Genomic DNA, 143,356 nt, shown 5'->3' on the forward strand with positions numbered 1-143,356 from the left:
ACAGTGGCCACCACTCAGCAGGGATGGCACTGAGGGAGGATGGGCGCTGCGTTAGGACTGGGCGCAGCAGGGTTCCCCGAAGGCCTAGCTCCCCCGACGTGGCCGGCACTTGGGGAGCTGGTTATAACCAGAGAGGTGACAACCTCCTTCAGGAAGTCCAGGAGGGGGACCTGGGCATCTTTTTATTTTTGTAACTAATTTATCCTGATGCCACGGAAGCTTGAGAAATACTGACTTAGATGACCTTTAAGATTCCTGAAGGTCCTTAGGGCTGGATTCCAATATACATGTTACCACCAAAATCCTCATCACCTTCTTCACCCGCATTGTTATCACCATCATCATCATCAAGTAGCTATCGTATGTCTCATGCATGGTATATAACAGACACTCTGCTAAATGCTTCACACATACGACAGCATGGAATTCATCAGGTAGCCTTATTATAATCATCCCAGTTTACGGAGGAGGAAGCCGAGGCTGTAGGAGGTTAATCACTTTGCTAAGGTCACACAGCAAGTGGCTGAGCCAGGACTCAAGGCTGGACCTGCTGCCCCAACGCCCTCAGCAGCGTTTCACATCTGACCCTGCCTCAAGCTGGCCGTGTGTCTTCGGAGCCTCCTGTAGCGGCTTCAGTATTCAGTCTCCTCAAGTGTGGAATGGACAGTCTCTTGCATCCTTTGTGCTCCACGATCTCTGTCCCAAATCTGCAAACAGGCCTTTTGGGTTTTCTGCCTAGGTGGGCAGTCAACAGGACTTTGGCAGCAGGAGTGAGGCGCTGCTTTTCCAGGCCTGATGCCCACGTTCCAACTCCTCCTGGTCAGGATGCTTCTGCCCTACCGTCCTGACCCCCTGTGTTCAGCACTGAATCACTCACCGGAGAGTGGGAGGGCTGGGATGTGGATGAAAACAGCGTGGAGGCCCCCATTCCTGGTAGGGGTGGGGAGATGGGGAGGGGGAGACAGAAAGGGAATTGACAGTTAGCTATTAAGCACTGACTGTGTGCCGGGCACCCAGCTAGGTGCTGGGCAAGGGACTTAGCCACTCAGCAGCTCAGTTTTCTCTTCTGGAAAATGAGGGTGTTATAAGGAGTAAATGAGACCCTCTCAATTACTAATTTTCCAGTGATCCTCCACTGAGGTCTGACCACGTGCCAGCCATCGTTCTGGGAAATGCAGCAGTGAAGTGACAGATGTGCCTACCTCACAGGGCCAGTAGTGCAGGGGAAAGCAGACACAAGTAAGTCAACAGATAAACGTACCATGTAAAGTTGGGGGTGGTGACAATGAATGCTAGGAAGAGAAACAAAGCCAGGATAAGAGGTGTCTAGAAAGTGCCGTGAGGGGCAGGATGGATGCTTGGGGACTAGCTGGATGGAGTGACCACTGATAAACTATCTGGGAGAAGAGTGCTTCCAGGGGGCAAAGACACAGAAAGGGTCCACTGGGAGGGCCTGGCACATAGCGGAGGCTCAGTAAACCGTGCTGGCCTAGCTCTGAGGGAGGGGCGGCTCCTTTTTGTACCAGATGGCCCATCTCTGTTGCTGCCGCTCCCAGCCCTGGGAGTGTGGCCTGCAGGCCCCCTTCTCGTCCCATGTGCTCCCGTCCTGGGAGAGAGGACCTGGGGGGGAATCCACAGCCCTGAGACAGGAGAAGAGGGAGGAAGAGCTTCCATGGGAGGGGCTGCACCACACCCACCGGTCTGACCCACAGCGGGGGCTCCCCCAGCGGAGACTGCTGTGTCAGTCCCAAGGGGGCCAGGTGCCGGGCAGCCACAAACTAATGGAGGCTCGCTTGCTTGGAAAACCCACATGGGACTGTCACTGCCCTCCCTGCTCACGTACAGGTGACATGGATGAGGAAGAAACAAAAGAGGCCCAGAATGGAAGGCAGGGCCCCTGCAGCAGCGAGCGTTGTGAAGGAGCCGGACGGGCAAAGGGATAGAAGGAGGCTGGTGAGGAGACCACTTGAGGTTGAGTGGCCTGGGCAGGTGGCTCTGAGGAGGTGACATGTAGCGACTCCCTTGAAGCCATGCAGAATAGTGACAAAGGAGAATGTCACTCTCTTGGCTCCCACACGAGAGCTCTGCCCCACACCCCACAGCCCTGTGCTCCTTCACGCTGGAAAGGCCCGCACTTTCACGACAGGCTGCCCCAGGCAGCAGGTCGCTGGGGGCCTGGCTCTCAGGAATCTCCATGCACTTCCCCCTGCTCCCAGCTGCTCCAAATACTGCAGCCATGCAAGCCTCCCCTCTGATTTGGGTTGCTGACCTTTTCCTATAAGCCCAAATGAAGGCAGAGACTGCCTTAAACATGATGTCCTTTCCTGATCGGTGGTGTCACCAAGAGGTGGCTGTGGCCTCCCCATTAATTGAATGTCCCAAATGCATCCACGGCCCTCACCGTGCTCCAGGCAGCCTTCTAAGCACTTTACCTTAGCTTCTCAAACCTCACAACCACCCTCGGGAGGTAGAATCTGTTACCCACAGTTTACAGACGAGGCAAGGAGACATGTAAGGAGCTCTCCCAAGGTCACAGAGATAAACGTGGACCCAGCTTACAGCCCACACTTAGAGCAGTGTCTGGCAAGCAGCCGACCCAGTGTGTTAATACTTGCTAATGCCAGTCTTGGGATCCAAGCAGCCACTCTGTGCGTCCAGCAGGGGGCACCAAAGCCCCAAGCCCCAAGCCCCAAGCCCCGCCCCAGGCCCGCTAGGGGTGGCTGAAAGGGAAAGCCGCTGAGGAGGGGATCTTTGAACGCCAGGGAGCTGAGTGCGGCCCCTTCTCAGTCCTTGCCTCCCCTGCAGGTTCTGACCCTGCAAGCTCCTTGCTCCTCCCCTGCTTCTCTCAGGGGCTCCCAACCGGTTCCTGAAGCTCCGGCTCGCAGCTTGCTCTTTACACCACGCTCAGCCCCTGTGGCTCCCGCACAGCACTCCATCCCCGCCTCAGCTTGACGACTGCCCACTTCTAGCTGTGGAGACCCCGGGCACCCTCCGTCCTGCGTGCCCGGCACACACGTCCCCCTGTCCCTTCTGTGACCCACAGACACACCCAACTCGGCACCTCCAAAACCAAGTTCATGGGCCTCAGACCAGCTTCTCCTGGGTTGTCCTCATCAGCCACACTGGTCCTGTCCTGGGGCTTCCTCACCCTGTCTACCCTGCCTTCACACCACCTCCGGTCCACCCACTTCTCTCCTTGACTCTTGTCCGGGCTGGGCCTTTTCTCCTTGGATAACTAAGACCTTCTGCCTCTCTTCTGCCCCCTTCTACTGGTCCCATAACAGTTACCATGAGCCTTCCGAAACACAAATCAGATGCCATCACCCGCCTGCGACCCTTTCTGAGAAGGCCCAAACTTATGAATACGCTCTGAATGTATCCCCAGACCCTCTCTTGGGCCTCATCTCTGCAACCCGCCCCCACTCCGTTCCTCCATTCTCCAGGCCTGCTTCCCCTGGCTCCAAAAACTCTACCTGGTTCACACCAACACATTTCTTCCGGATCCCAGTTTAGGTATACCTCCTCCAGGAAGCCTTCCCTGATGCCCCATGCTGGATTTGGAGCCCCCTTCTCTGTGTTCCCACAGTTCTCTGTGTGTCCCCCATCTTGAGGCCCGATACCGTTTCTATTGCAATGGCCTAAGTCTCTCTTCTCCAGGAGGTGGGCGGCGTAATTGAGGGGCTAAGAGCAGACGCTAAAGCTGGAAACTCTCTAGGTTCAAATCCCAGGTGTGCCATGTACTGGCTATGGGAGTTTGGGAGTATATTCAATCCCTCCATGATTCATTTTTCCCATACTGTAAAATGATGATAATTCTGACAATCATTGTATTAGCTAGAAGACTAACACCTATCTCATAGTATTGTTAGAGGACTAAATGAGTTAATACACTGACGCTCTTAATGACAGCAGCTGGCACGTAGCACGTGCTACCTATGTGACTGATCATTAAATTGGTCCTCAAACTAGTTGCTTCTGGAGGGCGGACTCTGAATTTATTTGATCCACTGTTATGTCTCCAGCACCTGCTCCAACGTCCTGGTTCTGAACATCCCCTAACATTTGTGACATGAGCGCATCTTTGGTCTAAGAATGACAGCGCATGTAGAAAAGAAAGAGAACATGTCAGTGATGTTCTGGAGGCAGACTGCTCAGGGCTGGGAGAAAGACAGGAGGAAGAAGATGGCCAGGAAAGACCTGTGACTTTGCTCCAAATCCTGGGTGGCTCCGTCCCCGCCCCAGTCACTCACTGCCACCTCTCTCCACGCAGGCACCCCAGCCAGCATGGGGGACATTGCGGCTTCCTCGCTTCTCTCTCTCTCCCTCTGCCCCTCCCCACTGACTCCTTCCAAGTCCCATCAGAGCTGCTCATGTGCCAGCCTCCTCCCTCCTGTCTGCACCCCATGTCCACCCTAGTTGTTCCAGTTACAATTGCTATGCAACAAGGGACCCCAAGACACAGTGGCATAAAATAACCATTGCATTATACTCGCAGGTTATGGGGCTTGGAGCTTGGTCAGGGCACACTGGGATGACCACAGAAGCCACTGTCCACAGTGCCTCGGCCGAGAAGATGGGAAGACACGATGGCTGGTGGCCGGGCTCTTCTAGAGGCTCCTTCACCCACACGTCTGGCGCCTGGGCTGGGGTAATTCCAAGGCGAACCTCAACGGGGACGGTGGACTGGAACGCCCCCCAGGGCCTCTGCATGTGCCTGGGCTTCCTCCCAACATGGCAGCCTGCAGATTCTTCCCCTGGTGGCTCAGGGCTGCACAGCAGTGTTCCAGGCAACAAGACAGAAGGCGCGTTGTGGTGTCACTCTGTCATCTTACCGGTCACCTTACCAAGCCCTCACCGGCCCCCCCAGACTCAAGCAGGGAGACACGGAGGACCCGCCTCTCACTGAGAGGCCACACAAAGTGAAGCCACCCATGTCTGGAACCTGCATCACAGGGTGGCCTCCTCTCTGCTGTGTCCCACTTTGCCCAGCCCTCTCCATGCCCCCGTGGACTCTCCACAGGGCAACCTTTCAACACACAAGTCACATGAGTCCCCCTTTCTTTGATCCCTCCAACGTCTTCCCGCCAAACTCTGTGCTGAAAGCTGAGCTCCGCACGTGCCCACACAACTCTGTGGGATCCGCATGCCCCCATCTCCTCCCTGGGGCCCGCTGCCCTTCCTTCTCTTTCTGGAGCAGCCCCTGGCCCTCCTGGGGCCCCGCCCACCTCTGAGCCTTTGCACTGCCTCCTTCGTGCGCTGCCGGGCCCTTGGCTCCCGTGTCCTTTAGGCCACCTCCTCACATCTAAAACCAACCCTCCAGCCCAGTAGTGCCTCTCCCATCACTCTGCTTTATTGTCTGCAGTTGCCCCTGTGATGTCTCAAATGATACATTTGTTTACTTCTGGTCTGCCTCTTCCACCAGCTCCGAGAGCAGGACGTTGTCTTTGTTCCTCACAGTATCCACGGTGCCCACCCTGGTGCCTGGCACAGAAATCTGTGGAATGGGAATGAAGGCAAGAATAGTGGTTTTCAGGGAACGTGTATGATTTTTTTTTTTTTCCGGCTGTGCCATGCGGTTGTAGGATCTTAGTTCCCCAGACTGTGGGATTTTAGTTCCCCCAACCAGGGGTCGAACCCGAGCCTCCAGCAGTGGAAGCGCGGAGTCTTAATCACTGGACCGTCAGGGAAGTCCCCACGTGTGTGTAATTTAGAAAAGCAATCCAGAAGTAATAGCCCTGGGGAGGGGGCTGTTAACTAGAGTCAGGCACGCCTTGTTTCCAATCTGGCGCTGCCATTCACCAGCTGGTGACTGTGGGAAAACACCTTTGAGCCCCTGAGCCTCGATTTCTTCAGCTGAAACTTGAGTCCAACCGCCCCCTAGCTCACTGGACTGGGGTGTCTGTCACAGGAAAGGATCAAGACCTCTGGTCAGCCTGGACGCTGTCCCCGGGAGCGAGGGGGAGCTGCACCGCCCGTCGCGCCCGCCAGGTGTCGCCGCGAGAGCGCGCTGAGCAGCCGGCTGCGACCGAAGCCTTACGGCTACTCGGGCGCCCCACGTCTGGGTTGCGTGCGGGGCATCCAGGCCTCAGCCCGACTCCGACTTTCCTCTAGGAGCGAGACTCCAGAGGAGGCTGTCTCACCTGGGCACCCACCTGCCTCCCCGCCTCGAATAGACGGGGGCGGGGAGGAATGCTCTGAGCCAGTCTTCCCCGCTCCGCCAGTAGCCCTGCGTAAGGGGGCGCCCTCCCCTGAAGCTGGGCTGGAAGCCAAGGGGAGGGAGGAACCTGGGTGCGCCCTAACACCCCACAGCTCCGAGCGCTCGGCCGGGCCGCGGGGACGGGGAGGCAGGCCAGGGCGAGAGGGTTCTCGGCTGAGCCCCGATTCCCGCCAACCCGAGGGCAGTCCCTGCGCGTCCGCTCGCCCCGCAATTTACGAGTTAGCGTCGGTTAGCCCCTCCGGACTCCCACTGCCCCGGACCCAGCTCGGCGCCCCGGAGCCGGGAGGGGGCGCCGCGGGAGCGCGTGGGGCAAGCGCGAGCGCGCTTGGAGCAGGCGGCCCTGTCCCGCGGGCGCGGGGGCGCGGGGCGGGCGCTCCGGGGAGGCGGGTGGGGGAGGGGCGGGGGAGGGACGGGAGAAAGGAGGGAGGGAGGGAGGGAGGGGCGGGGGCGGGCGGCTGCAGCGCCCCCGCACTCTCCGCGCCTCGCACACTTGCACCGGCCGCTCGCGCGCAGCCCGGCGTCGCCCCGTGCCGCGCTCGCTCCTCCCTCGCTCCTCCCGCTCCGTGGCTCCCGCGCTCCCGGCGAGGCTCAGGCGCCGAGCGCGCGGACGGGCGCACGACAGACGGCCCCGGGAAGCCTCGGCCCGCGCCTCCCGGGCGGGCTATGTTGATTGCCCCGCCAGGGCCGGCCCGCGGGATCAGCACAGCCCGGCCCGCGGCCCCGGCGGCCAGCGGGGACTATGAACCGGAAAGCGCGGCGCTGCCTGGGCCACCTCTTTCTCAGCCTGGGCATGGTCTACCTCCGGATCGGGTAAGGGCCGCTCGCACCTCCTGCACGCGCGTCCCGGCAAAGTTGGCGTGGCTTGGGGAGGGGTTGCGCCGCCCGCGAGCCGCCGCCGGCCGCCAACTTCCTTGGCTCCTCAGAGACGCCGGGTGGGCGCGGTGCGGGAGCGGTGGGCGCACAAAGGCCCCCCTCGGGCGGGAGCCCCAGGGGCGCGCACAGCTCCAGAGACACGGGCAGGGGGACCAGCCGTCCTGAGAACGCCTGAGGCTGGAAGACCCCCAACCCAAGGACAACCAGTAGGGACGCTCCAGCTTGGGGGACTCTGAAGAGTGTTAGCCGCTGCAAAGGTCAGCGTCTCCCAAGGACCCTTCAGACCAGGGCATGGGAACAGCAGGTCCAGCGGGAACACCCAGCCAGGACCACAGCCGCTCGCAGGGAGCTCAGCCCCCAGAGCCCGAAAGGAGCTCTGTACACAGAGGCGAGGGCACAGCCGCTCCTAGTACAGGGCAGTCCCCGGGCGGCAGGCGGGGCCGGTCCGTGAATAGGGAACAGGTACCCGGAGGGAGGGACGTTCGCTGGCAAAAACACAAACCGCTTCTCAGAGCTTTGGCACCACCCGGTTTCCAAGGACCCTCAGACTCCCGGAGCCCCATCCCAGGCGAAGGGGACAGCGCCAACCACCCTAACAGACGCACACAAAGGTAGAACTAGAGATGGCCCGAGACACCCAGGGAGACAAGCTCGCAGAGCCAGCGCCAGAGAGAGGCGGGACACCCCGCCCCCTAAAACTGGGCACCCAAGGCGGCCGGCTCGCTCGCGGAGCAGCCCTCCCTGCCTCACGCCAGCCTTTCTAGGAGGTGGGGCCGGGGCGGCGCGCTGGCTGGAAGGTGGGAGGGGGCGGCTCGGGACGCGTCTTGGAGCTGCATTTGCGCGGCCAGTCACCCTTTGTACTTCGGGGATAATGCGCGTGAAGCACAGGAGGTGGGGGAGGGGGCTTTAGGGATGAGTAGAGGTTCTAACGCTCAAGGGCCACCTTGGCAGGTTTCACGCAACCTGCTCCCCCAGCTCCGCTCGGGGAGAGGTCGGACTGCAGGGGCTGCGGCGATGGTGTGTGTGTGTGGTGCATCCTTTGTGTTTTGTCACTACCACTCCCCCGTTTCACCACCCCGCGGCTCTGGCGTGGGGATTTCTCAAGTTGACCGGCCGTGGCGGCCAGCAGGTGCGCACAGAGCGGACCAAGCGGCTGCCAGCCCTGACCGCGGGCCGAGACGCGACCGCGGGCGGAGAGGCGGCTGCGAGGCTCGCGCGCTGCCTGCCTGCCGGTGTGTTTTAAGTGTTATTGATTCGCCCGCATCTGGGTGGCTTTCTTTTTTTCCCCCTGCTTTAATCTTCATCTTGGCCCGCGCCCCGCCGTCCCGCGCGCATCCAGCATCCAGGAAGCCGGTGGGGCTGATTGGCGCTGGCCGCGTGCGGCTTTATCTCCTTTTTAATTAGAAACGGGGCGGAGGGACTCGGGAGGGGAGAGAGAAAGGGAAAACAACAGAAAATAACTCCCCTGGCCGCCCCGCCCGCCCGACCTCCCGCCGGCGGCGCCGAGACCTCATAGTCCCCGCAGGGGCCCAGCTGCCCGGAGGGAGGGCGCCGGCCTCCCGCCCCGCTGCCGCCCTTTGGGGTGGGGAGAGGGCCAGGTCGGGAGGAGTTGCAGGGTGGTTTGGGGCCAGGCCCTGCTGCTGCTCTCTGTACCTCGGGTTATCCATCTGTAAAGTGGGCATGGGAGGCCTTTCGGCTCCGCGGATGGATGGCCGGGCACCTGTGGTATTCTTCTTTTACTTGGGTAGTTCACGTGACTCAAGCACTAGCCTTTTTCTAACAATCAGATGCAATAATAATAACTACCACAGCAGCTCATTTATTGAGTACTCACTGTGTGCCTGACACGTTCAGAGCACTTCCCATGTTTTGACACATTTAATTTTTCAGCAGCCCTATGAGGTGAGGTCCAGTTAATATCCTCCTTTTAGCAATGGGAAAACTGAAGTACAGAGAGGGGATGTAACTTGCCCAAGGTCACACAGCTACTAGGTGAAGGAAGCTTAGATGGCGCCCTAGACCTGAGCTCTTAGCTGCGAGGCTATGGTGCCTGTGCATTTTTACCCCAATATATAGTTTCACTCTCTGCCGGTGTAGGGATTTCCTGGCGGTCAACTAGGTGTCGACAGGTTCCTCCTGACTTGTGGCCAGAACATCTCCACTTGACCTCCTCTTTCTGTGCTGCGTCTTCCTGAAACATTTAAAATATCCTAGCTCTGTGTTAGACTCTCTTTGAGTGGCTGAGACGAATGACCGAGAGCTCTTGCTAGGGTCCTGTTTTAGATCCATCACCTGCTAGCCTCCAGGCCTCAACCTCGGTGAGCCTCGGTTCTCAGCTGCAAAGTGGATATGTGAAATGGAGATGGTGATTCCTGCCCTATAGGGCTGTTTAGAAAGGCCGACTGGTCTAGAGTTAGTGGTAGCACCTGCCATACTGCATTTGCATATAGTAGGGGTGCTGCAGAAGGTCCCAGATGCATTCAAGGCATAACTAGGGGCACCTGCTGTGTAATAGGCAGTGACATTTTTGAAGCTCCACAATCCATTTAGCAAGCCCAGCAGACAGCCTCCCTGTCCTCGAGGAGCTGCTGGTCTAATGAGAAAGACAGGTGATAAAAAAGCAAGCACACAGGTTAAAAACAAACACATACATTAAAACATTTCAGAAGACCATGAGTAATCAAGAGTACTAAGTAAACAAAACAGAGACTGTGATGGAAAGTTAGGAGGGATGGGGTGCAGAGGCAGGTTCCCTTAGGTGGGATGGTCAGGGAGGGGACCCTTGAGGTCACTTGGATGATGGCAAGAAGCCAACCGTGTGAAGGTCAGGGGGTGAGAGAGCTTCCAGGGAGAGGGACCTGCCCGAGGCAGGAAGAGGGCTGGTGTGTGGCAGGAGCGGCAGTTATGTGCTTCAAGAGGAGTGGGGTCACCTCAGCTCTTGTGGTGCTGGTCAGGGGACCCTCGCCTTGAGAAATCCCAATTCCAGAACAACTTCCCACAGCTGAGCCTGGACTGGAAAGACGAGGCACTTAGCCCAGCGGCTGACCATGGCCCATGTAAATGGGAGCTCATTATTATAACCAGAGTGAGGTCTTCTCTTTCAAAGGGTGCTTGATGACCTTTGAAGGATTATACAAAAGGAAGCTCCAGACAAGTGGGCCATCTTTGTGTAAAGGGAGGGCTAGCTGCATTGTCAGGGCTACCACTGGAGCCTCTTTGGGGTTATCTTGATATTAGGAAATGGGCCCACCCTCAGGCCAGATACCCACGAGCCACACTGACGCCTCTCTTTCCCTTGTACCCTTCCCCAGCCCTCCCATCGGCTCCACCTCATCCATCAGTGAGCTGGGTCGCCTCCATCTGCGGCCACCCAGGCCACGCCGCCTCTGGCCTGCCCACTCTCCCTGCTGTTGTTCTGGAGCCCTGCAGTCCTCTCCCCGCTGGGGCTGGAGGCGTGGGATCCTGTCAGTAACCTGCTTCCAGCCCTTCAGTGCTTCTTGATGTACCGAGATAGATCAGCCCTGAGCCGTCTCCTCTCCCCAGACCCCCCACCCCCGCCACCGAGCCCTGGTTCTGCATTGGGTTCTGTGGGTTCTTTCTGTTCCTTGGCGATCCCAAGCTTGTTCCCTTCCCAGGACTTTGCATCTTCTGTTCCCTCTGCCCAGAATACTCTTCCCCAGACCTTCCCATGGCTGGTTCCTGACCATTCAGGTCTCTGCTGCACTGTTACCTCCTCAACCACTCATGCTAAAGCAGCCCCTCTCCCTTCCCTCTCAGACCCACCACTACTTGTTATCACAGCATCTTCATTTATTTTCTTTGTAGTGCATGTCACTGAATGTTGTGTTGTGTTCATTTGAGACATTTGCATGGTTTCCCTCCATAGCCCCTCGAAGTTAGGGCCTTGCCTGCCTCCCAGCATGGTGCCTGGGAGCCTGGTGCCCTGATAGGTGCCTAGTACGTACCTGTGACTGAGTTGGGAAGACAGGAACCTTGCTGTGATAGTCATAAGCGTCCTCTAGGCCAGTTATACCTGGAGTGGGATACACATATTCCATTGGCATGCAGGAAGGAAATACTACAACTTTTATTCACAGTTGCTTTTTAAAGATTTTTTAAAAATAAAACATATACATACATACATTATGTTGTCCATATATAACATGTCTGAACAGTTTTTGTTCTTTAATCAACATCTGTGCACCCATCCCCCTTTCAGAGGCAAATGCTACGTGAAACTTGGTGGTTACCTTTGCAGTTTTACCGCACAGAGATGACCCCTAAACAGTGCAGTTCCATTTTGCATGATTTTAAACTTCATCTCAGTTGAATTCTCCCATAGATGCAAAGGCAACTCGCTTAGCTCATTTGACAGTATGTTTGTGACACGCATCATCTTTCTTTGTGTCTAAGAAAGAAATTAAGCCTCACTAATATTGAATATACACGTGGTACAAGTACCGATAGGAATTATAAATGAGTGAGCATGGGTTGGGGGTGCAGTATCAAAAAAGTTGAGAGACCCGTGCTGGGAGCAGTAGCAGGGGGAGGGCAGGGCTGGACGCCTAGGGAGGGCCTGTAGGTGTGCCCCCCACCTTGCTGGCCTAACGCTCCATCTCTCTGTGTCCCCTGCTCCAGTGGCTTCTCCTCGGTGGTAGCTCTGGGCGCGAGCATCATCTGTAACAAGATCCCAGGCCTGGCTCCCAGACAGCGGGCGATCTGCCAGAGCCGGCCCGACGCCATCATCGTCATAGGAGAAGGCTCGCAAATGGGCCTGGACGAGTGTCAGTTTCAGTTCCGCAATGGCCGCTGGAACTGCTCGGCGCTGGGGGAGCGCACCGTCTTCGGAAAGGAGCTCAAAGTGGGTATGTGCTCACCCAGACACCCCAAGCGGGGTCTTATAAACTATGGGGAGACCAAATTGCCTCGGGAGTGCTCTGGGACCCCCTTCTCTGCTGCAGGCTGGAACGCCCTAGGTAAGGGGTCCTGCAGGTGCCACAACTTGAATTTAGGTCTGCTGACGAGGGTCAGCTCTCCGATTGGAATCCACCACCAGCCGTTCCCAGTAGAGTTGCACACCAGCAGCCAGTGGCCTAAATGCTAACTGGCTGATACAGCACTGATACTGTTTTTTAAATTGAAGCCCAAATTTAGAAACTATCTGTTTCGCCTAAAAATATGGACTTCTGGCTTCTTTTGAAAAATTGGCAGATCTAGGATAGCTTACACCTGTGTCCACTTAGTTACTAATGGGCTGCAGCTGAGAACACAGCGCCCTTTAGGTGGAACCTGGGCAGCCCATTCACTGCCACAGTCCCCACCCTTCTGCATTGCCTTGCCTGGCCACTGTGGGCATTTGAATTTCCAACCCCTGTTTTATGGGAATGGTGTAAAAGCCTGGTGGAAAGGGCACGGGAACAATGTTGGTTGCCAGGAGGCCCCGGTCGATGTGGGGAAGGCCATGTTGTATGTCTTCTCGCTTGTATGCGTCTGGACTGGGGGGCCGGAAAGCCTGCAGCCTCACTGCTGAATCGAGCAGTGAACTTCCCTGAAAGTCGGGTCAGCCTCAGGTCCCTCGGCTGCAGTGGTTCACCCAGCCTGCTCGACTGCTCACAGGGCACCCCTGGGTTCTCTGTCTCCTTCAGCCCCGACATCAGCAAATCCAGTTCATGTTGAAAAGATCCACCCCAAGTCTGGCCACTGCTCCGTGCCCTCCCTCGCTCCCCCTCGGGTCACACAGGTGGCACCTCCCAGCCTCCAGCCATCCTGCAGACCCTCCTGCGGGCAGGGTTGTCCTTTGTAAGTGGAAATCAGATCCTGTCATTTCCCTGCTTAACCTCCTTGGGAGGCTCCCCCTGGCCTCAGAATGAAATCCCAACTTCTCACTGGTCCGCCGCTGCCCTCTGTCCTCTGTCCTCATCCGCTCCCATCTTCCTGTCCCCCTTGCCCACCCAGCCTCATGCTGTTTCCCAAGCACACGGCACTGTTTGGGTCCTGCTTGGGGGCCTCGGCTCCACGCATTCCTTCTGCCTGGTATCATCTCCCACCATCCTGTGCACCTTCCCTTGTGGTTGCTATGGTTTTCCTGCCTTCTCCTGCTCACACGCATGCCCCCTGTTTCTGGGACCCAGACCTGGGCTCTGGCGTTATTTTGAGCTGTGTCTTTGTTGACATATGAGATGTTACATATGGGGAAACTGAGGCTCAGGGGGACTTGCCCAAGGTCAGCAAAAAGTGAGTGGCAGGGTCTCCTAGGACTGGGCTGATCCCAGTGTCACTCGCAGTCCTGGAGTAGCTAGCCTGTTGGTGGCATTGTGATAATGCCTGCCAGGGTGCAACAGGAGGGCTCCAGTGCAGGGAGTCCTGGGATGAAGGAGTCCCTGCTGTCCAGAAGCCCCCAGCTGCCCAGAGTTGTAGGATTGAGGGATCCGTTGCAGGCTGAGGCGGGGGAATACCGCCAGTATGCACCACCAGTTTATTTATTTATTAAAATTTTTTTTAAAATTTTAATTAATTAATTTATTTTTGGCTGCATTGGGTCTTTGTTGCTGTGCGTGGTCTTTTTCTAGTTGCGGCGAGTGGGGGCTACTTGTCGTTTCAGTGCGTGGGCTTCTTGTCGTGGCTTCTCTTGTTGCAGAGCATGGGCTCTAGGCACGTGGGCTTCACTAGTTGTGGCTCGTGGGCTCAGTAGTTGTGGCTCGCAGGCTCTAGAGTGCAGGCTCAGTAGTTGTGGCACTCGGGCTTAGCTGCTCCACGGCACGTGGGATCTTCCCAGACCAGGGCTCGAACCCGTGTCCCCTGCATTGGCAGGCAGATTCTTAACCACTGCGCCCACAGGGAAGCCCCCACCAGTTTATAATACCAGTATACACTGAGCAGGAGCAGAGGCCTGGGGCAAGGAGCATTCTTTGAGAGGAGGACTTGGGTAGGATGGCCTCAGGGGATTTAAGCAAACAGAGGCGCCAAGAAAACCCCTGGGATTGCGATGCTGGACAGCAGGCCTGCGGGACCTGGAGGGGAGTGGGAGCCAGAGCCTGGAGGTGTGTGGGGTCACGGCTCGCAGTTTCTATTTCTAGGTGGTAGGAGATAACGGGGAACTTTGAGCAGGGGCATGACTGCCAAAGTAAGGTTGCACTATATGAAATTGCCACAAGTCAGTGGTTTCAGGCCCACAAAAATAACAACATTATGTGATTCAGTCCAATGGGAATTCTGGAAGAGTCATTAAAGAGTGGGTACAGAATTCATTCATTCACTCACTCATGCATTCACCAAAAATTTCTTGAGTGCTCTCTGTGGCTGGAGGCTGCCCTTTCAGCCTCTGTGGTCAGGGAAGGCCTCTGGATTTGTGAGGGAGGTGTCTGGGGGAAGGCAAAGGGGATGGCAGGTGCAAAGGCCCTGAGGCAGGAATATGCTTGGTGGTTTGACAAACAGCACGGAGGCTGGCGTGGCTGGAGTACAGAGACTCAGAGGTCAGAGAAGGAGCCAGGAGGCAGACATTGTGGCACCTGTCAGGCCAAGCCCGGGGTTTGGATTTTCCTCTGGTGAGTGGAGGGGCAAGTGTGGGAGTGAGGAGTCTGGTCCAGTTCCAGGCAGGAGCTGGCAAAGTGGTAGCAGTGGAGACCCATTTTGGCCATGAGCTGCCAGGATAGAGCGAGACTGACAATTTGGAGGCTGGTTAGGAAGGAGTTACGCTGGTCTGGCTTTCTCAGGTGGTGGCAGTGGGAGCAGAGGAAGGGGAGGTCAAGATGAGACCCCTGCAAGTCTGAGGAGTCACTTCCCCTCTGAGCCTTGGCTTCCGTGTGTGTAAACAGGCAACCTGCTCCAGGACAGCAAGAAGCAAGGCTCAGATTTATGCTTTCCAGGCTCTTCAACACTGCTCTGCCCTCATGGGATTGCCTCTTTCTGGGAATGACCAGCCAGCTGGGGCTGCCTTGTAGGGGTGAGGGATCAGGATTGTAGTCTTTGGGCACTCTGGCCATCAAGTCCACACTCTGGACGCAGAACACATCGCTGGCCTTTGCAGAGACTTCCCAGAAGCTCCACCCCACACTTCTGCCTACTTCCCATTGGCCAGGACCTAGTCACATGACACACCTAGCTGCAGGGGAAGCTGGGAAATGTAGTCTTTTTTTTTCCTTTTAATTCTGAGCGGCTGTGAGATAAGCTAAGGGTTTGTGACGGAGCAGGAAGGAGGAAATTGACATTGGTGGGGGGCAGCAGCCCTTCACGGGTTCTGCATCCCGTGCTGAGACCCAAAGGCTCACCGTTCTCCACCTCCTCACGTCCAGTCCGGTCCCCACTCTGCCTATGTTTCTGTCTCCCCTCCTGAGTGGTCTGGATTTTACTGCTTAGATCTGAGGAGAGGGCCCCAGGGCAGGACCAGGCAAGGCCCTCTGGGATGCTGGAAACTGAAACCCAATTCAAGCTGCCTCAGGCGGGAAGGGGAATTGGGCATCCTCGGGAACTGAAGGTCGGGGTGCCGACTTGGGGAGCCCTGGGATGTGAGCTGGCATCAGCTTCCTCTGGGGCAGAAAGGTGTCTGTCGGGGGGGTCAACCTCCAGGCTCAGGTCCTGCAGGAAAGAGCCTGACCTTTCTGTGGCAGCGCCTGCAAGAGCCCTGGAGCTCACTCTGATTGGATCTGGGGCCTGACTTCTGGGCGTGTGTCCATCCCAAACCATCACAGGGACCACTGACAATAGGGCTGTTGTTGTCCAGGCCTGGGAGCCACACCTGCACCATCTCCCAGGGAGGGGGACTGTTTGTGGGGCTTTCAGGCAGCTCGGGTGGCCGGAATGAGGACCGACCGCAGGCGGGGTGACTTCCACACACAGTCCTGGGGGCTGAAGTCCAAGATCAAGGTGCTGGCAGGATTGGCTTCTTCTGAGGCCCCTACGCTTGGTGTGTAGAGGGTCGCCTTCTTCCTGTATCTTCATTTGGTCTTTCCTCTGTGCACGTGCCCTGATGTCTCTGTGTGTCCTAATCTCCTCTTCTAATGACACCAGTCAGGTTGGAAGAGGGCTCACCTGAATGGCCTCATTTTAACTTAATCACCTCTTTAAAGGTCATACCTCCAGATACAGACACATTCTGAGGTACTGAGGGTTAGGGCTGGGCATATGAATTCTGGGGTGGGGGGGGACACAATTCAGCCCATAACAAGCAGCCTGAGAGCAGCCTGGTCTGCACTTTAGGGAAAAGCATATGGGGTGTGGTGGGTGCTCGGAGGTGAGATTCCCAGGTGGAAAGAGCAGACTGGACCAATGGAGATGGCCTTGGTCTGGGTCTTGAAGGGTGGGAAGAGTTTCACGGGTCAGTGAATGGGATCCCAGGCAGAGGGAACATCAGGACAAAGACGACGTGTGATTGCGAAGGGGATGGCGAGCGGGGGTCTGCAGCCTCAGGTGAGGTGACAGGCCAACTCTCAAGGGTCTTAAATGCCAGGGCTTATGTGACCCCACGACAAGTTTATCAACTGCTAACCAGGCTCAGTGTGGCCCTTGGGGACCCAAAAAGGTGTTCACCCCACTCCAGGTTTTTCATTTTCGTAAATAAAACAATGAACTCCCCCTTGAATCCACCACCAGCATGACAATTAGAATAAGGACCGGTAGCTTGCACCCCTGTGAACGTCCCTCAGGCAACTCCTGCTCCCGCCTCCCAAGTCACACTTTCTCTATCCTGAATCTTGATGTCTAATTTATGCTACTGATATATTCCCCAGAAGTACATTATTTAGTTTGAGTTGTGTTTAATTTTACAGAGAAAAGGCATCATGCTATAGGCAGTCTTTTGGAATTTACTTCTTTCCCCTCAGTATTAACAAAGCTCATCTGTGTTGTTCTTCTTAGCTGTTGTTGATTCATTTCAGCTGTGGTGAATAGACCCCATCTGTGCACCCATGCCTTGGTTGAGGGGCATCTGGGTTGTCTCTGAGCACCTGCTGTCACAGTGCCACCGCGGGCCTCCCTGTGCGCGTCTCCCGGGGCCCACGTGTGTGCTTCTCTGGGGTGTATGCTGAGGAATGGAATTGCTGGTCACAGGGTATGAGGATGGGCCTGATTTCTGCAGTGACCGTGCCACGTGCCACTCCCCCAGCCGGCAGTGTTGACCTTCGGCCTCGCTCACACACGGGATTGCCCAGACGTCTTCATTTTTGCCTGGGGGATGGGTGTAAAATGCTTCGTCACTGTCCTCTTGATTTACATTTCCCTGAGAAGTCGTGTGGTTGAAATCCCTTCCTATGTTTACTGGCCGTGCAGGTTGACTCTTCTGTGAGTTGCCTATTCGTGCTCGTTGCCTGTTTTTCCATCCGGTTGTGTGTGCTCGTGTCACAGGTAAAAGAGTGAGGGCTGCATCAGGCAGGACCCCAGGGAGGGTGGGTCCCATGGGGCTTCACACCCTTGTCTTTCATCTTTTCGTGGAGGATCGGTGGGTGAGGGCCAGGAGCAGAGGCAGCCCTTCCTCTGGGTCCATCACCTCATGGGTCCTCTCCATCCCTGAAAGGAGGCATGTCCACCTACATCTCAGCTCAGAGCCACGTGGAGGCTGACCAAGTCACGTGGGTGTTCTGTGGCAAGACTGAGATGGCCGGCGAGTTCCCTGTTGCTGGAGGGGTTCTTGTTTGTGTGGTTCTGCCACACGTGAGATTCTTGAGGCCGCCGTGTGTTGGACAACCTCGTTTTGTTGGTGGGCTTGAGGCAGCCACACGAGCACTGACATCCGAGTCACGCAGCCCACCTTGTCAGGTGGCAGCAGTATTCACAGGACGTAAGACCCTAGCGCCTGGTGGGTTAGGGCCCCAAAACGATGTCCCTTCACCCTTCCCGGAGGCCCACGTGCCTGTCTCCTGTGAAGAGGAACTCAAGGACCTGGGGGTGCTCCGGATTCTATTCCTGGTGCAGCAGGACAGGGAGATGTGGAGTAGAAAGGGGAGAAGCTCTTGGTCCCATTTCTAACCTGAGCTCATCATTTTGATTCTACAAAGTGTATCCGCCAGTCTGTCCACTTCTCACCACCTCCCCCATCATCTCCTTGTTCAAATCTCCATCTTCAGAGAGCCATCACCCAACTCCATCAGCCCCCTAATGTACCCCCCCAACCACCTGGCACCCAGCAAAGAGTCTCCCCACGGTCGCTGTGACCACGGTGTCTCCCTGTGTGAAACCCTTCCTCTCGCTCTGAGAATAAAATGCCAGCAGGTCCCCTGGTGCTTTGCTGACCTCCGTGACCTGCATCCCGACCCCCTCTCCACCCCAGCTCTGCCACCCTCTCCCACCCTCTCACGTGACTACGTCCTTCCCACCTCAGGGCCTTTGGCCCAGCTGGTCTCTCTGCCTGGGTGCTCTCCCATCCTTCCACCCTCAGCTCACACGGCAGCCCCTCACCAGGACCGCCTGTGTAGTGCAGACCATCCATTCTCCAGCTACCCCTCACCTTCCATGTTTTTCTCGTCATCACTTACTACTCCAGGGCACATCCTCTATTTATTTGCTCATTTGTGCCGCCCAGAATTATAGTTCAGCCCTGCAGTTACCTGCCGCTTCTCTTCCCAGCTTCCCCATTGCCTGGCTGTGGACCAGGACCAAACGGCAATGATAATATACCCATCTTGCAGTTGTGGGCAGCTGAGATTACTTACACCCCACGAGGCACCCAGGACGTGCTCCGTAAATCACAGCTATGTTATTCTTGAGTCTCTCCAGCCGGAAGGGCTCAGTGGATGTGGTGCACCCCCAGGTACTGGTGCAGACCCCCGCCCCAGCTCCTTCTGGAGCAGAGGTCAGAGCAGAAGGGCCACAGGGAGAAACTGCTGAGCGATGGTGGGTAACCTGCATACCCCAGCATTATGCAGGCCTCCACCCAGACGCCGCCTTCTCCAGGAGGCCTCCTTTGACCATCTGGCCGAGACAGCCTCCCCTGTAGGTCATGCTGTGCTGTTGTCTTTATAGACTTACCACTTCCAGAAGTGACTTTGCATACTTTTGCAAGGCTGTGTGTGTCTGCCATCGGTCCCTGGCTGTGGGGAAGTCCATGGAGCCCGGACCTGTCAGTCGTCTTCTCTCTGTGACCCCCAGCACCTGGCCCATGGCCTGGCACACAGTAGATGCTCAGGAAACACGTGGAGAGATGCTCGCCCTCCTGGCAGGCCAGCTCCTCTCTACCCTACAGGCCCAGCTGCTCTGAGCCCTCCAGGGTCTTGTTAGTCTTGTGGCCCCAGGTCTGGGTGCACCGCACACATGGGAAGCACTCTGTTCTCTTTGTTGAGTGAATGCTTTCCATTTCTGACCCAAAATACAAGACTGATCATTCATTCCTGCATGTGAGCATTTTGATCCATGTTAGGCCAGCGTTCTGTTAGCTCTCCTCCCACGTTTGCGTTGGCTTCAAATGGGATCAAATGTTGAGTAGGTCAAGGCCTAGGGGAGATCCCCCCTCCATGGCGTGACTCAAGAGGACCTGTTCCCTCTGTTCAGCGGACTGGTTTCTGTCCCTCCCCACCCCCACCCGCTGCTCTGGGGTAAAAAGGAGGGCTCCCTGGGTGATAAATTTGGGAACTCAGCATGCTATACTCCCTGCTTGAGAGAGAGCCAGTGTATTAAAGGCTCTGAAAAGTCCTGCAGACAAGAGAGCAGCTTGAGGAGGCTTCCCTGGAGGTCCACACTCCTCTGACCTCAGACTCACTGGCCATCTGGTGGAGCTGCTCTTCCAAGGCACCCACACCAGGAAGCACTGCTCTGGAGACCCTCACAGATTGGCCATGCTCGTACTGTGGCTTTTGGACTAACCAGGAATCCACCCAAAGTACATTCACCCACCACCAAGTCCGACCTCCTTCCGGAAGGGCACAGCGGAGGGGTGTGCACAACAAGGGCACATGTTCCAGTATCTGATATGGACGTGGACGATGAGATCTATACAAGTCAGCGTCACTCTGCAAAGTCCCTGAAATCAGCCACAAAATTCAGAATACGTAGTTTTCTATACAAGTAGGAAGACATTCACGTGTGTGTATAACGTATATACGGTAATGCACCCCATCCAAGGTATTCATACGCTATTTTTTTTAGTTCAATTTTTTTTTTTTTTTTAAGATTCCACATATACATGAGATCGTACAGTATTTGTCTTTCTGTGTCTGGCTTATCTCACTTAGCATAATGCCCTCAAGTTCCATCCATGTTGTCACAAATGACAGGATTTCCTTCTTTTCTATGGGTGAATAATATTCCATTGTGTGTATATACATATCTATACACATATGCGTGTGTGTGTGTGTGTGTGTGTGTGTGTGTGTGTGTGTGTATCACATCTTCTTTCTCCATTCATCTGTCGATGGGCTCAGGTTGTTTCCATGTCCTGGCTATTGTGAATAGTGCTGTGGTGAACATGAGGATGCGAATACGTTTTTGAGTTAGCATTTTCATTTTCTCTGGCTAAATACCCAGAAGTAGAATTGCTGTATGCTAATTCTATTTTTAATTTTTTGAGGACTCTCCATATTCTTTTTCCATAAAGGCTGCACCGACTTACATTCCCACACATACAGTACGTTAAATTTACTTTTCCCCGGGTGCATTTGGTTGAATTCATGTAAGTTAAGTGCTCATGGGACACCCCCCTGCCACCCACAGTATGTCCACCCATTCATTCACTCATTCGTTGGTCCCACAGATGTTTACTAGAATCTTCAGCGTGGTAAGTGGCTGATGAATCGGCCACAGGGTCTGCTCTCGGGGCGCTCACCGTCTGTTGGGGACAGACAGCAGAGTCGGGGCTGGTAGAAGAGCAGAGGGCACGGGTGGCACTGGACTGGAGCGTGGAAGGCTGCCTACAGGGTCACCTAAAATGGGCCGCCACAGCCCAGGAGAGGAAGGGTGTGGTGGGGATGGGCAGCCGCAGCAGGCTTGCAGGTGTGACCCAGCCAGAGCCGGGTCTCTAGAGTGATCTGGGCACTGGCTCCAGGCTGGGGGGCAGGGAGGGCAGAAAGAGGCTGGAGAGAGTAGTGGAGACAAATCCATCCCACAGGGTTTGCCTGGGAGGGGAGCTGTCCGAAGAATCTCTCTCCCTTGTCTCTGGGGAGAGACAGGATGTGGGAAGATGATCAAATTCTTAGCACATATAGAAATTTGCTATGAGTCTAGCATTATTATCAACAAAGAAATGGTGATTTCCTGATGTGTGCTCCTGGGGACGGCTGCATTCTTTTTCACATACTCACGACCTCCTGTTTGGTACTCCCCTGTGGAATTTTTCCAGGGAAGGGCACAGATGACCTAGGATTCAGGCCCTAGGGGCCACCCTCTTCTGTCTACCAACCGGGGAACTTGGATGCATTTCTGGGCTTCCGCTCCTGTCCCGTTTCACCGCTTCTCCTCCCGAGTGGTCGCTTCAGCAGCTCGCCCCTCTCCCTTGGGTGACCGGCTGGGCCCAGGATCCCAGGTCTGAGAATCCGTATGCCTCGCACAGTGGCTCCGTCTTTTTGTCTGTCTCGGGCAGGGTGGGTGGATGGAGCACATGTCTGGTGAGCTGATGACTGCTTGGAGGGATGATTTGAAGACCTTTCCGGTGAGAGACACAGAAGTGAGGGGCAGGCCAGCTCCACTTTCTCTCTGCCATTTCTTAACAATAACGCCATCTTGCCGGAGCAAAAGACCTATTCTTTCCCTATTCTTGCTTAGAACGCAGCTAACAAAGGACTTTTTGTCTCGCGTGCATTTTTTTTTTTTTTGCAAGCCTCAGTTCATCCTGGGTTTTAGCTCTCCTGACACCATTCTTTGAGATGAGTCTTTTGTTAGAACATTCTCTTGCCAGCTTTCTTATGGTTGACACACACTCCCACGCCTTTACATGCACAGTCATTCATTCATTCAACTGTCGAGGCTTCGCAGATGAATAATCCGGGTCCTCACAGCCTTGTGGGGAGAGACTGATCTTTCAATTTAACACAGAGTAAGGATGGCAAAGGTGCTGAGCCGAAAGCCGAGGAGGGGATGTCAGGAAGGCCCTCGGACAGGGGACCCTGAGCAGTGTCTTGATGGAGACAGTTAACCAGTGCCACGCCTAGTAAGAGCTGCTGCGCACTGGTCCCTTCCAGGTGTGGTCTTGGCTTGTTTCGCCTTCCTAATGACTTTAGGAGGCAGGTGCTTTATTATTCCCATTTTACAAAGGAGGAAACCGAGGCCTTGAGAGGTCAGGCAACCCCCCGATCCTTCCCCCCGGGAAGTGGAGCCAGGCTGCCAGCCTGGCTTGATCGGCCCCCAGGGCCCTGCTCGGAAACCACTGAGCTACGTGGCCTTTTCACCAAGCCCGTGGGAGAGGAAGGGCATTTACCGACTGAGGGAGCCGCGTGTGGAAAGGCTTGGGGGCAGGACGGCTTGGAGGAAGGAAGGAATGCCCTGAGCACTTCTTTTGTAAAAATTTTTTATTAAATCAGAAAAAGAAAGATACAGTTTACATGATATCAGTCAATCATGGCTACTTTGACTTACATTTTAATACACTCATGGTCCTATTTACTCCTCTGTACAAGTATTAAAAAAAACTCAGGTATTTGAATAATCTTCTGTAAGTTGGTTGTTGACCCTTGGCGGGTGGCAGCAGTGCGGTCTGGCCTTCCTTGCTGGGAAGAGATGCTTGGATAGAACGGAGGTGGGAGAGAAGGGCGGGGGCTGGGAGACCAGAGTCCGTCTCTGTGGGCCTGTTACGTCAGCCAGGCCCTGCCCAGACACGTGCCCCCTGCAGCCCCCGTTCTTCTGTCTCTTCATCCAGAGGCCCCCTAGTTCCTCTGCTCGGAGACAGCCAGATGTGGCGTTCTGAGCCCAGAAGGGCTGTGAGTGTCATGCCCTGGGGCTGGCAAAGGCAACCTTTTTCCGTCTGTGTATTTTCCAAATCATCATATATTTCAGCTGGTGTCACTGCAGATTGCTCACCCTCTGACCCATTGGCTTTAAATAGCAAAATAGAAAAAAATACAATGCACTTTGTGGTTTCCAGTAAGATACTGTAAATACACCCAGATAATATTCCGGTGCAAACCATTTGCAGTGGCTGCACAGGGCGGTGGAATGGAATCTTTCAGGCAGGCTTGGACATCAGTTTATTTCCTCTGTACCCGCCGGGGTCGTTATGGAGCTGGAATGTGGGGAGGGCGTCAGCCGGGCTCCCCGGGTTCATCTCAGTGATAACAACGGTCTTTACTAAGCACCTTCTGGGGAACGGGGCCTCTCTGTACACAGAGGTTTCGTTTCGTCTTCAGGGCAGCTTGGCCGTGTCCTCCTGGTGGATCCCATTTCACAGGTGGGGAAGCTGAGGCCGGGAAGCCAGCATCCTTGCTCAGGGTCACCCCGCCCTGAGTAAGGAGCAGGGCGGAGGGACTAATAGGCTCCATCTTACCCAAGTTCTGAGCTGAGGCTGCCTGAACTTCTGCGTGGAAAGTTACCTGGAGATGCAGGTGGATTGAGAGTGAAAGAAGCTGTGGTGGAGGTGAGGGCAGGACTCCACGCTGGGAGCCAGGAGACCCTGGTCCTAATCCCCCAGGTCTCGCTGCTGAGTCATTGATGAGCCTGGGCACGTTTCCCGGCCTCTGTGAACCTCTCTTATTCCAGGATGAACCCACGGGCCTTATGTCTGTGGCTCTGGGAGACTTTTCTCTGGTTCCGGGCACAGAGGGCCCTGTGCTGGGGCAGGATGGTAGGGCTTGCAGGACCTGCCTCTGCCCCAGCAGCCTCACTTCCTCCCACCCCCGTGGGCTTACCTGCTCCCACCACTGCCCAGGCCGGGTCAGGGCCACCGCAGGGTCTGCCCATCAGCCGGGAGCCCCTTCTCCCCTCAGACAGCCTCATGGCTGGCTCCTCCCGGCTCAAAAGTCCCCACCCCAGGTGGTCCCTGCTCCCGTCATCTCCCTGTCCTGCGTCTGCAGAGTCCTCCGCTGCCGCTGAGTGAGTGATGTGTCTTGCTTTCTGCCCCCTCAGAAGCCAAGGCCATGTCTGAATCCCTCCTCTCAGTTTCCCCAGCCCCCAGCACAGTGCCTGGCACATAGTAGGTGCTCAAGCAATATCTGTTGAGTGAAGGAACAGGGCACGTGGCTCGGTCAGGGGGGCCGAGGAGAGGCAAGGTGTGACGGAGGTTCTTCCTCTGCTCGTGCACAGGAGGGAGAGGTAGGTGGTCAAGGCAGGAGGGGGCTAGGTCTGTTCTTGGAGGGGCAATGGTCAGTGATGGGCAGTAAGCCAAGCCCAGTGTCCTCTGCTTACTGGCTCCATGTGGAAGAGTCGGGCAAGAGCCTGGGCCAGGAGTCAGTAGGACTGGGGTGGGTGTCGTAACCTTAAGGCAGGAGACAGGGTCAGACTCTGGAACCAGGCTGACCAGGGTTGAATCCTGGTCAGAGTACACGCCTCTCTGGGCCTCAGTTTCCACATCTGTAAAATGGAGATAAAAATGCTCCACACCTCATAGTGTCGCCAGAGTGAAGCGAATTGATCTGTATTGAGTGCTTAGGAAAGAGACTGGCAAATAGTAAGCATTTTATGACTTTGCTGTTCTTCTTATGAACCGTGTGCCATTGGGACCATCACCTCATTCTGTTTCTGCAGCAATAAGACACACCTTAGAACTGCCCGTGCAGACAGCCAGTAAGAGACAAATAGACAGCTTCGGGAAATTGCCCAACTGGAGGGGCTTCCCCAGGCTGAGGGTGGGGTTGTCCCGGGAGCTCCGAGCGTGGTCAGGGTCGGGGGTGTCCTCCGCAGTGGTTGGAGGCCTGTGACCCCTAGGTTTGCATCCTGGCTCTGCCTCTGTAAGTCACCTCCTCGAGCCTCAATTGCCCACAGATACAGTAAGGAACTGCTGCTTACCTGGGATGGGCGAAGGAGGCATGGACGGATGGAGGTTAAGATGGCCTCTCACGCAAGGAATCTGCGATGGTAAGATTCTGGGATGCTCGTCTACCTTCTTTCTGCCATCAAACCCTGTTCTCAGGAGGCCGTCCTATTTGAATGCGTCCTATAAATTTATTGATGTTTTAACTGGTAACAGTTGAATGGCAGAAATAAAGGCATTTTGATCAGGGTTGCTGCCTTAAGGCAAAGGAATCTCTCTCGACCGTGAGCTTTGCCACGCAGCGAGGAGCTGGAAGGGTGGTTGGAGCAGGGGCTGAGGGAGGACACTGCCAGCTTGGGCCTGGAATCCCAGTTCTGGCTGGTTTCTGGGTTGGCGGCCTCAGTGAATCAGTTTACTTCTCAGAGCCCCGGTTTCCTCATCGGTAACACTGTGGAGAATGGTGGCCACCGAATGGGGCTGTTGGGCAACACCCCCAAGGGTGGGTCTGGCAGGTGCTTAACAAAGCTTACTTTCCTTCTACCTTCTCCCTGCACTGAAAAGCCCCGAAACCCCAGGCCTTGGGCAGACTCTGTCCTGACGCCCTGGGGGAGGTCATGCCGAACGGGTGGAGCCCATCGCTGCTCTGCACCTGCCTGGTCAGAGCCTCTCTGAACCTCAGTCAGCTGGTTTCCCTATAAATAGGTGACCAGAACACTTTCCCAAAGCGCCTAGCACGGAGCCTGGCCAGTAATAAGCACTAAATGAAACTCACCTGGTTTTTGGCCACTGCTTGGAGCGTTCATTCATTCATTCATTTATCTATCCATCTATTCATCTAACAGATATGTACTGAGCACCTCCTACATGTCAGGCCCTGGGGACACGAAGGGCACATGACAAAGCACTGCCTTCAAGGACATTATGCTGTAGGGGCAGCAGGAGTGGTGGCTGTGGTGTGAGAAACAGACGACAAACAAATAAGTCTAAAATGGCAGGAGGGCCGTGGAGAAAACTGAAGCGGGGGAGTTTCTCTCTGTACCTCTCAGGGGGCCTGTAATTCCATCCATTGTAATTATTATAATACTCACTACCGTTTATTCATGCACTGGTCCCAGGGCTCACAGATACCTGGGACCCCCACCCGCTGGGTGCCAGCTGGGTGAGATTCACAGATACGGAAATGGAGGATCAGAGAGGCCCAGTGACTTGCCCAGGGTCACCCAGCTTCTGGCGGGGTGGGGTTGGCAGTGAGGTCTGCTCATTCATTCATCCGTCACACACTATCGTGGGGACTGCAAACAGCGGGAGACAGACAGACACAGGCCCTGCTCCCTCGGGACCCCCCAAGTCTGGCTGGGCAGCCGGAGTCTGGGTCAGCCCCACACACTGGCCTCTGTGTGAGGCTATCGTGTCCTTCAGTGCATCCTGGAGCTCAACGAGGCAAAACGGACTTGGTGGTAATCGTGATCACAGCAGCAGCAGCCAGTGTTTATGGAACATGTACCCCATGCCGGGCGCTGTCCACTCACCAGCCCCTGATGCTGCTAAGCCCATTTCATGGAGGAAGCAACAGAGGCTTAGACAGGTTGACAGGCCTGACGTTAGTTACACGGCCAGCCCACTGCCCAGGGCAGCTTTCCTGGTGGTCAGTGAGGAGGGGGAAGTATGGGGACTGGGCAGTCCTAGTCTAACACTGGTGGGCAAGGCCCAGGTCAAGGTCAATGGCAGGGGTCAGCAGTGACCCTTTAGCATCTGGAAGCGTTGGACTGCAACAGCCAGTACCTGGGTCCCGGGGAGCTCAGAAGCTAAGAATAACGGTCCCTCTGTTTCTCGGGGGCCGTGGGTGCGGAGGTGAGGGCCAGCTTGGTGGGGAGGGAAGGCCATGGCCCAGGATGGACTTCACTCTGGTCTAGGAGTGCACCTTGAACTCAAGGGAGTTGTGTGTGTGCTGGGTGCAGCCGCCCTTCTCCCACCCACCTTGGGATGTGCTGGGGGATCCTGGGTAGGAGCAGAAGCCATCTGCATTGCATGCGCTGCTCAGAGGGCTCAGAGATACCTGGGACCTCCGCCTGCTGCATGGTAGAACCTCACACACTTGTCCCCACCCCCACCCCCAGGGAAGAGCCTGGGGGAAGGGCAAGTCTCAGGTGGCGGGCCAGGCTCCGACCCTTCCTCAATTTGCTGCTCTGTTCTGAGTCTGATAAAGGGGATACAGTTTCCCTTTAGCTGCCGGAGGCTGCCAGTGGGGCCGCTGCGCTTTGCAGTCATTTGCTCCCCGGAGAAAGTTCTTGGTCTGAACAGGGTGTCCAGAGGCCACGACTGCAGCTCAGCGCTGCTGCCCACCAGTTGGGTGGCCTGGGTGAACCAGACTTTTCTCCTGGCCTCAGTTTCTTCAACAAATGAAAACTCCTACTCCATACCTCACAGCCTTCTTATAAGGGACCGTTATTACCATCGTCAATAGAAATCGTAATAAATCTAATATTTGGGGTCACTGTCTCATGCCAGGCCCTTTGCTAAATGCTTTACCTTTGTTAATTCTTTCTAGTTCTCTCGACCTCCCTAATTAAAGTGAGCGGTTGTCATCCTATTTTGTAGAGGAGGAACTGGAGCACAGAGCAGTTAGGTGACTCACCCAAGGTCACACAGCCAGAAAGTGGTGGAACAGAGATTTCCTCCCCCATCTTATTCTCTGTATACTCTGCACCTGATGATTCTTTCTCTGATGTCTGTGAGGGTCTAATCTCGCTGTCGCCTGGTTCCTCCAGTGTATCCTTTTCTCGTGGGTTTGATTCTCAGTAGTGTGAGCTGGTGCCTGGAGACGGAGGCTCAGGCAGAGGAGGAACTGGTCCAAGTCACGGTCAGTCAGTGGCAGAGCTGGGATTGAATCTGGGCGTATGGGCTCCAGCACCCCCGTATTAACAGGGCCGCCGTGGAATGTCAGGGCCAGGCGTCGGCACAGTGAAGCCGTCGGTCCAGCAGGTGGACAGGCCTACGTGTCTGCAGGGTGCGGATGCGGTGGCCAGGGGTCGGCGTGCAGGTTGCTGGCATCCTAGCAGCCTGGGTGAGGGGCTGCGAAGTGAAGGAGGGACGGGTGAGAAGGTCCACCTGAGTCGGGGTGACGGTGTCCTGAGAGACTTCTCCATCCCTGGGGCCTCTTCCTCTAGGGTGCTTCCCTGACCTGCACCCACCCTGGCTCTGAGAGCGAACGCGCTGAGTGCCTACACTAGGCACGGGGTCTGGGTTCATCTCCATCCCAGCAGGAGGTGCCGCTCTGGGACCCAGGGAGGCCGGGAGGTTGGGTGGCAGGGCGTATCTGCACCAGGCCTAAGTGACCGCCCCCCACTCTTGCACCCCAGCTACTCAGGACCCTTCCACCCCACTTAACAGCTCAGCACCGCCCTGCAGGGCCCTTGTAAATTCTTAACATGTGGCTCCCAGCCCCCCAGCAGGGCCATCTCCACCTCCACGTAGCTGGGAAGCCCTGCGGGGAAGTGACACCTCAGCAGCTCCCCAGGCCCCCATTGACCCTTTGCTATCCTGTCCCTCCTGCCTGCCCACGAGCAGTCCCTCTCCCCTCCCGCAGCCCTTGTCCCCTGTGTCAGTCGGAGTCCCGAGGATGCAGGTCCCAGCCTTCTCTGGAGATCCTCACAGTCGAGTGAGGGGGCCACGGGGGTCCAGACCTCTAGACAGCAGGTGACACAGCAGCGATAGCAAGGCCACGAGCACAGGAGCTGCTGTGTCAGGCAGGTGCCACAAGCCAGGCAGGGCGCTGAGAGCTTCACATGGACAAACTCTACTCTCTTATCATCCCCGTGAGAAAGGGACTATTGCTGTGTCCCCACTTTCCAGCGACGAGACTGAGACACAGGGAGGGGGTGGTGGCGGCTGAAGGTGGCAGAGCTACAGACCGATGTTCTGGGGTTTCAGCCTAGGCCTCTGGCTCCAGAGCCTAGGTGCACTGTGGTGGTCAGAGTGCTGCGTTACAGTTTGTCACCAGGTGCCACGAGTGCTGTGCGTGTGTGCAGCGGGCATGGCCACATCAGCCTGGGGGGAGTGGGTGGCCATCCACAGAGGAATCCCTCTTCTGGTCTCCAGCCTCTCTCCTCCGCTGCCCCGTCAACTCCCCAAGGGCGTTCAGTGACTGGGCATTCAACGGGGATGTGCGTGATGGGGGTGCCTGGGACGGAGCTTTCTCGGAGTGAGGAACGGGCGCTCAGTCAGTCTCTGTGGTGCCCCGACAGTGAGCTCAGCCTCCCTTCCCATCCCAGGACGCCCTGGACCTGAGCCCAGCCTTTCCACTCTTGTCCCCGCAGGGAGCCGGGAGGCCGCCTTCACCTACGCCATCATCGCAGCCGGCGTGGCCCACGCCATCACTGCTGCCTGCACCCAGGGCAACCTGAGCGACTGTGGCTGCGACAAGGAGAAGCAAGGCCAGTACCACCGGGACGAGGGCTGGAAGTGGGGTGGCTGCTCTGCCGACATCCGCTACGGCATCGGCTTCGCCAAGGTCTTTGTGGATGCCCGGGAGATCAAGCAGAATGCCCGGACTCTCATGAACTTACACAATAACGAGGCAGGCCGAAAGGTAGGCAGCTAGGGAGGGGAGCCGGGCGGCTCTTGCAGAGATGCTGCAAAATGGCTTATTCATAACAACTGGTGTTGGGTGTCTGGCGATGGGCCACAGGGCTCTGCCCGTAGCCTCATTCTGCTTGCATCTGTTGTCGATTTGCTGCTGGTCAGGATTTCTGTGTGGCATGACACTTGTCAGTTACTGACAAGGTTGAATAATCGAATCTCTGTTTAAACATTGGATGTAACTCAGCAAGATGGAAAGAGGGACGGATGTGAACTGTCATCCTCGGGACCACAAAATCAGCTGTACAAAACTCTGATTGTGGGGAGGAGTTGAGGTGAGTGCAGTAGGAGTCATTGCTGTAGGGCAGATGCCAGGGTTGGTGACGTATCCTTGGTCACCTTAACCAAGATCTGGAGCTCAAAATAATGGAGGTGACCATTCCCTCTTCACCGCCTCCTCAGATCCTCCTAGATTCTGGGCTCAGCTTGGAAGAGAGTCCAGGCTGTGCCAGGATGTTTCTAATGGAGGTGGCTGGCTTACAAAGGGGATGGGCACCCTATCCCGTGAGGCAAGGGAGCAGACAGGTTTGCCGGCAGAGTACAGTGAGGGCCTATGGGGTGGGGCTGTCACAGGAGGGTGGATCCTGCCTGTGTGAGGACCCGCAGGCCCCGGAGGTACTGGGCAAGGAGGGGCTCTGATGGGCCAGGCCAGACAGGGAGGGAGGGCTCCATGCCGCCGGGGTGGAGGACGGACCACTGCAGTGACAGGGTGTGTGTGGGCACCACTGGGGGGGCCAGGCAGGAGCAGCGGTGAAGAGAATGGAGGAAACCGTGCCCAGGGCTGTAGAGACCAAGGAACACAGGCCCCATCCGTGGGGCCCCCAGCTTGGCTCCAGCCCGTGGAGGCTGTGCGGGAATGCCGGCCCAGGGTGGCCTCATCCTCTGGTTTTAGACCCAGATTTTCATGCACAAGCACTTAGTTTTTTAGGCGTTGGCATTTAAAATTGGTCGTCACCAGTGACTCTTAAAAAATGTAGAAAAAGGAAAAAAGAAAGAGGATTGCTATAGGAGCTCAAACACACACATGCTGGCTAAGGGTGGGCCTCGAGCTGCCCATTTGGGTGCCAGCTGACCTGGTTTGGCTAGAACATGTCCGTGGGCCAGCAGTCCTCTCGCTCAGTCCTGTGCATGAAACAGGACAAGCTGAGTTCCCTGTGCTTCTCACAGCGTCCCTGTGAACGGTGGCCTCATTATCCCATTTTGCAGGTGACGAGATGGAGGAACAGGGGGATTGTCACGTGCTAATCGGGAGCAAAGCCAGGATGTGAAGCCTGGCGTCTGGTTCTCGGGTTGGTGTCCTTTGCATAGTGCGGGCTGGCGGTGGGCTGCCTGGGTTCAGATCCGAGCTCTGTTGCTCGCTTCTTCCTGGGAAGGAAGCAGAGATGGCAGGAGTGTCCTCGTGGGGAGAAGGCGGGAGAGCCCTTCCCCAGGGCTGGCACACAGCTGGTCCTCAGCACGGGGTGGGTGTGACCCCAGACCGAGGGAGGGAGCTGTCTGGTAAGTGGTGTTGGGGGGTGGCTTGCCCACCCGTGTACAGACGAACGGGAGGCACCAGGAGCCCTTCCTCCTGCCTTGGGATTCCCTCCCTCCCTCCCTCCCTCCCTCCTCTGCAGTCTCCGGGCACATCTGGTGTGTCAGAGCCTCCCAGGCGGCCATGGTGAGTCACGCAGCAGGCTGCTCACCTGGTCTGTCCTAGGATGATGGCCGGCGTAGATTGCAAGGCCCTGCCGGCCCTGCCCTGTGCTGGAAGCTCCTGCTCAGGGCGGCACATTCCTCCAGGGTTCTCAGCTCTTCATCCCTCCCGATTTCTACGGTCAGATCACTTCCTAGGGCTGAGGTCATAGGTCATGGGGTCCCTCCTGGCCTTGAAGCTCTCATCCCTGGGAGTGGACAGGAGAGGGACAAGTGGCTTCCGTCTCCCCCTGTTTCCTCCTGTGTGGCTACCTGGTCCAGCCACAGTGAGAATGAGGGGAGAGAGCGCTCAGCTGGGGGAAGGAAGGTCCCACGCACATCAGGCGGAAGAGGGTTTCTTTTTTGGATTTCCTTCCCATTTAGGTCACCTCAGAGCACTGAGTAGAGTTCCCTGTGCTATACAGCAGGTTCTCATTAGTTATCTGTTTCATACATGGTAGTGTATATATGTCAATCCTAATCTCCCAGTTCATCCCACCCCCTTCCCCCCTTGGGGTCCATACATTTGTTCTCTACATCTGTGTGTCTATTTCCGCTTTGTGAATAAGTTCATCTGTACCATTTTTCTAGATTCCGCGTATAAGCGATATTATATGATATTTGTTTTTCTCTTTCTGACTTACTTCACTCTGTTTGACAGTCTCTAGGTCCATCCACGTCTCTGCAGATGACCCAATTTCATTCCTTTTTATGGCTGAGTAATATTCCATTGTATATATGTACCGCATCTTCTTTATCCATTCGTCTCTTGATGGACATTTAGGTTGCTTCCATGTCCTGGCTATTGTAAATAGTGCTGCAGTGAACATTGGGGTGCATGTGTCTTTTTGAATTATGGTTTTCTCCGGGTATATGCCCAAGAGTGGCCTTGCTGGGTCATATGGTAGTTCTATTTATTTATTTTATTTTATTTTATTTTTGGCTGTGTTGGGTCTTCGTTGCTGCGCGCGGGCTTTCTCTAGTTGCGGTGACCAGGGGCTACTCTTTGTTGCAGTGCACGGGCTTCTCACTGTGGTGGCTTCTCTTGTTGTGGAACATGGGCTCTAGCTATCTGGGCTTCAGTAGCTGTGGCCCTCAGGCTCAGTAGCTGTGGCTGGTGGGCTCTAAAGCGCAGGCTCAGTAGTTGTGGTGCATGGGCTTCGTTGCTCCGCGGCATGTGGGCTCTTCCTGGACCAGGGCTTGAACCCGTGTCCCCTGCATTGGCAGGCGGATCCTCAACAGCTGCACCACCAAGGAAGCCCTGGTAGTTCTTTTTTTTTTTTTTTTTTAAGGACCTTCCATACTGTTCTCCATAGTGGCTGTACCGATTTACATTCCCACCAACAGTAGGAGGGTTCCCTTCTCTCCACATGGGAGAGGGTTTCCTGAGCCACCAGCGCCAGCAGGCTTGAGGCTGTGCTTGCTGTTCAGGGCAGCTCTGGGGTGATGCAGATGATGGGACCATCATATGTTGTAAGGTCAACCTCAGGGGCCTTTTTGGAGTAGGTGGACCCCACCTACTCCAAGGTTTGGCTTGGCAGAGAAGAGAGGTAGGGGCAACCCAGGTAGTGGCCAAAGGCCCAGAGGAGGGGCTTGGGGCCAGTCCAGGGGCCCAGACTGGCTGGTCTGTGAGCCCCTGAAGGGGTGGCTGCAGCCAGAGGGCTGCAAGGTCACCTTCCAGGCCAGGGAGTGAGAGCTGTGAGTTTTCCCCTCAGGGCTGCCCTGTCCTTACGGCTTGAGTTCCAGCTCCGATATCCCCTCTTCAGAGAGACTTCCTTCTCAACACCTTCCTAGCCTTTCCCCTCCCCAGATCATAAGCTTGTTAAGGACAGAGACCTCATGCATCACATTCACAGCTGCACCCCAGGGCCTGGTGTATAGAGGCGCTCTACGTACGTGCGGAGTGAATGGTTGAGTCCCCTACGGTCACTGGGGAGCCACTGATGGTTCTGGAGCAGCGGGTCAGAAGTCTCAGAGACTGACTCCAGGGCAGCAGAGCGAGGCCTTGGGCGGTGTCAGGAACGGGGTGTGGGCATCCTTGGTGGGGTGCGCAGGTTGGGCCTCACTTGACACTTCTGAGCAGGAATGGTTTTCCCAGCTCAGGGTGCCCCCTGCACTCCCACCATCCCCTGCTGCCTAGCTCCACTCTGGTTCAGGAGGACGCTTGAGGGTCACCTCCTGGAAGGGCAGTTCAGCCAGGCACTATATGTTTTCCAGAGCCAAGAGGTAGAATTTGGGACTCCCCAGTGGACACAGGAAAGGCCTGATTAACCACCAGTCCAGCCCCTTTGTGGTTTGGGGGTGCAAACAGAGGCCCAGAAAGGATCCCGACTGGCCCTCAGCTATGCAAGGCAGTGGCCACACCCCTTGGCCAGGGCACGGCAGGAAGGTGGTCTCCCAGCCTAGCCCCTCGCTCCCAGACGTGGGGCACCCCAAGGGCCCAGACACAGATCCGAGCGGCCAGGAGCAGGGCAGCCGCCTAGCCTGGGGAAGGTAAGGCTCAGTGTGTATCATCTCTGGGTTCCATCCCTTCTGGGGGCCTCAGTTTCCTCATCTGTCAAATGGCACTATGATCCTTGGTCTGTTCTGGATCCCAGGTGCTAGTCAGGGCCAGGCGAGGGCACACACTGGAGGCCCCCAGGATCCTGCGGCCTGCCATTTATTCAAAGGCACGGGACCCCATTCCAGAAACTCTGCCCACAACAGGCTTCCGTGGGCCCCATGCACAGTGGAGCTGGAACCGGCAGGAGAGGGGCCAGCCCGCAGCCGCCCCTGGCTGAGCGTCTCGGGAAGGATCACAGATGTGTTTATCACTGGCTCCCTCCTCCTGCTGTGAGAAGACAAGACTCAACCTGACCACAGGCTCTGGGGCTTGTTGGCAGCTGGCGCGAGAGAAAAGGGGGAGGGGGAGGTGGGGAAGGGGTGCGTGTCCCAGAGCCGAGGTGGTGGCCCGCTGAGTGAGCCGAGGTGGTGGCCCGCTGAGTGAGCGGAGATTCAGGGCTTGTCCTCCGGGCGGCCCTTGGGGTGGCAGGGTGCCCCCGACTCAGCTGGCAGATCAAGAGGAATAATGCCGCGGGGGGGCACCTGCCCTCACAGGTCTCCGGTTTGGGTCCGGCCCAGGCAGAGCCAGGGTTTCACCTGCAGATGTGGCCGCAGGGCTGGGGATGTCTGTGCCCTGCCTCCCCCCGGCACTGTCTTGTGCAATTGTGTGGTCTGCAGGGTTGAATCAGAGGGGTCACAGTAGAAGACAGGAATGGGGGAAGCCAACAGGTCCTTTGGGGACGTGATTTTTGAATCAGAGTCTATCTCTATTGGAATTTTAGGGCCATGGTATTTTGGCATTGAAATCACAGACGGTTCAGGCTGGGACTGTAGAATGTTAGGTTTACACCCTCACATGGGGGGCTTGGAATCAGGATCTTTGGTTGGGAGGGAGAGAGGCGTCAGAAGCGGTGGGTTGAAATCTTTTTGTTTTTTTTTAAGTATAGGTACATTTTAATGAAGTCATTTTTTTTTTAGATTAACTTGAGTTAATCTAAATTTTAAATTTGCAATTTAAGAAACAAACAAAAAATGATTCACAAGAAATTTGCACTGGAGTAACTTTGAATTGTATTTCTTATTAACGGTTGAAGGTATAGCTCATAGTTGGTGGTAGTGCGAAGGAGCCAATAAGAAAACTTTAAATTGCTGTTTGAAATCTTTGTTTTTTTTAAAAATTGTATTTATTTTTGGCTGCATTGGGTCTTGGTTGCTGCGTGCGGGCTTTCTCTAGTTGCTGTGAGCGGGGGCTACTCTTCGTTGCGGTGCGTGGGCTTCTCATTGTGGTGGCTTCTCTTGTTGTGGAGCACAGGCTCTAGATGCGTGGGCTTCAGTAGTTGCAGTACGCGGGCTCAGTAGTTGTGGCTCGTGGGCTCTAGAGTGCAGGCTCAGTAGTTGTGGCGCACGGGCTTAGTTGCTCCGTGGCATGTGGGATCTTCCTGGACCAGGGCTTGAACCTGTGTCCCCTGCATTGGTGGGAGGATTCCTAACCACTGCGCCACCAGGGAAGCCCCGGGTTGAAATCTTTGGATGGTGGAATCTTTGTGGCTTTGAATCGTTTCTTTCCCACCTTTGGGGCAGTGAGGATATGAACTCACCGTGCTTCTTGCCCTCAAGGTGCTCTGTCTGGTGACAGAGGCATTTAAGAGGAGCAAAAATGATGATTCAGGGCTAAACACCGCAGGAGAAATGCAACACAGAAGGTGCGTAAGAGCTCATACGGTTTCTTCTCGGAGGAGTCTGGACACTTTTGGGGCAAGAAGAAGGGACCCTTTAGTAGGGCTTTGAAGGATAAGTAGGAGTCCACCAGGTGGACAAGGCAGGTGGGGGGGAGGGCAGTTCAGGGAGAAGTAACGGCATCTATAAAAGCATGAAGTCCTGAAAAGGCATGATTAGGTGGGGGCGGACTGCGTGCATCTGGGGAGAGGGGATGATGGGTGATGAGACTGCAGAGGTGGTTGGGGTCAAGTGCAGGGCCTTGCCTGCCAGGGTGGCAGCTGGTGCCCCACCCAGCAGGGACCACGGGTAGGCAGGAGGGATAGCTGTTTTGGAGCAGAAGAGGCAGGACCCGCCTTGGGTTGCACTTGGGGTGGATAGGTGGGCGCTCTACCTCACTGGGGTCAGGCACTGGGGCGTGTGGAGTCTGGACTTGAGGGGAGATGATTATTAGGGTGCTTTTGGGCATGTGAGTGGGAGAGCCTGTGGGCATCACATGGAGATGCCCAGGGGCCACTGGTGCCTGGAGAGAGGTCTTGGTTGGAGCCACTTCCTGGCAGCCACCAACGCGAGGCAGCTGCCAAAGCCCTGGCATTTGGCAGGATTGGCCAGCAGGAAGATTCTAGTGGGAAAGCCCAGAGCCGGCCACAGCCCTGAGGAAATGGGCACTGGGGCAGGAGGGCTATGGGACACAGAAGAGCAGACAGGGAGGTGGGTCCTTGTAGATGCATCCCTGAGCACTGAGCTCAGAGCCCCCTTCTGCTGCATCCTGGCTCTGGAAGCTGGGCTGCGGGGCCGGGGGTCCGGGCTCTCCGCGCCTCGCTGATGCTACTGCACCGGGCCGGGGGTGCCGTCGAGGCCTTGCCGGCCACTGAGGGCAAAGTGTGCTGGGAGCTCTGGGGGCCCCAGGGAGGGAGGGGGCCTCCACAACCCCTTCCTGGGAGCGTGGTGACTGAGCCCAAGAGAGGCAGCCCTGGGGATGGGGGCCCAGCTGGGACGGGGCTGGCCCCTGCTGGAATGTGCTCCAAGGGAGGTGAGCTCAGGGGGATGGAATTCCACCCAAACGAGAGTCACCTCCCAGTCCCTGCCCAGCCTCTGCGCGCGGAGGGTGCTGGTCTTGTCCCTTCCTGCCCTGCCCTGTCTGGTCTGGGTGCTCCTGGGAGCTGGATTTCCACCCTGCCCTGGCTGCAGGCAGGCCTGTGAGTCAGGGCACACCAGGGACCTGGCCTCTGGCAGCTGGGGTGGGGCCCCGATAAGGCTTGCTCAGCTATGCTCTCCTCTGCTGTCCCAAGGGCCACTTGCATATTTGACCGGATAGAATGGTCAGTGGTGGCACGTTGAGGGCCCGAGGAGCCAGGCCCTGCCTGGCCTGAAGCCAGCTGACCAGGCCGGGCTGTGAGGAGGCCTCCGCAGGCCGCCGTGCCCTCCCTTCCTGCTCCAGCTCTGGTGCAGGTGTGGGTTCTTCCCTTCCCAGATGCAAAGGCTTCCAGCTGGAACTTGAGAGACTTGGACCAGGGGTGGCCTTGGCAGATCCCGGCCCTCCAGGGCCTCAGTTTCTCCCATGGTGGGACCTCGTGTCTCAGAAGGGTCTTCTAGTTCTGACATGTGGGGGTAGGGAATACAGGGTTCTTAGGACCACTGGACACCAACTATGTCTCCAGCCACACGCTCCTGGAGTCCGCCAAGCTTGTTGCTGCCTCAGGGCCTTTGCACATGCTGTTTCCCCTGTCTGGAAGGCCCTTCCCTCAGATGTTTGCATAACTAGTTCCTGCTGTTCCTTCAGGTCTCTGCTCAGACGTCGCCCTCCCGGGGAAGCCCTCTCTCACTTTCTGACTTTCCTCCCCTTTCTCCACCTCGGCTCTGTCTGTACACTGTCTTGCTTTATTTTCTCTATAACACTTAACACCATATGAAACGATTTTATTTGCACAGTTCTTTACGTCTTTATTCCCTCTGTCCTCCCACTACAATGTCAGTACCACGAGGGTAGGGGTGGCCTGAGTTTACAGCTGTATCCCCTGTGCCTAGAACAGTGCCTGGCACATAGTAAGTATTCAAGAAATATTTGTTGAGTGAATGAATGACGTGACAGGTGTCTCCTCTTACCTGGGGCAATTTCCCAGGAGTAGGGTTGCCAGATAAAAAACAGGACTCCCAGTTAAACTTGAGATAACAAATATTTTTTAGTACAAGTATGTCCCCAATATTGTGTGGAGCATACTTATAGCAAAACTTTATTCATTATTTATCTCAAATTAAAACTTAAATGGGTTTCTGGCACTTTTTTTTTTTTTGTTTTTTGGTGATATGCGGGCCTCTCACTGTTGTGGCCTCTCCCGCTGTGGAGCACAGGCTCCGGACGCACAGGCTCAGCGGCCATGGCTCACGGGCCCAGCCGCTCTGCGGCATGTGGGATCTTCCTGGACTGGGGCACGAACCCGTGTCCCCCGCATCGGCAGGCGGACTCTCAACCACTGCGCCACCAGGGAAGCCCCGGTTTCTTGCACTTTTAAATTCAAATTTTTATGTTGAGATATTGTCAACTCATGTGCAGTTGCAAGAATTCAGAAAGATCCTATGTGCCCTTGGCCCGGTTTTCCCCAACAGCTCGTAAAATTATATAGTATCCCAACCGGGTATTGATATCAGTATAGTCACGACACAGAACATTCCACTGTGAGGATTCCTGTGCTACCCTTTTGGAGCCAGATCTCCTTCCCTCCCTCCTTTATCCCCTCCTAATCCCTGGCAGCCACTAATCTGTTCTCTATTTCTACAGTTTTATCATTTCAAGATTGTTATATAGACGGAATGGTACGGTGTGTAATCTGTTGGGATTGGCTTTTTTCACTCAGCATAAGCCCCTCAAGATTCATTCAACTTGTTGCATTTATGAATAGTTTGTTCCTTTTTATTGCCGAGTGGTGTTTCACAGCATGGAACCGTTCATCTGTTAAAAGGCCGCCTGGGTTGTTTCCAGTTTGGGGCTATGACAGATAGGCTGCTGTGAACAGTTTTGGTGTGAACGCAGGGTTCCATTTCTCTGGGCTAGATGCCCAAGAGTGTAACTGCTGGATCGTACGGTAGTTGTACGTTTAGCCTTGTAAGAAAGGGCTAAACTTTTCCAGAGTGGTTGTGCCGTCTTACATTACCACCAGAAATGTGCAAGGGGTCCTGTTTTGCTGCATCCCCTCCAGCGTTGACGGTCACCACTGTTTTTTGGTTTTGCCGTTCTGAGAGGTGTGTGCAACATCTCACTGTGATTTTAATGACTGTTTCCCTAACAGCTAGTGATGTGGACCGTCTTTCCACGTGCGTATTTGCCGTCTGTACGTCCTCTTCAGTGGAATGTCTGTTCGTGTCTTTTGCCCATTTTCTAATTAGATTAGGTTTTTACTGTTGAGTTTTGAGATTTCTTTGTATGTTCTGGATCCTAGTCTTCTGTCAGACACGTGGTTTGCAGTTTTTTCCTCCCAATTTATAACTTGTCTTTTCCTCCTCTTCATAGGCTCTTTTGCAAAGCAAAAAATTTTAACTTTGATAAGGTCCAATTTATCAGTTCTTCCTTTTACGGATAGTGCTTTTGTGCTAAGAACTGTTTGCTGAGCCCTGGGTCCTGAAGATTTTGCCCTGTGTTTTTTTCTAAAAGCTTTGTAGCTTTACATTTAAGTCTTTTGTTTTTTAAAATTAATTAATTTTAAATCAACCAACTAAGGTTTGTTTCTTTTTTAAATTGAAATTTTTAGTTCGCAAATTTGATTTTTTTTTTTTTTCTTATTTTCTTTGGCCGCACCTCATAGCATGCAGAACTTTCCTCACCAGGGATCGAACCCATGCTCCCTGCAGTGGAAGTGCAGAGTCATAACCACTGGACCACCAGGGAAGCCCCTTGAAATTGATTTTTAAAATGTATTTATTTTTTATTATAGTAAAATACCCATAACATAAAACTTACCATGCCAACCATTTTTAAGTGTCTGGTTCAGTGGCATTAAGTACATTCACACTGTTGTGCAGCCGTCACCACCATCCATCCCCAAAACTTTCTCATCTTCCCAAACTGAAACTGTTGCCATTAACCACTAACTCTCCTCCGCCCTCCTCAGGCCCTGGCAGCCACCGTCCACTTTCTGTGTCTATGAATCTGACTGCTCTAGGGGCCTCATGTGAGTAGGATCAGACAGTGTCTGTCCTTTTGTGGCTGGTTTATTTCACTGAGCAGAATGTCTTCAAGGTTCCATGATCCATTTTGAATTAACTTTTATATAAGGTGCATATATTAGGTCAGGGTTATCGTTTTGTCTGTTTATGTTCTCAGCCTGGCAACCCCTGCCCAGCCCCTGCTGCCCCGTGGGGGAGGCTGGTCTCCAGACAGTACTGAGAAAAATCATTTCAGAACCAGACTCCCTTCCTTGGGCCCATTTAATAGATGAGAGACTGACACCACCGCGGAGGCCCTGCCAAGGCCACACACAGCAAGGGGGGCGGGGCAGGATTCACACACAGCAAGGGGGCGGGGCAGGATTCACACACAGCAAGGGGGGCGGGGCAGGATTCACACCCAGGGCCTGGCTCCCAGGTCCTCCTGCCCCCTCCTCCCCACATGACTGGCCGGGGCAGGTGGGGCTGGGCGGGGCTGACGTGTCCACTGGGGAATGCCCACTGGGATGACCAGGCCGGGCTGTGCAGGCCTGGAGGAAAAAGTCAGACAGGTCCGGAGCGGAAGCCACTGAGGAGGGGCTGGAGGGGAACCAACTCGGGCCCGGGTGGAGGACGCCCACGAGGCCTGAGGGTTTTTTTCCAGTTTTCTCCGATGACACAGCGAGGGCAGGGCCCAGCCAGGTCCGGTGGGTGATGCTGCCATGATAGCAGTGGATGGTGCCGGGGAAGGGAGGGGATGAGATGGGGGGGACGGGGGTGGGGAGCCGGGGCGGGGTAGGAGCAGCCCTTCTCACAGCGAAGGGAAATGTCTGTGGGTCCCCAGCCTCGTGAGGCCTGGTCCTCAGCACCCCACTTTGCTCTGGGCTACTGAGACCCCTTCCCGACCCCAGTCTGGGTGGGCGTGGGCGGCCTGGGGCAGGCCCAGAGGGGGCGGCTGGACACACCAGCCTGGGAGGGGCTCGGGAACTCAGCCTGGAGTGGGCCACCTCGGGGGGCTGTCACTGTCCTGCAGTCAGTGAAGGGCTGGGGGCGGGGACGGTGGGAGGGCGGCAGGCAGGACCAGGACCATGGAGTAGAGGAATGTGGGAAGATGCAGGTTGCAGCTGTGATGAGAAAAATGGGATAAGCCGGAGGGCAGGTGCCTGTTTGATGGGAGAATGTAGACGATGGGGTACATACTGACTTAACCTCCACGAGTCCTGTGAGGCTGACGTTCTCCGCTGTTCTCCCCATTTTACAAATGGGAAAACGGAGGCCCAGAGAGGTAAAGAAATTTGCCCAAGGCCACACAGCTGGCAGGTGCTGCCCTACGGTCTGAATCCAAGTAGTCTGGCTCCAGACCCAGTTCTTGACCTCTGAACTGTTTCACCAGCCCTGGGGCTTCTTGGACTCAGATATGTTTATCCTCAGACCCAGTTCTCACGTCCTGCCATTCCAAAATGTTGTCCTAAGATTCTCCAATCCCCTGTTTGGGGCAACTTGGAGACTCTGGGGTCCCCAGCCCCCAAAAGGCCCCAGTGTCTGGTGGTTTGGGGACTGTAGATTATTCTGGCACTGTTCGTGCTCCCCGCTCCTGGTCGCTGCGGCCCTGGGACGGTCCTTGGGCCACTGTCGTCTGCCTGAGAGAGGCCTCTTGCAGGCCAGGAGGGAGCTTGGCCACGTGGAGAAGAAGATTCTGTGCATTGCCCCTCCCCAGCAGGAGAGGGGGCCTGGACCGCCATGGGGGGCGCAGGGGCTGGGCAAGGAGGTCCCCAGGAGTGCCCACACTGTGCAGAGACCTGGCACACCTCCTGCTGTCACGGGTTTTCTGGGCTGGCTCAGCCTAGGGAAGGCAGTGGGGGACCCACATCCTGTCCCCCTGCTGGATCCTCTCATCCTTCCGGGCAGGCGTGAGAGACACCTCGCCATCTCCCAGAGCCCAGCCTGGAGCCTGGCACCCAGTGGGTGCTCTCAGCGACGTGGCGTGACGTGAGTGCGAGGCTGGCATCCAGAAGGGGACTTAGAGGATTGGCAGGCCTGGGGGTTGGGAGTGCGTGTCCTCTGCCTTCCTGGGCACGGCTGTGCAGTGGATGGGGATGGACTGAGGATGGCTTGTCCCGGTGTGGGAGGCGGCCTCCGGAGACCATTCCCGGCTTCCCTGCTTCTCAGCTGTGTGGCCTTGGTCATGTTCACTTGCCTCTCTGTGCCACAGTTTCTCCATCTGTAAAGCAGGGACAGTGATCGCTTTGTAGAGTGTTGTGAGGGTTAAAAGATTAAATGCATTTAAAGTGCTTGCAGCTCTGCTGTCCTGTGTGGTGGCCACAGGCCACGTGGGGCTATTTAGATTAAATTAATCACAGATGAATAAGATTGAGCATTCACCCCCTCAGTCCTCACGTCCAGTGCTGGGTAGCCACGTGGCTCGTGACTTGCTGCAGGAAGGTCCGGTGGACAGACCAGCTTGGAGCGGCAGGTGCTGGGCTCGGGCTTTGGTGTCACTACTAAAGGGACCCGGAAAAGTCTCAGCAGTGCGGGGGAGCAATCCTTTCACCTCCCTGGGCCCCTGCCAGCCCAAGGCGGGGTCTCCGGTAGCGGCCGTGTCACTTCTCTTGGAAGGAATCCCCACCATGGCTGTTGGCCCTTCAGAGGGGGCACATTTGAAACCGGCTGAGGTGGGAGGGGGCGGCGTGGCGAGGCCCCGGGAGGCCTCCCAGGTGAGGTGCAGCCGAGGGGGCTCGGTTACACCACGGTGAGACCAAGTCAAAAGGCGCCCACCAGGGACAATTACCGCCTTTGTCCTCTGCAGGGGGAGTGGGACTCTCGGGTGTTATCAAATCTGCCCAGACAGGGGACAGGGAGCCAAGTGGTGGAGGGTGGGCAGGGGCGGGGCGGAGGGTGAGGAGGAATTGGCACCCAGGCGGCAGCGTCACTTGCCCTAATCTTGCACACTTGTGTGTCCTTTGAGGAGAAATCCAGGTACTATTATGTCCCGAAAAAGGACCCCTTACCTGACACAGGGCCTTCTTCAAGTCTTCACCCTGCAGTGTGCCTTCCAGACACTAATCCCGTGCTCTGTCTACACGAGTGAATCCGTTTCACTGGCCCGACCACCTTGGGGGTCCTTCTGAACTCCATGTCACAGATGGGCAGCTGAGGTCCAGCCAGTGACTTGAGCAGCGTCCCAGGGCAGCCCCCGCTGCAGCAGATCAAGGGCTCACCTGATCTCAGGATCTCCCCAGGACGTCGTGTGGAGGGGGCAGGCCCAGGGCCGGCTGGGGGTGGGCAGGGTCAGGCCAGCCCTCAGCTGCTCTGCGCGCCTCTCCCAAGGCCTGATGCACCATGTGCTGCCCCACACCTAGTGCTCTCCATAAATGATCCCCCAGGGAAGGTGTGGTTAGTCCCATTTTACAGATGAGGAGAGTGGAGGTAGAGTGGGTTTACCGAGGTGGCCCAAGTGGAAAACATCGAGCCAGGATTCCCTCCCAGCCATCCTGCTTCTGTAGCCCACGCGCTGCCCGTCCTCTCTGGGTCTCTTCTTAGCCCTCAAGTGTGTGTGTGTCTAGTTTAGACCTGGAAGGATTGGTCGTATTTTGAAATAATGATTCTCACAACGTTTGTAAGAATACTTTATAATTTGCGAGACCTTTTCTAACACTTTTCTCTGGCCGAGCCTCACAGCTTTCCTCCAAGCAAGCGGTGTAAATGTGCCCATTTTTCAGGCGACATACCAGAGACTCAGGCCGGGCACCGCTCAGCCTGCAGGGTGGGGGGCTCTGCGGGGCATAGAGTCCTGGGTTGGGGGAAGGCCGGGGCCTCCTAGCAGGAATGACACGGCTGAGAAAAGTGGCCAGAAAAACCCTGACTCTGCCATTTGTTTGCTGCGTGCCCTTGGGTAGTCTCCCCCAGCCTTGGTTCCCTCAGTGGCAGAAAGGCCGTGATAACCTGCACTTCTCAGAGCCATCATGCTGAGTGAATGAGATGATGCCCGGGGGGTACCGAGGCCCACACTCTCAGGTGGTGAGTGCTCAGAAGACGGTAGCTATTGGTATGAATATTGTTATTACTATTATTAGTGGTGGTAGCAGCAGTAGTCATTCTAAAGCCACAGTTAGGTTTTAATTCCTATATTCCATTCTGTAGGATCTTTCTAGCTCTGAAGCTCCATGTTTCCCACGTACCATTCGTGTAGCCTGCTAGGAGGACTTGGGGAGGAGATGTCTGGGAATCCACGGAGATTTGTCACTTCACTGAAAAGAGGGGGTCGCTGGGGAGAACGCTGTTGCAATACCACATTGGCCCTCCTCACTTTGTGACAGGTGAGGTCCATCTGGGTCTCTCGGGGGTATCTGAGCTGCTCCCTGTGGAGAGAGCCCACCCAAGCCCGTGCCACACTCTGGGACCTGCACAGTTGTCTGTAAAGTCCAGTCTCCAGCCCAGACCTCCTTCCAAACTCAAACCTCCTGCATCCAGCTGCCCCCTGCCCCCTGCTCCTGGACGTCTGCTGGCCCGGAACCCACCTGTTCGAAACCTCGCTGCAGGTCCTTCTCCCATAGCCATGCTCCTGCCTTCCATCCCCTGCCAGCTCAGGAAACAGCAGCCCCGTCCTCCCGGTTGTCTGGGCCCAAAACCTTGGCTTCATCCTGACTCCTTTCACACCCCACATCCAGCATGTTGGCTCTGCCTAAAACATCTGTCCAGGACCTTCCCTGTCTCACAGCCCGCACCCCTGCCCCCATCATCTCCCACCTGGAGTAGCACAACAGCCTCCTAACCCGTCTCCCTGCTTCCACCTTGGCCCCGGCAGCCTCTTCAAATGTAAGTTAAATCGTCTCCTCTCCGCTCATAACCTCACAGTGGCTCCCAACTCAATCAGAGGAGAAGCCGAAGTCTTCACAAAGGCCGACAAGGCTCTTCATGACCTGGACCCCTGGGCCCCTTTGACCTCATCTCCTACTTCCCCTTCACTCACTCTGTTCCACCTACATTGTTCCTTAAACACACCGGGTGTGTCCCTACCTCAGGGCCTTTGCACTTGCTGTTCCCCCCTGCCTGGAGCGTTTGCTATCTGGACACCCACCCCCTCCCCTCCTCAAGTCTTTGCTCAAATATCACCTTCTTAAGGAGGCCTTTCCTGACCACCCTATTTGAAATTGCCCCCCATCTGCCTCACCACTTCCTGTCCGCTGTCATGTTTTCTTTTTCTACATGGCACTTACGACCACCTGACATAATATTGGTAAGTCGCCAAGTGATCCCAGCGTGGCTGGGGAAAAAGTGCTGTAGGAGGCTTCTGTGGGAACTGTACAGGCTCAGACAGAAGCTTTCCTCTCACCTATGTCTTCAGTATTTGTTCCAGAGGGTCGGTAGTAAATAGAGATTTTATTTTTAAATTCCTATGTCCCCTTATCTTACTCCAGGCACTATTCTAAGTACTTCATATATATTAACTCATAAAATTCTGATAAGAACCTAGTGAAGTAAGTACTATTTCAAAAAAAATTTTTTTGAAGTATGGTTGATTTACAATGTTGTGTTAATTTCTGCCATACAGCAAAGTGACTCAGTTATAAATATATATATATATTCTATTTCATGTTCTTTTCCATCATGGTTTATCACAGGACATTGAATATAGTTCCCTGTGCTATACAGTAGGACCTTGTTGTTTATCCATCCTATATATAATAGCTTGCATCTGCTAATCCCAAACTCCCAATCCTTCCCTCCCCCACCCCCCCTTCTCTTGGCAACCACAAGTCTGTTTTCTATGTTTGTGAGTCTGTTTCTGTTTCGTAGATAGGTTCATTTGTGTTGTATTTTAGATTCCACATATAAGTGATATCATACGGTCTTTGTCTTTCTCCTTCTGACTTATGATGTAAGTAGTATTATCTCACTTTTACAAACGAGGACACTGAGGCACAGAGAGGTTCACTAACTCACCCAAGGTCACACAGCTAAAAAAATAGCCAGGATCTGAATCCAGGCAGTCTGGCTCCAGAGTCTCTACTCTTGCTATAGTTCTTCTCTTGTGTGCATTCATTCACTTGATCATTCACTAAATATTTATAACATATCTACTTTGTGTCAGGCACAAGATTTTAGAGACCAGCAGATGACTAAAAAATGGTCTCTGCCATCTCACACCAGTTAGAATGGGCATCATCAGAAAATCTACAAACAACAAATGCTGGAGAGGGTGTGGAGAAAAGGGAATCCTCCTGCACTGTTGGTAGGAATGTAAATTGATACAGCCACTATGGAGAACAGTATGGAGGTTCCTTAAAAAACTAAAAATAGAATTACCATATGACCCAGCAACCCCACTACTGGGCATATACCCAGAGAAAACCATAATTCAAAAAGACACATGCACCCCAGTGTTCACTGCAGCACTGTTTACAATAGCCAGGTCATGGAAGCAACCAAAATGCCCATCGACAGATGAATGGATAAAGAAGATGTGGTACAGATATACAATGGAATATTACTCAGCCATAAAAAGGACTGAAATTGGGTTATTTGTAGAGACGTGGATGGATCTAGAGACTGTCATACAGAGTGCAGTAAGTCAGAAAGAGAAAAACAAATATCGTATATTAACGCATATATGTGGAACCTAGAAAAATGGTACAGATGAACCGGTTTGCAGGGCAGAAATAGAGACACAGTTGTAGAGAACAAATGCATGGACAACAAGAGGGGAAAGTGGCGGAAGGTGGTGGTGGGATGAGTTGGGAGATTGGGATTGACATGTATACACTAATATGTATAAAATGGATAACTAAAAAGAACCTGCTGTATAAAAAAATAAAATTCAAAAAAAAAGGTCTCTGCTATCAGGGAGCTCACAGTCTAGTAGGAAATGCAAAACAAATAAATAAGGGGAAGGGAAAAATATATTCATTCAGCAAACATTCACTGACATCTACTAAATGTCAGCCCTCTGTTAGGCACTGGAAATCAGAGATAAGACACAGTTTGTGCTTCAAGGTGCTTACATTCTAATAACAGAGGGAAAGTGTGAATTACTGCGTGTAATCATGGCAGCATGAGCTGAATAGGGTAAAGGAGAAGGTAGGGGACTCTGGGACCCCGGGATAGGAGGTCTAACCATCTGGGGGTTGGTTTGGATGGGTCGATGGCTGAGTGGTTGGGCAGATGGATATCTGGATGGTTGGATGGATAAATAGATGATAGACAGTATTTTGAAGGATGGTTAGATGAATGGTTATATGGATGGATGAACAAATTTATGATTAGGTGGATAGATACTAGAAAATGGTTGGGTGAATGGATATATGGATGGATGGATGGATGGATAGATAGGTATTTGGAAGGGTAGGTGGATAGATAGAAAGAAAGTGTTTGGAAGGATGGTTGGATGAATGGTTATATGGATGGACAGGTAGATGGATGAATGGATAGTTATTTGGAAGCATGCTTGGGTGAATGGATGGGTAAAAAGCTGAGCTCATTGCTGGCAAGTCGGACATTATCCCAGTGAGATCACCAGAACAGCTTAAAGAAAGGGATGGAAATCCATTCATTCTTTCAGCAAATGTTTATTAAGCACCTATTTATGTGTCTGGTACCATTTTAGGCTCTGGTATTAGATGGTACTTGCCTTTATGGAACTGACATTCCAGAGAGAAAGCAGAGGACAAACAAATAATCAAATATATATAGAATCTGCTGTCAGAGACTAATAAATACTATGATGACAAAGTAAAGCAGGTCGAGAGGGCAAAGGTGATGGAGGGGGCATTTTATCTTAGGGAGTCAGGAGAGACCTCTTTGAGAAGGCGAGTTCTGAACAGGAAGTGAGGAAGTGTGCCGTCTGAGGAATAGCATTTGAGGCAGAGGGAACAGCAAATGTAAGAGCCCAAGGCAAGGAGGCCAGTGTCACTGAGTGAGGGAGAGAGGAGATGAGGTCCCACATGGTGTGTTTGGAGTCTGGGGTCCGGTTGGGAGATATGGGCAGATCACCTTCTGGGCCCTATAAGGAGGGTGTGTGGGTTTGGTTATGTCCCGGAAAACCAATGGCAGACTTTGAACCTGGGCCGATTTGTGTTTGTGTTCCCTGCTCCCCTCGGTGGGGGTCCCAGCCCTGCATCCTCCTGGCCTCTTCACAGCTGGGAGGCTGTCAGCATTTTGATTACAGCTCCCAGCTCTCAATGGTTTACAGCTCAGCGGTGAAACAGGCCCTGGGCCACGGGTGGCACCTCGGAGAGATTTACTTGCTCACCATTTCTATATTTAGTGCTGTTTAATGCCTCTAGGCCAAGTTTTCAGAAAGAAAAAGGAGGAGGAATTTAGGGGGAGTTGGTTACTTTTTTTTTTTTTTTAACACGTAGATCCATTTTTCAGTTGTTTTCTGAGATTATTGCCCAGACTTTAAAAAAGTTGCAGGATGCCAACTAATGGTGTATTCTGGGACATCGTTCGTTTCTAAGAGAGCCTAGTCTCCGCTAAGCTGCCCTTTTCTCTTGAAGGTTTGTGTCTGCTTTCTGGTGAGCGCGAGCTGGACCGAGTGTGTGACTCAGGGGGCGAAGGTATCCATTACTTAATATTTCACAGAATACGGCTGGACTTCAGGCCGTTTGCTCTCACTGACCCCTAAAGCGGGGTCCCTCAGACCCCCAGCCAAGGCATCTGCAGGGCATCTCAGATTTTAATTTACACACGAATCACCTGAGGAGTGTGAAGACGCAGCTTCTGATTCTGCAGGTCTGGGATGAGGCCTGAGAGTCTGCATTTCCAACAAGCTCCCGGGTGATGCCCTGGGACCAGTCTTTGAGCTCAAGGATTTTCATCAGTGCTGTCCAATAGAAATTAATACGAGCCACACAGGTAACTTAAATTTTCTAGTAGCCACATCAAAAAGGTAAAAAGGATGACAGTGAACTTAATAATATCTTTTATTTAATCTAATATGTCCAAAATATTGTCACTTCCCTGTGTAATCGATATGAAAATACTGAGATGGTTTGCGTTCTTTTTTTTTTTCCGTACGTCTTTGAAATCTGGTAGTTGCTTTACACTTAGAGCACATCTCCGTTCAGACTAGCCACAGTTCAGGCGCTCGTGTGGCTGGTGGCTCCCCTCTTGGATGGCACATATCTCAATGTGGCTTGAATACCTCTGGTGACAGGGAGCTCCCTCCCTCCTGGGACGTTCACTCCATCCCCACAGGCTCTTAGTTGGGATTTGCCCCCAGGCCAACTGGGAAGAGCCAGCTTCACTCCCTGGGTCTCCGAGCTGGTTGGCATCCTCTGCAGAGAACCGTCTTGCAAAAATGCGGAGGGCCCCTCGAAGCCCTCCCCTCCGGCTCCCTCCTGTGAGCAGGCCCCTCACGCGCTCTGCCTCAGCGATGGTCTCTGTTGTTGTTCTTTCTTGTTGAAGAACCGGGGTCAGGGAGTTTCAATGCTGTTCCCCTGATCGCCCAGCCAGGAGGTGGCAGAGCTAGGGCTCCAAGTAAGGACATTGAGACCTCTCCTCCCTCTGCTGTCAGAGGCTCCAGGTCCTTCCTGGCCCACTCGAGCTCCTCCAGGCACACAGGGCCGGCCCACCTGGACTGACGGAGCCGCAGCGCTGGCCAGGAGGGTGGGCATCAGAAGCCACATGGCCCCGGGGCTCAGATCCTGTGTCAGCTCCTTGTTGCCACAGAGCAGTAAGAAGCAGCTCGTCCCCCCACCATGCCCACCCCCTGCCCGGGGGAGAGCCCCCGCCATCTCGGCTGGAAACTGCCCTGGGATAGAGATAACCCAGGGTGTTTTTCCCAGTCACTGGCCTGGAAAAAAACCTGACTCCACTGGGGGCAGGAAAGAGGCTATCTCAGGGGAGGTGCCCCTGCGCCCGTGTCCTCAAGCCTGGCTGCAGGGCAGCAGGAACGGCGGCCCAGACCAGCCACCCTCCTGGACACCAACACAAAAGGAGCTTCTGCTCTGGGATGGGGGCTTCAGAGGGCTTCAGTGGTACCTGGTCACTGGGCAGGGCCTTGCTGAGGTCAGGGCAATTCATCTGGGCGTGGCCAGGGGCACAGAGGGTGGTCAGCCGGAGGGCGGATGCCTCTGTGCTCTGGGGCGTCCGCTCCTATGTCCTCTGTCCCACAGCCCCTCCCTGGGGGCTCCAGCTTGATCTTCTATGGACTGAGCCAGGGCCTCTTGTACCAGACCCCACCGTGAAGGAAATGGCCGTCCAGGCTCCCGAGCCAGGGTGGATTCATTCATTCGCTCATTCATTCATTCAGCAAATGCTTGCTGAACATCTCAGCCTCGTCTTGGTGCCTCCTGAACGAGAAAGATGAGGAACCGGAAGAAGGGTGTCACAGGCAGAAGGGACAGCAGGTGCAGAAGCCCTGGGGGCTTGGAGTGGTTCAGAAGGGCCTGGCATTAAGTGTGCACGGAGGGATTCACAGAGCTGCACAGCCATCAACACAAGCAATTCTAGAACTTTTCATCGCCCCAAAAGGAACCCCCGTACCTGTTAGCAGTGACTCCCCATCCCCCTTTCCCCCAGCGCTGGGCAGCCAGTAATCTGCTGTGTCTGTGGGTTTACCCATTCTGGACATTGTGTGTAAACGGAATTGTACAATATATGACTTCAGGCGTCTGGCTTCTTTCACTGAGCATCATGTTTTCAAGGTCCATCCATGGTGTAGCAGGTGTCGGCACTTCACCCCTTTTTAGGGCTGAATAATACTCCCCTGTATGGATAGACCACATTTAGTTTCTCTGTTCATCCGTTGATGGACATTTGGGTTGTTTCGCCTTTTGGCTGTTTGAATAGTGCTGCTGTGAACACGCATGGACAAGTTTTGTGTGTTTCTGGACGCGTGTTTCTGGTCTGATTGTTGTGCCGCGCTGTGGTCAGTGCCACACATCCTTGAAGTCCATCCTCTTCAGGGCTGTCCCTGAAAAAGCCATGTCTCTGGGTCAAGAGAGGAGGAGGGTCTGGACAGATGCAGGCGGGACCTGCGCCCTGAGCACTCTGGCTCTGCATCCCCGTGGGGCTGGCCAGAGCCCTGCAGCCCAGCAGGTGCCGTGGACACTGGCTCGGCCTCCGTCAGCTGGTTCGCGGGGGCTGCCCCTGGAAAGTGGCGAGCGGGCCTCCGGCTTCTGTGCTTCCTTGCTCCCCATCTGTGGTTCTGCCTGGCTGAGCCACTGTCCTACTTCTTCCCGCACCTGCTCGGGCCTCTGGTCTGTCCCCCACGTGGCTGCCTGAGGGAGCCTCTGCAGTGCCAAGTACCCCGTCCTGTCTGGCAGCGGGTCGGCCCTCCCCCCGACGGCTGGCTTCCTTCCCGTTTCTGGCCTCCCCCTGCTCCCTTCCGCGCTGCCCTTCTCCCGTGCCGGTCCCTCTGCCCGGCTTGCCCTTTCCTGCTTTCTGTCCAGCCTGGCCCTCCTCAGGTCCTGTCTCAGCTCAGGGATTATTTCCTCACCTCCTCATTCCAGTCGGGCTCCTTTGTTCCTGCTCTCAGCCATTCACCCAGCAAGTATTCGCTGAGCACTGGCTGTGCTCTGGACACCAGTCAGAGTGCTGGGGCCACGGCAGGAGCAGACAAACCGAGGCCCTGCCCTTGGGCAGTTGGCATTCTGGTAGGAGACAAGAGAAACCGAAGACAGAAATGTGTGCTATGTCAGATACCGATGCCCGTGGGGAGCAAAACGAACCAGGGCGGGGGTCAGGGAGAGTCCCTGCAAAGGTGAGATTTGAGCAAAGGCCCCTAGGAAAGGAGGGCGGGAGCCATGGAGAGGGTGGGGAAGAGTTCCAGGCAGAGGGAGAGCTGTACAAAGGCCCTGAGGCAGGAGCATGCCTGGTGTGTTGGAGGAGCAGCAAGGAGCCCATGGCGATTAGGGTGGAGTGAACAAAGGTATAGGGGATGAGGCCAAAGAGGTAGCAGGGACCAGGGGGTGCAGGTGGAGAGAGAACAGTGTAAGGGACCGTGGAGTGTAGGTGGAGAGAGAACAGTGTGAGGGACCATGGGGTGTAGGTGGAGAGAGAACGGTGTGAGGGACCACGGGGTGTAGGTGGAGAGAGGACGGTGTACGGGACCACCGGGTGTAGGTGGAGAGAGGACGGTGTACGGGACCACGGGGTGTAGGTGGAGAGAGGACGGTGTGAGGGACCATGGGGTGTAGGTGGAGAGAGAACACTGTACGGGACCACGGGGTGTAGGTGGAGAGAGAACGGTTTACGGGACCACGGCATGTAGTGGGAGAGAGGACATTGTACGGGACCACGGGGTGTAGGTGCAGAGAGAACACTGTACAGGACCATGGGGTGTAGGTGGAGAGAGGATGGTTTGAGGGACCACGGGGTGTAGGTGGAGAGAGAACGGCGTAAGGGACCATGGGGTGTAGGTGGAGAGAGAACGGTGTATGGGACAATGGGGTGTAGGTGGAGAGGACGGTGTACGGGAACATGGGGTGTAGGCGGAGAGAGAACGGTGTATGGGACCACGGGGTGTAGGTGGAGAGAGAAAGGTGTGAGGGACCACGGGGTGGAGGTGGAGAGAGAACGGCGTAAGGGACCATGGGGTGTAGGTGGAGAGAGAACGGTGTATGGGACAATGTGGTGTAGGTGGAGAGAGGACGGTGTACGGGAACATGGGGTGTAGGTGGAGAGGACGGTGTACGGGAACATGGGGTGTAGGTGGAGAGAGGACGATGTACGGGACCACGGGGTGTAGGTGGAGAGGGATACGGGACCCCTCGGACCCAGCACAGAACCCCAGCATTGGCCAGCAGCCATCAGCATTGTTCTAGTCTCCACGCCGAAGCTCCCACAAACTGGAATGGTATGGGGCGAATCCAACAAGATGTTATTTCACCTACTGTGTATTTCTAATCAATAAGGATTTTAAGAACATAACAGTGGCAGCGTTAGTACTCAGAGCAACGTGAACAGTCCCTCAGGGCTTTGTAACACCCCACCTGACTCAGATTCTTCCATTGTCTTGGAAACATTTTCCAGTTGGGCTGTGGAGCGGGGGACCGCTGGGGGACTGTGACCACAGGAGGGGCAGGTACGCACTTTCCTTCAGAGCCGCTGATGGTGGAGGCTGGCGTTGGCCTCGTGCCCATGTGACATTTGGATGCATGGTTGCCTTATCCCCCAAGAGCGTAAGCTTCCAGAGAGCAGGGGCCTGGCCTCTTTCTGCCACCTGGCCACCAACCTCAGGCCCACCCAGGCCAGGGATTAAATTAACATGTGGTAGAAAAATGAATTAGTGAGTCAATGAATGAATGAATGAATGCCAAGGCCAACCCGCTGATGCGTCAGAGGTCGGGAGGGGCCTGTGTTTGATAGCTCCACCTACTCCCGCTGGCCTCCCTGCCCCTCAGGCGATAGTTGGGGTCCCTGACTGCCTCACTCAGTCCGCAGTCCACACTCCAGGGCGGCAGACCCCGTCAGAGGCCACCCCCAGGTGAGAGAGCCGCAGCCAGCGCGGTGGCAGGGCTGGGCTGGGGCAGGGTTGCCCGTGGGGCTTGTCTGTTCCACGTTGACAGTGGGCCGCGCTGGCCCCGGGTACAGGCGAGCACAGCAGAGGCTGCCCAGGCCCTGGGGGGCCGCATGGGGACCCCCCCTGCTGGCTTCCACCATCCAAGAATCTGTGTGTGAGCTTGTGTCGGGGGTGGTGACTGTGAGAGTCACGTCAAGAAAGACACAAGTCTGGGGGTGAGGGGTGTCGGTCCCCAAGAAACGGTTCCCCCGAGACCCCGGGGGTGGCAGAGGCCAGTTCGTGGAGGCCTCGAGAGCCAGGCCACGGACTCTGGGCTTCAACCCCCGGAAGACTGGGAGCCAGAGACAGTGTTCGAGCAGCCGTGATCTGGCGAACACTCCTTACAGGAGGTCTCAGTCTAAACCAGGAAGCTTGTCCCTCGGGATGGGGTTGACACCCCTTTTTTTCCTGAGGCCCTGGCCGGAGTCCACGCCTCCCGTGCCGTCGGGCTAACCCAGCTGCATTCCAGCGGCCTTGTTCTGTGGAACGCAGCTTCCCCTGCCATCCCCACCCGAGGCAGACAGGAATACTTGCTTGAAGTCGGTGCATCCAGTGTGACTCAAAGAATGTGACCAAGAAGAAAATACTCCAAATGTTTACTAAAAAAAAAAAAAGCTGTCTTTTCCCCTCTTTCATCTGAGTTGCCCAGAGGAATACAGCTGCAGCTGAAAGAAAGGTAGCTTTCTGCTCACGATGGATGGACGTGCAGGAGGAGGGCAGGTGGAGGAGGAAGAGGGGCGGGGGCAGCGGGAGAGCAGGGGCGGTGCTGTCAGCTCTGGGCCCCCAGCCTGCAGCCCCCTCCCAGGGCGGCGCTCACACCTCGCGTCTCCTGTGTACGTTCTGTGAGGGCAGTGTCCACGGCTGCCTGCCCGCTGGCTTCCACGTTGTCTTAGGTCAACGTCCTTGGAAAGGCCCGCTGCATGCAGGGCATTTCCCAGGAAGTGGGAACAAAGCTGGGCTGTGATGCAGCAGCTACAGAGGCTTCAGCTGGTCCGATGAGTGGCTCTGGGCTGGAATGGCCCTTTAGAGTTGTCCCCAGCATCAGCCAGTGGATTGGCCTGGCCCAGGGCACACCGGCTGAATGCAGCCGTGCCCCTTCCAGGTGGGTCTGGCCAGTGGAAGGCACTGGAGGGAGCCCTCAGGGCAGAGCAAAGTGGCCTGGGCCAGGCCACTCACTCCCGGGGCTGCCCTGATGAGGGGCCATGACCGCGGGTGAGGCTGCTCCCGTGATGGGAGGACGGTTCCAGGAGGGATGCGGCTGAGGGTGTCAGCGGCTGACACTCCGGGCAGCCAGGCAGCGAGTGCGTGGTCCTGGAGGAGGACCTGGGGGGACACCATGGCGTCCACAGCACTCTCCAGTCCTGTGACCGTGGCCTGGGGGAGCAACGCCATCCCGGCACACCTGCCTTCCTTCTGTTCAGCTGCATTCCGTAGTGCTACAGCCAGACTGCCTGGGTTCACATACCAGCCCAGCACTTCCCGTCTGTGGCCCCTGGTGCCTCAGCTTCCTCACCTGTAAAATGGGGATGATGGGGATAAATCTGCCTCATAGGGTTACTGTGCGGATTCAGCGAGTTGCTGTCTGTTAAGAGCTTGGAATGCCAGCTGATGCTGTCAGTGGCTTTTATTGGAGTTGGGCACGGTTCCTGCCCTCGTGGGGCTCACGGCCTGGCGGGAGGGATGGGTGTGCAGACAGGAAGTTATGACACAGGGCAGTTTGGCGTGGAGCAGGCATGGGCCTCTGTGTGAGCAGCTGTCTCTACTCTTATCCAAGAACACAGGGAGTTCATGCAGTGCCGTCAGTAATCTAACCACCATAATGACACAGCTGCCCTTCCTGAGGGCTCCTCCGGCCGGGCACCATGCCTTTGGTCACTGGGTCCTGATGCTGCCACCACTGGATGTGTTCTGTTGAACAAGGAGACACAACCGAGGCCAGTGGAGGGGTGGCACTCACCCAGTGTCCCAGCCGGGGTCTGGTCAGTGGCACAGTTGGGATCACGGAAGGAACTTGAACGAAGGGGTTACTTACAGGGCATACGTAGCATCCAGGCTGTCCTCCGAGGGGTGCTGCAGCACCTGGGGCTGGCAGCCGTGGGGAGCTCGTACTGCCTGGGGCCTGTGGGGCAGAGAGGGGAGCTGTGGACTGGAGGGCGAGCAGCTGGAGGAGAGGGGCCACCTGGCGGGAGCCGTGGCCCCAGGTAGAGGAACGGGGTAACGGCCACCACGTGGCCCTACAGAGAGGGGATCCAGGGAAGAGATGTCCCTGCCCCTCTCTCCTCCTGCCGTCCAGTCTCTTGCAGGACTCCCTGCTCCCCACTGCCGGCTGGGCCTGACCAGACGCTGGAGCACGGGAAGCCTGTGGGCGCAGGGTACACAGGTGAGCCTCCAGGGCCGGAGAAGGGGGCACAGAGGTGCCCAGCACATCCAGGCCCTCAGCCTTGACTCCAGCATGGCCCCCACCTTGTGGGGCTCCTTAGGCAGATGGCATGAGGGGCCCAGCACAGGGCATGGCCATAGCACGTGCACAGCGAGGGACACCTCGTGTCACACACACAGGACGAAGGACCAGTGCTGGCCTCTTGTTGCAGGTGGTTTGGGTCACGGGCAGCTGGGGCCGGGAGCCCTGGAAGAGGAAAGTAGCGGGACGCGGGGACCACCTCCTGCCCGCGTCCCCTGAGTCTAGCCCAGGCAGGGCCTCCTGTGGAAACCACACAGCCCCGGAGGAGGAGGCCTCGGCACCCAGCAGATCTGCCTCCTGCTCTCTGTGTTCTCCCTGCTGGTGCCGCCTCTCCCAGGTGGCCTGGCTGCCTCGGGTCAGGTGGAGAGTGGGTTTGGAGAAGGTTCGGGAGCCAGGTTTCCTGCTGGGGGAGGGTGGCTGGGAGCTGAGAGCGGGAGAAGGCACAGCGGTAACACGGACGGGCAAGGATGCTGCCGGGAGTGGGGCAGATGGGGTGAGGGAGGAGGAGGTGACCGTGGAGGCTCTCCCGTGCAGGTGGCAGCAGCGCAGACGCGCCGCAGGAGCTGCGGGTGCGGGTCACAACAGGACAGGCATCTGCGTGTGGGAGGAGGCAGGAGGCAGGGCGACGGGCCGAGCTGCTTCAGGGGGCCCACTGGCCACTCACGGTGGCCCCGGGGGGACGGTCACTTCCTCATGTCTCTGCACTACCGCACTACCCAGAGGTCGACTCCTACCCGGCAACGTCTGGGAGAATGTGCCCTCCTTGTCCTTCTGTGTCACTGTCTTCTCTCTTGGAAATCCCCCTCCGGCGCCTTCATTGTACAGGCAGGGGAAACTGGGGCCCAGAGAAGGAAAGGGCCTTGCCCGCAGCCACACAGCAATGTGGAGGCAGAAGCAGAACCAGCGCCTGCCAGCTCCTTCCACCCCATAACCCTGCCCCCGGCCCCTCCAGCACCACGCCACGCTCACCCCGGCACCCCCAGCATTCGTTGTGTGGAAACGGGAAGAACTCACGGGTTAGGGGCCTATAGTGTGAGATGCGCCACACCAGGCCCTGATAGCCCTTCTCTCCTTAATCCCCACCATTTCTTCTGAGGAAAGAATTGCTCCTACTTTACAACAAGGAGCAGATCACTGAAGAGGCTTGGGTGCCAAGTAACAGAATGCTTAACCAGATGTGGCTTCATTGATAGGAGCTGGCTTTTTCTTACAAAATGAAAATCTGGATGTAGTTTCTTTCAGACGTTCAACAATCTCTTCGAGGCCCAAGCTGTTTCCCATCCTCCCGTCTGCAGATTGTCACCTTGTTGGCCTCTGGTTCTCTTGCCTCGGCATCACAATATGGCTGCCTAAGCTCCCAGAATCACGCTTTCACACCACAGCATACAAAGACGGAAAACAAGAAGTTGCTCTCTCAGGTCTCTCTTTTTATCAGGTAGTTCCCTGTGTTTTCAGCCTCTGTGGTCAGCAGCAGGCAAGCTGTGGTTAGGCCGTGGAGGGCCAGACAGGAGGTGTGCCCTGTTCCCTCTGGCTAGTTCTGCTATCACCAGCGTGTGGTGCCCAGAGGTGGGATTCGAAGCAGGTTCTTGGGCTGCCTGGCTCTGACACTGGTGCCTTCTCCCCTGCTTCAGGCTGCCTTTTGTCACAGTGTGCTGCCATGTTGAGACTGATTCTGACTGCCTGGGTCACTGCTCACCAGCTGGGGTGCACACGGCCCAGAACTGACCTCTCCCTGCAGAAGAGTCAGGCTGGCCAACAGTGGGGGGGTCAGACGGACAGAGCAGCAGATGCCCAGCTAACCCGCAGCCTCCACCTTCAGGGCCTGGTCTCCCCAAGGCCCTCAGATCTGCTTCCTGCTGTGACTTCAAACCCATGAAGTAAGGACTGGCTCTTGGGTCTATGTAAAACATCTTACTGCACAGACGAAAGGACCTCTGGGACAGTTAGGACATTTTAATGCATAAAGGACAAACCCAACTCAAGCCAGCTTAAAAACAAAGGAAATTCGTTAGTTCATGGAACCAAATGGTCCTGAGTTAATGGATTCAGGGCCAGCTTGATCCAGGGTACAAATGATACTCCCAGGAACCAAGTCCACACACCCCTCATTCTCTGTTTCTCAGCTCTGCTTTCTTAGTTAGACCCACATCGTTGCGAGATGCCTGTCCATAGCTGTCCACAGCTCTGCCCTCGGTATCCCATCCTGTTCCTCTGGCAGGAAATTACCAATAGTTCTTGACTTCTCTTCACACCAAATCCCCAGGACTCACTCTGATTCGTCCTGACTTGCCTGAGTCACCAGCTCATACCTAGCAGTGACCAGAGGGAACTGGCAGTGATGACCGGTGGGAACTGGGGGTGATGACCTGTGGGATCTGGACGTGATGACCGGTGGGAACTGGCAGTGATGACCGGTGGGACTAGGGGTGATGACCTGTGGGATCTGGGAGTGATGACCGGTGGGAACTGGGGGTGATGACCTGTGGGATCTGGGAGTGATGACCCGTGGGAACTGGGGGTGATGACCTGTGGGATCTGGGGGTGATGACCTGTGGGATCTGGGAGTGATGACCCGTGGGAACTGGGGGTGATGACCCGTGGGATCTAGGGGTGATGACCGGTGGGAACTGCGGGTGATGACTGGGGGGAACTGGTGGTGATGACGAGTGAGATCTGGGAGTGATGACCCATGGGAACTGGGGGTGATGACCCATGGGAACTGGGAGTGGTGACCCGTGGGATCTGGGGGTGGTGACCCGTGGGAACTGGGGGTGATGACCCGTGGGAACAGGGGGTGGTGACCCGTGGGAACTGGGGGTGATGACCCGTGGGATCTGGGGGTGATGTCCGGTGGGCACTGGGAGTGATGACCCGTAGGAACTGGCAGTGATGACCCGTGGGATCTGAGAGTGATGACCAGTGGGAACTGGGAGTTGTGACCCGTGGGAACTGGGGGTGATGACCCGTGGGATCTGAGTGATGAGCCGTATGAACTGGGGGTGATGACCCGTGGGAACTGAGGGTGATGACTGGTGGGAACTGGGAGTGATGACCGGTGGGAACTGGGGGTGGTGACCCGTGGGAACTGGGAGTGATGACTGGTGGGAATTGTGAGTGGTGACCCGTGGGAACTGGGGGTGATGACCTGTGGGAACTGGGGGTGATGACCGATGGGAACTGGGGGTGGTGACCCGTGGGATCTGGGGGTGATGACCAGGGAGATCTAGGTGTGATGACCGGTGGGAGCTGGGAGTGGTGACCCGTGGGAACTGGGAGTGATGACCCGTAGGATCTGGGGGTGATGACCTGTGGGACTGCTTTAGCATCTGCGGCTGGGGAAAGGCTCACCGAGGAGTCAGAGTTTGCAGAACTCGGAGGCCCAGCTGCGCTCGCTGTAAAACAAGGCACAAAGAGAAGGGCGTCAGGAGTGGGAGAGGTCGGGAGAGGTCCGTGCTGGAGGAGTCCTCCTGGGGCTAGGCGGGGCGCGGGCAGGGCACTCTGAGGAAGAGGTGGCATTTGCCGAGGCCCTAGAAAGGCTGGGATGGACTGGGCCATGCCGGGATGAATGGAGGTGCATTCCTGGAGGAGGGCAGGTAGGAGGACCGGTTGCCCTGAGGTGGAAATCCTCCTGGGCTGTTTTTTTCCTGGGGACTGCAGTTTGGCGGAGAGGTGAAGGGAGGCGGTGGAATTCAACACTGGCCAACAGCTTTTGGCTTTAATACTCAGATGCCTCTCAGAATGCTGTGGCAGGTGACAGAGGCTCCTGCTCCCAGGAGCACCATGTGGCGGGGACGTGTGGGAGCCAGAGGTCGCTGTCTGACCTCCCTCCCCTGAGAACCCCTCCTCCTCCAGTAAGTTCACCCCTAGATCATCTGGGCAGCCCCGAGAGTTTGGACAGCCCAGGAGGCCAACCTTGATGGTATCTGTTGGGTGTAATGAATCAGGAATCTTTCTGGAGCCAAGTTTCTCCGGAGGCCTCTCCCAGGCGTGGGAGCCCCGCCCTGGTAATTCTGGGCTCTGGGCAGCACCTGGTACATTGTTGGCACTTCCTGGGGGACCTGTCAGAAGGAGATTGATTTTCTTCCCTCCAGCGATGCAGAAAATCCTTCCTACTGCTCCAGACAGGTTTGGGGCTGGGCTGGGGGACAGAGAAGCAGGGTGAGAGCAGCCCTGCCCCACCTGGTTCAGGAATCCCCACTGCAGACCCCACACCCTCCCAGGACAGGTGCTCACCAGCACCCCCCCCGCCCCCTGGCGGCCCCTCCAGTGCTGGTCAGCCTAGTGGGGACGGCTGGCATCTCACTGAGCTGGGATCTGTTGCCTTATGACTGCCCTCCAGCTGGGGTCCCAGTCCTGTCCTCGGAACAGACACAGTCCCTCCTATTCACCCTGCCCCAGGACAGGCCTGCAGGATGTATGGGGCGGTGATCAGGACCCCAGACACTGCCTTCGCTAGGCGGGACAGCTCCAGCTCCTTTAGCCTGGGCTCTCCCGTCCCTTCCCCTCCACGTGTGCTCTGGTTCTGTCCATCTGCTGGGGCGTAGCCCAGTTCTGGAAACGATAGAGCAAGACCATCTCCTCTGGTGTTGTGAGCGCTAGACCTCTGTTAATATGGCTTCAGATGGTTGGCTTTTTCGCAGCCTCTGAGTTCATAGTGCTCTGGTGGTCAGCTAAAGCTTTCCATCTTTCTCAGTCTCTCCTATCTTGTGCTTCCGCAATCTTTTTTTTTTTTTTAATACCAAAAATTATAGGTGTTCGTCCTACTTCTGGCTGTTTTCAACCACACGTTTCATTTAGTCTTTGGAAGTGACTGAATCCTGACTGGGATTATCCACTGTGGACACCCAAGCTGGCTGGGGCCAGATTTCAGTGGCACCAAAAGACCCTTCTGCTCCCCGAGAGGCCCCTTTTCCCGGCCACTCACTGTGCCCCCAATTTTCTCATCACACCCTCAACACAAGCCCTTCCCCAAGCCTGGACCCTCCTCCGGTCCCTCGTCTCAGTGCACGGCCTCCGTATCCATCAGAGGCCCATGAGTCACCCCTGGGCCCCGCAATCCTCCCCCACTGAGTATTGCCTTCTCTTCCCTCCACTGCACCCTCTTCATCGGAGCTGCCGTCATCTCTGGCCTGGGTGATGGGAACATTCCCTCTGGATCTCCATCCTGCCACTCTGACTCTCTGACCTAATTTCCACTCTCTTTGGCACGATCTTTCAGAGTATCAGTCAGACCTCATCACTCCCTGCACGAAAGCCCCTTGGCTCACAGGTACTCCAGGTGCATCCCTACCCTGAGCGTCCAGCCCTGCCGCCTCCCCGCTCCATCTCTTCTCACACGGCCCCAGCCGTGTCTGCTCCGTTCCTCTCGGGGTCGGGCTGCATCCCTCCCACCTCTGGGCCTTGGCGTGTGCTCTTCCCTGGTTTGAACTGCCATTGCCCCATCCCCCTAAGTCTGGCTGATTCTTTTTTTTTTTTTAATTTTTATTTTATACTGGAGTATAGTTGATTAATAATGTTGCATTAGTTTCAGCAAAGTGGTTCAGTTATACGTATACATGTACATGTATCCTTTTTCAAATTCTTTTCCCACATAGGTTATTACAGAATATTGAGCAGAGTTCCCTGTGCTATACAGTAGGTCCTTGTTGGTTATCGATTTTATTTTATTTTTTTAATGTCAGGTATTTATTTAGAAAGATTTTAGTTTCTTTTCCTTTACATTTTTACGTTTCTTCACTTTTCTCAGGTTCCATAGAAATTTTTTAAAAAATATTATTCCAAGTTTGAATTAAAAAAAAATTTTATTTTATATTGGAGTATAGTTGATTAACAATGTTGTGTTAGTTTCAGGTGTACAGCAGAGTGATTCAGTTATACATATGCATGTATCTGTTCTTTTTCAAATTCTTCTCCCATTTACGTTATTACAGAATATTGAGCAGAGTTCCCTGTGCTGTATAGTAGGTCCTTGTTGATTATCTGTTTTAGATATAGCAGTGTGTACATGTCAGTCCCAAACTCCCAATCTGTCCTTCCCCCCTGGTAACCATAAATTCATTCTCTAATCTGTGAATCTGTTTCTGTTTTGTAAGTTCATTTGTATCATCTTAGATTCCAGATATAAGTGATATCTTATGGTATTTGTCTTTGACTTATTTCACTTAGTATGATAATCTCCAGGTCCATCCATGTTGCTGCAAATGGCATTATTTCATTCATTTTTATGGCTAATATTCCATCGTATATACGTACCACGTCTTCTTTATCTATTCCTGTCGATGGACATTTAGGTTGCTTCCAGGTCTTGGCTATTGTAAATAGTGCTGCTGTGAACTTTGGGGTGCATGTATCCTTTTGAACCATGTTTTTCTACGGATATATGCCCAGGAGTGGAACTGCTGGATCGTGTGGTAGGTCTATTTTTAGTTTTTTAAGGAACCTCCATACTGTTCTCCATAGTGGCTACGCCAGTTTACATTCCCACCAACAGTGTAAGAGGGTTCCCTTTTCTCCACACCCTCTCCAGCATTTGTTTGTAGACTTTTTAATGATGCCCATTCTGACTGGTGTGAGGTGATACCTCACTGGAGTTCTGATTTGCATTTCTCTAATAATTAGTGACACTGAGCATCTTTTCATGTGCCTCTTGGCCATCTGTATGTCTTCTTTGGTGAAATGTCTGTTTAGGTCTTCTGCCCATTTTTTGATTAGGTTGTTTGTTTTTTTGATATTGAGCCACATAAGCTGTTTGTAAATTTTGGAGATTAATCCATTGTCGGCCGCATCGTTTGCAAATATTTTCTTCCATTCTGTGGGTTGTCTTTTCGTTTTGTTTCTGGTTTCCTTTGCTGTGCAAGAGCTTTTGAGTTTCATTAGGTCCCATTTGTTTATTTTTGTTTTTATTTCCATTTCTCTAGGAGGTGGGTCAAAAAGGATCTTGCTGTGATTTATGTCCTAGAATGTTCTGCCTATGTTTTCCTCTAAGAGTTTTACAGTATCCAGTCTTACATTTACATCTTTAATCCATTGTGAGTTTGCTTCTGTGTATGGTGTTAGGGAGTGTTCTGATTTCATTCCTTTACATGGAGCTGTCCAGTTTTCCCAGCACCGTTTATTGAAGAGCCTGTCTTTTCTCCATTGTATGGTCTTGAGTTTAGCTCATTCTAATATGTCCTTCCTGGTATCTGGCCCTTGCTGCAAACAGAGCAGCTCCTCCTGGGTCAAGTTTTCTTCGCTCTCTGTGTCACTCCTTCACAGCACTCACCAACTTGTAATTAGATTTGGGGGGAGTATTAATTCCATGGCTGCTTCTGGTGTGGGTCTGCAGGCTCAGAGAAGGCAGGGGCAGCATCTGTTTGTATCATGGTCCTCCCAGGGCCTCCACAGCAGGAGTGATGCCAGCAGCACACAGTAGGTGCTCAGTGCAAAATGAGTGAGCAAGTGAATGAATGCACATCAGAGCAGACACACAGTAGGTCCTTCTTTCCCCTCGCAGTTGGCCGGCACCTGTTCTACGCCAGGCTCTCTGCCCGGGGCTAGGAGGTGGAGGGGAATGTCCCCAGCCCCCCAGGAGTGTCACAGGTAGGGTTCTCCAGGAGGAGAGGCCGAGATGAAGTTCGGTCTAAGCTGTTTATTAGGGGTCAGTGAAGAGGGTGGGAGGAGCAGGACAGGGCAGAAGTGCAGTTGTGATGCTGGCCTGCAAAGCCACGGTGGGTGCTCTGGAGCTGCGGTGGGAGTGTCCGGACCTTGGGACCCCTGCCTCTCTCTGTCCCCAGAGAGGGCTGAAGGGATCTGGAGCTGGGACAGACCCTGCAGGATCTGACAGCTGGAGCCTTCCCTGTCCCATGGTGTGCTGGTGCCAGGGCTTATCACTCGTAAGATGCAGTATTAAATAAATATTAGAGATTTGCAAGCTGATTGGGAAACCACCGGTAGCTTAAAATTGGCCATGGTGGGAGGATTTATCCCACAGGAATTGGCAAACACTACAAAACAGGGCTTTTTTTTTTTTTTTTTTGAGAGTCTGTTCACCAGCACATCTCTACATGTAGCTGTGAAGCAAGACCTCCCTTGAAGGGGGTTTGGGTGGTATATCTCCATGTCCACCACAGAGGGCTCCTGGCCTGATGGGGGAAGCTAACAGGTAGACAGTCACCACAGGGACAAAGTGAAAATTACCCAACAGCCCAGGACAGTTATGGAAACCATGAGGGAGTGAACGACTGCCCTGGCAATCAGGGAAGGCTTTGTGGAGGAGGTGACTTTTTTTCTGACAGTGTAGAATATTCAAATGGTACAAAGAACAGTCCTATGAAAAGTAAGGGCCCTGATACCTGGTATCCTCCCCGGAGGCAGCTCCTCCTACCAGTGTCTCACGTATTCCTCCAGGGATGTTATTCTGTGTTCTTAGGAACACGCACGCACAGGTCTTTTCTGTCTCGTACAAACAGCTCCTGCTCTGCATACTCTCCTGCACCTCTGTTCTCCCCACTGTGTACCTCGCTAGAAAGTGCAGGGCTGCCTCACTCTCTCCGGCAGCCGCAGGACATTCCAGTCTATCGGTGCACCATGATTTGTAGAACCAGTCCCCACTGGTGATCTGTAGATCCTTTCGGCCTTCTGATATTTCAGATAATGCCTCTCTGAGGCTGTCATTTTACACATGCATGAGCCTCCCCGGAGGGTCCATATTCTGTGGCGGAATTGTTGGTTTGAGCCTCTATAATGGCAGTAAAGATTGGCCTTCCAGATAAGGGCCGGCAGGTGCAGAGCCCAGAGGTGGACGAAGGGGAAAGAGGACAGGCTGGGAGTCCCAGGGTGGGCTCGTGCTTGGCTCTGCCACGAGGAATGGTGTGCCGCGCCGGGGTCAGGGCCCACGCAACAGGCACATTCGGACTAGGAAATTCGGGAGAGTTTTAAACAGAGACTGCAGGCCAACAACTGATGAATGGGTGGATAGAGTGCGGCATACCCCTACAATGGAATATTATTCAGCCATAAAAAGGAAGGAAGTGCTGACACCTGCTACACCATGGATGAACTTTGAAAGCATTATGCTGAGTGAAGGAAACTGGACACACAACAGGCCACATATTGTATGAGTCCATTTATATGTCCGGAACAGGCAAAGCTATAAAGACAGAAAGTAGATTAGTGGTTGCCAGGGACTGAGATGAAGGGAGAAACAGGAGCAACTACTGATGGCCATGGGGTTTCTTCTGGGGTGATGAAAATGTTCTAAACTTAGTGGTGATGGTTGCACAGCTCTGCATATACTAAAAACCACTGAATCGTGTACTTTAATACAGTGAATCGTATGGTATGTGAATTATATTGCAACAGAGCTGTTTTGTAAAGAAGAGGTTGCTAATAAAACAAAGGACAAAGTTAAAGGAACCAAGGGGGATGGTGCAGCACCCTGGGGCTGGCGCCAGGGGTCCCATTACTCCTTAGGGTGGTCGGGCTGCTAGAACCCAGGGGGACTCACAGAGAGGATGTGGGAGCCATGACCTCTGCTAGAGGAACACAGCCACCCTGTGGGCCAGCAGGGGGGAGCGGGAGGACTACTAACCAGGACTTTGCTCTGCCCTCAGGGCTCCCTCCAGTGCCTTCCACTGGCCAGACCCACCTGGAAGGGGCGCGGCTGCATTCGGCCGGTGTGCCCTGGGCCAGGCCACTCACCGATAGCCATCAGGGAACTAGATCAAGCTCAGGGGTGCCACCCTCTGGTCCAGCCTCCTGGGGAAGGGTGGGGAGTGCTCTGGAGAGACGTATGGAGGAGATCCAGCCTGCTCTGTGGTCTTAAGTCCCTTCCTTTCTCTGAGACTCAGTTTCCTCACCTGTGAAATGGGATGGATATGCCCATCTCTCAGCAGGTGTCAGACTACCAGATGCCATCAGAGCTCTGAAAACGCTTGGTCTGGGTTAAAAAGCAGTGTGGATATGAGGTCAGGATTCTCAGAGAGAGTCAGAAGCAGCCTCGTAAATCATTTACTTCAAACCCTTGAGTTCAAAATGGGGAAACCCAGGCCCAGTGAGGACATCCAGCCGGTCAGCTGCAGAAACAACCAAATCTTGACTCCAGAAAAACTCCCTCCTCCTCTCCTGGGATTTTTTTTTAAATAGACTATTTTTTCAGAAAAGTTTTAGGTTCACAGCAAAACTGAGGAGAAGGTACAGAGCTTTCCCATATTACCCTCCACCCCCAAACACACACACACACACACACACACAGTCCCCCAGCACCAGCGTGAGTGCTGGGTTTGTTACAGACAACGTGAGGCCTTTCTAAAATCGTAAATCCTGCTCCGGGCAGCACTGGCTGCCCTGTCCACACGCAGTAAAACCCCGTCTCCCGGCCCAAGGAGACAGGATGACTAAATGCCGTGCGGTGGCCGGGATGGGATCCTGGAACAGAAAGGGACGCACCTTATCAACCAAGGGAATCTGAATGAAGTATGGACTTCAGTTCATAATAGCAAATTAATATTAGCTAATTAATTAATTTACCACACTAATAAGTTTACGTTTACCACACTAATGTCAGATGTTAGTCATAGGCAAAACCGGATACAGGATGTATGGGAATCCTCTGTACTATTTTCACAATTTTTCCGTAAATATAAAACTTAAAAGTTCAACAAAAAAACACTGAATAATAAAAAAAAGTCGCACCTCCTTAACATGGTTGGTAGAGCCTCTGGGATGGGCCCCCCTGCCTGTGCCACCTGGGCACCTGCACTGTAGCCCGGTCACCGCAAGGCCTTTGCCCTCCTGTGCAGAAGCCTCGGGCCCTTTGCCCTGCCTCAGTCCATCTTTCAAGTGGAGATGAAACGAGGGGACAGGTCTGTGCTGCCCTCTGCTCGGGTGTCCCCCTACCATCAGTGTCACGTAGCCGCCCCTGCCTCCTCCCGCGCTCTCCAGCCCCGATCCTCTCCCACCTTCTCCGTCTCACTTATTCTATTATCTGAAGTGGGTGCCTGCTCCCCTCTCCCCACAGCATGTCTTCTTTACAAGGGCGGCAGCTTCGTGGCCTTAACTTTACTGAGACCCCAGTCCTTGCACGGTGCCGGCACACAGCAGGTGCTCGGCGTGTCCCAAGCTCTTCAAGTGTAAGGGGGGTGCCCCGGAAGTCCCCCTGGGCAGCTTGGAAGCTGGGAGCCAGCTGGCCTCACGGTGGGAGCACAGCGTGGCTCTGTTCCACCCACTTCCTCTGCTGTTGTCCCCTGCTTTGGGCAAAGGGCTCGGTGCCCATCTGGGTGACCAGCCCTGGCCAGGGCGGCTGTGATTATGCCCAGCTTAATGCGGACATAATGTGATCACTGAGGCTCTCAAGATGCAGAGTTTGCGGCATGAAGGGGCTGCGTGTCATCTGATTAGGGGCCCACACAAATGCCGCCACGGCCTCAGGTCATGGTGGCCACAGAAGAAGAGGAAGGCAGCTGCCTGCCCAGCCTGGGCGCCTGGCCCTGGCCCTGGGGCTCGTTGCTCAGGGGCCACCACCGAGGACACATTCAGTGTCACAGACGCACAAATACAACCCAATGCTTCTTCACGACATCCTACCAGGGACTTTTTCTTAAAAAGCCAACTTAATTAGTCTAATTCATATACTGTACCATGCCCTCACTCAAAGCGTACAGGTCAACACTAATATATTCACAGATATGCGCAACGATCACCACAATCAATTTACCTCAAAAAGAGACCTACACCCTCTTCAGCCGTCTCTTCCCATTTCCCCAACCTCCTCCCAGCCCACTAGTCTACCGTCTGTCTCCACAGAGTTGCCTCTTCTGGGCATTGCCTATAAACGCAGCTATACAGTATGTGGTCTTGTGTGTCTGGCTTCTTTCACTGAGCATGATGTTTTCAAGGTCCATCCATGGTGTAGCAGGTGTCGGCACTTCACCCCTTTTTATGGCTGAATAATATTCTGCTGAACGGATGGACTTCATTTATCTATTCATCAGTTGGGTTCATTTATCTGTTCATCAGTGGTCATATGGGTTGTTTCCACTTTGGGGCTATTTTAAAGAATGCTGCTATAAACTTTGTTTTATCAGTTTTTTATGTGGATGTGTGTTTTCATTTCCCCTGGGTATATGCCCAGGAGTGGAACTGCTGGGTGTCTTAGTGTGCCTGAGTGGCTACAACAAAATGCCCCAGACTGGGCGGCAGAGAAACAACAGAAATTGATCTCTCCCAGTCCTGGAGGCTGGGAGCCCGAGATGAGGGTTGAGTCCTGATGAGGACCCACTTCCTGGCTCATAACTGGGGCCTTCTCACTGGGTCCTCACGAGTTGGAAGGGGCTGGGGTCTCTCTGGAGCCTCTTTTATGAGGTACTAATCCCATTCACGAGGGCTTCACCCTCATGATTTAAGAACCTCCCTAAGGCCCCACCAAATACCATCACTTTGGGGGTTAGGATTTCAACGTATGAGTTGAGGGGTGGGGAGGGCGAGACCCAGACATTGCGACCATAACCCTGGGTCACTTGGTAACTGTATGTTCAACACTTTGAGGAACTGCCGGGCCATTGCCACAGGGGCTGCAGCATTCCACATTCCCACCAGCAGCGTCTGAGGGTTCGTTCCCTTTTCTCCGCATCCTCGCCAGCAACTGTTCTACCTGTGTTTCCCCTTGTAGCCATCCCAGCGGGTGCGAACTGGTGTCTCACTGTGCTGCTGACGTGCATTTCCCTGGAGCGAATGATGCTGAGCGTATTTTCTTGTGCTTGTGGGCTGCTGTGCCCACTGCATTTTTATAAATTGCACGTACAGCTTACACGCAGAAAAGCGCTCAGATCATCCACGTGGACTTAAAAGAATAACTTTAAAGCACTCATATCAAGGAACAGAATATTGCCAGGACCCCAGGCGCCCCCTGGGTGATCCTCACCCGCCACAGCCCCTCACCTCCTACCCGACGGACAACCACTGCCTTGATATTTATGACCCTCATTTCTTTCCTCTCCATTGCACTCACCGCCTCTGTATGTGCCCCTAAACAACACAGTCCAGTTATGCCGCCTTTGAACTTGGTGCACATGAAATCATTCTGTGGAAATCATCCACGATTGCCTCTTTCCCTCCCCACTGTACTTCTGAGGTTGACCTCTGCTGCCGTAGCTGGTCATGGTCGCTGCCCTCGAGTGTCCCGCTGAGCCCACACGCCTCCGCTTATCCATTTAACCGTGGATGGACATCAGGTCCCGCCCAGTTTGGAGCCACAATGAACGCCGATGCTCTGAACATTCTTGAACCTGTTTCCTGTGCGCACAAGCATATGATTCTCTAGGGCACACATCCTGGAAGGGACACTTCTGAGTCACAGCTCTGTGCATCTCAGCTTTCCAGGTGCTCTGTGGCCTCACCCACACTCAGTGTCAGAATCTGTTCCCAATGCCCCCTGCCCCCAGGCATCCGTGTTGGAGTCTCTGACACACTAAGATCCACCAGCCAGGCCGTGCGGCCTCAGACACGCCTGCCCAACTCTGCCCCCGGCACACATCACACCTCTGCCCCTCGCTCTTCCCCACGCTTTTTAGACCAACACGGAATGGTCACATTTGGGAACTATCTCCTCACTGATGACCAAAAGGGACATCTGTGTGATCTGGGGGGCTGCTCACCCACCACCAGCTGCACGTGTGTGGAGGCTGCAGGACAGTATGTGCTCTGTCGCTCTAGGTGTCCTGGAACCAGGCATTCAGCTGACCGCAGTCCATCCCTGTCCCCAAACACTCGGGATGCTCCGGCCTCGCTGGCTTGTTTAAGTGCAGACACCGTGGTCTCCCCTTCTGTTGAGTATACTGACCAGCACGGGTCACCTCCTCCTGGAAGCTGAGCATCCAGGGTTGGGAGGACCCTGGACATGGGCCCATCCTTGGAGACGGGAATCTTATCTTGTCACCTCTGTGTCCCCAGCACCAGCACAGGCCCAGACCCAGAGGCAGAACTAATGGCTATTTTGGGATATCTGATTTCGTTCCAGCCCTCTAACTTTTGTCAGAAAAGATGGAATTGCCTTCACTCCACGTTCACTGAAGGCAACTGAGGCCCGCAGAAGGGGATGTGACAATCCCAAGGTCACAGAGCAAGTGTGCAGCCACCAAGCACTCGATTCGCACCCCTTGGCAGTAAGACCCTCGTGTCCGAACACCTCACAGACCCGCTCCAGGAGTCAGCCGAGCCTCGGTTTTTGCCTTGTTCAACGGAGTCACGCTAACTCCATGGAGTTAAATAAGACGCCACGTAGAAAAGCACGGACCCAGTGTGTGGTGTGCACAGGTGACAAATAGATGTCTAGTCACTTACTCATTCATTCACTTATTCTTTCACTATGTAACAGGCAAAGGCAATTTGGCAGTCTGGATGAAGAAGCAGGAAAGTGACCCAGAAACCACGTTCACTAATACATCCCCATCCCACTGCCTGGCACACAACAGCAAGTGTCCATTAGGATGAAATCAGGCTGAAGATGAGGAGGAAGTAGGAGAAGCTTTAGTTCCAAAAACACCTCCTTACACATTACATATAGTTTGTAAAAAAACAGAAAGAAAGGAGGGAAGAGAAAAATTGGAAAACAAACAAACAAACCCTGAAAGCAATATAAATATCTTATACGATGGGGGGTTTGGTAAATGGTGTCTTCTTTTATTGCTGGGATATTCCAAAGCAGGGGTCAGCAAAATCCAGCACGTGGACCATCTCTGGCGCACTGCCTATACATGTAAATAAAGATTAAGTGAAAACCAGTCGTTAGCTTTGCCTGCCCTTGAACTTCCTATCAGCGGAATCACACAGTATATTCTCTTTTGCATCCAACTTCTTTCATGCAACATTACATCTTAGAGACCTGAGCTTCTTGTGTGTTAGAAGTTCATCCTCATTTCTGTCCAGCATCTCATTGTACGATTATAATGAAGTACTATCATCCTCCCCGTTCTGCACGTTGGGAAACTGCAGCTGCGCTGAAGCAAGTTGCCTGAGGGCACACAGCAGGTTCATGTTAGATCTGGGATTTAAACCCAGGGTCCAAATCTCTGCTTTTCACTCCCTGTACAATGCTGCCCCTCATGCTGTGATGATGCCTGAGAGGTGCTGGGAACTCAGAAGAAGGAAAACATCATCCAGGCTGGGAGTCAGGGAAGGTGAAATCAGAGTCAGGGTTACCAGACTCAGATGTCCATAGCAGTGTGGACATCTCTCTACACTGGGTCCAACTACATCCAGTGCCTCTCAATCTGGAAAGCTCTCCTCCAGAAGGGTATGGTGTCCTAATGTGTGTCCATTTGCATTTCCCTGTGTGGTGTGTGTATGTGTGTGTGTGTGAGAGTGAGAGAGAGAGAGAGAGAGAGAGAGAGAGAGAGAGAGAGAGAGAGAGAGAGAGAGAGAGAGAGAGAGAGAGGGAGGGAGAGGGAGAGAGAGAGAGAGAGAGAGACTTTAAGGATGCTCGGGGTTGCCATGTGACGGCACCCTCGAGCACCTCCCGGGTGCTGATGTGTGTACGTCTTGTGTGCTCCTGCATGTACACAGCTATCTGTGTATCTCTCTCCATGTGCCTGGGAGATTCAGGTTGCTGCCACAAGTGATCAAAGCAGATGACCTCTGAAAAAGCATAGCCTGTGGTCAGGGAAGCAACAGGGAGTGGTAAGGACTGTGGCGAGTTGAGGGATGCCGACCCGTGAGGGAGGCAGGTGCTGATAGAACTCCAGGTATCATGCCATGCGATGATGCTGGCTGAGGGGAGCCAGATGCAGCAGGACTGCCGTGCTGGCCTCTGTGGCCAGCAGGTCAGTGCCCAGCTGCACTGGTTATGAAATAATTTGAGTATCACTCCAGAGTTGCCAGATGCCCTTTCTGTTTGCCAACAAACCTGGCAGTCTGTCTTTGAAAGTCTCCTGGTTTTTAAATGTTGGTTCAAGAATGATTTTAAGCCTGTGCAGCCCCGAGAGAACCTATGTGTGGTCTGGACTGGCCTGAACTTATGTAAGCGCCGGCATGAGGACCACTCAGGGTGGGCTGGCTGGGAGGGGAGGCGAGTCCTGGGGAAGGCACAGCACAAAGGCTGCAGGTGAGAGTGGTTCGAATCCAGGTCTCAGTTTCCTGCGCCAGAAAGAAAAACACACGCCAAGCCCAGCCAGGCGGGGCAGGGGGCGGGCGGGCCAGGGGCCCCACTCGGCCGGCCATGCAGTGACGCGCTGTGCTCTCCCTGCTACCCCCGCAGATCCTGGAGGAGAACATGAAGCTGGAGTGTAAGTGCCACGGCGTGTCGGGCTCATGCACCACCAAGACCTGCTGGACCACGCTGCCGCAGTTCCGCGAGCTGGGCTACGTGCTCAAGGACAAGTACAACGAGGCTGTTCACGTGGAGCCCGTGCGCGCCAGCCGCAACAAGCGGCCCACCTTCCTGAAGATCAAGAAGCCACTCTCCTACCGCAAGCCCATGGACACCGACCTGGTGTACATTGAGAAGTCGCCCAACTACTGCGAGGAGGACCCGGTGACGGGCAGCGTGGGCACGCAGGGCCGTGCCTGCAACAAGACGGCCCCCCAGGCCAGCGGCTGTGACCTCATGTGCTGCGGCCGCGGCTACAACACCCACCAGTACGCCCGCGTGTGGCAGTGCAACTGCAAGTTCCACTGGTGCTGCTACGTCAAGTGCAACACGTGCAGCGAGCGCACCGAGGTCTACACGTGCAAGTGAGCGGCGGGGTGGCGGCCCCACTGGCCGCATGTGGGGCGGCGAGGACCGGACGCTCTCCACGCCGCGGGCGCGGCCCAGACCTCTGCAGCCGCGCTGAGCTTGTCTTGTCTGCTGTGGGGTCCCCTGCGGGGGACCCCTCCAGGGCCCCGAGTTGTCCACGCCACACCCAGCGCCGCTCCCTCGGCCCCAGACGCTGCCTGGGGCCTCCTTGGCCGGAGCAGAGCCTTCGCACCAGAAACTCTGGACTCCGGGGCCTCAAGAGAGCAATATTTAACAATTTATTCTGATAAAAAATAATATTAATTTATTTAATTAAAAAGAACCCTTCCACCTCGTCGGGATCCGTTTTCTGCAATCAAAGTGGACCACTTGCTTTCCTGTGGGATAATTCTGTCGCTAGGACAAGGAGCTGAGTAGAACTGTACATAATGATTCTTTCTGCAGATACTTCTACTAGTTGATTTCGCAAGTACCCCCTTGCCGCACTAGATGTTTAAGTGCAAGGGCAGACATCCTGTATACCTATGTAGACATATACACACACACTTATATTTTTTTGCTGTTTGCTGCTAATTCTCCAGAGATTTAAGCTGGTCCAGAAATGGAGACGTTTTCCAGGATACGTTTCCCATCCTGTAGTCCTCCCCAGCTCAAACGTCACCATTAGAAAAGTCCAGTTTGGAATATATAGAGAGAGGAAAGGTAATACTAAAACTCCCAGCAGTTTCCATCTTTTGGAAAGTGAGCCACTGGATAAGAGAGAATATTTTGTAAGAGACTATTTTTATATGAATATTTTATTTATATTGAGTCTGCCTGTATCATTCCATGGCTTGTACTTCTTCTTAATTCCAGTACTCCCTTTGGGGTGAGGAGGGGCGAGGTCTGGGTATGGGGTCAGCCCCACGGGGACCGTCACATGGCTGGGTTCTCAAGTTCTGTGGGCAGAAGTGGCCCCAGATGCCTGGGCTGCAGTGTCATCGGTATCCCTAGGAAGGAAGCAGGTCTCTGGCCACAGCCTGCTGAGCTCAGGCCTTTTGAGCAGGGTCCCTGAGCAGTGACCTCGAGTTGAGCCATGTAGTGGGCAGGCTCCTGCCCTCGGCATCACATGACCATCACAGGGACAGGTCATCGTCACTCAGCAGAAGCCAGCTAAGGGAGCCCGCTCCTCACCAGGATGCCCTGCCGTTGCCGTGTATCCTCAGTTATGGGGCAGCAGAGCTGGGGTGAGGGGTCCCACGAGCAGCAGTGAGTTAGTGGATGGCTGGTTGGTGTCACAGACCCAGGGCAGTTATCCCTGGGTCTACACTGGGTCCAACTACATCGAGTGCCTCTCAATCTGGAAAGCTCTCCTCCAGAAGTGTGTGGTGTCCTAATGTGTGTCCATTTGCATTTCCCTGTGAGTGTGTGTGTGTGTGTGTGTGTGAGAGAGAGAGAGAGAGAGAGACTTTAAGGATGCTCGGGGTTGCCATGTGACGGCACCCTCGAGCACCTCCCGGGTGCTGATGTGTGTACGTCTTGTGTGCTTCTGCATGTACACAGCTATCTGTGTATCTCTCTCCATGTGCCTGGGAGATTCAGGTTGCTGTGTGCCCGTGCATCTGCTGGTCCCGGGTTGTCTCTGCTTGCGGTTGACAGCTCGTGGTGTGAAGCAGACAGCGAGGACCTTTGGTGATTGTGTTGAGCCACCAAGAGATGGCACCTCTGAACTACGTGCCCATAGACACTGATGAAACTCAGATACCTCTGAGACCACAGCCCCATGGCCCCACACACTGGGAGCCCCTCAGTGTCTAAGCTGTGTTGGACTCCCCAACGTTAGCACTGGGCCTGGATCACAGCATGGACAAATAAAATGGCTGGACAGTTGGTTGACTTCTTCCCTTGGACCATTTTTTTCTTCTTTACATGGGTGTCAGGATGTGTAGGCATGTAAAGGGATGAGTGGATGGATGAATGAGTGAGTGGATGGATGGATGGATAATGATGGGTGGGTCGGTGGATGGATGGATGGATGAGTGGACGGATGAGTGGATGGATGAGTGGATGGATAATGGATGGGTGGGTAGGTGTGTGGGTCAGTGGATGGATGGATGGATAATGAATGGGTGGGTAAGTGGATGGGTAGATGGATGGATGAGTGAGTAGATGGTGGATGGATAATGGATGGGTAGGTAGGTGTGTGGGTCAGTGGATGGATGGGTGGATGGATGAATGGGTGGGTGGATGGATGGATGGATAATGAATGGGTGCGCAAGTGGATGGGTTGATGGATGAATGGGTAGGTGGATGGATGAGTTAGTGGATGGGTGGTTGGATAGATGGATGGATAATGCATGAGGGGGTAAATGCGTGGGTCAGTGGATGGTAGACGGATGGATGGATACATGGATGAGAGTGTGGATGGATAAGTGGATAGATAGATGGTTGGATAATGGATGGATGGGTAAGTGGGTGGGTTGGTAGATGGGTAGATGGATGTGTGGATGGATGAATAGGTAGGTGGATGGATGGATGAGTTGATGGGTGGATGGATAATTTGATGGGTAAAGGATGGGTGGGTAGGTGGGTGGGTTGGTGGTTGGGTAGATGGATGGATGGATGAATGGGTGGGTGAATGGATGGATAAATAATGAATGGGTGGGTAAGTGGATGGGTTGCTGGATGGGTAGATGGATGGGTGGATGGATAATGGATGGGTGGGTAGGTGGGTGGGTTGGTGGATGGGTAGATGGATGGATGGATGAATGGGTGGGTAGATGGATGGATGGATGAATGGGTGGGTAGATGGATGGATGGATGGATGGATAGATGGATAGATGGATAGATGGATGGATGGATGAGTGAGTGGATGGGTGGATAGATAAGTGGATGGGTGGATAGATAAGTGGATGGATAGATGGATGGATAGTGGGTAAGTGGGTGGGTCAGTGGATGGTGGATGCATGGATGGGTGGGTGGGTAGATGGATGGATGGATGAGTGAGTGGATGGTGGATGGACAGTGGATGGGTAGGTAGGTGTGTGGGTCAGTGGATGGATGAATGGATGGATAATGAATGGGTGGGAAAGTGGATGGGTTGATGGATGAATGGATAGGTAGATGGATGGATGAGTTAGTGGATGGATGGTTGGATAGATGGAGGGATAATGCATGAGTGGGTAAGTGGGTGGGTCAGTGGATGGTAGATAGATGGATGGATGGATGGATCGGTGGGTAGATGGATGCATGAGTGAATGAATGGGTGGATGGATAAGTGGATGGATAATGGTTGGGTGGGTAGGTGGGTGGGTCAGTAGATGGGTAGGTGTATGGGTGAGTGAGTGGATGGGTGGGTGGAGGGATGGAGGGATGGAGGGATGGAGGGATGGATGGATGGATGGATGGATGGATGGATGGATGGATAATGGATGGGTGGGTAAGTGGGTGGGTTGGTGGATGGGTAGATGGATGGATGGATGAATGTGTGGGTGGATGGATGGATGGATGGGTGGGTGGATGGATAGATGGATAGATAAGTGGATGGATGGATAATGGATGGGTGGGTAGGTGGGTGGGTTGGTGGATAAGTGGATGGATGGGTGGATGGATGAATGGGTAGGTGGATGGATGGATGAGTTGATGGGTGGATGGACAAGTTGATGGATAGATGGATGGATAAAGGATGAGTGTGTAGGTGGGTGGGTCAGTGGATGGGTAGACGGATGGGTGGACTGATAAGGGAGGAGAAAACATACAGAAGTTTCTTGAAGCCCCCCACCCCATGTCTCAGTTTATCTCTGCCTTGGAAAACCTACAGTGTCTACCATGAGCAGAGACTTCCCAATCCTGTGGTCCCTCTGCTCCTGGTCTCGTGGCCCCTGAGAATGGGGGAGTTTCTGACCAGACTCCCCAGATGACCATTTAATGCTAATCACATAACATGATATCAGAAATCACCCCATGATTCCCCTTCAATCCAGGTGAGGAGCGGGCGTGGCATGAGGGCAACCAGGCCTTTGAGAAGAATGACCAGGTCGGCTGCCAGGCTTCCCGTGGCCCCTTAGAATACTGTTAGTTCCCAAGCCTGGGGCCTGCCTTGTCTCTCGAGGTGCCCAGCTCAGCTGTGCTCTGAGACTCAGCTTCTCCATCTGTAAAGGGGGAGAATAATCCCTCCCTCACAGGGCTGTTGTGAACGTCCTCCCTCCCGGTAATGACTGCACGGCCCTCTGAGTGGCAGAGCAATGGATCAATGCTAAATATTAGTAGTATTAATTATCACTACTACTATTACTATATTCTTCCCATAATGATGAGATTCTTCAAACATGGCTTATGGTAATAAATATTTGGCTCTGTGGTGGGCAAAGGTGTTTTCCCCCTCTTTGGTTTATTCCTAAAGTGGCTATTCCAGAAAACTGACTTTAAAAAGGCCAAAATCATAAGAGGCTGAATCAAAAATTAGAAAGCCCCAGGACTGTGTGCTGAACACTCAGATGCCGGGGCCCAGGTGTAACAAAACTGGGGGAAGTGAGCCGCTCAGCACAGGCCCGTTGCGGCCACATAGGAACGTGGGCCACCCGGTGGCCAGATCTTCTGGTTTTTCAAGAAGGGCTGAACATTTAGGTTTTTAAAGTAAAATCTACTTTTTCTGTATGTTGACAAACACCATGAGGATGGCGCAAAACATGACTGCAAGCTGAACTTGGCATTTGTGTCGGCGGCGTGCAGCCTCGGACTCGGACCAGATCTCTTGTTTCAGAGACAGAGAAACTGAGGCCCAGAGAGAGGCAGGATTCTACCCCAGACCACACAGCAAGCACAGTAGAGGGATGACCAAGGCTAATGTGTTGTTCAGACATACATGTGTGAGTACGCGTGCGTGTGCACACTCTCACGTGCCCCCTGGACTAAAGTTTAAAATCAGCTCAAGGCTCCCCAGGGAGGGAGCTGAGCCTTCCCACGGCCCCGCAGGGACGGGCTGTGCCCTGCACCACTCTGCAGGGGGTGCCCCGGCAGAAGGCCTGGGACCACCCCCCAATCTTCCCACGCTCCCTGCCCCATGCCCCTCCACTCAAGGGACTCCCTCAGCAAGACCCGGGTCAGAAGAGTCCTGGGACAAAGTTTTCTCCACCTGAGGCACAGCCGTCCCCTGCCAGCTTCAAGCCAGTCCGTGACATGTTTCCTGAGCCCCTAGGAGGCTGATCACTCCCACACACAGGTGAGAATCTGTATTTCAGACTTGGTGGCTATAGGCTGATCTAGAACAACTTTAGCTAGGATGGCTGGGTCTTTTCCCACATGATCTCATCCTCCAGCAGGCCTCATTCACACCAGAGAAGAAGGATTTCAGAAATAGGAGCAGAAGGGGCCAGGCTCCTTGAGGCCAGGCCCAGCACCGGCACTACGTTAGTTCCGCTACATGCTAAGCGCCAAAGCAAGCCACAGGGCCAGCCCAGGTTCCAGGAATTGGGAAGGAGACGCTGTCTCTTAATGGGAGCTGCTGCCCAGCCACACAACAATGGGTGTGGCACCAGGAGACTTGAGACAGGACCCCTGTGAAGACACTGGCACATGCTGTCCTGAGCAGAAGACAGTGTTAGCACTGACCATGTGGCAGGGACACAGCCACTCTGTTTGATGGACCCCCACTCCCACCCCAGAGCCTCAGCCACCTCCACCAGCTGCTTGGTCCTAGAGTCAGTCTTGGGTTTTGTCTTCCTCCGCTCCCCCAGCCATCAGCAAATCCCACAGGACTCCTCTCTGTCTGCAAACCCACCATCCACTGGTGTGGCTGGATCTGGCTGAATTCCCGCCACACAGGTCCTCTTCCTCCAGGTGACACTGCTGGACCACGCCTCCCATCTCCCTTGCACTTGGAAGTGGTCATGGGGCTAGGTTCTGGACCGTGAAGTAGGGGTGGTGTGCTCCACTTCTGAGCCCATCAGCACCCCCCACACTCTTTCCCTTCCACTAGCTTGACACAACGGGCCATGAGGTGTGGGCAGTGGAGCCCCAGAAGGAAGAGCCCTGCGTCCCTGAATGGCCACCTGGAGGAGAGCCACCTGCTGATCAGGAACACCCAAGGGCAAGAAAAACACGTCTGTTGTGGGGAGCCACTGAGATTCTGGAGTTCATCTGTGACAGCACAGAGCCCCTCCCTCACTAGGCTCCAGCCTCAGAGGCCTTCCTCCTGTTCTTCCAGCATGCCATGTTCCACCCTGCCCCTGGGCCTTTGCATGTGCTATCCCCTCTGACCTCTGTATGGCTGGCTCTTTCTGGTTGATGAGACTGAGCTCAAATGCCAACACTTCAAGTATATACCTCTAGCACCCTGGCTTCCAGCACCCCTCATCCACTATTTTTGTCTCTCTGTGGCATTTACCACTATCTGAAATGTTATCTCTCATTTACTAAAGGCTGTGCAGTATAGGTGGTTAAGAGCATGTACTCTGGAGCCAGATACTCTTATGTTCAAGTCTGCCTTTGCTATTTATTGCTGTGTGGTTTTAGGGCAAGTAACATAACCTCTCTGTGTCAGCATGTCCCTATTTGTAAAATGGGAGCAGTAATAGAATTATCACAGTGATTAAATGAACTAACACATGTAAATGGCAAAACACAGTGCCTAGTACACTACAAGAACTGAGGAAGTGTGAGGTTTAATTAACATGTTTACTAAATTTCCTGGGGGCAGGACTTTGTTTCTCTTTGCAGCCACTGGGTCTCCAGTGCCCAGCACACAGCTGGGGTTTAATATTGGTTGACTAAGAATGAATGACAATAAAAGGGACAACCTAGAAGAAATGGATAAATTTCTAGAAACGTACAATCTCCCAAGACTGAACCAGGAAGCAATAGAAACTATGAGCAGACAAATTACCAGTAATGAAACTGAATCAGTAATTTTAACACTCCCGACAAACAAAATTACAGGACCAGACAGCTTCAAGGTGAATTCTACCAAACATTCAGAGAAGAGTAACACCTATCCATCTCAAACTATTCCCAAAAATTGCAGAGGAAGGAACACTTCCAAACTCATTCTAGGAGGCCAGCATCACCCTGATACCAAAACCAGACAAAGATATTGCATAAAAGAAAATTACAGGCCAAAATCACTGATGAACATAGACGCAAAAATCCTCAACAAAATATTGACAAACCAAATCCAACAATACATTAAAAGGATCATACACCATTATTAAGTAGGATTTATCCTAGGAATGCAAGGCTTTTTCAATATCTGTAAACCAATCAATGCGTTCATCACATTAACAAATTGAAGAATAAAAATCATATGATCATCTGAATAGATGTGGAAAAAGCTTTTGACAAAATTCAACATCCATTTACGAGAAAAACTCTTCAGAGGGAGCATACCTCAACATAATAAAGGCCATATATGACAAATCCACAGCCAACATCATACTCAATGGTGAAAAGCTAAAAGCATTTCCTGTAAGACCAGGGACAAGACAAGGATGCCCACTCTTGCCACTTTTATTTAACATAGTTTTGGAAGTCCTAGACACAGTAATCAGAGAAGAAAATAAATAAATTAATTAAAAGGCTCCATTAAGAAGTAAAGCTGGGCTTCCCTGGTGGCGTAGTGGTTGGGAGTCCACCTGCCGATGCAGGGGACGCGGGTTCGTGGCCCGGTCCGGGAGGGTCCCACATGCCACGGAGCGGCTGGGCCCGTGGGCCATGGCCACTGGGCCTGCGCGTCTGGAGCCTGTGCTCCACAATGGGAGAGGCCGTGGCAGTGAGAGGCCCGTGTACCTCAAAAACCAGACAAACAAACAACAAAAAAAGCTTTTGTACAGCAAAGGAAACAAAATGAAAAAACAACCTACTGAATAGGAGAAAACATTTGCAAATGATATGACCAATAAGGGGTTAATATCCAAAATATATAAACAGCTCATACAACTCAACATCAAAAAAACCAAACAACCCAATTAAAAAAATAGGCAGAAGACCTGAAGAGACATTTTTCCAGTGAAGACGTACAGATAGCCAACAGGCACATGAAAAGATGCTCAACATCATTAATCATCAGAGAAATGCAAAAATCACAATGAGCTATTTACCTCAGAAAGAATGGAACCCTTGTACACTACTGGTGGGAATGTAAGCTTGTGCAGCCACTGTGGAAAACAGTATGGTGTTTTCTCAAAACACTAAATACAGAACTACCATATGACCTAGCAATTCCACTCCTGGGTGTATATCTAAAAAAATGAAAACATTAATTTGAAAAGATACATGCACTCCCATGTTCATAGCAGCACTATTTACAATTGCCAAGATATGGAAGCAACCTAAGTGTCCATCAATAGATGAATGGATAAAGAAGGTACGGTGTACACACACACACACACACACACACACACACACACACACACACAACGGAATACTACTCAGCCATAAAAAGGAATGAAATTTTGCCATTTGCAACAACATGGATGGAATTGGAGGGCATTATGCTAAGTGAAGTTAAGTCTGAGAAAAACAAATACTGTATGATATCACTTAACATGTGGAATCTAAAAAATAAAACAAACTAGTGAATATAACAAAAAGGAAACAGACTCACAGATACAGAGAACAAACTAGTGGTTACTAGTGGGGAGAGGGAAGTGGGGAGGGGCAAGACAGCAGTTGCAGATTAAGAGGTACAGACTATTGTGTATAAAATAAATGAGCTACAAGGCGATACTATAAACACAAGGAATATGGCCAGTATTTTATAATAACTATAAGTGGACTACAACCTTTAAAAATTGTGAATCACCACGTTGTACATCTGTAACTTATATAATATTGTACATTAGCTTTATCTCAATAAAAAAATTTTTTTTAATAAAAATAAAAACAGGGAAAAAAAAGAAAGAATGAAGACCTGGATCTGTTCCCAGACTAGCCCGGCCCCTGCCCCGATCCAGGCTGGGGGACAGTGGGCTTAGGCAGGCTTCTGGAGCCCAGGAGCTGGGGGACAAGAGGTGGCCTGTCCTGAGGGTTGTCTGCCAGCTCAGGGAGTGGCTAGGACTGTAGAGACAGCTCAAGCCCCCTGGATGTGGTCACAGGCACATCTGTTCCATTGACAAGGTGGCCACTGGTTGCCATGACGACGCTCCTGGCCCCAGAAGCATGTGTTGAAGACAACGGGAGAACTCTGCAGCCACCCCCAGCTTAGCCTCCAAGACGGCAAGCCACCTCTGACCCAGAGTAAGTGTCACACCACACGCTCATGTGCAAGCACACACGGACCCACGGTCACAGGCGGACTGAACAAGACACCCGGAGGGCCTCACGCCCACGGAGAGGCCAGACACCCACGAGAAAGGCAGACACACATCCGCCCTGACCAGAGCCCCAGACAGACCCCCCACAAGAGGCCCTGAGACGCGCACAGGCCTCCCCAAGGCGCACAGGGTCACTCACAAGATGCACGCCCACCCAGAGGCGAGACACGGACTAAGCAACCTAAATCACCTGCGAGGCCACGGCCTGACCTCGCCATTCACCTGTGGTCCCTGGGACCTGCTCTGCGGCAGGCCCGCAGCGAGCGTGTGAACGTGTGTGTGTAAAGACAGACAGGCCCTGAGGCTGAGCCCTGCCCCCACAGAGCAGTGTGCCCCCCACCAAGCCCCTGCTCTCAGCCCCAGATGCAGGGTTCCAACCACAGCTCGCTCCCTCTTACCTGGAGAGATGGGGTACACGGATGATGCCAGGCGGGGCTCCCTGTTGCTAGCAGCGCAGTCAGCAGCAGCGCCCGGACCACCTCGACACCGCAGGTCCGGGTCAGCCCCACTGCCATTGTGGCCGGGTGGGTTCACGGGCCGTGCGGGCCGGCGGCGGGGGGGCGGGGGGGTGGCTTTGCCCCAAACGAGCCTCAGACAATGATTCTCAAAGCGAGGTCCTGGCGCCTCTCTCAGAGGATCAGGAGATCAAAAGGTCAAACTATTTTCATGGTAATAACTGGGATACTTGCATTTTTCACACTCACACGCTCACAGGCGTACTGTGGAGTTTTCTAGAGGCTACGTGAGGTGTGATATCGCGAGAGGTGGAAAGTGGTGGCTGGTGTGAGAATCCAGCTGACTTCTATTAACCACACGTTCAAGAGATTTGCAAAAGTGAAAAACAGTGCCACCCTTTTCGCTGAGTTTCATTGTATTTCATTGGTTTTAAAAGAGCTATTTTTCATTAAAAATGTATTATTTCTGTAAACACAGTGGGTTCATTGTCATTTAAAATGAATGCGTAAGTATTTATATTTTTCTCAGCTTTAATTTCTATCACTGTAAATACTGATAGATATACACATACACAACAGCTCTGGGTCTGCAATAATTTTTTTAAAAGCTAAGGGGTCCTGAGACCCCCAATGTTTGAGACCTGCTGCCTTAGACACATGGCTAACGGTTGATTATAGTTCCTCTGTGCACCCAAATTCAGTGAATGATAGGGAGCATGTATTGAGTCCTTACTGTGCCCAGGCCCCATCTGAGGGCTTTAGAAGGGTCATCTCAGGGAATCCTCACTCCAGTCCTATGAAGAAGGTGATCTGAAGACGAGGAGGAAACCCAGGGTGAGCTTCCAGTAACCTGAGGGGACTGACCATGGGCCCAGTAAGTGGCAGAGTCAGGACTGAAACTCAGGCGGTCTGGCTTGAGAGTCTCCCGCCCGAAACCCCACCATCTTCTATATATTAAGCATTACATGGGACAGACTTATACTAATGCACTGTTTATCTGAAATTCAAATTTAACTGGTGTCCTCTATTTTTATTTGCTAAATCTGGTGACCCCAGCTGTGCCAGGCCTGCTCTGGGTGCTCAGGGCCCCTACCTTCTGGACATCTGTCCTCGGCAGCATGACCTGACCACTTTCTGGCTGTGCACCCCAGGGGCAGTCCCTCCACCTCTCTGATCTGCATTATAGTCCCTCTCCCCAGAGCAGAGATGAGGGGGTGGCAGGAGCAGAGTTGTGGTGATTGTGGGCACATTTCATTCTAGTAACATTTTCCCTAAAATTCAGTGTCCACAACATCCACTCACCCACCCTACACACCCGCCCCTGTACCCCACACGCTATAGCCACTCAGGTCTACTTGGAGAGGTTGTCCCACAGCTGCTGCAATCTGCTCTCCCACCCTCTCCCCAGCCCTGGATGACTGGGAAGGACTGTGTCCTCTGCAGCCTTGCTTTGACTCTCTCTGGCCTCCAGCAGGGCACGGCTGGGGAGGTGCCACCCGGCAACAGGCTCTTGAACGTCCACAGGTCCTGGGGCTTCCCCATCACAGTGACACCCATTTTACAGATAAGGAAACTGAGGCTCGGCTCCCAGGGCCTGTGATTTAGCACTTAATTAGGGGCCAGGCCGCTGCATCCTGAAACGCCACGCCCTCCTCTCCACGGGAACGTCTTCTGCCCAGAGCAGCCTCCAGCCCACCTTCCAGCCCCCACAAGCCGGCAGACCTGGATGGTGGCAGAGAGGTGACTTACAGCAGACACTCTGACACAGCTCTAGCCACTGGAAGGCAGCCAGGGCTGCACATCTGACAAGGATGTGGCAGTGCTGAATCACTGAACACACTGTTGGGCTTTTCCACTTGATATATAATTACTTCCTTGAGTAAGATCCTTCTTCTGCCAGCCTGGCCCCCTTCTCTGCTGTTTCAGTTTTTTCCTTTGACCTCTGAAAGCATGATCGATTGATGTGGTTAAGCACCAACTACAGGCAAAGAAGGCCCAGGGTGGCAGGAACCCCACAAAGCGCACTTGGAGAGAACTTAGATCGGAGTTCAGTAGGGTGATCGAGAGATCAGGAGCACAGGAGCTGTGTGATCCTGGGCAAGTTGCTTAACCTCTCTGGGCCTAAGCTGCCTCATCAATTATTGTGTGTTGGTGTGGGCCAGGCCCTTTTCTAAGCACTTTCACACATCTGCTCTCGTGTAATCCTCTCCATGTGAGACAGGTACTGTTATCAGCCTTGACATATGGGTTTACCAAGGCTGCTGTAACATAGTACCAGAGACTGGGTGGCTTAAACAACAGAAACTTCTTTCCTCACAGTTCTGGAGGCTGGAAATCCAAAATCAAGGCATCAGCAGGCTAGTTCCTTGTGAGGGCTGTGAGGGAGCATCTGTTCCAGGCCTCTCTCCTTGGCTGGTACGTGACACTCTTCAACCCGAGTATCTGCACACTGTCTGCCTTCAATGCGTGCCTCTGCGCCCAAATGTCCTCTTTTTATAAGGACTCCAGTCATACTGGATTAGGGCCCGCCCTAATGGCTTCATCCCAGTTTAATTACCTCTTCATTGATCCTCATTCCAAATAAGGTCACATTCTGAAGTTCTGGGGGCTAGGACTCCAACATATGAATTTGGGGGGAAAATTCAACCTCTAACACTTAGTTATAGGTGAGACAACTGAGGCTGAGTTTAAGTGACTGGTCCAAGAGCACACATGCTTTAAAAGCTAGAAGCAGGATTCAAACTCAGGTTCCAGAGGCGCTCGCTCTCTCGAACCCTCAGCAGCACTGCTGGTTCAATACTGAGCCAACCACTCCTGCCTGACAGGGCTGTGCTGCAGAAAGCATTTCGATCGGTGCCTGGCACAGAGTAAGTACTGAACACATTAGCTATTAATACTATGGTCCGCCAGGCCTGGGTTCAGATCCTGCCCTGACTTCTCGTGCTGTGTGACCTTGGGGGGGCTCCACCTCTCTGGGCCTCAGCTTTCTCACCTGTGAACGGTGGGGTGGATGACACGTGTTGCCAGGTGCCTGGACCGTGCTGACTGTGACCCCTCCTTCTCCCCAGGCGCTGGGACCTCTCCAGGCCCAAGGCTCTCTGGGCCTCCATGTGGCCTCCCTCAGGCGTGGCAGGAGGTCTGACCCAGGGTGCACATCAGCCTTGGCTGGCAGAGGGAGGAGAGAGAAGAAACAAGTTTAATTCAGGTGCAGAGGCCCAGAATCACTGGGGGTTGTCTGCTCTGGCCAAGATGGAGTCACAGGGACCGATTTAGTACCTGAAACAAACCAACCAAACAGATAAAATACATGACTCAGCGATTATCAAGACACTGGCTTCAGGCCACAAAGGACCATGATCACTGCAACACAGGAAATGAACACAGTGAGTTTTTTTTTGTTTTTTTGTTTTTTTTTTTTGCGGTACGTGGGCCTCCCACTGCTGTGGCCTCTCCCGTTGTGGAGCACAGGCTCCGGACGCGCAGGCTCAGTGGCCATGGCTCACGGGCCCAGCCGCTCCGCGGCATGTGGGATCTTCCCGGACCGGGGCACGAACCCGTGTCCCCTGCATCGGCAGGCGGACTCTCAACCACTGCACCACGAGGGAAGCCCCCACAGTGAGCTCGTATGATTACCCACCTTGTTGCCTTGAGAGCTTTCAGGCTGGGTCATGGGGAAGGGGAGCTCACAGGGCTCAGAGAACTCCTGGGGTACACGGAGACTACAGCAGCCATGGTTCAAGGGCAGAGCACAGGAGGAGAGAGTGCCCAGAGGGAGAACCTGCTGATCCAAGGAGGGGCCCCCTTGAGCACCAGCAGGTAACCTGTGCAGGTGTGCGAGGATGCTATCTGAGGCCAGGGAAGAGCCAGCTGAAAGGATCAGAGAGACGGTGGCCTGGTATCACACAGGACAGGGAATGGTGCCTGTGTCCGCCAGCCAGACCAAAAGCCTCCCATTTCACAGGGCGGTGAGCAGTGCACTCAGGAAGGCCTGGCCTCAGGAGCCGGGGGTGACTAGCCATAGACTGAGCCTTGCTCCAGACCCACCGACCAGGTCATAAAAGCAACACCTGAAAGAACCAAACCATTTCCAAGTGACTTGACTGCATCTCTGAATAAAGTTCAAGAAGATTTATAGGACACAAAAATACTAGCACCCAACCAGGTCAAATTCACAATGTCTGGCATCCAAAGATCACCAGGGGACAAAGAAGCAGGAAAACACAACCATGATGAAGAGAAAAAAAATCCACTAAATCGAAACCAAACCAGAGCGGACGTAGACACCAGAATTAGCAGAGAAGGATGTTAAAATAGTTCCTGTGACTGGCTGCCACGAGCTCAAGAATTTTAAATGTGGAAGATTAAAAACACCTTCTCAAGATAAGAACTATGAGATGAAGAAATATACTAGACAGGGATAAAGGCAGATGAGACGCTGCAGAAGAAAATAGTAGCAACTTGAAGACACAGCAACAGAAACTATCTGATACGAGAGACACAGAAAAAATTAAAAAAAACTGAAAAGTGCATCTGTGAGCTGTGAGACCACTTTCAGCCACCTAACATACAAGTCATTGGAGTCTGGGAAGGAGAAGGCGGGGAGGGAGGCAGAAAAAATACTTGAAGAAGTAATGGTTGAAAACTTTCCAAATGTCATGAAAATTTATAAACCAATAGGTCTAAGAACCCAACCAACCCCAAGCATAGGAAACACGAGGACAATCACAGTAAAGGCACATCGTATCAAATTGCTCAAAAGCAGCGATAAAGAGAAAATCTTAAAAGAAGCCAGAGGAAAAAAAATGTTACTTTTTCAAACACACAAAAACTAAACTATTTCATCACCAGCAAACAAACACTACAAGAAATGCTAAAGAATTAGCATTTAGTCTTTTCGGAGGAAGGAAAATGACACCAGATGGAAACTTGGATTTACACAAAGGAACAGATTGCACTGGAAATGGCGACTCCACGGGGAAATGTAAAAGATGATATTCTGCAGTATTTAAATGTCTTTCAAAATAACTGACTGTCTAAACACAAGCAGCGACGCATCTATTGTGGGAGTTATCATTTAGACGAGGAGCACGTGGCAGAGAAAGGTTAAGTTACCTGCCTAACAGGTGAAGGCAGGTGTGAATCCAGGTCTGCTTGAAGCTTAAGGGTTTGGTTTTATTTTTGGTGGAAATAAAAGTATTATAGTTACGAATACTTGTATATACATACATATATATGAATCTATAAGTGTATAATTAATATATTTACCTGAGACTTGCCTGTAAGGTTATTCACAGTGATTTTCCCCCAGGTGGTGGACTTAGGCATTTTGTGTTCTTTTTCCTTACCTGTGTTTTGTAATTGTCCTTTATTCCGATTTGGTGTAAAAACTTTCAATTACTTTGAGAGGAATAAAGCTCCCGGTTACACTGACGGGTGGGAACTGTTTTCACAATCTGCTTCCTTTCTTATCCATTTTTTGAAGTCGATCCCCACAGGGTTCCCTTTTCAGGAAGGCCCAAGGCAGCGACTCCCACTGGGAAGTGTTCTGACCCACGTGGCCGGAGACCAGGGTCTGCAGCACCAGGTTGGACCTCCGTCCAGAGTTAGCTCTCCAGCTGCCTTCTCGATATTGCCACCTAGATAGTGGTACAGAAAATAACAGCATCGAACCTGAACACGAAAAGCTCCCCAGTGCGCCAGGCAGAGCAGGTGGCGCAGTGGTCCCCAACTTTGGCTGCACTTGGCCTCATCCGCCAAGCTCTGGAAGGACAATGCCTCGCCCCCGCCCTGCGATTGAGTGGGGCTGGGGAGCCGCTGGGGCGTGGGGTTCTCTCAGAGCTCCCTGGTATTCTTGTGAGCAGCTGAGGCTGAGGGCCACCGATGCGGCACATAGGTGACATCAGTTAACCGCCCCCCAACCACGCCAGAACTTTGCAAAGTACATAATATTCATTCCCAGTTTACAAGTGACAAAATAAGGCTCAGAGAAGGACTGGCTTCTGCCTTGTCCCAGACCGTGCAGCCAGGCAAGGGCAGACCGAGGTTCGAACCCCACAGGCCTCCAGTGAAGCAGCACAACGTCCCACCAGACACCATGTGGTCAAGCCTATACATCATTTTGTGCCAAGATGTTTCTGCATCCCAACTTCTTCTTTTTTTTTTTCTTTTCCATTGTGGTCTATCACAGGATATTGAACACAGTTCCCTGCGCTGCCCGGTAGGACTGTGTTGTTCATCTTGCCTCCCACGTTCTTAATCTTCCCTTCTCAAGCTTCCCAGTTACCCCAGGTGGGACCCCCCAAAGTCACCCTGGGTTATCCCTTCTCCCAGCCTCCAAATCCAATCAGTCACCAGGTCCTGCTGATCCCACCTCCTAAATCCCTCCCCTCCAGCCCCACTGTTATAGTCAGCCTTCGTCATCTTTCCCTGGGACTGTGGCCCAGGTCTCAGAGCTCTCCAAGCCCCGGACCCCTCTCTGGGCAGCTCTGACCTCTGTGCTTCTCTCTCACACTGGATGGCAACTGCCTTCCCCACCAGGCTGGCACAGACACCTGTGCCAAAGCCCCCGTACCCCACACAGAGCAGGGTACTCTGTGGGCACTAAATAAATGCTTAGTGGATGGATGGATGATTAATTCATTAATGACCAGGCCTTTCCTTTCTTCCCCACTGGGCTCTGAAGTCTTCAGAGTTAGGGATTATTTCATCTGGCTCTGTGTGCCGTGCTCTCAGCACTTGCCCAGCCCGAGTAGGGCCTAATAAGTGCTTGTCGACTGAGTGACAGAACGGGCCTTTGCACGTACTGCTCCCAGCGTCTGGAATGCTCTTCCCAGACATCCCCATGGTTCACCCCCGCACCTTCTTCAGTCTTTGCTCAAATGTCACCTTCTCAACGAGGCCTGACCACCCTCCTTAAAACGGAAGGGCCTCCTTCCATCCAGGATGCCAACCTCCCCTCCCTGACCCTTGTTTCCACCTTCTCACTGAGGCTATCCCTCACTCATTTATTATGTTGACTGCTTATGTCTCTGTTCCCGTGACCACCAGAAAAAAATAAAGTTTGTTTTAAACACAGAGCTTTTTGGCTCCGTTCTGTGTGATTTCTCCAATGCCTAAGACAGGGTCTAGCACATAGTAGCTGTTCAATAAACAATCATCAACCAAGGGAATGGCTCTTGTTCTGCCGGTGACTGCCCTGTGGCCTGGGGCCGCCTCCTCGGTCCCTCTGAGCCCAGCGTTTAGAATAATGAATAGTGATGATGGTGATGAAGGAGGCTGGCTGGGCAGGCAGTCACTCGCGTGGCTCATACGTAAGGTGCCTCTCCATCCTCCAGGTGCATCCAGGGCCGTGGTCCTCCCTTGGGACTGGCCACGTGACCTGCACTGGTCAGTTTCAAGGAGCAGTGATGTGTCTCACGTCCAGGCAGACACTCTAAGAGCCAGTAGCAAGCCCTGCTCCCTCCTCTCTGCCACAGCAATTGGCAGTGTTCCTGACGCTGGCTGCCGCATCAGCCTGACTGATGACAGCGCAAAGCCACAGCTGAGCCATTTGGGGCGTGCTGAATGAGTGAAAAATAAACTTTTGTTGTGTTAAGCCCCCGGGATTTGGGCTTTTGTTACCGTAGCATAACTTCGCCTCTCCTGACTGACAGTCCTGATGAATGGGATGCCGTGGCCCACGTGTTCCCCAGAGGCCTTGGTGGACGTGCAAGAATCACAACGACAGTGGCTCACCTGTGTCGTGTGCCTAACGTAACAACTGCCCTGCTGCGTGGTCACAGCAACCCAGTGACTAGGCCCCGCTGCTGTCCCTGTGGTGGCACAGGCAGGCAACACACTTGCCCAGGGAGCCGTGGGAGGTGGGCGGGCTGCGAACCAGGCCGTCTGGCCCCAGTGCCTGGACTCTTCACCGTGAGCCACCCTCCACTGGTTCCTGTTTCTTCCCTGACGGTCTGAAGGTTCCAGCCACCCCAGCCCGGTGGCCAGCTTGTCCCCCGAGGAAGGCCGGCAGCTCAGTGTCTGGCCTCTCTGTTCTGTTCAGGCCCAGGCGGAGTACAATGGGTGTCAGGTCCAAGGGTCTTTGCTCAGGTAGTTATGTGGGTGAGGCTCTGCTGGTGAGAAAAGGGCTGGGGCCTCTGGCTGCTGTGAACCCCTCCACGTGCCCCCACGTTGGGGGCCAGGTTAGTCCACACTCCCTTGGGGAGTCTCCCTTTCCCCCCCCACCCCGGGCTCTTTCATCAAGAGCACCCAGAGCTCCTGGCCCCCAACAGAAAGCATTGCTTGGGTCAGAGTGTCAGCTCCCCTGGACCATCTGGCCTAACACTGGTGGGGACGGAGGCCCGAGAGTGAAGGCCTCACAACTGAGTCAGCCTGGATTCAACTTCTGCAAAACCAGTTTCTATGATTCCCCGGCTGAGAAGCCTTTCTTATTGAAATTTGGGGTGGTGATGGGAGAGTTCCCCCGTGTGCATGGGGAGTTGGGGAGAAGGGGAAGACACATCAGTTGTGTCAGGGGCTGGATATAAGAAACCCACTAAGGGGACCTCCCTGGTGGCACAGTGGTTAAGAATCCATCTGCCAATGCAGGGAACACGGGTTCGGTTCAACTCCTGGTCCGGGAAGATCCCACATGTGGTGGAGCACTAAGCCCACGGGCCACAACTACTGAGCCTGTGCTCTAGAACCCATGCACCACAACTACTGAGCCCGCGCGCCTAGAGTCTGTGCTCCGCAACAAGAGAAGCCACCACAGTGAGAAGCCCGCACACCACAACGAAGAGTAGCCCCCGCTCCCCACAACTACAGAAAGCCCGTGCGCAGCAACGAAGACCCAACACAGCCAAAACAAGTCAGAATAAATAATTTAAAAAAAAAAAAAAAGAAACCCACTAAGGCCTCTGAGGTGGGTCCCCCTGTGCCCACCTCACAGATGGGAAGCCTGAGGATGCCCAGCAAAGGGACAACTTTTCTGAAGTTGTGGGGCTGCTGAGTAGCAGGGCCACGACTCACACCAGGTTCCTGACGATGGCCAGGGCGCAAGACCACCTCCTGCCGCCTCACAGCCACCATCCCTGCAGAAGCTGCCCCTGTGACGGGGAGTGGGGTCAGGAGCTGAAGCCACCAGGACAGCTGACTCTGAGTCAGACCTTAGCTCTGGACACTCAGCCTTGGGCCAGGGGTCCCACCTGCTGAGCCTGTCTCCTCGGCAGTACAATGGGCACAATAGAGATTCTTTCTGCAGTGGAATCATGAGGTCAAGTGCATGGCACAGTGCCTGCAAGTCACAAGTGATGGGCACCCAGGTGCCTGCAATGCCCGCTGCCCCAGACAGCACCCCAGGGCGCCATAGGGACCTGTGAGGGAGTCTTGGGACAAGTGTCCAGGAGCAGAATTGCTGAGTCCCAGGACAGGGGCACTTCATTTGCATGAGCCCCAGAGGTGGCTCTCGTGATTGGCTCCAGCAGCTGCTGTTCCCGCGCAGGGCACCAGGGGTCCTCCACGCCCACACCCATGCCCGCACCTGGCAGCACCCAGCCCTGTCCTTCCCAGTCTAGTGGATGAAAGTGAGACTGGTGAGTTTGCCCATCTCTGCACGTGCTTTGGGGCCTTTTCTGTCTCCTCTGCTGTGAATGGCTTTGCTTACAACCCTGGGCCTCGTTTCCCACCAGGGCCACTACCTGAGAAAACCTTCCCGAGCTCCCTGGCTGGCCGAGCTCCCTGCTCCCCGGCGTCGTCTCCTTATGTCTGGGGGGCTTCTGGACTCGGGGGGTGCCCTGCGCTTGGCCTCTCCCTGCCGGGGACAGACCACGCTGCATTCTCACCCCTGTCTGCTCTTTTGCCTCGTTCATTCATCCACTGGTTTCCCGTCACAACTGGAATAAATTCAAACTCCTTACCGTGGCCGAAGGGGCCCCGGGACCTGGCTCCTGCGGCAGCCCACCTCTCCTGAACGGCCTGCTGGCGGCCTGAGCCGGCGATTCCGGGCTGGGTTTGACCTGCCATGCTCATCCCCACTCTGGGGACTCTGCCCGTCCTCCCCTCCAGGCAGGCCCCTGTTCCCAGAGGCGACCCCCACCCACCCCAACATGTGCCCTCTGCAGACTTAGGAAAAGCAAGGGGCTGGCCTGGACTGCATGAAGCCACCAAGATGCCGAGGTTTCGCTATTAGAGCAGCAGGAATGACCAGCTGGAACAGCGGGACTGGGGCCGTGTCCACCTCATCAGCTTGGCCCGGCCCTAAGTCTGGTGACAGCGCTGACAGACGGGATGAATCGAGCAGCGCTTCCTTCTCCTGTGCTCGCTCCAGGCACAGGAGGGACGCCCTCTTTCTTTATATCTTCAATAACAAAAGTTAATACTTGTTCCCTGGTTTAAAAACACACAGAAGTGTCTAAAGTAAAAGGTAGAAATACGCATGTCTCCTCCAAAATCCTACTCCCGGGAGGGAAGCCCCAGGACCGCACTGTGTCTCTGTGAACAGGGACATGCACATTCTCATCTCCACCCCGCCCCGGGCCTGTGTCCCAGGCTGTTCCGCTAACTTCACCATCCACGTACGTAGACTTACCTCCTTCTTTTTACCAGCCGTAGAGTATCTCATGGCACGGAGGGACCCAAATGATTTCATCAGCCTCCTGATGACGGACACAGGAAAGGGCCCTGTGCACTTTTCCACCATCACAGACAACACGGTAACAAAGACCCCCGAACATTTACCTTTCTACGCTGGCGTGAGCCTTGCCGTAGGCTGCCTCCTAGAAGTGGGCTTTCTGGGTCAAACGGTGGTGGCTTTTACATTTTGATGGACCTCCCAGGAAGGGGGTTGATCGTCCCCTAGGATGACCCTGGATCAGCCCTGAGGTAGTGAGCTTTCCTTTGCTGGAGGAATTCAAGGGATTTTTAAAGCACCACTCGACAGGGTGCCGCAGACAGGGGCTCCTCTATCAACGTCTGAGCTGCCCTGGACGACCTTTCATTTGTCCCCACTCGCAGCTTTTATTTTTGTACAAACCTACTGCAGGCTGATCCTGGCTGAGACCTGCATGAGGTTCCTTCACAGCCATGATCTGAAGGGGGGGTGGGGTCTGCTGAGGGAACTAGAGCAGCCTCAGCCTAGGGATGACACTCCCCCATCCTCCCCCGGGAATGCCCTGTGAAATACACACGAGAAATGCAGTGGCACTTGTAGAATCAGTGCCACTGTTTGTCACCAGATGTTCAGAGGCAGGAGTGCTAATTTATGCAGGCAAGTAGGAAGGGGAGATGGGAGGGAGGCTGCTAGGAGGACATGCGGGCTGGGGAGGTGGGAGAGCCTCACAGTGGGGCAGTGCGAGAAAATGCGTCCTAGGAGGGACAGAGCAGGAGGGGGACCGCAGGACATTCAGGGGCTCCCGGTAGTGAGATGTAAGGAGGCTGTGAATAAGGATCTCCGATTTTACTACAAGGTCTTGTAATACCATTGAGAATTCCCATCATCGGATTCCTGTATCTTACGACTCTGCTTTAAAATGCTCCGATAACGTCATTCTGAGCCTGTGATTCTATGTTAAAGCTCCAGGGCGGGCCACACAGAGCAGGCGGCTTTGGAGATCACATCCAGCTCCCAAGAGTGCTGAGAACTTGGGTGCTCTGCCGGGTGGCTCTGCGCCTCGGCTTCCTGGCTTGTCGATGGGGACAGAAGGTACCAGCTCCAAGTGCTCCAGGGAGGGTTCAAGGAGCTCACCTGCGTGGACTGCCGCAAAGGGGGCCTGGCACGCAGTGGGTGCTCAGCAATGCTGGCTTCAGCTGCTCTACAACTCAGCTCAATGGCCAGGAATCCAGCCGAGTCTGGGAGCTGAGACCGGGGCTGAGCTGTTCTGAGCGGCCTCTGCAGCTCTGGAAGCATCAGGGGCTCCAGGGCCCGGGTCCACTGGGTGGCCAGCCCTCCACAGCAGACAGCTGCTGGGAAGTAAAGCAAACACGCAGAGGGAAGGAAGCTCCCGGGGCTGCAGGAAAGCAAACAAGGGCCACTTCCTCCAGCCGTGCACTGTGGACAGCCAGCCTTTCCCAGGGCTGCTCCTTGGGAGTCCTCCTCGGGCGCCCGGCCCGTGTTTGGACAGCTTGAGGGGCGCGGGGCAGAGCAAGCAAGAGAATGCAGACAGCCAGGCCCGGCCAGACCCTCATCCTGCCCGTCCCCCGGGCAGGGCACTGCCCAGCAGCCTTCCTGGCCACACGCTCAGCTACGCCCACGGGGCCCCCAGGATGGGGTGCTGGGGCTGGGAATACAATAACATCAATAATAATAATTAGCATTGATTTAATGCTTACCAGGGGCCAGGCACTATTCTTAGTGAGGTATGCAGTATATTTCATTTAATCTTTTTTTTTAGTTTATTTATTTTTATTTATTTACTTTTGGCTGCATTGGGTCTTCGTTGCTGCGCGCGGGCTTTCTCTAGTTGCGGCGAGTGGGCGCTCCTTTTCATTGCAGTGTGCGGGCTTCTCATTGCGGTGGCTTCTCTTGTTGCGGAGCATGGGCTCTAGGCGCATGGGCTTCAGTAGTTGTGGCACGTGGGCTCAGTAGTTGTGGCACACGGGCTTAGTTGCTCCGCGGCATCTGGGATCTTCCCAGACCATGGATCGGACCCGTGTCCCCCACGTTGGCAGGTGGATTCCTAACCACTGTGCCACCAGGGAAGTCCCTCATTTAATCTTAATAACATCCCATCACCACTGTAATTTTACAGATAAAGAAATCCTTATGAGTAATTTTACAGCCCAGATGGTCCAGTTCTGGGCACTACACGCTCAGGAAACCACATATTGCCTTTCAAGAGATAATAAGAATGATGCCAACAGGGGACATTTTCTGAATAGTCTGCTCGCACGGTACCCTATTAGGTGGGTATCATTATGAGACCCATTTTCCAGCTACAGTAAACTGAGGCACAGAGAAATGGAGCCACTTGCCCAAGAGTATCCACTTAGAAAAAGTAGTAGGTGGGGGACTTCCCTGGAGGTCCAGCCGTTAAGATTCCATGCTCCCAATGCAGGGGGCTGGGGTTCGATCCCTGGTCAGGGAACTAGATCCCATGTACTGCAACTAAAGATCTCACATGCCGCAACGAAGATCCCGCGTGCCGCAACGAAGACCCGGTGCAGCCAAATAAATAAATAAATATTTTAAAAAAAGCAAAAAGGAGAGGTAGTAGCTGTATTTCAAACCTGTTTCCAGTGCCAAAACCCATGATGCTGAGCACTATGCTAGTGTATTAGTTTCCTCTCGCTGTTAACAAATGACCACAAACGTAGTGGTTTAAAGCAACACAGACTTACCCCCTTACAGCTCTGGAGGTCAGAAGTCTGGAATCACTTTTACTGGGCTGAAGGCAAGGTGTCAGCTGGGCTGCTTCCTTCTGGAGGTTCTGAGAAGAGAATCCGTTCCCTTGCTTTTTCAGCTTCTAGTGGCCGCTTGCATTTCGTGGCTCCTGGCTCCTTCCTCTGTCTTCAGAGCACATCACTCCCTGCCTTCCTCAGAAAGCCATTAAGATAACATCAGGCCCACCTGTGCAATTGAGGATCAACCCCCGCCCCCACCGCCACCTCAAGACCCTTAATCTGTTCACATATTCAAAGTCCTTTTGCCATACAAAGTAACATATTCAGGTTCCAGGTATTGGGACCCAGGCATTTTTGGGGGACTGTTATCCTGTCTCCCACAGCCAGGTTGGGCTGTGTCTTGGCAAAGTAAAGGTAGTGATCTCCCCGTCCCCGGAGGTATGGAAGCACATCTTAAGCCCACTCAGAACCCTGGTGGTGGGAGTCATGGGTGCTTAGCTCAGACCTGAAACCTCGGAACTCACTCTCAGCCCATCCTGCACATTTTGGGATAGAGAAACTGAAGCATCCCTTGCCCCAGTGGGGGTGACTCCTCCTCACCAGGTCCCCAGCCCTCGGCCGGCACCTCCCTCAGGGATCATCACACCCCAGGGCCATGTTACCCCACATGCATCCGCTGCCTGCTGCGAGCCTGCCCAGGGCCCAGCTGGCATCCCCTCCCTCCGGTGCTAGCACAGTGCGTGCCCCACACACGCGCGTGGGAAGAGCAGCAGTGAGGCTGGAGGGCGCCTGTAACCGGCCAGCTCACGGACAGCCTGGCTGGGGCCTGGCACACGGCAGGTGCCCAGACACTGTGTGCTGGTTCACTCTCCGCAGGCTCTAAAGCAGCGCCACTGCAGAGAACGTTCCGCAGGGCCCAGGGTGCCGGCGACAACCATGCCTGGCTACTGAGCTCTTGCAATGCGGCCAGTGCGAGTGAGCAACTAGTTTTTATTTTATCTTTCTTAAATGTGAGTAGCCGCACGTGACAAGCAGCTCCTGCATTGGATGGTCTGGCTCTCCCAGGACCTGGCGCTCCCACAGACTCAGAGCCTGTTTCGGGGACAGGCCACCGCTTAGGCTGCATTCTCTCAAGAAACGCCAGTCCTGGCCTGAAACTGGGCCTCTTCAGGCCGCCCTCCCCACTGCCCTGAAAGGTGCGGCTTTGAAGGTCTCAAGCCCAGTGCTTGGAGCTGCTTGGCCTTCTCACTGCCCCGTGTGAACACCCTCACACCTGACTGTGCGGCTGCCAGGCCTGTCGCCACCGCTGCCAGTGTGAGCTGAGGGCCTACTGTGCGCTGGCGTGAACAGGCAGGCCTGCAATGAGGCAGGCAGCCGTCATCATCACCGACCTGCAGGTGAAGAAGAGAAGGTTCAACGGGGGCCGGAGGATTCCCCCACTCATCCAGGAGAGCTTGGCCCCGCTGGACCACAAATCCCAGTCTCCCAGGTGCTGCTGCGGAGAAGTTCCTCGGGCAAAGGAGCCCAGCATCTTGGGGGCAGGAAAGAGACAAAGTCAGGGCCACCTGAGGCGACCGCAGCACCCTGCCTCACCACCCCCACCCCCCGACCTGCCTCCTGGGACTGGGATTGGTGTCCCACCAAGCCGGTCACAGCCCGAGGGCCGCGGGGGGCAGGAGGCTCCATGGGCAGAGGCAGGGCGGGCCCTCGCCGGGCCGGGCCCTGTTTCGTCCAGGGCCGGGAACAAAGGGCTTTCACGGGGTGTAATCCAGGCTGAGGGGAGAAGAATGGTCAGGTGTGTGGAGAGGCAGGTTCACATGGAGGGGAAGAGGCCGCCGTGCGGGCCCGGCTGGCACGGGGGCCCGGGTTCCGGCCGCTCCCCGGGCGCTGGCAGCCGGTGAAGGCCCCGTTTGTGCACCGTGTCAGCAGGGAGGGCTGGCCTTCTAAGGGGCGAGATCGTGTGGCCCGATAGCTCGCAGGGGCCTCTCCCTGGGGGGGCCGGGCCCCCCGTGAGGACTGTCAGCCATTGTTAGCTGCCCTCGTGTGAAGGAAAACGGGACACAGGTGGTCAGCTGATACCTGTGCGATCCGGCGCGGGACTGGCTCCCCGGGCTGCGGCTCCGGTTACACGGCCGGGACAGGGGAGGGGGGCGCCCGCCCCAGGAGGGGCCACGATGCTGCTGGCCCTGCGGGAGGCCCCGCCCATCCACGCGAGGGAGGGAAGGGGGAGAGCCCAGAGGCCACAGAGGCCTCACCCAAGACCCCTCACTCAGAGAGGAGAGGACATGAACACACCCTCCAGGACTGTGTGGCCACATCCACCCGACCATCAGCGTGGAACAGGAAGCCGAGGAGAATCTGGGGAAATGGAAGAGGCCCCATGTGCCGTGTTTGTCAGCGTCTACGGTGTAAATGAAGGCGGGCGCCCACTGCACCCCACAGCCCACGGGCACTTAGCCTCTCACCAGCACACATGGGCGTCCATGGCCACTAGGGAATGGCAGTCACAGCCCAGCTGGGAAGTGTGCTTAGTCCCCATGTGACAGGTGTTCTAATACTTACCACCCCCATTTTACAGGTGAGGCACAGAGAAGCTGAGTCACTGGCCCAAGGTCACACGGCCGTGACGTGGCCGCGATGGAATTTGAGTCCAGACCGTCTGGCTCCAGAGTCCATGCCATTGACCACTGCTGTACCCTCCCCACCCCCATGGCCCAGTTAAATAACAGTCATTTACCGTGCACTAGTGATGGGCTGGCCACGCCGCTGGATGAATTCTCTCACTTAACCTGTTCAACCAGGTGTAGCTCCTGTGATCACTCCCATTTTACGGAAAGCAAGACTCAGCTACAGGAAGGGGTGTGCCTGGTGCATCAGGCAGGGTCCTGGCAGGAAACAGTCAAGTGGGTAATTAACACAGGGGACAGTCAGAGGCGTGGGCAGTGGCTAGAGAAATCAGTAGGGATGGTGAGGCACCTGGGGGCTAGCAGCAGTGGGGAGCTGTTCTCTCGAGGCCTGCGGTGCAGAAAAGCCGTCCCTGGGACCAGCGGCAGCAGAGGAGTGGGCTGCCGGGCAGGAGTCACAGGCCTTGGTGGACGCAGCCACCTGCCGCCCTGCAGGAGGGCCAGGGAGCCCCACTCACACGCTGTGGACAGCCCCGGGGTCAGCCCCAGGATGCGAGGGGGTCTGGAGGGGCTGATGGACAATAGCCAGCCCAGCTGTCTCCACAGAGCTGGCGAAGGCCAGAGCTTGGGCTCCCGCAGGGCGCACGCACCTGCCCGCACACACGCTTGCCATCGGTCCCCAGCTCGCCTCACAAGTGCTCAGCCCTGGCACTGGCCACAGAGACGATGCAAAGTCCCAGGAATATGGTGCCTCCATTTCTTCCTGTCCAGGGGACTGGAGGCGCCGAGCCAGACGCTAGCTGGACACAGAGTGAGCCAGGTGAGCCGTGGAGGCTGCAGGAAGCATTCCATCCTCCATCCAGCGACGGAAGCCGGCTTACCCGGGCATCCAACTGGCATCCGCAGGGCACAGTCTGGACACTTACGTGGCATTTTTTAATGGTTTTTACAATTTTTATATACGTACATACATACATGTGTATACACATGTATACATGTATTATGTGAATGTGTACATACGTGTATATGTATATACGTGCACATATACACCATATATGTGTGGGGGGGATTATATGTGCATGTGCACACGCACTGGATCTATGTATGTGTACATGTGTGTGTGTACACGTGCGCATATACACAAGCTTGCATATACCAAGCTTACTCACGGACGAGGGTATCACACAAGCTGCTACAAAGCTGGACACGTGCGGGGCCAGGACAGAACAGCAGGTGGGACCTGGGTGTTAGATCCAACCGGAGGAGGTGGTGATGCCAGAGTTTCAGGGCGATGAGGTTAAGGAGGGGCTCCAGGCTTGGTGAGGACCCCCTTGGGGCTTACCACGACCTGACATCCTGGACACGGGGGTGGCCACTGGCATTGCTACCAACCTGAACGCCCTGAAGCTGCAACCCAGCTCTGAAGCCTCCACCCAGCTCTGAAGGCTCCTGGTCTCTGCCTTAAACCCCTGCATCTGGGGGCTTTGTTTTCTAGAGCCCCCGCACCGAGATGGGGTCCGAGCACAACCACCCAGCAGGGCGCCTTCAGCAAGCCCCTCCCTTCGCCCTGTCAGTCACACTAACGGTATGGACACCACGTCACGGTGTTTTGTCAGCTGAAACGAGTCCCCACGCTCTGTCCACAGCAGCTGTTACTGTCCTTGCTACTCTGTGGTCACACATGTTAGTTTAATGTCATTTCCAGTAGAAATACAAGGTAAGCCACATAGATCGTTTAAAATTTTCTAAATAGTGAAAAGAGGGAAGGGATACGGGGACATATGTATACATATAGCTGATTCACTTTGTTAAACAACAGAAACTAACACAACATTGTAAAGCAATTACGCTCCAATAAAGATGTTTAAAAAGATAAATAAAATAAAATAAAAAGTGAAAAGAAACCGATGCAAGTAACTCTAATAATGTATGTTATTTAACTCAATATTATTTCAAAACATGGTACCAGCCACATTTTAAGGACTCAGTAGCCACATGTGGCCTGTGGCTACTGCACTGGACAGTGCAGGGTACTGAATGCCTGCGAACATGAATGAGTGAATGGGTGTTCGCTTCAGGCTAGGACGCTCAAGAGACTTCCTGTAGGAGGAAGTATGGGTGCTGGATATGCAGGGTGAGCTGATTTGGACATGTGAGGACGGGGAGGGTCGCCCAGGCTCATGCCCTTCCCATTCTAAAGATGGAGAAACTGAGGCCCAGAGAATCTGAGAGCAAGAAGCCTTGGTATGAATTGCAGAGAGAAGGCACAGTATTTAGAAGGTGAGTAGGGAACAGGTATGATCCCTACTGCCAAGTAGAGGGTTGGTGAGAGGGAGGGAGAGAGGGAAGGAGGGAGGGAGGGAGGGAGCGAACAGCGTTAAGGAGACAGGGTGGTACAAGGGGAAGGGGAGGCTGTGAAGTGAAGGAGGCGTAGAACCCTGAAGAGAAATCATCTATGGCTTTAAAGGATCCCGCTGCTGCTTAAGATGCTCAGCCTGCTGTCGCCCTGGTAACGGGAGAAAAATCACAGAGCAATTTGTAATCAGCGGTGGTTCCTGCTGCTTCCTGGGAACATTGTTCCCCGCTGGAGGCCGCATCTTTGAGCAGAAGGGGCCCTGCGGATCGCGGAGTCCAGCCCCCACCCAATGCCGGAGACCACTTGCATCACCCTCCAGGTGAGGCTCCCTGAACAGGGAACTGCCCCCTTACTGGGCAGCCAGCCCCATCCCTGCTGAGTCTGCCTGGGATGACGCTATCCTTCACACCAAGCTGGAGCCTGACTCTCTGTGCTCTGGCCGCTGGAGCCCAGCTTGGCCCTCTGGGCCCACGGCCCACCTCCTCCCCTGCCTGGGGCAGCCGGCAGAGACTCCAGACGGAGCTCGGCAGCTCCCCAGCCCCACTTATAGAATGGTGTCTGCAGACTCCGCCCAAAGCTCGTTGGTACCTCTCAACCAGCCCCAGGCACAGGATCCAGGAGGGGTCTGAGCAGCCTAACGCACAACTACACCTCCCTCATTCTAGGTATAGACCTTGATTAATGGGACCCGAGTTCAAGTTGGCCCGGCTAAGAGCCCATCCTCCCTGCTCTCTCCGTGTTTGTTTCCAAGTGATCTCATCATTGCTGTGAGATACCCACCCCAGTGAGATCAGGCCTCCCACTGCCTGCGTGTCCTGTCCATTTGAAGGTCTCACAGGCAACCTGATGAGGCCAGTGTGGAAACGCTGATTACCCCCCCAGACCTTCCTGCTCAGACCAACTTCAGCAGTGCTCCTCATTTTTCCCTCAGCTCCCATGTCTGACCCCTGAGGCTGCCCTTCCCTTCTCCTAACAGATCTGGAATCCATCTACTTCTCCCTCCCCGTCTCCTGCCACGTGGATGCACCACCACCATCTCTTGTCCAGGTTATCGCCCTGCTTAAAACAGCCCAGGACTCCCCACCCCACCGGGAACAAAGTTACTCCTCGCCGTGGCCTGTCTCTGCCATTGACTCCTGCCCCTCCCCCCTGCTCCCAGCCACACAGGCCCTTTCTGTTCCTGGGCTCTGCTCCCACTCAGGCCCCTGGCATGTGTGGTCCCTCTGCCCAGGATGCCCTTCTCCCAACTCTGCTGTCCAGCCTCAGCTCCAGTCTCCTCTCGGAGGGCGCTCCTTAAGCCCCTGTTCCCCACCGATAACTTTCTCATTTCCTCCAACACTGGTACAGGTTTTCACCGGCATTTGCTCCCTTCTCCCTACTCAGTTGATGGGGTCCCCAGTGGGCTGGGAGCTCCTGGGGGCTGGGACTGGTCTACAACACCTGGTGCTCAGTACACAGCAAGTGCTCAATAAATGCTCCAGGAATGAGTGCGTGGCCCCCACGTGCCCACCTTGCGCTGCAGGCAGGTGACGGACGACAAGCTTCAGGGCCTAGGGACGCGTTCACGCTCCGCCTGGGCTGCTCAGCCTCTCGGTGACCCTGAGCAGGCTTCCCTGGGACCCCGGATCACTCTGCAGCACCCCACCTAGGGGCCTTTCCCCCAGACTGTGTCTGGGCATCCTCTCCTCCCTTCAGGCATCAGCAGAGCCCAGGCCGCCTCTGTGGTCGGGGGGCAACTCCAGGGTCTGGGCCCCAGAAGCTCCAGGGGGTCAGGGGGACAGAGGTCCACCCTCCTCGGGGCTATGCCAGGGCTGTCAGGACCCCCGCTTGAATCTGGGCTCCAGGATCCAGCATGCCAAGCGTCAGGGCTCAGGCAAGCATGCCCCGAAGGGCAGAGGCCCTAAGAGGCTTTCTCACATTGTCCCCAGTTGCTCTGTGACCAGGTGTAAAAATCATTCTCCATTTTACACATGAGGAAAGACTCATGTGAGAAGTGATTTGGTTAACGTCACACAGCACGTAAAGGTGAAGCCATGGGCCCAGCACCCTCCAGCAGCAGACCCAATCCAAGGCCAGGGAGAGAGCAGACTTGGGAACCTCAGGGCTGGACCCCGCAGCACTGGAGCAGGTAGGGGGAGGGCTCATGGCTCAGGCTGCTAGGATGGTCCCCAGGCACCTCTGCGCCAGGACAAAGGACCTCAGACTCTACAGGTCACTTATTCTGTGACCTTGGACATGCCCCTCCCCTCTTCCAGGCCTCAGTCTCCAATTCTGGATAATGGAACCGCCCGGCCCCCCTGGGGTAGAAGGGGGAGAGGACTGGAGGGAGGCTCCGAGGAGACTGGGGCATCGGGGAGGGGCCAGGCAGGGAGGCGAAGGGCGGAGGCATTTCACACCTGAGTGCCCCCAGCCCCCATCACCTCTTCCGAGGTGCCCCCCCCCCCCGTGGCTGCATAATTCACTCTGTGGTCCATTACTGTCTGCCCCACTCCGGCCCTGGAACTTGTCCAGTCGCAAATGGAAGGGAGCTGAGAGCAGGCGAGCCTGTGGTTCTGAGGACAGGAGCCTCCTGCGATCAATGGGGTCTGGCGAGGGTGGTGGGGAGGAGAGAGAGGTGCTGTGTCCACACCTGCTCCCTTTGCCCTCCCACCCCTGGCCTGGGAACTGCTCTTCACAGGTTGCAAATGTCGCCCTCCCTGCCCTGGATGCCAAGACCCTGGACTTGCCCGTCGGAAACCGGGTGGGGAGGGCAATGACTTACCTACAGTCGTAGATCACACACACGGAGGCCGCATGATTCCTGATCGCAGGCCCCTCCCAGTTGCCCCACCCTGGGTTTTCACCCTAGAAAGTAGTGGCATTTGCATCTGTAAGTGAAGGAGCTTCGCCAATCATTGAAGAAACTGGAGTGGGGACGACTGTCCTAGCTAAACCTCTGCAAGAGGCAGGTCAAAGAGTGGCTCAGCCACGCCCTCCCCCTGTGTCTCTGTGTGAATGGGCCTCTGTTTCCACATCTGCAAAATGGGTTCAGCAAGGGGAGGTTTAGCAAAGGGAAACCATCTTGCGACTGCCGCCGGGCTTAGGAGATACCCATCTAGTTCACCCCGACCTGCATTACCCCAGCGCTCCCACCCCAGCCCCCAAGAGGAGTGGGACAGAAGCTGCGTGGGCTCTGCTGGTGCCTGGAGAGAGGAGGGTCTGGGGGAAGGCCCGTGGTGGGGGGCGTGGCTGCAGAATGATCAGGGGGCCCAGAGAGGGCCTGGCAGAGGGCCTACGCACGAGGTGCCACGAGCCAGGGCCCCGGGGATCGCCTTTCTCCTCTCTGTCACCGGCTGTGAAGGCAGCTCCAGAGGGGGAACTGATCCCGAGAGAGGCGGAGCGCCCTTTCCGGGGTCACAGCGTAGGTGAGCAGCCCTGGCAGAGTGTGGGCGTGCCCGCTGGTCCCCTTTAGAGCTCAGCCGTCCAGCACGACAGCCAGCAGCCACGTGTGAACCCTGGGCCCTTGCGAGGGGATTGAGATGTGCAGTGTGGGTCCGATACCCACCAGAATTCAAGGGCTCGGTATGAAAAAAGTCACGTGAAATGTCTTGTTAACGGTATTTTCAATATAGATTACGTGCTGAGATGCTTTTTTGGGTGGACTTCCAAAAACTATCCTATTAAAATTCATCTTACCTGTTTCTTTTTACTTTCTTTTAACGTGACTACCCGAAAGTCTGAGATGACGTGTGGTCTGTGCCCCTTTTCTGCTGGACAGCGCTGCCCCCGCTTTGCACCCAGCAGTCTGGGGGCCCCCAGCCATGCCTCCCGCGCCCCTCCATGCCACTCAGAAACGCCGGCTGTTGGGTGGTGATCGTTATTGTTGTCGCTGAGGCCCAGAGAGGGGAGCGCCTGTCCTGCCGTCGTGCAGCAGGGCAGGGGCAGCAGCAGCCTCTCCCGGGTGGCGGTCTGGGAGCCCCTCCACCGCACGCACACGGCCAGGCCTCGTGGCGGGAGGAGGGAGGGAGGGAGGGGCTAGCTGGGGGACCCTATGAATTGCTCAGGTCCAAGCTCCTGACACAATGGAAGTACTGACCAGGCCAAGGCCGGGTGGCCCAAGGCGGGCCGGCCCCTGTCTGCTTAGCATACGAGGCGGAGGCCCCCGCCCTTCCCGGAGAGGGTTCCAGGAGCAACTATAATGTCCTGATTGTCGGACAATGCCATGATGGAGGGCCCTGTCACATTTTTGTCCCGGTTACTGGGGTCCCCATTCACGGCCACTGTCACCGAGCTCAGAACAAGCCAGGCCTGGCAGCCTCCTTTGCATTAAAATGGGATGAGAAATAAGCCTTCTCCGCTGTTCAGCTGGGCAGAAAACGGGATTAGGCCGGGGCACAGGGCTGCAGGGCCCCGATGGGGGCTGCTCCGGCAAAGGGCCCCTAACCCCCCCGCCCCAGGCCCGAGCAGGGCCTCAGCCTCCATGCCCCCCTCCCTGGGCCTCAGTTTCCCTGGGTCTAAAACACGGAGAGAGAAGAGCCTTTGGACATGGTTCCGTAGCTGAGAAACTCCACATTTATAGTAAAAAAAATCCACGTAAAACTGGGCAAAGCAGAGTTGCCCCAGTTGGCTGGTAGTGAGAGCGGACGGAGATGGCAGAGATGTACCTGTCTGTCCATTGTCTCACCCTCGAGGGTGTTTCCCATCAGAACCTTGGAGCTCCTGAACGGCGGAGGGAACCACAGGAATAAGGCCCTTTCTAAAGCAGTGCAGAACGAGCACTAAGCGGCTAAAAGACCCGCGAAACAGCAAAGGACTGAAAGCAACGGAAAGGCCCAGCAGTGGGGGGCAGGCCGGGCCACTCAGGAGACCTCACCGCCGTCCACTGCTTCACCGCCTGCAGACACGCATGCCGACGGGTATGTACAGAGACGCTTGTGCAGCCTGGCTTGGGGGAGCAAAAATCAGAAACGGCCCAGTGTCTATGAACAGGGGGCCAGCTAAATAAATCAAGAGGCATCGGTACCTCGGAACTCCATGCACCACTGAAACAAATGGGGGTGGTCTGTGAAATCTGAAATTGAAGGATGGTCAAGAAATAGTAGCAACTGAAAACAGGAGATGCAGACGTGTGTTTTGAGGGTCCATTTGTAGAGAAATATATACTGCATGTAGATGTATAGAAAACGTCTGCGGTGAAGTACTAGAAACTATAAACACTGGCTGTCTCTAGAGAATTCGAGAGGTTGAGAAGGAAAATTTTACTTTTACCCTATATAATTAGTTACTGTTAATACATACATGTTTCCTTACAAACATGTTTCCTTTAAAAGAAAAAATGAATTAAAAAGCATCTACCCTGGCACTGAGTCCTCTGAGGGGCCTCCTTGCTTGCTAATTCAATAGGACCAGTTCAACCAACGTTTAGCAAGTTCTCCTGGGTGCCGCGTTCCGGGTGGCCAGCCACCTAAACGCTCCCGAACACTTCCACTCGGAGACAGAGACAAGCCAATGGCCCCCTGAACTGGATGCCACCAGAGCAGCCAGCATCCAACAGATATTACCCCAGAGGAGGAGGGGAGTAGCCAAGACTGGAAAGAAGAGGGAAAAACCAGCTGGGTGTTGAGGGATGAATACAAGTTCTCCAGGCAGATCAGCCAGGGAAAGTTTTCAAGGAGAGGGAGAGGAGACTCGTGCGCCTGTGTGGGAACGTGAGCTATCCTGTCTTCCACTTTACCCACAGCTCCCCGCACATGGTAGGTATTCACAGCTACCATTTCTTGAGTGCCTACTGTGTGCTAGGCACTATTTTAAGCCCTTCCTATTCGTGAACTCATTCCATAAACCCTCTGAGCTAGGCAGCACTCTACAACCATCCCCATTTTACAGATAGAGAAATGAGGGTGTCCAAGGGTATGCAAGTTTGGAAAGCTCACAGATGCCAGTGCTGGGATGGGAACCCGGGTAGCTGGCACCAGAGCCCACGCTCTCATCCACGATGCTAGACTGCCTCTTGCAGCTGGAGGACGTGTCGGCTGACCCTGAAAGCTGGGCATTTTATACATGCGCATAATCTCTCTCACACACATGGAGAGGCTCAGGGATCCCTTTCCTTGCCTAGGGCCACTCAGCCGGCAAGGGGCAGAGTGTGGGTTTCAATCGTTGGGTGTCCAGCCCCAAAGCCCATGTTCCTCTTACCAGAGTCTCTGCCTCTGGAAGCGTGTGGGCGATTCAGTGCCGCCAGGGCCCGGGCAGTAAAGGTGCAAGTGAGGGTGAAAGACAGTGGGCTGCAGGGTGACCACAGGAGACAAGATGGGATGTGGTTACAAGAGAGCGGGCGCCCCGTCCAAGGCTCTCAGATCTGCTCCTTCAGAACGCTGTGCAGCCCAAATAAAATACCTCCATGGCCACTGGTTTCCAACTTCTAACTGGTCCACCCGCTGCGAGTACGAACAAAGCCAACCCAGCCAAGCAACGATCTCCCGGCTCCCACCTGCCCAAACCAACCAGCAGGCCGACCCTCCTCCTCTTCCAAGCCCTTCCGGATCAGCCTGGGCTTGACCTAAGTCTCTCTTGCTGCAGTTTAAACTGGGGCCTATGTACAGGCCACTCTTCATGCATGGGGGGGGGGGAGGGGGAATGCACGGCAGCTGGCACTTGCAGCCTAGCATCGTGCTAGTCACCTCCTTGGCTGTGACATTACAAGCCAAATGGAGGACGACCCGAGCAGCCTGCCCTTGTCTGCGCCCCACGTTAGATTAAACGGCATTTACAGCAACTGTAAGCACGTCTGAGTTGATTACCCTATAATTTGTATGCAGTTGCAGGTCATTACCAAAATTACAATTAAACCCCGGCATCCTGTAATTAGATGTTTTCATGAATTAGGTCCTGCGGTATTAATGTTAAATTTCCATGTTCTGCTCCTCCCCCCGACTCCGATGTCCTTCCCCTGCCAGCCAGGGGCCCAGCGCCCCCTTCAGCTCTTCTGAGCCCTGGGCTGGCTTCAGCCAGAGGCTCTGCCGCCTCCCAGATGGCAGTCACCAGTTCCTGCATCTGTTGTCACCACAAGAATGTCAGCTCCTTGAGGACAGAGACAGCTTCCCACATCCCTACTCTAAGCACACAGCATGTGTTCCTTCCGTAAGTCTTCATTGAGAACCTTCTACGTGCAAAGCAGTCACCAGCTGCTGAAGTTATGGCAGTGGATGTATTGGATAAAAAACAAACACAAATAACCCTGTCCTTGTGGACAAACGGTAACCATGAAGATGAGTAATGTAATTGGGGTGTCTGGTGTGTTAGAGCACACCAGAAAGGCCATTAGCCTTTCAAAAAAAGGCTAAAGAGTGACAATGAACCTGGGAAGGAAGATGCAACATGTCCTGGAAGACGGGGAGAAGCTTCAGACGTGGTGCCCGGAGGAAGTGTTCCTGGGGCCTGGGCTTCAGGCTCTGTGTGTGCGCATCTTGGAGGAGTGTCACCCGCCGAGACGTCATGCCACACGGGCCTGAAGCTGTCTCCTGGGAACTGGCTTCCCCACACCCCAAGGCTGCTGTGGATCCCCCGAGTTGCCACCACCCCGCAAGGTAGTGAAAGGGCGCTTTATGAACCCACCGCGGCCTGCACTGCTCGTGCCCTGGCCCGAACCCCACAGTGCATCCTTCCCCATCCCCGAGAGACAGAGCATCTCTGGCGGCCCTGCCAGGCTGCCCTCCCCACACTCCAAGCCCAGAATTGGCCCGGCTTCCTGGGTGGCAGACAGCAGGGCTCAGGGGCAGGGCAAGATAAAAGAGGCCCAAGCGGGTCTCCAGAGACCCCAGGTCACCTCCTGAAGCGCCTGGAGCAGCTGGGCTCAAACCTCGCATGGGGTGGGGGGCAGCTGGGCTGCTGTCCGGCACCCATCAGGACATGCCCCGTCTTCTGCTCCCCACTGGACCCCTTCCTAGTCGGGCTGCTCCCTGTCACGGGGCTCATCAGGGGAGCAGCCTGGCACTCCTAAAGCGGAGGTTTCTGGGGTGCTGGCAGCAGAATGACAGGGCAGGCCTCTGGACGCAGGGCCACCTCTAGGTACACCCATGCCCTGTGGTTATTAGGAAACTACAGCAGCCCAGTCAGTACAGGCAGAAGCACGAGTGGCACAGTTCACTCAGGAACACAGCCATGAGGCCAGGAGCCACGCTCAGATGAGAGCCAACGGGACACGGGACGGCGAGGGCGAAAGGAAGCTCCAGACGCAGCTGAGGCCACAGGGCTGACGGCAGAAATGATGACTAGGATTTATGTGCATTTTTCTTGCTTTCACATGAATATCCTTGCATATATTAACCCATTAGTTTTCTCCTCCCCGACCCCCAACTCCATCCTGTCGTGATCCAAGGCACACGAATCTCAGCATTCAAGTCGCAGTGTCAAAGGGCTCGCGGCTCGGCTGGAAGAGACCCGATGACAGACGCCACGCTTCCTCTTCGGGGGTGGGGGGCACTTTGCCTTCCGCTGGTGGGAGGGTAGGTATACGCATGGTGCTGTCACATCGCTAAACAGAAGGGAACACGTTACGCACGTCTGGGGAAGCCGACGGGATGAAACATGGCTGTTGCCCAGCCTCACACCCCACACAGCCTGGGAACAGCGTTTCCCAGGGTCCCTTCCCCGTCCCGTTGGGGGAAGAGTTTCCTGGGAGCGGAATTCCCATGAGACGGGGTGGCAGAGTGGACGTGGCTCTGGCGTGGCCTGGGCTCACGTGGCAGCTTCCACAGACATCCACACAAGCTCCCGGGTCGTGCGTGGTTGACTCTGGGAAGCCAGACCTCAGAGCTCCCCAGGCTTCTCTGCTTTTCCTGATTGGAATTTCTATACCAGCCGAGGCGTGATAAACGTCTCTGCAGGGTGCTGAGGGGACAGTGTGGGAATCTCACACTGGCCAAGGCTTCTCAGGGTCAAGAAATGTGCAGTTTGGGGCTTCCCTGGTGGCACAGTGGTTGAGAGTCCACCTGCCGATGCAGGGGACGCGAGTTCGTGCCCCGGCCTGGGAAGATCCCACGTGCCGCGGAGCGGCTGGGCCCGTGAGCCATGGCCGCTGAGCCTGCGCGTCCGGAGCCTGTGCTCCGCAACGGGAGAGGCCACAACGGTGAGAGGCCCACGTACCGCAAAAAAAAAAAAAAAAAAAAAAAGAAGTGTGCAGTTTGAACAAGCTACACCCCTCCAGGCAACTGGGAAGCTGAGGAGGCCGGGTAGGAGCAGAGACGGAGGACTCGGGCCTGAACTCCTAAAAGTTCTCAACATACTGAATCTAAGAGGGATCAAGGAGGCAAACAGTTCTGACAGCTATGAGGACTCTTTGAAAACAATAATAATAAAATAAACCAGAGCAACATTGCGCAGTTCCAAAGATCCTACACAATCTAAAGCAATATTTGTCAAAAGTGGTGCACATCGCCCTGGAGGGCATCGAGTTGATTTTACGCGGAACAGGAAAAAAGCTTTTCCATTTCAACAGCTATCGCATATCAAATCCATCATAATTCGGGGGACAGTGTTTCTTATGGTTAGATTAAGTCAGGCAGTGAATTTAAAAAGGGGACCCATTTCAATAAAAATACAAACGACAGCAGAGGTGGAGACCCCTGATAAGATGCTCCAGGAAGCGTGTCTGCAGCATCTTCACCAATAATGCGTCACCTCCTTCTAATCATGAGAAAACACCAGACAGATTCACGCTGAAGGTCTGTCAACAAAATAACTGACAGGCATTCTTTCACAACATAAAACAAAATATAAATGACCAAAGACCAAAGAACAATACCAAATTGGTAGAGACAAAGGAGACATTTGAAAAACCCTGCTCTAAGGCATCTGAACACTCTAGGGTACCAACGGTTCTTCAAAAATCAAGACACTTAGAAGTTGTTCGGAGTCCAAGCATTCTCCCCGCCCCCTGAGATCCCCCTAAACGAGGAGACGTTTCTCCCAGCCATGGGCCACCCTGGAGGGAGTGGAGGTGTGCGAGCTGTGGCTGGACAGGCATCTGGGTACGCAGAGACGAACTGCGGGCTGGCCGACCTCCTGGCATCCTCTTAGCAGGGATGCCTGGGCCCTCTGGTCGGCAGACCCCGAGCAGCTGCCACGGAGCCCCGGGGCAGGCCGGGGTCCCCTCGAGGGCACCCGGGCCCCTGACAACCCCTCTGGCTGGGCTCCCACCACCACCAGGGGCCTCGGCTTCAGCGTCACCACCTCCTTGCCCACGCCACACCCCTCCATGCCTTTGCTCAGCTGCCCTCAGGTGCCACCCAGCCTTCCCCACCCAGGGGAAACGTCACTTCCTCTGGGAATCCTCTGCTCAAGCCAGGCAGAGGCCACACTCGCCAATGGAATCCTGCAGCCGCTCTCTGCGGACCCCCTGCCCTTGCCTCACTTCTTTGGAATTCTCGAGACCCCTGTCAAGGAGGAGGACCAGGCCATGTCCACCTGTGTGTGTCCCCAGGCCCCTCTGTCTGGCCCCTGTCCCCGTACCCCAGAAGGTGCGGGGACCTCCTACCCAAATCGCCGGCTCTTCCATTCCCACTGCCCGCCGCGGGGCCACGTTAAAGGCGGCGGTTCCCCGGGGCACTGGTCGCTCAACCATGCTGCCCGGTTCAGGTGTGAATCAGCGGAGACGGCAGCTTCCCCAGCCTCTCCCGCCCTCCAGAGCTCACGGCACAACCCCAGGGAGCCCATCAGAACCTCTGCGCAGAACGAGGGCCTCAGAGGACAGACAGTAAAATGCAGAGGGACAAAGCGAGCCAGGGACATTGCTTGGACCCCAATCCCCGTCGTGCCCTGTCCCCCCACCCCTGTGGACCTCAGCCCTCCTCCCCTGACTCTCCACCCCTACCCCAAGCTCAGATGCTCAGGAACAAAGCCCAGGGCCACGCCAGACACAGAGCAGGCACCTTGTTCAACAGCAGCTACTGCCCCGTGTGCTGGGCTACAGCCGAGGGAACAGGAGTGGATCTGTCCTCCTGGGAGGCCCAGATCGTAGACAGACAGGCAGGGGCGCCTGTAACAGGCAGGCGGGTGAGCGCTGGGAGAAAAGAGGTCGGAGTGAAGGTAGCGCCACGTCATTCCCAATTTTCTCACAGCCACTTGGAAAAAAGTGAAAAGAAAGACAAAATTAATCCTAATGATATATTTAATTTAATCCAATAGATCCAAAATATTATCATGGCAACATGTAATCAATACAAACAATTATTAGTGATTTGTTTTACATTTGTTTTAATCACCAGGTCTTGGAAATCGGGTGCCTATTTGACACTCATGACACGCCTGGATTCTGAGTCGCATATTTTAAGTAACTGGTGGCTGCTGTCTGAGAGCAGGTCACATCACGGCGGCCAAGGAAGGCCTCTTGGAGGAGGTGATTTCTGAGCAGGGACCTGGAGGAGAGGGAGTGAGCCAAGCAGGTAACAGGAGAGGAGCATCCCGGGCAGTGGGGCCAGCGAGTGCAAAGGCCCTGAGGCAGCACACGGGCGCTGTGGCCACTGTGAGGGCTTTGGCTTCTCCTCTGAGCAGATGGGAGCCATGTAGGCAGTTGAGCAGACAGCAGGCCCCGCCTGGCTTGGGTTCCAGCGGAGCGCTCTCCATCAATGTGTGAGCTCTGGGTGTGAGTCCTGGCTCTGCCAGGCCCCAGGGTGTGACCTTCGGGGCTTGTGGCAGCACTTAGTGCCATAAGGGTCACGACAGTGCCTGGCATGCGGTGGGCACCCCCGAAAAGCCAGCGTCCCCCACTGCTCTGTGAGTCTGAGTCTTCGGGCGAGACTTGCCTTCTCCAGATGCCAAGGGTCTGGGTTCTCTGCTTCTTGGAGAAAGGCGGGGCATCCCCGCTCCCCCAGCCTCCCTCTCTCCTCTGGCTCCGCATTCTTGGAATTGCTGCTGGTGATAAATGGCTCCAAAGCCAGGCTGCCCTCAGGCATTCTGACTTGGTAGCCTCCACTTCCTCTTGGATGATGGCTGGGTGGCTGCCAGGAAGCCCCTCCACTCTACCCTGGCCCCCGACCCTGCAGGGACAGCCCAGCCCCTGATGTCCAAGCCTTAGACGGTGGGCGAGGTCTCCTCCTCCCTGGTCTGGTCCATCTCCCCGCCTCTCCACATGGCACTCCTAGCCTCTTTCATTCCACAAGCAGGAGCGCCTGCCCTGGGAACCCTGCTGCAGGCCATGGGGATATGGAGCGGACAGGATAGGCAGAGGCACTGCCCCCCTGGAGCTGGTCTTCCAGGTTGCCAAGGTTACTTAGTGACCCTCCATCCCTCATTTTATGGGGCTCCTGGAGCCCCTGACCCTCTGACCAGATTCCAGTGAAGACCCTCTTTCTTGCCCACCACTGCAACCCAGGACGGCAGCTTCTCAGGGGTCCACTGCTTTGGAGAGCAGGACCCGCGGTGAACCCCATAAGAGGGATGTAGGTTAGATGCAGGAGGACTTACTCATCCCCTGCGGATAGGTCCTGAAATAAGAAAGGAAAAGGTGGGACTTCCCATTGCCTGCGGAAGTTTAAGGAAATGCTTTGGAACCACACGAGTAGAAAAAAGAGAGGAGGCCTGCTGGCCAGACCCCAGGTACAGTAACAGCGGCCATCTCCTGGGGAGGGGTGCAGTTTAAGAGCCCTTCTCTGCCTTCTGCTTCTCTATTTTCCTGACTTTACATGATACTTACGTATCTACGGTACCCTCAAGGGTTTAAAAAGAAGACAGAAAAATGTGATAAAACAATCACAGTATTAAACCTGGCAGGTCTGAGAACCTCCTGCAGCGACTGTGTCTCACTGGCAGGACCAGGAACCCACCAGCCAAGGAGGGATGGGGGGCAACAGGGACCCGGGAGCCCAGGCAGCCAGGGAGCTGGGCCTGTGGAAAGGGAGAGAGGGGCTGGGCAGAGAGAGCAGTGTCGGTGGAGCAACGGGGTCGGCGAGACCAGGCTGGACAAGGAGTGGCCAGCAGGTGACGTGGGTGGTGGAGGGTGAGGCGGACATAGGGGTCAGGGCACCCAGGGCCCTGCACTGGTCCCATAGGCACTGGGGAGCCCCTGACGGGGCGTGAGCAGGAGAAGCTGTAGTTGGCGAAGAACAACGGGCATCTCCCAGATTCCGCTTCCCTCTGCTTTACGACGTTGATCCTATACTTCTCTGCTGTATAGAGATCCTGAGCATTTGTTCTCTGGAAGGCAGAGTGATCCCATGGGTAGAAGTAGTGGCTTCAGAGCCTGACAGGCTCGGATCCTAGCGCTGCACTCTGCAGCTGCGTGTGGCATCCTCAGGCCACGACCCAACCTCCCTGGGCTTCAGGCCCTCACCCCAGGGTTGAGAATGGCCATAAAATACCAGCCTCCTGGGTGGCGTGGTGGAGGCGTTAGATGACTCAGAACAGGTGAAGCATTTAAAACGGGGGCTGGCACATAGCAAGCGCCCCATCGCCGTCATCCTTGCTTCCAGGCTTCCTTGGGGCCAAAGACGGGCTCAGAGTCTGTCAGCAGGCAGACGCCAACAACAGCCCTCGTGTCGCCTGCCCTCAGGACGTGGTGTCCCTCTGCTCACTCTCTCTCCATCCCCTGTGCCTGCACAAGCTGGGCCAGTGCCGGGGAGCCCCTGATTCAGCCACTTCTCATCTCACTTCATCTTCTCAGTGACGCTGTTGTGGGGCCGGGGGACGTTCGTTCTTACCCCCATTTTGCAGAAGAGGACGCTGAGGCTGAGCGAGGTGAGGGACCTGCTCTAGACCATGCCCGCCAGCAGCGCATCCTGTCCAGGAGCCCCTGAAGCGCCCTGTGCAGGCCTGCACCCACCAGGCACCTGTGATGCCCCTTCCAAGGCAGAAGGGACCCAGCTGGAGAGGCGGGCCCCCGTGGGGCACAGAATGGCGAAGCAAGCGCCTTGGTTTCCCAGAATGCTCTTGCGTCCTGAGCTCCAGGTGGGGAGGGGTGGAGATGGCGGGGGGGCACCTCTGGCCTTTCATCTGGAGCCCGAGGCCCCTCCTCCCCAGTTCTCAGTGGGGGGCCCCCCATCACTCACCTGGAACCATAAATGAGCTGATTCTGAGGCCCACCTGTTGCCTGACAGGTATGCCAGCACCCAAGAAGGGGAGGGGTCCCCAAGAAGGAAGCGTCACCCACCTTGAGCTGAACCATGCCAAACTTCTGAAGCCCCATAGGGAGGGTGGGAGGGAGGGAGACGCAAGAGGGAAGAGACATGGGAACATATGTATATGTATAACTGATTCACTTTGTTACAAAGCAGAACCTAACACACCATTGTGAAGCAATTATACTCCAATAAAGATGTAAGGGAAAAAAAAGCTCACAGAGCTTCCCTCTGCCAAACCTCACCTGCCTCCCTGTCGGCCACCCCTCCCCCAGCCCAGCTGGGGTGTGAAGCCGGGAAGCCCAGCTGGGGATCCATTCACCACAGACTGGACCTCTCTGAGCCTCTGCTTCCAATTCAGGAAAGGGCAGAGGGAACATTCCAGGGTATCTCAAGGAGATGACTCTGGTCATCCAAGAGTCCACTATGTCGCCTGCCTGTGGCCCGGCGAGGCCCTTCCTACTGTGTGGAGGAAGCTGGCATCCTGGCGGCGGGCAGCTGGCTCTGCGGTTCAGAGCTGGAGTCCGCCCTGTAGCGGGCAGGCTGGCTGGGTGGCCTGTGGGGAACCAAGCCCAGACTCCAGGCCCAGCCTTTACCTGCGGGCTGCGCGGACTCCGTCTGCTCTGTCCCGACAGGAGAGGCTGGGAGCTCAGTGTACTGAGTACTTGTCATACCCTGGTTCCAAGGGACGCATCACCACCCCCATTTTGCTGCAATCCGGAGGCTCAAATAGGCGAGGCCCGGCCAGGGTCGCTGGCCTTGGAATCCTAGATCCTATGTGAAGCCCAGCATCCCAGCGGCAACTGGGAACCGGTTTTCAGCAGCTGGGGCCCCACCTAGAGGGAACCCAAATGTGCCTCTCCTTGCTCTGTGCACCGAAGTGCCTGGATTTCAGAAGTTGGATTTTCTAGAAAAACAGGTATGTAATGGAATGGGGACACAGCCTGCCCTAGCAGAGGGGAGAGGTAAGCCTCCAGGTAGTAACTGTCCCGATAAGGGACTGCCGCCACGTGAATTTCCTTTTCTTTTGTCTTTAAAGTGCTTTGCAGAACCCAGGCTAATTAATTTTCCCCAGAGCAGCAAGGACTGTCACCTGTCTCCTCTCCAGTGTCCCACTCCACCCCCCAAGCACACCCGAAGGAAGGGGGGGCTGCTCCCGGAATCCCAGAGATGGCAGAGAGTATAACTCAGCTGGCAGAGGCCTGGGGAAGAACTAGGGTGGAACTGGCCCCTGGGAAGCTGCCCACCCGCGATGCAGGGAGAGAGCGGAGATTAGAGAAAGCAGGAGGTCTGGGAGCAGGCAGGCCTCCACCTGCCCCGCCTTCCTGGAGCATCACCTCCAGATCATCAGAACAACCACGGTGCCAGCACCACCTCTGCGCTGTGCTCTGCAGAGGAGAGGCCAGCCCAGCCTCTGCCCTCAGTCTGGCAGCTGAGAACATTCATTCACTCGCTCACTCCCTCACCAACAAAAACCATTAGCTTCTGGGCTGAGCCCTCTGGTCCTTGAATTAGGAACAGGGACCACAGGTAGAAATGAAAGCCAGTCCCTGGAAGGCCTTCAACTGGAGAGACCATCCACCGATGGGAGGGAGTGGCAGGGCAGCGCAAAAGAGACACTGGAGCAGAGGTCTGGAGAAGTTTCACACAAGAGGCAACACTGAATCTCAAACTGGGCTTTGAAGGGTGAGTAGGAGTTTGCCAGAAAGAGCTGAGCAAATAGGGAATTCAGGAGGAGAGAACAGCAAGTGCAAAAGCATGGAGCTAGACAGGGCCTGGGGTTGTCTGGGGAACCATGAGTAATTCCAAAGAACTGGAGCAGAGGGCGATCACTGAAGATGGGCATGGTTGACAACAGCAGGATGGTGGACTTGCTGGGCATCAAGCAGGGCTTCCCAACCTCTGCCCCATCCCTCCAGGGTGTGCAGAGGGATGATATTGTGGGTTGGCTACCGGGGGAAATAGAAGGCACTTTTGAGGTCAGAAGCTACCAGCCTGGGACTCCAGCCACTCAGCCTGCTCTACTGCCTGAGGCCTGCGGGAAGCCATAATTCAGCACACCTATAACCAGTAACACCCGCTAATAAAAAAGTGTTATCTAAAACATTAGTGTTGACTGAATAGGGGCCCTGCTCTTATTCAGGGGTTCAGTGATGTCACTGAGGTCACAAGTTTTTCTACTTTGCCACTCTGCCACTCTTTGCATGCCATGCTATCTCTACTCATGGTCACAAGATGGCTGCCACAGTCCCCAGTATCACATCCTCTCATGATAGCAGCTCAAGCAAAAAGTAAGGGAAGCTATGGCCAAAAGGCTTTCTCCATGCATATCTCTTTCTAGTAAAATTGTTCCCCAAAGCCCCTGGCAGTCCTTCCATTAAATACTATTGGCCAAAATGGACCTGTGCCCATCCCTGAACAAATCCCTGGCCAAGGGGAGTGGGACAGCCGAGATCAACCAAGACCAGTCAGAATTCATCCTCAGAATTAGACACAAAACTTTCACAGGAACAAAATATGGATTTTTTAAAAAACCACGAATGACAAAATGGTATCTGATCAACCCTTAACATTTAAAATATACATTTTTTTTAATTTTAATTTTTTTTTTTTTTTTGCCGTACGCGGGCCTCTCACTGTTGTGGCCTCTCCCGTTGTGGAGCACAGGCTCCGGATGCGCAGGCTCAGCGGCCATGGCTCACGGGCCCAGCCGCTCCGCGGCATGTGGGATCTTCCCGGACCGGGGCACAAACCCATGTCCCCTGCATCGGCAGGCGGACTCTCAACCGCTGCGCCACCAGGGAAGGCCCGTAAAATATACATATTTAAGAAAACTCCTTCCTTGCTCTCTGTCTCCTGACCCTGCTGTATTTTTCTTACCTGCTCTTAACTCCATCATCTTATATTTTTGTGTTTTCTTTATTGCCTGTTTCCCTACCGAAGTGTCAATCCCATCAGGTCAGGAACCTCTGTGTTGGGGTTTTACTAATTGTCTGGCCTCTAGAGCAGGATCTGGCACGTAGTAGGTGCTCAGTATGTACTGAATGAAGAAACAAATAAACTAAAGGGTATGAAGAAGCATGGAGGTGGGTCCAAGTCACCAAGGAGCTGAACACCCTGTGCGAGATGGGAGCCATGGAGGGTCTGAGCAGGGCTGGACAAGGTTAACAGCAAACTGGGGAAGCTTGCTCTTAGCAGAGGATCAGAGGAGGACTGGAGGAGCGCGCTGGAAGCCAGGACACCAGGGAGGCACAGGCCAGAGCACAGCAGACCTGAACTCGGCCCCTGACAAACTGAGTGACTTTCGGACCACCTCCCACGTCCCGGCCTCTCAGCCACTGACCCCAACACTTCCTCTACCCACGATGCTCTTGTCCTCAGAGCTCCATGTCCAAACCTTCCCCACCTGCTGGGCCCTGCTCAGGTACCCCCTCCTCCAGGAAGCCCTCTGTGCTGCCTTCGGACAGCACAGGGCTCCGGCTGTGCCTTAAATCTGAGCCCCAGTCTGTGCTCCTTTCATACCCTTCCCGGGCTTTCCCACGCGCACAGCAAGCAGGTGCTCTAGCAACATTTGAGTGAAGGAATCAGACGGCTAGAGAGGTTCAGGCTTCTGGCCGGCAGAGGCTTTAGGAGGGCAAGGGATCTCAGGTGCAATGCAAGGCCAACCCACAGAAGCTTCTGGAAGCACACAGGGCTAGGTGGGCCTGAAGCCCAGCTTCCTGGAGTGGGAGGAAGAGTGAGGGCTTCGAGCCCTGGCCGAGGACTACAGGGGAGGGAAGAGAGAGCTCCTACCTGTCGGGTACCTGTCACGCACCAACTCACCATCTTACCTCACATCAAAAAAGCCCCATTCAACAGAGGACAAAACCGAGGCTCAGGGAGCCCTTTACCCGAGGCTGTACAGAGTCAACCCTGGCCCCTGCAGCTGCCAGACTTCTTTCTAAACTAGGATTTCTCAAAGGGAGTTTTATCTCCCAGGGGCATGTGGACTTTTATGGGGTGTTTATGTTCATCCCGGTAGTTGGGGGGTGGAGCTATTCCCACTTAGCAGACAGGATCCCAGAAGCTGGACATCTCAACACACAGGACTGTCCCACCAGGAAGAGCTGTCGGCACCCCTCTCTGCGATTCCCAGAGTCTAGAATCTCACTCTATTTTGCATTTGAACACAAAGCAGTTTTATTATTTTTTGCAAGGTTTTTGTTTTTAATACATATGATCTTGCCAGGGGTGGAACCACTGTGTAAATCGAGGGAAGGCGATGCTTTCTCTCTCCCAGGACTTTGCCAAGAGTTGCTCGCTGCTTCATAACATCACTTGCATTCCCCAGTTACTATAAACCACACCTGTGTCCGTCTGCATCTGCAGCTGTTGTATACATGGTACATCCTATGCATATGTGTAAATACATGTGTTAGCCCTTGTTTGAAAGTATTACATTTTTCAGTTAAAGGGTGTCCTATTTCTCTTAAATCTAAACATGTCCATTACAAATTGGCACAATCACCTGACAACTTTATCCTCTGTTCTGAGTCCTGCCCGAGCACTTGCGCGATGAAATATGTATCATTTTGTTACAATGATTTTCCTTTTACTTCTCTTTAATATTACAACTGGGGCATTATATTGATTTGTTTAGATTGTGGGTTGCAAGTAGTGAATAATATCTATGAATTCGATTTCAGGAGAAGAGGAAGCACTGCAATATACTTATAAGTGGAGGGGGGAGGGCAGCGGGTCTCAGCTCCAAGCCACAGGGCCTTGGCCCAGAGGAAGGCTCACTGTATATGCCTCAGGTAGAGCCTTGCAGTGTGTTCCCTCAACAAACACTTTTAGGGTCTCCTCTGGATCGGGCCTTCTGCCCGTGAGGGAGGGGGTACGCAGATGGTTAATCACAGACTGGGGGAGGTGTGGTGAGCTCCTAAAAGAAATCACATCTCTGCCAACATCACTAGCATCTTCGAGGCTCCCTGGTCATAATGAGTAAAGTAGAGCATCTCTGGGGTGAAGGGAGACACACAAGTGGCTAGAGAAACAGAGGGACGGATCAAGGGTTTGGGGGGTGTGATTTCCAGAAGGGATTCGACAAGGAGAAGGGCAGCGTGTGGGTCAAAAGGAAACTGCCTGAATTGGGCTGAATTGATTATTAATAAAAAGCGATACAAGGGGAGAGGTGATAATAATTCCTTCCTGGGACAGGAAAAAGGTATAGGAAACACTGAGTCCCACACTGCGTGGCCATAGGATGGCAGTGTTGGCACAAGACAGCTTGGCACATGACGGCAGCTCAGGATGCGTGCAGGGTGTGGAGGGAAGCAGGTAACCCAGCGGTTTTCAGAAGGGGGGAGGTGCGGAGACAGGCATTCAAAAGCTCGTCAAAGGCCGAGTGTCTTGCGATTTCAGCACCGGCTGCACCGTATTTTACATTTGCGGAACAAATCTTTTTAAAAACGCAAGTAGCAATACATGTAAATCTGTATGTCACAGAGACTTGGAACAACTATGGGTTAGGAAACGTTCAGGTGCCTATCCCAAGCTGCCTTAAGCATAAGGGGGATTTTTTTCTCACCAATTGAAAAGGCAAAGAGTAGATCCGCCTTCAGGTGAGGCTTAATGCAGGGGTCAAGGTATGTCACTGCTACTGATTTCTCTCACCTCCTCTATGCGGTCACCCACTCTGCACTGGCTCTTTGCCCAGGCAGGTCCCCTGTTGTGGTGAAGAGAGGGATGCAGAGGTGTCAACACCCCACCCCTTCCAGCTTTAGGTCCTTGGGGGCAAGAGAACTCAAAAGACCTAGAGTAGAGCCTGGTTATTTCTGATTGGCCAGGCCTCGGTCATGTGATAACCCGGGACCCAATCGCTGTGGCTGGGACAGTGATGCACAGACTGACATGTGTCAGGGTTGGAGCTACGGTGGCCCCACCAGGACCACGGGGCTGACCCCTGGAGAGGCGTGAATTCACAGGTGAAGACTGGCACTTTGCAGAGAAGGGGTAAGGGGGGGCTACAGAGAGGTTTGTCCACTATTCAGACACATATCCACTGAATCCACAGTCATCTGTTTCACACTGTGGAGAAGGTTGGAGATGGTGATGCGGAGCAGGATGGCAACTCCAACCGAACAGTGACTGAGACCTTGCCACCGGCCAGGTACTCCTCCGGGCATTCTCACATTCCTTACGTCACGCAATCCCCTCGGCCACAGACGGGGGTCGGCGCTATTATTATCATCTCCATTTTACAGAGAGGGGAAACTGAGGCACAGATACCGTACATAACTTTCCCGATATCCCCCAGCTGTATAAGTTCAAAGTCAACCTCCCCGCTCCAGCAGATCATGTGGCCACTCTAAGTCTTTACTGAAGCTTCTTATGTAGTCAGGAAGATAAATCCTGGTACCAGTAACTGATACAGGAGAAGGGGCAATCCACAAACAGACGGGCAAGGGTCTAGTATTCAGAACTTATAAAGAACTCCTACAATGAAAAAGACAACCCAATTAAAAACGTGCAAAGGATCTAAACAGACATTTCTCCAGAGACGATGTACAGAGGGTCAACAGCACTTGAAAGATCTCAGCATCCTTGGTCATAAGGCAAAGTAAACCAAAATCACAAGAAGATTCCACTCCACACCCACCAGGACAGCTGTCATAAAAAGACAGACAATGAGGAGTGCTGGCGAGGATGTGGAGGAACTGAAGACCTCAGACACTGCTAGTGGGAATGCAACATGGTGCAGCCGCTGTGGTAAAAAGTTTGGAGGGGCCTCACAAAATTAAGCATAAGTTATCGTATGTCCCAGCAATTCCACTCCTGGGTATATACTGAAAACATATGTTCACACAAAAGCTTGTACGTGGATGTCATTACAGCACTATTCACAGTAGTCAAATGGTGGAAACAACCCAAATGTCCATCAACTGATGAACAGATAAACAAGATGCAGTCTATCCATGCAGTGGAATATTATTCAGCCATAAAAAAGGAATGAAGTACTGGCACCTGCTGCAACAGGAATGAACCCAGAAAACTCTATGCTCAGCGAAAGAGATCAGACACCAAGGCCAGGTATTGTGTGATTCCTTTTATATGAAATGTCCAGAACAGGTAAATCCACAGGGACAGAAAGTGGCTTTGCAGTTGCCTGGGGAGAGGGGCAATAGGCAGTGACTGCTAAAGGGCTCAGGGTTTATTTTGGGGGTGACGACATTCTGGAAGTAGATAACGGTGATGGAAGCATAACCCTGTGAATATAACATAAAACCCTGAACTGAACACTTTAAGATGATGGATTTTTATTATATGTGAATTATATATCAATTTAAAACACGAATAAATAAAACACACAAAAATTACGTAGAATGCAAGAAGAATCAGGACATGCCTGAAGAAGAGGGTCAAGGACCTGCCTTATCAGATACCAGGATGTGTTAAGAACTCCAGTGATCAAGACAGGGATGCCTGGGGTTTCAGTGAAATCTGGCGCCAGCGTTACCACGTTAGTGATGAGCCTCCGTGAAAATACCACCGATGACATTCCACAAATGTCTGTGTGCCTCTCATTCCAGTGGCCCACAAGGTAATAAATCACGCTGTCAGTGGCGCACCTAGCACCGAAGGAAAAACAGACAAGCGCTGTAAATAGCTGTTTCTCAAAGTGGGGTCCGTGGCCTCCTGCACTGGGAGTCCCCTGTGGGGTGAGGTTTCAGGACCGCGCTGTGAAGGTTACGACCGCGGATGCTGCACTGATCAAGTTCATCCTACTCAAGCTAGGGCTCCAACTCCTCTGAAGATCATTCGAGAGGAAAGTAACCCGCCTGCATTTCTTTAAGATGCAAATAGTTGGGATGTGTATTTCTCCAGCATACTGAAGGCCTAAAGGATTTAGAACGCTTTTAAAATACTGGAAAAGACAAACTGATCCACAGATGCTGAGAGCCGATAGACAAGACATTTTGCTAAAGGGATGGACAGGACTTGGTGAAATCATGGACACCTGAAGAACGAAAGCATTGCCTTTCTAAGAAACATGTGGAAAATAGCTTTTTAAATTTGCGTTTCCCATATCCCAAATTCTCTTGGTCAAAATTTTGATAAACTCTGATGATGTCACAGGAATTTTTTTTTCTTTTTTTGTTTTTGGTTAGTCTTTAAGGCCGGAATTTATTTCTATTTTTAAATGTTCAAGTCAATTTAAAAGGGCCCAAAGATGTTAGGGTCTAATAAAAGGTCATACTGCGGTGGTATCTGTTGGTCCCTCCGTTGCTAAAGGCTCACTTTAATCCTGGTTAATCATACACCCTGATAATTCTTCTAGTTGGTGGTGGTGATTTCCTATGACTCCCAGCATCTTTCATAAATGACCGTCAGTCCATGAACGATGAAAAATGCAGTACCAGAAATAATCACGAAATGTCTGCAGATTCTACTCGTCCATCCTTCCTGCATTGTTCTTTAAAACCAGGTTCTCTGATTATCAGTTTGGGTAGCTGAGATCATGATGAGTCTCATCTGGTATTAAATGCAGCTCTTTCACTACAGAAACCAGCAAACACCCTTCAAGATAAAATGCCCACAGAAATGTCTTGCATCATCTAATTCTGCGCATTAACCCGGGGAAAGCCCAGATGCCAAATCCCTGGTCTTAGGCTAAGTTTTCAAGGCATTTTTCACTGAACATTTGATTTTGTAAATATACTCATTTGAACAAGATTTCAAGGGCTAAGTATTCTTTTTGCAATTTCACTCCAATTGTATTAGCTTTGAAAGGACAAGAAAATTTTCAAATGAACTGTCCGGGTAATTACAAAGGCAATGACCGCTTTGCATGAAACATTTAAAAAATCACATAGAGAAACTTCAAACCACCCTTGAGTCTGCTTAGAGAGTTCTTGTGACAGTGGGTCGTACGTTTCAATTTTTCTTAAGTGTGTTCTTATTTTATCAGTAACAGCCGCCATCACAGTACCCACAATAAGATGCCCTTTTATCTAATTAAAAATTATAACACACCAACGAGGACAAAGAAAAGGTTTACAAGGCCAGAGTCCTCGCTGAGAGACTCTAGCCAGTCAAAGACCTAAACATCTAAGAGTTCCTATTATATGTGCCAATCGATGACTTTGCTGATGTCAAATGATGCCGAAGTCTATTGGGCGTTTGAAGTACGGCTGAAGCTGAGTGTCTTGAATCACCTCTTCTAATACACGCAAGATTTAGTAACCAGATAAAGGCTGGATAAGATGCAGTTTTAAATGTCTATATTCTTGTTTGATATTTTCTCCACCTACCCTCCAAATATTACTGTTAATGCAAAAGGCATCATCACTACCCTTCGGTAAATTTATTTTCATTAAGTACTTATTAGAGGGCTTTTTAACTGCTTTTTAAAAAATACTATGTGAACTACAGAGCACTGCTGTCTTTTAAAGTAATTAAAGAAAACGATTTTACTGTGAAAAATTTTGAGCGTATTTGCATTGAAAAGTGTCTGTTTTAATAATCTGCTGTCTCATTTTTTCAGCTTCAGCTGTTGGGAATGCAGTCATTCCCTTATTAAACAGAAAGACAGAATGGTTAACCTACGCACAGTACGTTACACACTTCGAGGTGCCTGAAGACAGAGGAGGGGTCGATTCTGCTGTATTAATTATAGCAACTAATTTATTATTAATTATAGCAATTATATACAATTATGTTATAATTAAAAAATTATATTTTATATATACTTGCATCAAATAACAATTTTTTATTATTATTATAGCAATAATAAGCATACTTACTACTTGCTGAGCACTTACCAGGCAGGCCTCTGCTAGAGGCTTTAGGAAAACAGGTGCTCTTACTACCCCTGTTTGCAGATGAGAAAACCGAGGCTCAGCCATAAAGCAAGTGATCCGAAGTCACACTGCTGGTACATTTCCACCCTAGCCCTGTCTGATCCTGCCCACTGGTCTATAGCCCCTCACAGAGAGAAATTCTGAGCCCCTTAAACATTATAACGCAGGCAATGTGGATTACGTAATACAACCATTGCCAAGTCGGCTGTGCTGCACAGTCCTGAGGAGCTTGTTATAAATTCAGAGTTCCGAGTCTACTCTCTGTAATAAGGCCAGGGTTGCTGGTTTTATACGTGTATAGCCTTCCAGGTGATTCTGATGTACTCTGTCCACAGCCGGGCTGAGGAAAAATTATCCCTGTAAGCCAGGAACTGAGGATGCCAATTTGGGCAGAAGAAGAACGAGTTATGACCCCGCCAAGCAACCCAGAGCCCGGCGCACTCTCCTCCGACTGGCAGAGCACATTCACGCCATTAAGTCATCCAGCCGCTGTGCACTGCTCTCCATCCCACCGTGAAGACAGAGAGCCCGATCTGGCCTCACACAAGTTAGAGACGGGGCTGAGTCTTCCCCAATCTCCACACTCTCCCCTCACATGCTGTTTGCAAAGAGGGGTTTCAGCTCCAGCCCATGTCAGTGTAGACAAACAGCAGAGGGGACTTGATGACGAGCTTTCTCCCCAGTGTTCTCAGTCTTTGACTTTCTGACCCTGGCCACTTTTTCAGCCTTATTTCCGGGAAGAACTACTTTCCCAAGAGCAACAGCTAACGAGGTACCAGGCCCTGTTCTAAGTACTTTATGTAGACCGTCTCATCTAGTCCTCACCACAGCCCTGTGAAGCCAAGACTATTTCCATCTCCGCTTTATAGATAAGAAAACTGTGGCTCAGAGAGGTTAAGTAACTTGCCCAAGGACACACAGTTAATAAGTGAAGAAGGCAACCAAACAATCTGAGCCCAGAGCCTCAGCTCTTGAACACCATGGTTCATGGGCATTCACTCATTCCCTCGTTCATTGCATCACGCATCTGTGGCATATTTGGCTCCAAAATGGGATGTGCAGACCCAGAGGTTGTGCAAGATCCGTCGTGGAAAGGAAGAACACATAAAACCATCTCTTTATCAACATCCATCTCTTTAATATTTCTATTTCTGTGCATGCGTATGTATAAATATTAATATATATATAATTTATAGATGAAAAAAGGGCAAAAATAGAGATCTATACTCATTTATTTTTTTAACCAATAAGTGTGTGCTACCAAAACAGTTTGGACCTCACCTGTTAAAATAACCTCTGTTCTTGGTAAAATGGGCAAGATGCTAACCATAGCTGCTTCACGGGGCTATTTTGAGGAGTGAGCAGGTGCAGGCAGGGCGCACAGCGCAGCGCCTGGCCATGGGACGTTCTTGATTAATTTCAGTGGTCATTACTGTTTGTTCTCCCTGGTCACCCACCTCCCCAGCCACTCACCCCCTTCATGCCCACATTTCGTCAGAAATATCTATTTAGCACTTGCTAGGCTCCAGGGCCATGGCCGGTCCCTAGAGACCCAGAGGACATCAGCCTTGGCCCCGGCCCTGGGGAGTCCACGGCGACCGATTCAGGAAAAGACGGTGACTGAGTGTGGGGAGGTCAAGTGTCTTCGACAAGCCTGGGCAGGGAGGGTGTGCCTTCCTAGAGGAGATTCCAGGGAGCCTTCCTAGAGGAGGGGACCTGTGGGTGCATCCTCGGTGATGATCAGAACTTCATGTGAAGCAGAGAACACGTGGGCCGAGAGCCAAGCCAGCTGTGAGCCACTTATTGGGCACCCACTGTGTGACAGGCACTGTTTCAGCCACTTGGGGCACAGCAGTGAGCTGGCCAGACAAAACCCCTTGGCCTCCTGGAGCTGAGAGGCTTGTGGGGAAACAAAGAGTAAGGAGAAACATGGAGGACGAAAAATAAAGGAGGTGGGCTTCCCTGGTGGCACAGTGGTTGAGTCCGCCTGCCGATGCAGGGGACACGGGTTCGTGCCCCGGTCCGGGAAGATCCCACGTGCCGTGGAGCGGCTGGACCCGTGAGCCATGGCTGCTGAGCCTGCGCGTCCAGAGCATGTGCTCCGCAGTGGGAGAGGCCACAGCAGTGAGAGGCCCGTGTACCGCAAAAAATAAAAAATAAATAAATATAAAGGAGGTGCTGTAGGCCCTGGAGGGGATGATCCTGAGACGGGAGCATCCAGGCCAGGATCTGAAGGAGGCGAGGGAGCACGTCTCTAGAGGAAAAGCATTCCAGGGGGAGGGAACAGCACGTGCAAAGGCCCTGAGGCAGGACTGTGTAGGCACGAGCCCAGGAAGCAGGCCAGTGGCCCTGGGCAGAGTGAGCTAGCGGAAGGTAGGAGACAGAGAGGGCCAGGCCGGATGATGCAGGCCTGCAGACCACTGGAGGGCTTTGTGGCTGCCTGTGACGGAGGGTGCGGGGCAGAGGAGGGACGTGGTGTGACTCCCAGTGTAGCTGCAGCCTTCTGGCTGCTTGTGGAGGGTGGGTAGTGGGAGGGTGGGGGACAGAGAACCCAGACTAGGAGGCCGGGGCCCAGGATCCAGACAGTGGCTTCGGGGCCCTGAGCTCAGCTCAGAGGGAGGCTCCTCCCCCAACCCTCCTTCACCCCAGCCCAGGCTCTCTCTGAGCAGAGAGCCCTGCCAGCTCCCCCCCGCCCCAGGAAAGGCCCGGCCTAGCGGAAAGAGACGTTCAGAAACCGCCAACCCTACAATTACCTATAAGATGGATTCTTCTCCCTGACAGGGTGCAGGAGATACCGAGCCTGTTATTACCAGGTCCTAATTACAGCGTCTCGGGCTGCAGTGCTCGTTGCAAGAGAAATACCGGCGGCCTGCAACGTGGGGCTAAGTGTTCCCTCCTCCCTCCTTCTTTCTGTCAGAAGCATTCAATCTGCCCGAAATAATTACACATCTTCTCCCCCAAGAGGCTGGAGACAGGCTCGCTCTTCTCTGGGGTCTGGAAATTCAGAACCTGCCTCTGCAATCGCTGGCAGGCAGCTTGGATGTTCGAATCAAGGCCGCGGGCGGGTCTGGTCTCCCTGGGCCTGTGTCAGGGTCCGAGTCCCAGCGCTGCTCTGTGCCAGGCGGAACCTCCACTTCCTCGTCAGTTAAATGGTTACGTGATACCTGTTGAGTGGAGCATGGGTGATGCCCCAAGGCAGGTGCTGGCGTGGAGTAGGTGCTGGTACTTGGTGTTCATTATGCCACAAAGTCACTTTTTAGAAGTGAAGGGGTTCTATGTATTGAGCACCTACTAGGTGCCAGACACAGGCTGCTGAGTCAGTATCTGCTGAATGAATGGGTTCCTCTTAACATCTCACAACCAACCTGGAAAAGGGAGGGTTCTTGTTCCTACTGGACAGAAGAGAAAACCGAGGCCCAGAGAGGGCGGGCAGTCCGCCCAGGGTCACGGCCACACAGCAGTCACTACAGCCCAGCTGGTCGCAGGGAAGCAGAGGGACCTTCCTGGACACGAGACTCCTGGCAGCAGCACGGTGGCTGTGTGGCCTTGAGTGGGGTCCTCGCCGACCTCGGAGCTTCCCGTCTGGACCGTGGCATTGGGTGGGACCTGGCTATTAGGTGTCGCTGGCGTTGTGCATGGCGAGCAGGTTGTCCCCGTGGCTTTTCCTTCCCCCGAGGGAAGCCTCCGTGGGGAGCCTGCTGCCTGCCTGTCATCGGCACCCTCCACGCCGCCCTCTGCTGTCAGAACCGAGAGGAGACCTCAGGCCAGGCGTCCTGAGACCGACCTGCTGGCTCAGCACCACTGTCGCTTAAGAGTCACTGAGTTTATTTCTGCCCTTACCTTTCATTTTTAGTAGGTGAGGCTGGGGTGGTGGTTTGTGTGGGTTTTTAAGATAGTCTATCAAGTTTCCACTTGTTTAAATTAAAAAAAAAAATTGAATGTGCTTAAAGAAAGGTCAGTCCAAGGACAAGTGCTCCATAATATGGCAAAAATGGGGAGGGGCCGTGCAGCTCAGGGACCGCTCAGGAGAGCCTTGAACAACTAGGCACTAGAAACCCTCCCACATGGGTCCCGAGTCACAGACAGAATCATCCCTCCGGGTCCCTCGAGTTGAACCCTGGCCCATCGGGCTCTGCAGTACCTTCTGCTGGGGTCTCAGCCTCAGTTTCCCCCAAGGGGAAAGGACTGGCCATCGGAGCCCTACCTCCCCAGCCTCTTCAAAGCCCAGGCCTGGGTCCCAGGCTGGACCCGGGTCCCCGCCGGGTGCCACGGCTGAGTGAGATGTCAGTGCTCCGTGGCTCCGTTCAGGCTGATGGGCTAATGAGGGGGCACCTGACAGCCCCAAAGACCTGACATGTCTATTTTCAGGAAATGTAACATCTGGTTCCGGGCCCCGTCCCTCTCCTCTGCACCACCTGCCCAGCCGCAGTGATCCCTGCCACCGACTGCGCCTGACAGATTGCCCTTTTGATATCTCTATTATCGCTATGAAAAGACGCCATGGGGGCTCCTGACCCACCATCCTTTCCTTGGAGAAATGCTCCCTCCAGGGCGTTCCGATGTCAGCAGGTTAAGGATGTGACACCACGGGCAGTCCCTGGCCAGAAGTTCCCCCTGTCACTCGGACATCTCCATAAATAACGCCCAGCCCCTCAGAGGATCCCTGCTCAGTCCAGGGAGCTGCAGATGGTCTGGGAGACGCTGCCGTTTCCACATTTCCTGCCAGAGGTCAGCTGCTTAGACAAGTTTCGGGAAATAAGGATTTCCGGAAAAAACAACCAATAAGTAAATTCAAGCCCCATGGGCTGTACACACCCTCCAAAGCCTGAGTTTGAATTCAGTACTCTCCCACTTTTCCTGAAAAAGTGCCTGAGAGGATGTGAGTGATCATTTGTTCACTAACTCATTCATTCATTCTAAAGCACGTACTGGTCTAAAGGGCAGATAACCTGGTTTGCTTAAGAAATAAATGGCGTGAAAATAAAAAGGGAGAATATATTATGGATTCAAAGACACGCAGGAGACATAAACCAAATGGAATACGTGAGTCTTGCTTGGATCCTGATTTGATTAAATCAGGTGTGGGGAAAAAAAACCACTTAACGTGAACAGGAAGGACTGAATACATTCCAAGTTAGAAAATATTAAGGAATTATTGTCATTCTTTCAGACGCAATGATGGTTTTGTGGTTACTTCTTAAAAATCCGTATCTTGAAAGTCTGGGATTCCCTTTTCTTGAAATTATGCCAGGTAACCCCTCGCCCCTCCCACCCACTCCCAACACACACACACACACACACACACACACACACACACACACACACACAGATACAGACATTACGATAAAATAAGATCACAGAGTTTGATGCTGGTTGACTGTGATGAGGTGTGAGTGGGTACTATTGTGTCATGATTATGCCATCTCTCTAATTCTGAGTACTCTTTACACACAATACCCTACATTGTTATATGTGATAATCACGTACGTGCAATCAGCATATAATTTATCATATGATATAATTTTATAGTATGACTACATACCTGGTATCGTATACTAGATACAACACTATAACATATACAGATACTACATAACATACTTCATATAACATTAGATACAATGAGTGCGAAATTCTATGATTATATATCACTATATTTGTATGTACTAAGCTCAGGGAGGTATATGCGTTAAGCTATGGTTTTAATTGAGATACAATCAACATAAACCCTGTGTAAGTCTGAGGTGTACCAGTGTTGATCTGGTACATTTCCACTTTGCAACAGGATCACAACAGCAGTAGTCTTAGCCAACACCTCTATCATGTCACATAATTATCATTTCTTTTTTGTACTGAGAACTACTAAGACCTAGTCCCTTAGCAACTCTGAAGTTTATAGTAGAGTATTGTTGACTGAACTCATCACTATACTGTGCGTTAGCTCTCGGGTCTTAGTTATCCACTGGTTGCAAGTTTGTACCTTAAACAACGTCTCCCGTTTCCCCCACCCCCAGCCCCTGGTAACCGCCCTTCTACTCTCTGCTTTTATGAGTTAGGCTTTTTTAGATTCCATGTATAAGTGATATCACAGTAGCTGTCTTTCTCTGTCTGGCTTCTCTCACTTAGCATGACGCCTTCCAGGTCCACCCACGCCATCACAAGTGGCAGGGTTTCCTTCTTTCCCTTGGCTGGAGATCATGCCATTGTATATATGTTGCCTTAAATTGCAGCTGGTCCCCCCAACTCTTTCTCCATCTCCCTGTTTTATTTCTAACAGCTGTTGTCATATCAGATATTAAATGATATTATATGATGGAGCTATTTATCCTGTGTGTATAGAATGGCAGGAAATGCTATTGGTTGTATTCACTCCTAGCATATTATAGGCCCCCAGTAAGTAGAGCTTCGCTGGGTAATTAAATGGCCTGGGATTATACAGACACAGAGCCACCTCCCTATTCTCAGCAGGGTACGGCCCCGCCACTGTCCTCCTGCCACACAGGGCTGACCCCTCACAGAGGAGTTTCACACTAAGGGCCCGGGGATCACGGCATTAACTCACTCATCCCCCTTTGAGCCTTCACCCCACATCCGTTGGTGTGACTGTTGTCTCCTCACCAGCCCCGGTACCGGGTTCCTGAGCTTAGGGAACTTCCTTCCATAAAGAGAGAAGCAAACCAGAAACAAATATGTAAATGATTTCCGTAACTGCAGATGGGGATTAGAGACTGAAAAAGAGGAAAACTCAGATTTGTGAAGGACAAGCAGGGAGACGCACTTCATGCTGGGTGGTCAGGAGAGCTTCTCAGGAGGATGACATGGGAGGTGAGGCCTGTGGGGAACTGGGCAGAAGCAGCCCAGGCCGAGAGAAGCAGGGGCGGAAGCAGTCCGCAGCCCAGGGGCTGGGCCCTGCATAAGGCAACATGAAGCATGCCAACATATGTGTAATGGGGGCACCGACAGAAGCAAGGGGAGAGAAGGGGCAGGAAAATGGCTTGAAACAACAGTGGCCAACACTCCCCAAATTTAATGAAAAACGTTAACTACACCTCCAGGAAGCCCAACAGATTCCGAGTTGGAAAACACAAAAATATTCACACATAGACACATCACACTAAAGCTGTTGTAAGCCAAGGAGAAAGCAAAGATCTTGAAAGAGAAAACTGACTCACTATGTACAGAGGAGCAACTATAGGATTCATGGCTGACTTCTCATCAGAAAATGATGGAAACCACGAGGCAGTCGTAGGCCCTATTCCAAGTGATAAAAGGAAAATGGTGTCAAGCAAAATTACTATGTCCAGCAAACCTACCCTTCAAAAATTAAGGCAAAATTAAAACATTCCCAGATAAACAAAAGCTGACGGAATTCACTGCTGACTGGCCTACCTTAAAAGAAATTCTGAAAGAAGTCTTCCAGGCTGAAAGGAAATGACTGCAGAGAGTAACTCAAATCACAGGAAGAAATGAAAAACACCTGGAATAGTAAATACTTAATTTAATAAAAGACTCTATTAATATATATTTCTCATGTCTTCTTTTAATGCCTTTGAAATACAAAATAATGCATAATGTAATAATTATAATGCTGTATTCTTGGCTTTACAACATATCTAGATGTAATATATATGGAAATACCAGCATAAAGTAGGGGGAGGAGAATAGAGCTATACTGGAGCAAATCTTTTATATTTTACTAGCATTAAACTAGTATTAATTTGAAGGAGACTGTGATAAGTTAAGATGCATATTAAAATCCCTAGAACAAGCATTAAAAAAATAACTCAGAAATGTAGGGGAAAAATCCACAGAAAAATTAAGATGGTACATTAAGAAATATTTACTTAACACAACTGACAGCAGTCAAGGAAAACAGAGAAACAGGAAAGACAAGAGACATGGAAAACAAATAGCAAAATGGCAAATGTAAATCCAACTATATTGATAATTATATTAAATGTGAATGGTTTAAACATCCCAATCTAAAGACAGAGATCGTCATACCGGATAAAAAGGTGAGATCCAATTATAAACTGCTGACAAGAGACAAACCTTAGATGCAAAGAGACAAGTTGAAAAGAAAAAGGATGGAAATATATATACTCTACAAACGGCAACCATAGAAAGCTAGAGTGGCTATGTTAAAATCAGACTAAATAGACTTAAAGCCAAAAAATGTTACTAAAGGAACAAAGAGGAACATGTCAGAATAATAAAATGATCAACTAAAGATATACCAATTATAAATATATATATACCTAACAAGAGCCTCAAAACAGTATTGCTTCAAAATACATGAAGCAAAACCTGAAATAATTGGAAGAAAAATGGGCAATTCAACAATAATAGTTGGAGACAAAACTTCTTACTAGAGAAAAACAAGAACATTTTAATGATGGTAGAAGGGCCAATCCATCAGGAAGACACTACAATTAAAAACATGTTTGCAGGGACTTTCTGGCCGTCCAGTGGTTAAGACTTTGCCTTCCAATGCAGGGGGTGCGGGTTCGATCCCTGGTTGGGGAGTTAAGATCCCACATGGCTCAGGGACAAAAAATCAAAAACATAAAAAGCAGAAGCAATATTGTAACAAATGCAATAAAGCCTTTAAAAAAGGTCCAGATCAAAAACAAACAAACGAACATGTTTGCATCTAAGAGTAGACCCCTAAAATACACAAAGTTAAAAGACATGAATGGAGAAACAGAAATTCAGCAACAGTGGGTGGACTTGAATACCCTCTTCCAATAATAGAACAACTAGGAAGATGAGCTAAAAGGAAATAGAACACCAAACACTATAAACCAACTAGCCCTAACAGACATCTACAGAATACTCCACCCAACAAGAAGACAATACTCATTCTTCTCAAGTGCACATGGCATAGTCTTCAGGATAGAACACATGTTAAGACACAAAACAAGTCTCAATACATTTTTTAAAATGAAAATCACATGAAATATGCTCTCCAACCACAAAACTAAATTAGAAAGAAATATGGGAAATCCCTATTTAGTAATTAAATGACACACTTCTAAATAACCTATGAGCCAAAGAAGAAGCAACAAAGGAAGTTCGAAAATATTTGACCTGAATTAAACAAAAACAAAACATATCAAAATTTATGGGATGCAGTTAAACTAGTGCTTACAGGGATGTTGAAAGTTTTAAACACCTATATCAGGAAAGCATAAAGATCTCAAATCAATAACATAAGTTTCTGTCTTTAGAAAATGAAGACCATGTTAAATGCAAAGCAAGCAGAAGAAATAAAATAATAAAGATTAGAGCAGAATCAATGGAATAGAAAATAGGCAGACAACAGAGAAAAACCAATGAATCTCAAATTTTTATCTTTGAAAAGATCAACAAAACTTCAGCTAGACTGACTAAGAAAAAAAGATGGAAGATACAGATACAAATTAACAAAATCAGGAATGAAAGAAGAGATATTCTTACTCATCCTTTAATAATTAAAAGGATAATAAGGGAACATTATGAACCATTTTTTGCCAACAAATTAGACAATTTAGAGTAAATTATCAAAAGACACAAATTACCAAAAACTAATTAAAGAAAAATAAAAATCTGAAAGAATTATAACAAGTAAATAAATGAGTTACTAATCAAAATTTCACACAGGACAAGATGGAGTAGATGCACTTCTGCCTATACCTCTAAGGACAACTAAAAACCCTCTTCCATATAGAGAATAAATACTCTGAAAGTTGGACAGAAGGAAGCAGACCAGCTAGAGACCTCGAGACTCAAGAAGACGTGGCAGTGAGTTTCCCGAGTCTTCTTTGTTGTCTTCTAGATCTCAGACTGGGTGCTGGAAAAGCCAGCAGAAATACCAAGAGGTACAGAAATTTAAAAGTACTTCAAAAAGTCTGATTTTTCTAGTGAAAGAACCAAGAAAGAACAAACCTAGCCAGGCAGAAAACTGTTAGGTAACTGCCTTCCTCTAGCCAAACCAGCCTACTGCTTCGTGGAAAAAACTGTCCCCATCCCCATTCTTATCAGCAAAGGTTGAGTGGGAGGCCAGAGCATTCACCCCCACCCCTCTGGGGAGGTGTCAGAGGTGGACAAGTAGGAGTCAGGATCTTCACCATTGCCTCGGCGTGATGAGACACCCCCTCAATGTGAAGGGGACCATGTGAGGAGCAGTAACAAAGTTTCCCTCTCCCTCACATCCACATATGTCAGCAGAGGTCTAGTGGGAAACTTCAATGCCCAGCAATAACAAGGCATGAGCCTCTAAGTTATCAACTGAAGCCTATTAGAAAACCTGGATTCCCTTTCCCACCTGACAGCACTGAGATGACTCTTCCTACCCCAGCAGTGCAGTGTCAGAGGAGCCCTGCTGAAACAAAATAGTTAACTGAGGTCCAGAGACTCCTAACATGACACACAAATGTCCCAGATACCACTGAAAATAATTCACCATACCTAGAAAATCTCAACCAGAAAAATCTCAACTTGAATGAGAAAAGACAATAGCAGATTCCAATAGCAACATGACACAGATGTTAGAATGACCTGACAAGCATTTTAAAGCAGCCATTATAAAAGTGCTTCAACAGGCAATTGTGAACACACTTGAAACAAATGAAAAAACACAAAGCTTCAGTGAAGAAATACAAAGTCTCAACAAAGAAACAGAAGAGATATAAAAGAACAAAATGGAAATTTTATAACTGAAATTGTAAAGACCCTATGGATGGGCTCAACAGCAGAGTGGATAAGACAGAGGAAATAATCAGTGAACTTGAAGACAGAACAGTAGACACTGCCATATCTGAATAACAGAGAAAATAAACTGGGGGAAAAAAAGATGTATGAGACTATTAAAAAAATAAAGATCTTACATTCACATCATCAAAGTCCCAGGAAGAGAGGAGAAAGACAGTGGGATTGAAAAAGTATTCAAATAACAACTAAAAAATCCTCACATCTGGTAAAGACATAAACCTACAGATTCAAGAAGCTGAACAAATCCCAAATAAGATTATCTCAAAGATATTCACACCAAGACACACCACAATGAAACTGCTTCAATTTAAAGGCAAAAAAAATCTTGAAAGCAGTAGGTTAAATACAACACCTTCCCTAAAAGAGAAAAACAATTCAAATGACAGTGGGTTTCTCATCAGAAACCACAGAGATCAGAAGGAAGAAGTAGCACATTTTCCAAAGCACTCAAAGAACAGAACCCTTAACCTAGAATCCTGTATCCAGCAAAATTATCCTGCAGGAATAAAGGGAAAATTAAGGCATTCTCAGAAGAAAAATAAGAGAAATTGTTTAAAAGGATGGCTTATGGAAGTTCTTGAAGAAAAAAGAAATGATAAAAGAAGGAACTTCTGGAACATCAGGAAAGAGGAACAGAAAGAGTAAAAATATAGGTAAATACAAAAGATGGTCTTTCTCCTCTTGGGGTTTTTAAATTACGTTACATGGTTGAAGCAAAACTATAATATTGTCTGATGTAGTTCTCAATGAACCTAGAGGACATATTTAAGGCCATTGTATTATAAACAAGGGAGGGTACAGGAATGTAAAGAGAGATAAAGTTTCTACACTTTGCTCAGACTAGTCAAATGTCAGCACCAGCAGTTGCTGATAAGTTATGTACGTATAATGTAATATCTATAGCAACCAATAAAAATTTATACAAGAAGATACAAGCACACTGCAGATAAATCAAAATGGGATTCTAACAGCTGTTCAAGTAACCCACAGGAAAGCGGGAAAAAGAAACGGTGAAACGAAAAACAGAGGCAATAAACAGAAAATGAAACGGCATTACATTAAGTGTAAATTAAAGGACAGATTGGCAGAGTAAATAAAAACACGACCCCAACTATATGCTTTTCTATAAGGACCTCACTTAAAGACATAAGTAAAGTAAAAGGATGAGAAAGTTATATTATGCAAACACTAAACAAAAGAAGGCAGGAATAGCTGTTTAATATCAGATAAAGTATTACCATATCACTACAGTAAGCAAGACTGTGTGGTATTTGGTGAAGAGGTGGACACATCGATCAATGGAACAAAACAGAGAACTCAGAAATAGAGCCACACAAGTATAGCCAACTGATTTTTGACAAATAGGCAAAAAGCAATTTGGTGGAGGAAGGCTAGTCTTCTCAACAAATGCTACAGCAGCTGGATATCCATAGGTGAAAAGATGAATCTAGACCTAAGCCTCACATCTTAATGCAAAAACAGATCATAGGTTTAAATGCAAAACATAAACCTCTAAAGCTTATGGAAGAAAACCTAGGAGAAAGCCTTGGCTTTGTGCATAGTACTTAAATTGACACCAAAAGCATGAGCCGTAAAAGGAAAAAAATCAATATACTGAATTTCATCAAAATTTAAAACTCTTGCTCTGCAAAAGCTTGTTAAGAGGATGAAAAGAAAATTAGCAGACCAGGATAGAGGATTTGCAACCATGTATCTGGCAAAGGACTCATATCTAGAATATATAAATAATTCTCAAAACTCCACATTAAAACAACAGACAGAAAAGCAAGCAATCAAATTTTAAAGGGCAAAAGACACGAAGAGACATTTTACCAAAGAGTATATATGGATGGTGAATAAACACATGAAAAGTTGTTCAATATCATCATCATTAGGGAAAAGCAAACTAAGATCAGGATGAAATATCTCTATACACCTATTATAACAGCTAAAATTAAAAATAAGGAAAAGTGCTGGTGAGGATATAGAGAAATTGGATCTCCCACACATTGCTCATGGAGTGGAAAATACTATGGTTACTCTGGAAAACAGCTTGGTACTTTCTTTTGAAACTGCAATACAACTCAACAACCACACGCCTGCGTATTTACCTCAGAGAAATAAAAACTTACGTCCACATAAAAACCTTACACAGGGCTTCCCTGGTGGCGCAGTGGTTGAGAGTCTGCCTGCCGATGCAGAGGACACGGGTTCATGCCCCGGTTCGGGAAGATCCCACATGCCGCGGAGCGGCTGGGCCCGTGAGCCATGGCCGCTGAGCCTGCGCGTCCGGAGCCTGTGCTCCGCAATGGGAGAGGCCACAACAGTGAGAGGCCCACGTACCACAAAAAAAAAAAACAAAAAAAAACCTTACGGCAATGTTCATAGCAGCCTTATAAGTAACAGGCAAAAACTGGAAACAGCCAGAATGTTCCTCAACAGGTGAATGATTAAACAAACAATGATACATGCATATCATGGAATACTACTCAGAAATATAAAGAAATGAACTACTGATACATGCAACAACTTGGATAGATTTCAAAGACATTACACTGAGGGAGGAAAAAGCCAATCCCAGGTAACATACTATATGATTCCATTTATATAACATTCTCAAAGTGACAAAACTATAATTAAGGAGAAAAGATCAGTGGTTGCCAGGGGTTAGGGTTGAGGGAAGAGTGTGACTATAAACGGGTAGCATGAGAGTTGCTTTGAGATAACAGAATATTTCTGTATTCTTATTGTGATGATGGTTACATGAATTTACATATGTGATAAAATTTCATAGAACTATAAGTACATTCCTTCCCACCCCCTATAAAAGGAGTGCATGTAAAAACTGGTGAATTTGAATCAGGTCTATAGTTCATTGCACTGCATCACTGTTAATCACCTGGTCTGGTTCACTGTACTGTGGTTATAAAGATATTATCATTGGGAGGAGCTGGGTGAAGGGTACAGAGGAGCTCTCTGAACTATTTTTGCAACTACTAAGTAACTCTAAAAATACCTCAAAACAAAATCTTTTAAAATATGCAGATAAGTCTAAATGAATACTGATAATACTACTACTACAATTAATATTAGTGTTAAAATATATACGGAATTAAAATAAATGACAGCAACAGCATAAGAGTCAAGAGGCTAATTTAAATCCAAACATGCCAAAGTCCTTGCATGGTCCAGGAAAGGGTAAAGTACCAATTAACATTAGACTTTGATAAATGAAGGATGCCTATTGTAATCTCTAGGGTAACTACTAAAAGAATATTAAAACAGGGGGCTTCCCTGGTGGCGCAGTGGTTGAGAGTCTGCCTGCCGATGCAGGGGACGCGGGTTCGTGCCCCGGTCCGGGAAGATCCCACATGCCGCAGAGCGGCTGGGCCCGTGAGCCACGGCTGCTGAGCCTGTGCGTCCGGAGCCTGTGCTCCACAGCGGGAGAGGCCACAACAGTGAGAGGCCCGCGTATCACAAAAAAAAAAGAATATTAAAACAGTATATACTTTCCAAATTAACAAGGGATAATTTTTTAAGTTCTTAAATAAATAAGAATTTATGAATTCTTAAATAAATGAAAGTGTCACTGAAGTAGAGAATAAGGAAAATGGCACATGTTGGACAATTAAAAAGCACTTGGTAAGATGTTAAATTTAAACCTAAATGTAGGGACTTCCCTGGCAGTTCAGTGGCTAAGACTTGGCACTCCCAATGCAGGGGGCACGGGTTCGATCCCTGGTCTGGGAACTAAGATCCTGAATGTCACATGGCATGGCCAAAAATAAATCAATAATGTAGCAACAATTACATAAAATGTAAACTGACTAAAAACCTCCTACTCTAAGAAAAACATTGTCAGACTGGATTTTTAAAACTATTACTATATGTTATTTTCAAAAGATATAAAGGAAATAAAAGATAATTAATAGATTGAAAATTAACAATGGAACATATGCAGGCAAACAATAAGACCAAAAGTCAGCAGGTACAATTATGTTAATACCAAGCACAGTAGACATTAAAGCAAAAAGCATTAGTAGACATATAAGGTAGGGCACGTCACGCTATTAAAAACTCAATATACCGGAACTGCATAGCAATTCTAAATTTGAAAACATCTAACAAGCTGGCCTCAAAATATATAAAGCAAAAATTGTCAGAAATACAAGGAGAAGCAGAAAAGTCCATGATCATATTGGTAGATTGTGCCTCTCTCCGTAATTGATAAAACAAAAACACAAAAATCAGTGAGAACACGTAAGATGTGAACAACATGGCAGACAGACATGACCTAATTAACACATATAGAACACTGCACACACAAGTGCAAAATGCTTCTCTTTCTTCTAGCACAGCTGGACAAAAAACTGACCATACTCTAGGCTGTAAGGCAAGTTTTGACACGTATAAAAGACCTGAAATCACCTAGAATACACTCTCTGACCACAATACAATTAGGATAGAAATGAATAACTAGGAAATTCTCATTTTTTGGAAGTTAAAATATATAGTTCCAAATAACGAATAGGTCAATAAAGAAATCATGAAGAAAATCAGGAAACATATTTAACTACAAGATAATGAAAATGTTACATGTCAAAACTTTTGACCAAAGCTAATGCAATGCTTAAACATGAATTAAAATTTTTTAGCATTTAAAAAGAAGAAAGGCTGAAAAGAGATCAGTGAACCATTTAAGAAGTTCGATGAAAAACGACAAAATAAATCCAAAGAAAGTAAATAGAAGGAAAATAATAAAGATCAGAAGTTAATAAAACAAGAAACATATGATAATGAGGATCAATAATGCCAAAAGTTATATTTTTGAAAAGCCTAAAAATAAAGCCAATAAACTCCTTATAAGACTGATTAAGGAAATGAGAGAATGAAGACACAAATTATTAATATTGGGAATAAAAAAGGGACATCTCTACAGATCCTGCAGACATTCAAAAATAATAAGGTGATGTTATGGACAATTTTATAGCTATAAATTTGAAAATATAGGTAAAATGGAAAAATCCCTAGAAAAGTACAAAATGTCAAATTGAGATAAGAAGAAACAGAACTGTGAGTAGACCTATAACTATTATAGAAAGTCTATCTGTATTTAAATATTTTCCACCCTGAAAACCCAGGAAAATTCTACCAAATACGTAAGAAAGAAGCAAAGTTTACTTTCCACTAATGTTCCAGAAAACAGAAAAAGAGAGAAAACTCTCCAATTTAGTTGTATGAGGTCAACATAATCTTGGTTTAACAAGGGCATCATAAGAAAAGAAAAATTATAGGCCAACAGTACTCATGAACATAAATGCAAAATTCTTAAACAAAATAATAGCAATCAAAACTGAGCAACTTGGCCTCCTTTTTTTTTTTTTTTTTTTTTGCGGTACGCGGGCCTCTCACTGTTGTGGCCTCTCCCGTTGCGGAGCACAGGATCCGGACGCGCAGGCTCAGCGGCCATGGCTCACGGGCCCAGCCGCTCCGAGGCATGTGGGATCTTCCCGGACCGGGGCACGAACCCGTGTCCCCTGCATCGGCAGGCAGACTCTCAACCACTGCGCCACCAGGGAAGCCCTGGCCTCCTTTGCATATTATTTTAAAACAACTCTTAAAACATGTAAAACCCATTCTTAGCTTGAGGATCCTACAAAAACAGGCTGAGACGGCCGGCAGAGACGGCCGGCTAGTCACAGTCTGCCAACTCTTGACCTAAATCACGATGTTCAGGTGTTCAGGTGTTCACTCTTAATTCCTAAAGAATCAATCAATGCAGTTCCAACGTCCAAGAGGATTAGTTGGTGGAAATTGACAAGATAATTGTAATATGTGTATATGGATATACAAGAGGCTTAGAACAGCCAAGAGAGATATAAAGACTAATCACGAAGCCTCCGTAATCAACACGGTGTGGTATTGGCACAAGAATAGATGAATAGGTAGAGCAGCCATATTTGGACATTTGAGTTATGACAAAGAAGACTCATCTGAACAATGAGGAAAAGACCGTTTCTTCAATATGGGATAAGAAGAAATTCGACCCCTGCCTCACATCACATACAAAAATCAAAGTCAGGTGACCTATGGACCTAAATATGAAAGGCAAAGCAATATAGCTTCTAGAAACTATTTTACGACAATATCTTTGTGAGTTCCACTTCTAGCTTGACAGCATGAGTGTTTCCACGGTCCACTCGCCAGAGAAATAGGTGAAAATTAAAAGAAATAAAATAAAATAAAACATTTAAAGTATCTGGAAATGAATAACATTTATTCAAGAAAATATACTAAGATTTAGTAAGAACAGCAAGAATCTGTAGTATTTACACCAAGATCCACTCCATCCCATCCTACTCCCTGCTCAGTGAGACAAACTGGCACAGCCAAGAACACAGGGTTTCCTTTTTCCCCAGCTCCTAGTCACGGGCTATCTTCCCAAGAGGAGAAAGGCATCAGTATTTCTTGTTTTGCTCCAGCTACCTGTTGCTGAGTCTAAGTTCCAGGCAAGTGCAGCCGAGAGGGAAAGACTCCTTCTTCCTTCTTTCACTCAGTCCCCACCATGGCATGGAGCCTCTGCCTTGGGCACAGATCCACGGAGACCCACTTACCCTTGCTCCAGCTCATGGGGCAAGGGTTCCACACCAAGAGAGGTAAGCCAAGACCTTGGACTGCTTCCCCGCATACACTAAGCACTCAGGCCCTAAATTTGGGGTGTCATTCAAAGAGAAGTTCACCACTGCCCCACTCCTAGCACCAGAGCTACGCATCAAGAGATTCTGCTTGGAGGAAGAAGCAGGCCATGGAAAAGAGAGCTCCAACTTTCTTTCAAAGGAACTGATTTAATTTGCAATCGATGTGGAGAAGCTCAAGCCTAAGAGCACATTCAAAACCAGTGGAAGTTCTGGTGAGCGGCAATTGGGAGGCAACTGATAAATTCTTTGGTGATATAGGTTAAGTGGTATACCAGCCATTTTGCTGAAGAGAACCATGGAAAGAGAAAGCTGGGAAGAGCCCTCCTGGGTGTTACAACAAAACTCCAACACGGATCTCAGGAACTATCTGTACGAAGGAGCCTGGTTTTGATTGGTTCAGCCTGTGAAGAAACGTATGCCCCAGGGCATTGCTGAAGACAATAGGACAATCGGCCGGCAATTAGTGGAGCTTAACAGCTGGGTGTGGCCAGGGAAACAGAGAGTCAAAGAGAGTCCTATAAAAACCGTGTCATCCCAGGATGACCCTGGCATACCCAAGGCTGTGCCCTATGAGGAATGACATCAGAAGGTACACACTGTTGCAGCTGGGAGAAATAAACTTCAATGAGACAATACAGCAACTCACAAGTAAACAAGGAAATAACAAGCCCTTAAAGTTAGGACTAGCATTCAGATTTGCTACAATACATTATTGAAGATGTCTAGTTTCTAACAACAACAAAAAAATCATGACAAATCTAAGAAATAGGACATGATGACTCATACAGTACAGAAAGGAAAAAATAAGTGACTGTAACTGCCTGTGAGAATGACCAGATTTGTTGAACCTAACAAAGACTTCGAAATAGCAATGGCAAATATGTTCAAAGAACTAAAGGAAACCATGATTAAAGCAGTAAAGGAAGGTATGATGACAATGCCACATGCAACTGAGAATTTCAGTAAAGAGGTAGAAATTATAAAAAAAAAAAAAAAAAAAAAGAACCAAGTAGAAATTCTGGAGTTGAAAAGTACAATAATTGAAATGAAAAATTCACTAAAGGGGCTCAACCATGTATTTGAACATGCATAAGGATCAGTGAACTTGAAGATAAACTGATAGAGATCATGAAATCTGAACAGCAGAAAGGAAAAAAGACTACCAAGGAGTGAGCAGAGCTTCAGGGAGATATGGGACATCATTAAACACAACATACATGTACTAGGAGTATCAGAAGGAAAGGAGACTCAGAAACGAACAAAAAAGTGTTCAAAAAAAAGATAGCTGAAAACTACCCAAATTTATTGGAAAACATTAATCTATATATCCAGGAATCTCATTAAACTCCAAACAGGATAAACACAAAGAAATCCACAAGCAGGCACATTACAGTAAAAATGCTGAAATCCAACGACAAAGAGAAAATCTTGAAAGCAGCAACAGAAAAATGACTCATCATTTACAAAGGAATCCCAATGAGATTAACACCGGATTTCTCATCAGAAATAGTGGAAGCCAGAAGGCAATTGGATAATATATTGAAAGTGCTCAAAGAAAAAACTGTGAACCAAGAATCCTATATTCACATTTTAAAAAAAGGACTGATGAAACTAAGTGTGTAATTATCAAAGTTAGTATAAGTTCATA

At 52.5% G+C, this 143,356-nt stretch overlaps 1 protein-coding gene across 2 annotated transcripts; it reads left to right on the plus strand.

Annotated features, from left to right (window-relative positions):
- Positions 1–6,879: 6,879 nt before the first annotated feature.
- WNT7A (Wnt family member 7A) lies at positions 6,880–72,290 on the plus strand (the record flags this gene model as incomplete). 2 transcript variants are annotated; one of them, XM_082664013.1, is made up of 4 exons in its annotated part: positions 6,880–7,027; positions 11,729–11,955; positions 29,225–29,496; positions 71,811–72,290. In XM_082664013.1, the coding sequence occupies exons 1-4, from the start codon at positions 6,957–6,959 to the stop codon at positions 72,288–72,290; spliced, it is 1,050 nt and encodes a 349-aa protein (XP_082520139.1). In that variant the 5' UTR covers positions 6,880–6,956. The 2 variants fall into 2 exon arrangements, with proteins under 2 accessions (XP_082520139.1, XP_082520140.1); XM_082664014.1 differs by having other exon boundaries at positions 29,225–29,341; positions 71,811–71,968.
- Between the last annotated feature and the right edge of the window lie 71,066 nt (positions 72,291–143,356).

This window comes from Grampus griseus (genome assembly GCF_964374135.1).
Source record: "Grampus griseus genome assembly, chromosome: 10".
In the NCBI taxonomy this organism is placed as follows: Eukaryota; Metazoa; Chordata; class Mammalia; order Artiodactyla; family Delphinidae; genus Grampus; species Grampus griseus.